The sequence below is a fragment of the Dryobates pubescens genome, chromosome 19 (genome assembly GCF_014839835.1).
Source record: "Dryobates pubescens isolate bDryPub1 chromosome 19, bDryPub1.pri, whole genome shotgun sequence".
Lineage (NCBI taxonomy): Eukaryota > Metazoa > Chordata > Aves > Piciformes > Picidae > Dryobates > Dryobates pubescens.
Window position 1 is genome coordinate 1,019,402 of NC_071630.1, and position 134,138 is coordinate 1,153,539.

Sequence of the window (134,138 nt, forward strand, 5' to 3'; positions counted from 1 at the left end):
ATTAATGGGATTGACTTCAACAGGGCCACAGGCAACATGGTGCGCGTTGGGCACAGCTTGAGCCACCTCCCAGGGACAGTGCAGGGGATGTGTGGTCATGGAAACGTCTCCAGAAAAAGAGAAAAAAAAGGGTGGGGGGAAGAGGGCTGAGAGGGCTGACTATGTCCCAGCAGCACCACTGCTGTGTGGGACAAGAACTGGCTCATTTCCCATGGAGGAAGGGGCACAGCTCACTGCATCTGCCTAGCGCAGCCCCAGCAGCTCCTTCTCCCACCTGTCCCACGCTGCCCTTCCTCCCATGGCACTCTGAGGAGCGGTGCTGGTGGCAGTGGTGAGGCTTACCTGCGGTGGGACTCAGCAGGCGCTCTTTGCAGCTGAGGAGCTGGGAGCACTGCAGTCCAACCAGCTACTGCTAATAGCCTGTGTGGGAGTGTGCCGAGAGCCCCTCTCCACCTGAGACGCACAGGAGTGCCGCCGCAGCCAGGCTGCAAAGCCAGCCCAGCAGCGTCCCAGGTGCCTTCCCCCGAGGAAGACGTGCCGCCAGCATCCCTCCCAGCTGGCATCCCTTGCCCCACTGCCTTCAGGTCATCTAGGGCTGAAATGTGGCTTGGAGACTGAGGAAGAAACTCCACCATCAGTCACCAAGCAAGCTCTGTGGGACTTGCGGCACTTAACAGCTGGGAGGGGGGAAAAAAGCCAACAAAGGCGACAGGAAACGTGCCTGGTTATTGTGTGGAGCGCAGGAGCTACCCCACAGGGACCAGGGCTCCCTGCCAAGGAAAGGGGCAGATGCTTCTGGGCAAATTCTCCTGCAAAGGGAATGTTCCTCCAGAGCCCTGTGGCCCAGCAGGGACCCCTCGAGGCTGCCTGGTAGGAACAGTCCCCAGGTGCTGCTCCGATCTCTTTGGGCCAGGCTCTGAAAATGAGGCAAGGAGCTGTCTGTCCATGGTCCCCATGCACAAGCAGGGTCGGATGGAGGAACCTGGAAACTCCAGGCCAGTCAGCCTGACCTCAGTGCCAGGGAAAGTGATGGAGCAGATTATCCTGGCGGCAATAACTGCACCTGAAGGATGGCCAAGGGCTCAGGCCCAGCCAACATGGATTTAGGAAGGGCAGGTCCTGCCTGAGCAACGATTAGGTGACCTGTCTGGTGGACGTGGGGAGGCCTGTGGATGTAGTCTACCTGGACTTCAGCAAGGCCTTTGACACCATCCCCCACAGTAAACTGCTGGCTAAGCTGTCAGCTCGTGGATTGGACTGCAACACTCTGTGCTGGGTTAGGAACTGGCTGGAGGCTGAGCCCAGAGAGTGGTGGTGAATGGTGCCACATCCGGCTGGCAGCCAGTCACCAGTGGTGTGCCCCAGGGATCAGTGCTGGGCCCCATCCTCTTTAACATCTTCATTGATGATATGGATGAGGGGATTGAGTCAGTCATCAGCAAGTTTGCAGATGACACCAAGTTGGGAACAGATGTTGGTCAGTTAGAGGGCTGAAGGGCTCTGCAGAGGGACCTTGACTGACTGGACAGATGGGCAGAGGCCAACAGGATGGCATTCAACAAGTCCAAGTGCTGGGTGCTGCACTTTGGCCACAGCAACCCCATGCAGAGCTACAGGCTGGGGTCAGAGAGCTGCCAAATGGAGAGGGACCTGGGGGTGCTGATTGACAGCCACCTAAACATGAGCCAGCAGTGTGCCTAGGGGGCCAAGAAGGCCAATGGCATCCTGGCCTGCATTAGGAATAGTGTGGCCAGCAGGAGCAGGGAGGTCATTGTGCACCTGGACTCTGCATTGGTTAGGCCACACCTTGAGTACTGTGTCCAGTTCTGGGCCCCTCAGTTTCAGAAGGACATCGAGACACTTGAACGTGTCCAGAGAAGGGCAACAAGGCTGGGGAGAGGCCTTGAGCACAGCCCTATGAGGAGAGGCTGAGGGAGCTGGGGTTGTTTAGCCTGGAGAAGAGAAGGCTCAGGGGAGACCTTATTGCTGTCTACAACTACCTGAAGGGAGGTTGTAGCCAGGTGGGGGTTGGTCTCTTCTCCCAGGCAACCAGCACCAGAACAAGAGGACACAGTCTCAAGCTGCACCAGGGGAAGTTTAGGCTGGAGGTGAGGAGAAGGTTCTTAACAGAGAAAGTTGTTACCCACTGGAATGTGCTGCCCAGAGAGGTGGTGGAGTCCCCATCCCTGGAGGTGTTCAAGAGGGGATTGGATGTGGCACTTGGTGCCATGGTCTAGTCATGAGGTCTGTGGTGACAGGTTGGACTCGATGATCCTTGGGGTCTCTTCCAACCTTAGTGATACTGTGAGACTGTGAGACTGTGCTGGTCAGTGGTCCCCACGGCCAGCCCTCAGAGCGTGAGGAGCAAGCACAGCGTGACTGCCACGGGGCCTTCTGCTCAGCCTGGGGCCTGCAAAGCTGCGGGAGGCCTGCGGTGCAGACCCCAGGGCCTGCCGGAGCTCATGGAGCCCACAGGGCTGAGGGAGGTTCTTGAGGGGCTGCAGGGATTCCGGAGCCCATGGAATCGAGAGGGGTCCTGGAGCCTGGGGAGTCTTCTGGGACCCACAGAGAGGAGAGGGGTGCCGGGTCCCGTGGAGCTGCGGTGGATCTCGGAGGATCTCCAGGTTCCTGGAGCCCGCAGGGCTGAAGGGGGCCCAAGGCCCGCAGAGCCGGGACGACCCCGCGAGCAGAACGAGCGCCCCCGGCCGTGCGCTCCTGGCGGCCCCGGCAGGGGGCGGCAGAGCAGGGGAAGGCGGAACCGCGCCCCTGCCGCCGCCTCCGCCAATCGCCGGCGCCTGGCCCCAGCCCCGCCGCCGCAGGCCCTGTCGCTGCGAGATGACGTCAGGAGGCGGTGCCGAGCCGCGGGCCGGAGCGGGCCGAGGTGAGTCCGGGATCGGCCGCTGCCCGGGACCGCCCGTCCCGCTCCGCCTGGGCTAGCCCGGCCCGGCTTGGGCGGGCAGCCCCTGCCGCCTCCTCCTCCTCCTCTCTCCCTCCCGAGACGGCTCGGCCGCGCGGCAGCGGTGCGGCCCCGGAGGCGTAGGCGAGAGGGCCCCAGCGCCTCAGCCCTAACGCTGCCCTGGGCCGCGGGTACGGGCGGGCTGGGAAGGGAGCCCTGACTACCTCCCGGAGCGTCCCCTCAGCCATGCAGGACGGGCGCAGTGGTTCCTAGGCCGGGAGCAGAGCCTGCCGCGGGGCGAACTCCTAGCCCTGTATCCCCGCTCCCCGCAAAGGAGCGGGGAAAACTGGCCTGGTTATGGAAAACGATCCGCATTTTGGAATCCCCGGGTTGTTTGACCGATTCTGGCCTAGAACCGGCTCTGACACAGCTGTCTGTGGTGCTGCGGCAGCCCCGGCCCCAGATTTCCCGTCTGAAGCGCACGGAGGCTCACCTGGCTGCGACCCCGTGGCTGAGCCGGGCAGCGGGGTGTGCTGGGGAAGCTGAGGGCACGGGGCCCCGGCCTACTGCGGGTGGAAGGTGGCGGAGTGCGAGCGGTTGGTAACGCAGCTCGGAGCTGGCGTCTGCAAATTCCCCGCCATGGCCTCTCATGGAAAAGCAAAGTTACATAGTTTCGAGGCATTGAGGTGTGGTGGTGGAAGGTCTGTTAGGCCTCGGGGAGTGGCTGACATGCCTTATCTGTGGAGGTACCCTTCAGATACTAAACAGCGCAGGCCCTGATACATTCTGAGAGGGGGAAGATGCTCCTAAATCAGCAGGAGCTGAGATGTTGCCCTGCAGTGCCCCAGGATGCGAGGGTCTGGTTGTCCAAGGAGAGGAGTGGGTAGACAATGAAGTCTGAACCCCACTCTCCTCCTCACCACTGACACAACTTGGACAAGGTCCTGGGCAGCTTGGCACCTGCTAAGTGTTTGATTTCCCTCCCCTGTGGGGCTTGTGGTACCCCATTTCTCTCCTGCTTTAGTTCCTTCTCCCAAGCCCTTGGTGGCTGTCACACAGGAGCATTTCCACCCGTTCTGACATGGGGCTGGCTGTTTGGTTGCTGGCCATGGCACACAGCCCTGAGGTCCTATGTGCTTCCCTGAGTCCCTGACATGGAGCCACCGGCGTGCTGGTGGCTGCTGCCTGCTCTTAGTGGTGTCTGGATTTGTGTGCAGTGTTCTCAAGCTTAGAATTTGAACCTGGGAACTTTTTCTTCTGGGTGGGACAGTTTGCACAAGTGCGTTTCCATGTGTGGGGTTGTGGATGCTCCTGTGCCACTTCTCTTGTAAATTCTTGTGTTGTAAGGTGCAGCCATGCCAGGGAAAGCTCTCTGGGGAGGCATTATCCAGCACTAGCTGCAGTTCTGGGGCACAGTGCTTCATTTGAGTGAGTGCCCAGCTACAGGATGGCTCTCAGGGAAAGGTTTCTAGGACACTAGGTTTGGTTTCCATTTCTTGCACTCTGCTGCAGTCACGTTTGTGCCTGGTCAGTGTGCTGCACTTTGTGGTCCTGCCAGGAGGTCTTCTCTGAAGATGCTTTGATGATGCCTGACTGGTTCTCAGCTAAAGCCTCATTTTCTTTTCAGGTTGGATGTCTAAACTGCCAGCAGTCCCTCTACAACATTTCTTGTTTCTCCATGGAATTCTGATGGAAAGCCAGCCAAGGTTCCCGGAGTGCTGCTCCTGCTGAGTAGTTGCTTTAGTGGTGGTGAATGAGTAAAGATCTGCTTGGTGATGGTATGGTGAAAAGTTAACACTTTAAAGTTTTTCTGTAGCCTTCTGTGATTCACCCTATTGATGGGCTCTAAGCCAAGGAGTAGGAATTTAAACTGCTGGGCTAACTGCCAGAGCACACACAGGCAGTTCCTCCATCTTCTACCAGTCAGACTGTTTCAGTCAGCACCTAAAGATGTGCTGAAGTCCAGCCAGTTTGGTTCTGCTGGAATACAGTCTGGGGAGCAAGACCTCCCTTGGCACTAGCCTGGAATAGCTGCTGCAGCTTACAGCTCCATATGGAAATCCAGAAGTGCTGCTTACTACCTGAGGCTGCAGAAGGAAGCAAAGCTGAGTCAGGGTGTTAAAAGGTGCCAAAGCCCACTGTGATTTCTTGCAATGAGGGAGTTGCTAAGCTGGAAGAGAGGAGAGGTTTGAAGTGCTGGCACAGCTTCAATGTAACAAGTTGCTGAGGGGCTTGGTGGAGTTTCTAGTGAGGCATTTCCAAGCTCTAAGATTGAGAGTCTGAGGAAGTTGAGCAGATTAAACAAAGTGAAGGAAAATGTTCAGCTCTTCCCTTAGTTTGCTTTTATTAAATCATTGGGGCAGGGCAAGATCTCCAGGGCTCTTTTCTGACCTCAGCTGTTCTGTGACACTGTTTCAGTGCTGAGCTAGGAGCATTGAACAAACTGATCAGTAAATGGAGATCCTGTGTGATTGCCACAGACACCTGCTCTGCCCCTGGCTGCTGTCTGTGGTTTGTATGGTACCAGGGCTGCACTGAGATGTGAGCCACCTGCACTGTTTGGAACTTCCCCACCTTGTCTCCTCTTGATCTATTTCTTCCCATTCTTTCCCTAAGGTGCAGATGTGGGTGTTGCCCCGGGTGTGGTTCCCACTGCTGCCGCTGCCCTGGGACAATGCCTTGACGGGCATTAACCCCCTTCAGTGATGGGCTGTGGGACAAGCAAAGTGCTGCCCGAGCCCCCCACAGACGTGCAGCTGGACCTGGTGAAGAAGGTGGAGCCTTACATGGGCCACAGTGACATCTACAAGCACTTCATCAGGGATGAACGTGGGTGTGCCCTCAGAGCTGGCTGCCCCTCCCCACCACAGCTCGCTCAGCCCTGCACTGGCAGCCCCCCACCCGCCCAAGCCGTGCAGCCTGAGCCCCGCCGCAGCAAGGTGGCCAAGTACCGTGCCAAGTTCGACCCCAGGGTGACGGCCAAATACGACATCAAGGCCCTGATCGGCAGAGGCAGCTTCAGCCGCGTGGTGCGGGTGGAGCACAAGGCCACCAAGCAGCCCTATGCCATCAAGATGATTGAGACCAGGTACCGGGAGGGGCGGGAGGTGTGCGAGTCGGAGCTGAGCGTGCTGCGGCGGGTGCGCCACACCAACATTATCCAGCTGATCGAGGTCTTCGAGACCCATGACCGCGTCTACATGGTGATGGAGCTGGCCACCGGCGGAGAGCTCTTTGACCGCATCATTGCCAAGGGCTCCTTCACCGAGCGGGACGCCACGCGCGTGCTGCAGATGGTGCTGGATGGAGTGCGGTACCTGCACACGCTGGGCATCACCCACCGTGACCTGAAGCCCGAGAACTTGCTCTACTACCACCCGGGCACCGACTCCAAGATCATGATCACAGACTTTGGGCTGGCCAGCGCACGCAAGAAGGGCGACGACTGCCTGATGAAGACCACCTGTGGCACCCCGGAGTACATTGCCCCCGAGATCCTGGTCAGGAAGCCCTACACGAACTCTGTGGACATGTGGGCGCTGGGCGTCATCTCCTACATCCTGCTGAGCGGCACCATGCCCTTCGAGGACGACAACCGCACCCGCCTGTACCGGCAGATCCTGAAGGGCAAGTACAGCTACTCTGGAGAGGTGAGTCCTGGGGGAAGCTGGACGAGAGGCTCTCCCCAGGGGGCTTTGTGCTGACCAGAAGCTGGCAGTTGTGTGGAGGGCGGTGGCATTACCAGGCTAAAACAAAACTGGTGGTTCTGGCTCTGTCCTGGTCTCCCACAGCGAGGTGACCCTGAGTGGGCGAGGGACAGGCTCTGGGTGCTTACCTGGATTTTACCAAGGCCTTGGACACTAGGCCCCAGAGCATCCTCCTGGAGAACCTGGCTGCCCATGGCTTGCAGGGGAGGAGGCTTTGGTGGATAAAGGCTGAGGCTGGGCACAGAGAGTGGTGGCAATGGAGTGAAATCCAGTTGGGAGCTGGTAACCAGTGGTGTCCCCAGGGCTCAGTGCGGGGCACAGTTCTCTTTAATCTCTTCATAAATGATCTGGGTGAGGGATCAAGGGGTCTGTAAGTTTGCAGATGACACCAAGTTGGGTGGCACTGTTAATCTGCTTGAGGATAGAAAGGCTCTGCTGAGGGACCTGGCCAGGCTGGATCCATGGGTTGAGATCGACAGTATGTGTCTGGGCATGGTGGGAGATCCTGAACTGCAGCCAGAGCAGGGAGAGGAGCAGCACAGGGAGAGGATTCTGCCCCTCTGCTCTGCTCAGACCCCACCTGCAGCACTGCCTCCAGTTCTGGGGCCCCCAGCACAAGAAGGACCTGGAGCTGCTGGAGAGGCTCCAGAGGAGGCCACAGAGATGATCAGAGGGCTGCAGAACCTCCCCTGTGGGGCCAGGCTGGGAGAGTTGGGGCTGTTGAGCCTGGAGAAGAGAAGGCTCCAGAGAGAGCTTAGAGCAACCTTCCAGTACCTGAAGGGGCTCCAGGAGAGCTGGGGAAGGACTTTGGCCAAGGGCTGGAAGTGCCAGGATGAGGGACAATGGCTTTGAACTGGAAGAGAGGAGATTGAGACTGGAGATGAGGAAGAAATTCTTGGCAGTGAGGACAGGGACAGACTGGCACAGGTTGCCCAGGGAGGCTGTGGCTGCCCGTTGCCTGGAGGTGTTCCAGGCCAGGCTGGGTGAGGCCTTGAGCAGCCTGGGGTGGTGGGAGGTGTCCCTGCCCATGGCAGGGCGTTGAAACTGGGTGACCTTTGAGGTCCCTTCCAACCCTAGCCATTGCATGTCAGCAACGAGGCTGTTGAGAAGTTGGTCCTGGTTTCTTTGGAGCGAGAATGCACAGAACATTTGGCTGTGCTGCAGACAGTGCCTGTCTGGGGTGCATGCAGCAGCAAAGATTTCATGGGAACAGCATCTTCTCTGTCCTGTGAATTTTGAGGCTGTGGGGTGGAGGAAAGAGTGTAAGATACGAAGTTCCCAGAGCTGGGACAGTTGTGGCTGGGCAGCAGGCAGCTGGCTGCTGGTCAGTGTCACACAGCACCTTGAGCTCTCTGAGCAGCGGTGTTGAGCCCCATGTGTTGAAAGGTCTGGTCAAAGCCTAGTCAGAGGACAAAGCTGTATGGAGAGAGGAATAAAAGCCAAGATGCAGGCTGACCTGAGAAGAAGTTCCATCTCCTTGGAAAAACCCAAGTAAGGCCATGTCCAGCTCATCTAATTGCTTTCTTAGCACCGCTCTCCTCTGCTGCAGTGTGAGGGCTGCCTGAAGAGGCTCTTAGCAGATCAGGAGGAGAGGTCTCCCATAATAGGTTATTCAGGTGGTGCTGACATCACGGCTCTGATTATCTGTTGTGTCTCCTTCTGTGCTTTCTGAGCTGCTGGGAGTAATGTGCAGGGTGAGGAGTGCAGAAAAGCTTTTGGCTTTGTAACTTGGTGTGCTGCTCCTCTGAGCCTCCCCGGGCAGGGCTCTGCGGGGCTGCAGAGGCTGCGCTGGATATAGCCTGCTGCAGTCACACTCTCTGCCTTGTTCTGCTAGAGCTCACTTGAAGGAGCAGTTGGCAACGTTTTAATTGAAATCTTGGGGATAAAGCTGAATTCTGGGGGTCTTTTTGGAGCTTCAAAGTATGAGGAACAAAGTTGGAACCTGATTCACAGTGTCCTTAGAATTTGCAAGTGCAGAAATGAACAAGGGGCCATTGTTCTGCTGCCAGGACAGGCTCTGGTCCTGGCTCAAATCTGCTCCTTCTGCCGAGTGCTGGTGCTTTGATGTTGCTTCACACATCTGGAAAGGTTGCAGGAAGAAGAGGAAGATAATGTTTGGTTAAATTGGGAAGCTGAGCGAGGCTCTCTGGGTTGTGTTGCTTTCATACCTGACCTGGGCTGATCAGGTGCCCCTGTGCTGTGCTCCTGTTGATGAGGTAGCTTTGTGAAGTGTGCTCAATGCAGGGGAGGTTGGAGTGGGAATGGCTTTTCATTAGCTTCAACCCAAAGAGCTTGTTCTAAACAATGGTGCTTGTGGGCACACTGCTAAACATAGACTCCCTGAGGTGACTGGCTTGAGCAGCCTGAGCTGGTGGGAGGTGTCCCTGCCCATGGCAGGGAGTTAGAACTGGATGATCTTTGAAGTCCCTTCCAATCCAAACCATTCTAGGATTTTATGAAGGCAGATTTTGAATCCATATTTGTGGCCCCTACTAGCCTGACCATAGCAGTCTCTGGGACCATGTTTTAGCCTTCTTGGGAGAAGAAAAACGTTTGTAGGGAGAGCAGCTGCTCTGCTTTTGCCTTGCGAGCCATGTCAGGTGGTTGAAATGTTTTACAGCAGCCCTGTTGGGAGAGATGTGCCTGCATTGATGAATAAAAAGTTGATGTTTTGTTTCCCCCTGTAAGCAGAACCTGTTTTTTTTATATAAATTGCTGAGGCCTTTGCCTGGACAAAAAAAAAGAAGGGGAAAAAAAAACCCAACTAAATTTTCCATGGAATGTGCTTTTGCCTGGGCTGGGGCTGGCAGGACGCAGTGGGTTTTGAAGTGCAGCACCCAAAGTGTTGGTGAGATGCAGTCAGATGGCCCTGCCTTGAAAAGGGCACAGTGCTCTGCTTTGAAGAGCTGCAGCACTTGAGCAGGATGAAAGTGATCCTCTGGCAGCCCCACACAAAGCACAAATGGACCTCTCCTGGCTTCTGCTGCTCTTCCCATTCAGCACAGCGGCTCCGGGGGTGTCAGCAGAGGGCATTTGTATTGCTCCATGCACGTCTGGGAGCTGAAGTGTTTGTCCAGATCTCTCCTGCTGCAGGAGTGGGCATCTTGGGCTCTCTGAAGCATAATAAGGTTAATTAAAACCTGGAAAATTCTCTGGCTGCGTGGCTCAGTGACCAGGCTGCTGCAGCACCTGCCCAGGCTGCTGCAGCACCTGCCCAGGCTGCTGCAGCACCTGCCCAGGCTGCTGCAGCACCTGCCCAGGCTGCTGCAGCACCTGCCCAGGCTGTGCAAGGAAACAATTCATCTGCTGGCAGAGAAAGGCCTGTGCCAGGGAGAGGCCCCGGGAACCTGGCTGTCCACTGGGAAATAGACTCCCCTTTGCTTTGCCTGCCTCCTGAGGCTTCTGGAGAGGTTTGTCCCTCTGATGGAGTTGCTGTGTCACAAGGCAGGGACAAGCAAGGTGGAGGTGGGGTCTGTTGCTGCATCTGTGGACCCTAATAGAAGCGTGGTGGGGGTGGCATGGTCTTTCTGCAGAGTTAGGGATGTAGGGACAAAGGGACAGGGTAGGAGAAGAATATGAAGCTGTCTCAGTGCAGAACATGACAGAAAGGGGTTGAAGCTTCAGCCACCACTGATGGCCTTGACTCCTTCACAGCCTCCTAAACACAGACAATTCCTCTTCTGCCTTTGCCTGATGTTGTTCCTCTGCTTTCTAACTACAGCTGTCTCCTCCTTGTTGTTGGAGATCAGTACCACAGGGCAAATCCCTGCTTCAAGGTCAGCTGCTCCTGGGGGAGCTCTTGGGCATGGTCTGGTTCTGTGGTGGGTTGAAAGGAAAGGCCCAGCTTTCCCTCCCCCACTAAGAAGAAGTAAGGGGAAAAAAAGCCCACAGCTAGCCCAGCTGGTGAAAGCAAAGGGGAGGCTGCAGTTACAAAAGCAGTTTTGGAGGGCAGGGAACTTCTGTACACAGCTGGACAGAATCTACAACATACACAGAAATGCACAGCAAAGAAACAGCAGGAATAGGACCCCTAGCAGAGGGGGCTTCCCCCTGTACCCCCTTCACCCCCTACCTCCCTTCCTCCCCAAAGAGGGTAGAGAAAAGGGGAAATAGTAAAGCAGAAGAGGCCTAGGTACAGGAGAGGTAGTTCTTATCTGTCGTTTGGCCAGGAGCAGCCAGCTGGAAGGGAGGCGAAAGGAAGCGAAACGAAACATTCCAGCCGCTCCGGGTCTTGAGATCTCACTGCCCCACAGGCCACCAAGGAGACTCCTCTAGAATGCAGAATACTCACAAACATTTAGCCAGAGTGCACAGCCTCAAACGGTCAGAGGTGGCTGCGACACGGGTGGGAGCTGTGCAAGGCAGGGCTGTGAGCAGGTCCCTTGTTGCAGACCCTTTTGGGTAGCTGGACCTGACAGAATTTGAACAATCTGTTGGATGTTGGCTCAGAATTCCTCTGCCCTCAGTGTGGGACCAGCTTAGCATTTGAGTGTGCTCCTGTCCTGTGATGAGACACAGGAGGTTAAGTGAGGATAAGTGTAGGGCTCTGCACCTGGGGAGGAGCAACCCCAGGCACCAGCACAGCCCAGGGGTTGTCCTGCTGGAAAGCAGCTCCATGGAGAAAGGCCTTGGAGTGCTGGTGGGCAGCAAGTTCTGCATGGGACAGCAAAGCGCTCTTGGGGCCAGGAGGGTCAAGGGCATCCTGGGGTGCAGCAAGAAAAGTGTGGCCAGCAGGGCTAGGGAAGTTCTGCTGCCCCTCTGCTCTGCTGAGACCACACCTGCAAAACTCTATCCAGTTTTGGTCTCCCCAGTCCCAGAGAAACAGAGACCTGCTAGGAAGAGTCCAGGGGAGGCTATGAGGATGATGAAGGGCCTGGAACATCTCTGCTGCGGAGAAAGGCTGAGAGCCCTGGGGGTGTTTGGCATGGAGAGGAGAAGGCTGAGAGGGAACATGATCAAAGTCTGTAAATATCTGAGGGGTGGGTGCCAGGATGAAGGTGCCAGGCTCTGTGGTGGTGCCCAGTGGCAGCACAAGGAACAAGAGGGATGAGCTGGAACCCGGGAGGTTCCACCTGAATGGGAGGAGAAACTTGTTTGGTGTGAGGGTGCTGGAGGCCTGGAGCAGGCTGCCCAGAGAGGTTGTGGAGTCTCCTTCTCTGGATATGTTCCTGTGTGACCTGCCCTAGGTGACCCTGTTCTGGAAGGGGTCCTCTCCAGAGGTCCCTTCCAATGTTCAGTGACCAGAATATGAGACAGACTCACAGGCTGGTGGGAAGGGACCTTTCAAGCTCATCTAGCCCACCCCCCTTGCAGCCAGAGCAGGTTGCTCACAGCCCCGACCAACCTGACCTGCAATGGTGCCAGCCATGGGGCAGCTCCCACCTCTCTGGGTAACCTGGGCATGCAGAGCCAAGGCTCTCCCCACCCTCAGTGTCAAATATTTCTCCCTTCTCTCCAGCCTGGATCTTCCCCTTGGAGCTCACAAGGCAGCAAGTCAGGGTTTTTGCTTCAGATAGCTTTTGCAGCTGAAAAGAGATTTCAGCTATTTTGGGGGAGCTTCTTTTGGTTCTGGCTAAAAAGATATTTCCTAAACCCAGAGTTTTTCTTGGTAGCCTCTTTACCTAATCCCTGAAATCCCTAAATCTGCCAAGATTGCAGATGAGCTCTCAGCCTGGCAGAGCCCAGGGATTTGGGCTGGCTGTTAGGAGCTGGCAGAGGTGGCTCTAACCAATAATGCTTTGAGCCCTGCAGCTCAGACTCCAAAAGAGGGAACCTGGAGATACCTCTAGAAGGATACCTCCAGGTTCCCTCTTTCGGAGCTTGAGCTTCAGGGCCGATTCTTCTGCTCCCCCCCCACCATTCCCAGCCCCCTGTGGAGTGCCAAGAGAAGAAATGCCAGGCATGTTTTCCAGCCTGTTTGTTCCTCCAGGGGTGCTTGTATGGATTTCCCTGCTGACTGAGCTTTCCCTAATGTAGCAGATTAGTGCTGGCTGCTGAGGCAGGAGCCATGCTGGCCAGCTGAGCAGAGGCAGAATGTTCTGGTGGTGGCTGTCAAGAGGGACCTGCTGTTAGCATGGTGTGTCCCTGCCTGCTGCTACAGCTGTGTGCCTGCAGCTCAGCAGCTTCCATCAGCACCGAGCACCCTGCCCAGCAGCTGTAGCCAGTGCTGTGTGCAGGCTGAGGGATTAACCAGAGGGTTTGATTTTTGTGCCTAATAAGGATGGAGCTCTCACAGGGAAGGGATTTGCATGTTTCCTGCCTTTGTCCATGCCTGAGGACTCATTTCTAAGAGGTTCTTTCAGTCTGGTCTTGTGTAGTTCAGACATAAGGGCTGACTCAAAGGGCTTCCTCTAGAGCTGCTGGTAGGAATGCCTGAGTTGAGCTTGTTCTGCTTTGTCCTTCACCATTCCTTTTTATTAGCTTTTAGCTTTAGAAGCTTCAGAAATTCTTGGTGGCATCCTTAAGCTCAAGCTTTTGCTCAAGAGGCTGATGCTGTAAAATGAAGAAAACTGGCTTGGCTTTTGATTGAGAATGAGACATGATGAGACATGAGTACATGGCACAGTCACCTGCCAGCAGCCATCATCTTAGAGGGGCCTGCACACTCTGCATGGATGGACCAAAGCCAATGGAATGAGGCTCAACAAGGCCAAGTGCTGAGTCTTGCACTTGGGTCACAGCAGCCCCAGGAACACTCCAGGCCTGGGGCAGAGTGGCTGGAAAGTGCTCAGCAGAAAAGGCCCTGGGGGTGCTGGGTGGCAGCAGTTGGAAATGAGCCAAGGTGTGCCCAGGTGGGCAAGAAGGCCACCAGCAGCCTGGCCTGGAGCAGCAATGGTGTGGGCAGCAGGAGCAGGGCAGGGATTGTCCCTCAGTATTGGGCACTGGGGAGGCCACAGCTCAAATCCTGCTTTCAGTTTTGGGCTCCTCACTCCCAGAAGGATACTGAGGGCTGGGGCAGGTCCAGAGAAGGGCAACAAAGCTGGGGAAGGGTCTGGAGAACTGGGATGGGGAGGAGCAGCTGAAGGAGCTGGGGGTGTTTGGTGTGGAGAAGAGGAGGCTGAGGGAGACCTCATTGCTCTCTATAGTTCCCTAAGAGGAGGCTGCAGTGAGATGGGGTTGGGTTCTTCTCCCTAGTAGCAAGTGACAGGATGAGAGGCAAAGGCCTTGAGTAATCCCAGGGGAGGTTTAGGTTGGACATGAGGAACAATTTCCTCACTGAAGGAGTGGTTAAGCCCTGGCCCAGGCTGCCCAGGTGTGGTGGGTTAATGCCCATTCTGAAAACAGAAACAAAGCAGGGGACAGGGCTTGCAGGTGCTTTGCCCTCCCTGCAGGGTGTTTTCCCCCTGGGAAGCTGAGTCTGTTCCACTCCCCACTCCCTGCCCAGCTAGGGTATCAAAAGCAGGGCATTGCAGCTATTAGCTCTCCTTTTGGCTCCTTCCTCTCCTGGATCAGAGCTACTGCAGCTGCCCTCCTGCTCCTCTGCCATGTGGTCAGACCTGATCCTTCTCCCTGCTGCCTCTGTGCCTCTTCAGAGAGAGACTGGGTTTGTATTCTTCTTTCCCACCCCACCTCCATCCTTGTCCCTTGCCCTTGTGAACCTTTCCTGTTATTGTTATATATCTATATTGTTTAAAGACAACTCTTTACCTCTCTACTCCCAGGCTGACTCCAAATCACTGCTTGGTGGATTTGCTCCTTCCCTTTTTCCCCTCTCTGTTGGGAGGGAGGAGGGGGGAACAGGGGAGAGATTCTCAGCCTTGCCCCCATCTGAGCTCTTAACTCCCAGTTAAGGCTCAAACCACCACACCAGGGCAGTGGTGGAGTCCTCATGCCTGGAGGGGTTTCAGAGCCATGGAGATGTGGTGTTAGCATTGCTGGGTTGATGGTGGGACTGGGTGACCTGGCAGGGCTTTTCCAGCCTAAAGCAATCTAAGGATTCCAAAGGTCAGAGGAGCTCCTGTGCCCCAGTGCTTGGCAGAGGGGCTTGGTGAGGCTGGGTCTGCTCTGCAGGTGGCTGTAGCTCTTTCACTCAAGCCCTGCATGGCCTGAGCAGGCCCTGCTTGGAAAGGTGGTGCAGCACCACAGCCTTGTGGTGGACGGCTGTGTGTTGTGCCAGGCTCCTGGAGCTCAGCACCGTCAGCCTGGGTAGATCCACTGAGGAGGGGTAGGAGCCATCCTCACAGAGATCACAGTATGGAGATTCACCTGTGGCCACAGGCAAAGGAATCACAGACTCACACAATGGTTTGGGTTGGAGAAGTCCTCTGAGATCACCCAGTTCAACCAGCACCTCAACACCACCATGGCCCCAGTGCTTGGCCACAGGGTTCTGGAACACCTCCAGGGATGGGGACTCCACCACCTCCCTGGGCAGCCTGTGCCAATCCCTGACCACTCCTGCAGCAAAGAACTTTTTCCTCCTCTCCAACCTAAGGCTGCCCTAGCACAATTTCAGACCATTTTCTCTCCTCTCACCTGAGACTAGGGAGAAGAGCCCAACCCCACCTCACTGCAGCCTCCTCTCAGGGAGCTGTAGAGAGCAATGAGGTCTCCCTCAGCCTCCTTTTCTCCAGACTGAACACCCCCAGGTCCCTCAGCTGCTCCTCCCCAGCCCTGTTCTCCAGACCCTTTCCCAGCTTTGTTGCACTTCTCTAGAGATGCTGCAGCCCTCAGGGTGTTTCCTGTAGTGAGGAGCCCAAAGAGGAGGGCGGGATTTGTGATGTTGCTCACCTGGAGGCTGGGAGCCTTCTCCTCTCACTGGCCTGGGGCAGCCATTGTGGCCTCCCATGCAGACATCAGTGGTGCCTGTGTCAGTGGGCAAGGAGTGCTGAGAGTGAGCTTTGGGCACTGGGAAAAACTCTGCTTCTCTGCTTCCTGCTTTGTCCTGCTCTACTCTTCATGCTGAGCAGAGGCTCTGTGCCTGGAGGCCAGCAGATCATGGTCTCCAGGCTTCCTACAGCTCATCCCAGCTCATCCCCATGGACACCAGCTCTTGTGTTTCCCAACCCTTCTGTGTTGGAAGTGGCCTTTTGTGGACGTGAGTGGCTCGGGGGCAGGGCTGCAGTGGCACTGCTCCTCTAGGGACTCCCAAAGCTCTGCTGCTGGCTGGGGGATTCCTGCCCAGCCCAGCTGAGAGGAGGCCTCCAGTGCATTGGGCTGCCAAGTGCATTGAATTCCTGGTGGCCACAACAAACTGGAGCAATTCCATAGCAGGTGCAATTATTTCTTGAGGATAACAGTAAGTCAGTGCCCAAAACTAGTGAAGAGCAGCAGGTGAGGAGGGGCTGGCTCCTCAGAGGAGGATCTGCTGTGAATCACAGTGCATGGAGAGACAAACAGCCTGAGCTGTGTGGACAAGGAGAGAGGCTGCCTGTGGGGTGCTGCTGCAGCCTGCCAGGCTGGCCTCTGGCAATTCTGGGCAGTGGGCTTCAGAGGCACCACAGGGCTTCAGAGGCCAACAAACCCACTGGTGAGTCCTGACCCCAGTGTGGGCAGAGCTGAGCCCTTCCTTTGGCTGCCTGGCCTGTAGAAGCTGTTGCCATAGCAGTTTCCAAAAAGGCAAAAGCTGCCCTGAGGGGGACAAAGCCCTTCCAGTCCTGTGTCATCTGCAAAGATAGTGAAGACCCCTCCCCTCAGCTGGGCTGGGTAAGAACCCCCCACTGGCAGCAGAGCCCTCACTCCCAGAAGGACACTGAGGGTGGAGTAGGTCCAGAGAAGAACAACAAAGCTGGGGAGGAGCAGCTGAGGGAGCTGGGGCACTTTGGCCAAGGGCTTGGAGTGCCAGGATGAGGGACAATGGCTTTGATCTGGCAGAGGGGAGATTGAGGCTGGAGATGAGGAAGAAATTCTTGGCAGGGAGGCTGGGGAGACTCTGGCACAGGTTGCCCAGGGAGGCTGTGGCTGCCCCCTGCCTGGAGGTGTTCCAGGCCAGGCTGGATGAGGCCTTCAGCAACCTGGGCTGGTGGGAGGTGTCCCTGCCTGTGGCAGGGAGTTGGAACTGGATGGTTTCTGGGTCCAGATCTCCTGAGGCTGAGCTTTCCTAGTCCCCAGTTTCTCAGCCAGGTAACTGTCCCTGGTGTCTAACTGGAGCTTGCTGACATGGTTTTATGAGGTGGAGGTGAAGCCATCCCAGCTAAAACATGGATTGTAGATGCCCCATTTCAACATGCCAGGTCTTTCCCTTGGTATTCCAGCTGAAGAGGTTTCCCTGGCTGTAGGGAGGAGCTCTGTGCTCCTGGGTTTGGTGGTGCTGGAGCTTTGCAGTGTGGCTCCGGCTGAGCACTCGCAGCTCCTGTGGGGCACATGGGCTGGCTGCTTCCACTCCTGATGCTGGGTTATGGAAGTTCACAGCACCAGATGGCTGCGCAGACTTACAGTGCTCTGGATTATCGAAGGGCTGTTGTGTTTTCCTCTTTCATCCTTCCTTTATTCCTCCTCCTCCTTGCACCAATGAATTAATCCTGAGTGCTTGGGAAGGTCCTGCACAGGCTTGAGCCCATCGCAGCTTTTCCTTGGCACCGTTTTGGTTCCAGCCCTGTTCTGCTGCTTTGTTTTGATCACCTGTTTGCATCTGCTGGTGGGTTGAGGGGTGGCCAGGACTGTGGGAGACTCTTTACTGGAGCTTCATCAGGGTTTTAGGCTGGCCACCATCTTACTTCTTCATCATCACCATCTCGTGGTTGCTGTCCCTGACCTGCCCTTCTGGAGCTGACACTTCCTGTTCTCTACAATCAAGTAGGAGCCTGTGCCAGTGTCTCCCCCTTCTCACTGCCAAGAATTTCTTCCTCATCTCCAGTCTCAGTCTCTCCTCTTCTAGATCAAAGCCATTGCCCCTCAACCTTGTGAAAAGTCCCTCCCCAGCTCTCCTGTAGCCCCTTTAGGTGCTGGAAGGCTGCTCTAAAGTCTCCCTGGAGCCTTCTTCTCTCCAGTCTGAACATCCCCAGCTCTCAGAGCAGGAGAAGGCATTGGTTGTTCCTGCACTAACAGCCCCTCAATAGCTGCTGTGAATACCAAGCAGGGGTGGCCATGGGGCTTCAGCCCAGGGGGTCCAACACTGCACAGTCACCCAGCTGGAGCCACACTCGGAGCAGGAGCTCTTGCTTTGCCTCCTCCCCCTTCAGACTCACAGCCCACCTGAGAGCTCTTCAGGCACTGCAGAGGAGGGAGTGTTGCCCAGGGTTTGTCTGGCACGGCTGCAGCTGTGGGCTGGCAGCATGCCCCATGTGTTGTGCAGCTCAGTTCAGGAGATGGGTTTGCAGCAGGCACTGCTGCTCCTGAGGCGCCAGGGCTGCACAGCTCCACCAGCAGAGTTTCTCCTGCTGTCATCAGGGCTGTAGGACACGCTGTGGTGGTGTATTTGTGCTTGACTGAAGTGCTGCTAATTCTGGACCGTGTGGCAGCCAGCTGCTGGGGCTGGTGGAGCTGCAGCCAGCCAGTGAATCACACCAAGGGACAGCAGCTGGAAAGCTCAGCAGGAGAACCACAGACTCACAGGAGGGGTTGGGTTAGAACAGCCCCCTAGGATCACCCACTCCTATCAGCAACCCAACCCCAACATGGCCACTAAACCCCAAACCATGGCCACACAGTTCTGGAACACCTCCAGGCATGGGGACTCCACCACCTCCCTGGGCAGCCTCTGCCAGGCCCTGACCACTTGCAGCAAAGAAATTCTTCCTCATCTCCAACCCAAGTCTCCCCTGGAAGAATTCCAGGCCGTTTCCTCTCCTTCTATCACCTGATTGTACAGAGAAGAGCCCAACTCTACCTCACTGCCACCTCCTCTCGGGGAGCTGTAGAGACCAATGAGGTCTCCCCTCAGCCTCCTTTTCTCCAGACTGAACACCCCCAGGTCTCTCAGCTGCTCCTCCCTAGCCCTGTTCCCCAGACCCTTCACCCCAAAGATGATCAGGGGACTGTAGCACTTCTGCTCTGAGGCTGGACTGAGAGAGCTGGGGTTGTTCAGCCTGGAGAAGAGAAGGCTTTGGGGAGACCTTGTTGTGACCTTCCATACACAAAGGGGTTTGTAAAAACTGGGGAGGGACTCTGCTAGGAGGAAAGTCGAAGGCATTGCACCAGTCCAGCTTAATGAAAGCTGCAGAAGACTCAGCTCCCAAGAGGAACCCATTGGATTGCTCATCACTCCAATTACTTTGCTGTCACCACCAACAGTTAACGTGGAGAACCTGCAATTACCTTCCCCTTCTGGTCAGCAAACACAAATCAGTTTATTGATCTGTTTGTGCAGCCCCAGGTGTCCTTTGCTGCACCACACACACAGAGTTCTTTGGGCTTATTTCACTGTAGCTTTTCCTTTAAAAATAGGTGAGGCCATCTCCTGCTGCAGCTGAGTGCAAGGAGTTCTGCAGTTTCCAAGTCCAGCCCCTGGAGAAGTGTCCTCTCTCCACAAACCTTGCAGCACTTGTCACATCAAGAGTTTTGACTTAGCAAAGCTGCAGGAGCCCTTCTGATCATAGACTCACAGAACCACAGAGCTGTTGGAAGAGACCTTGGGGATCACCAAGCCCAACCACTCCCCCAGAGCTCACACTGCCAGCACCGCTGCTGAGCCAGCACCGCTGCTGAGCCAGCACCGCCGAGCCACCTCCCTCAGCACCACATCCAGGCAGCTTTCAAACCCCTCCAGGGCTGGGGACTGCACCACCTCCCTGGGCAGCCTGGGACAGTGCCTGACAGCCCTTGCTGGGGAGAGATTTTTCCTGACGTCCAGCTGAACCTGGCACAGCTTGAGGCCATTTCTTCTTGTCCTGTTGCTTGTTCCTGGGGAGCAGAGACCAACCCCACCTGGCTCCACCCTCCTCTTAGGGAGCTGTAGAGAGCAATAAGGTCTCCCCTCAGCTGTCTTTGCTCCACACCAAACACCCCCAGCTCCTTCAGCTGCTCCTCCCCATCCCAGTTCTCCAGGCCCTTCCCCAGCTTCGTTGCACTTCTCTGGACCTGTTCCATCCCCTCAGCGTTCTGGGAGTGAGGGACCCAAAGCTGGCACTGGGGAGCGTCCTGCACGGCACTGGGAGATGCCCTGGGTTATGTCTTTTGCTTCTGAGTCTTTGAAAAGAGGAAATTGCTTTTGGTGGCAGTGGATTGCAGCCCTCCTGGGGATCAGGACATCTTTTTCTGAGCCCTGTTGTGCAGGAACAGGGCATTGTATCTGCCTCTGCTGTTTGATGTGCCCCAGATTTTAAACTGGCTCATCAGACAGAGGAGTGAAGGCCCAGAAGCTTTTCTTTCTGCTTTCCCTTTCTCCCCTGACAGGGCTGGCTGTGTGCATTGCACTGAGATCTTCCCTCCATTGCCTGGAGGCATGGACCACAAGTTCCCCATCAGCCAGTAGTGTGCCCTGGAAGCCAAGGCCAATGGTCTCTTGGGGGGCATTAAGAAGAGTGGAGCCAGCAGGTCAGGGGAGAAATACAGCAGTAATTAGCTGAGTTTGTTTCATTAACCCCAGAACTTTGTCAAAGATTTACTTTCTGTTTCCTTTGTAAGCCTTCAGGAAAATTCCTTACACCTGCCATAGAGATGGAATCATCAGTCCAACCATTCTCTAACCCTTTCAAGGCTGGAGCTAACCTATGGCCCTCACTTCCAGGGATGGGGATTCAACCACCTCCCTGGGCAGCCTGTGCCAGGTTTTGAGAACCCTTTCAGGGAAGAAGTTTCTTCTCATGTCCAACCTAAACCTGCCCTGGGGCAACTTGAGGCCATTTCCTCTTCTCCTATCACTTGCTCACTTCCTCCCCAGCCCTCTTTTCCAGATCCATTGCTATGTGAGTGCCTAGATGTGGATGTTTGGAACAGCTGGGCTGAGGTGGCTGTTCTAGGGTTGATCAGTAGCAACATCTTCCAGACTTCCATGTGGGAGTGAGACCGAGTCCCACGGCAGAAAGACCTTCCTGGGCTTGGTTTCAGGGTTGGTGCAGAGGTCAGAGCTTGCTTGCTAGCTGTGCATCTGAAAAGGAAGGCTCAGAAGAGAGCCATGGCTCTGGTGTCAGGGTCTGTCCTCTGTGAGAAGGTGGTGGAAGCAGTGATGACTTTATCAGATACTGAGCAGTGGGCCTGGGGGGAGTGCAGTGGGATGTGGTTGCATTTCTTGTAGCAGCTGTGTGGCTTGGGATGGTGATGTGAGAAGATAAGCTGGGAGGCCTCAGGGCCAGCAGCTGCAGTGAGTTGTAGGTCTGGGTTGTGTGTCTGTGGTACAGCAGCTGGAGCAAGCAGGGCATGGGTGTGTGATTGCTGGGGAAGACGAGGCCAGACAAGGGGGTGAAGGGACCTAGTAGCTCAGAATGTCCATCTGTGTGTATCTGCAGGGACAGGGATGAGACCACAGCAAGGTCTGGTGTCTGCAGGGACAAAAAAGGCCTAGCCAGTTGCTGGAGTCTGGTGATAGTAAGCCCACTAATACCTGTAGGTGTCTGTGGGCTGGAGGCACTGGGGAAACTGGGACCCAGGTCAGCTACTGGGCAGGCTGTGCCTGAGCCCAGCTGCACCTCTGTCCATGTAGGACATTCCTTCCAGTCCAATCTCTGCCCCTTTGGAAAGATTGGTGTCTGCTTCCCCCGGGGCAGGAGCGCTGCCTGCTTCCCCCGGGGCAGGAGCGCTGCCTGCTTCCCCCGGGGCAGGAGCGCTGCCTGCTTCCCCCGGGGCAGGAGCGCTGCCTGCTTCCCCCGGGGCGGGAGCGCTGCCTGCTTCCCCCGGGGCAGGAGCGCTGCCTGCTTCCCCCGGGACAGGAGCGCTGCCTGCTTCCCCCGGGGCAGGAGCGCTGCCTGCTTCCCCCGGGACAGGAGTGCTGCCTGCTTCCTCCCGGGGCAGGAGCGCTGCCTGCTTCCCCCGGGGCGGGAGCGCTGCCTGCTTCCCCCGGGGCAGGAGCGCTGCCTGCTTCCCCCGGGACAGGAGTGCTGCCTGCTTCCCCCGGGGCGGGAGCGCTGCCTGCTTCCCCCGGGACAGGAGCGCTGCCTGCTTCCCCCGGGGCGGGAGCGCTGCCTGCTTCCCCCGGGGCAGGAGCGCTGCCTGCTTCCCCCGGGGCAGGAGCGCTGCCTGCTTCCCCCGGGGCAGGAGCGCTGCCTGCTTCCCCCGGGACAGGAGCGCTGCCTGCTTCCCCCGGGGCAGGAGCGCTGTCTGCTTCCCCCGGGGCAGGAGCGCTGCCTGCTTCCCCCGGGGCAGGAGCGCTGCCTGCTTCCCCCGGGGCAGGAGCGCTGCCTGCTTCCCCCGGGACAGGAGCGCTGCCTGCTTCCCCCGGGGCAGGAGCGCTGCCTGCTTCCCCCGGGACAGGAGCGCTGCCTGCTTCCCCCGGGACAGGAGCGCTGCCTGCTTCCCCCGGGGCAGGAGTGCTGCCTGCTTCCCCCGGGGCAGGAGCGCTGCCTGCTTCTTGGGCAGGTGCTGTTGGCTGCAGCCTGGGAGATCTGCAGATGAAGGAGATGAAGGAGATGAAGGAAGGAGGAAGCAGGATGCCTTGAAGTACCTTTTGGGGGCGGGAGGAATGGATCCATCAGCAGAGCTCTGCTGGACCGTTTCCCTCTCATGGCCTCTTTTGTGTTTCAGCCCTGGCCCAGTGTCTCCAACCTGGCCAAGGACTTCATTGACCGGCTGCTGACGGTGGACCCCGGGGACCGGATGACAGCCCTGCAGGCACTGAAGCACCCCTGGGTTGTCAGCATGGCTGCCTCCTCCTCCATGAAGAACCTGCACCGCTCCATCTCGCAGAACCTGCTGAAGAGGGCCTCCTCCCGCTGCCAGAGCACCAAGTCGGCGCAGTCCACCCGCTCCAGCCGCTCCACCCGCTCCACCAAGTCCCGGCGGGTGCGGGAGCGGGAGCTGCGGGAGCTCAACCTGCGCTACCAGCAGCACTACACCGGCTGAGCCCTGCCGCCGCACCCTGCCGGCCGCCTCCCGGCGCTGCGCCCTGCCGGCAGCAGCCAGGCTCTTCCCTCCCTCCTTCCCTCTAGGTGTCCCCATCCGTCAGGAGCTGTCCCACAGTGCAGAGGATGGCGGCCCGGCCCGGCCGGAGATCTGGGCAGTGGGCAGCCTTGTGAGGTCCAACCAGGGCAAGGGTAGAGTCCTGCCCCTGGGGAGGAACAACCTCCTGCAGCAGAAGGTGACCTGCTGGAGAGCAGCTCCACAGAGAAGGACCTGGGAGTGCTGTATGACTTTGTGGCCAAGAAGGCCAATAGTCCCATGGGGTGCACTCAGAAGACTCAGCAGGTCAAGGGAGGTTCTCCCATCTATTCTGCCCTGGTGAGGCCACATTTGGAGCCCTGGGTCCAGTTCTGGGCTCCCCAGTTCAAGAGAGACAGGGAACTGCTGGAGAGAGTCCAGGGGAGGCTACAAAGCTGCTGAGAGGCCTGAAGCAGCTCTGTGATGAGCAAAGGCTGAGAGCCCTGGGGCTGAGAGTCTGCAGAAGAGCAGCCCCAGAGGGGAGCTGAGCAGTGCTCAGTAAGAGCTAAAGGACCTGGGGGGGGCAAGAGGCTGGGGCCAGGCTCTGTTCAAAGGAGCCCAGGGACAGAACAAGAGGCGGAGATCACAAACTGGAACCCAGGAGGTTCCATCTGAGCAGGAGGAGAAATTGTTTGGTGTGAGGGTGCTGGAGGCCTGGAGCAGGTTGCCCAGAGAGGTTGTGGAGTCTCCTTCTCTGCAGAGCTTCCAACCCCCCTGGCCATTGTGCTCCTGGGCAAGCTGCTGTGGGTGCCCTGCTGGAGCAGGGACTGGATGATCCCCAGGGGTCCCTTCCAAAGCCTGCCATTTGGTGATTCTGTGAATCTCATGGTGTCCTTTCCACCCTGCAAGCTGTGCCGTGGGGTCTCACACAGGAAACAGAATGAGAGCCTCCAGTAAAACACAGGTGATGGAGCCATGTGGGGAGAGGAGCTGGCTCTGTAGCCCAGGAGATTGGTTGTCCATGGTTATTCATTCCAGAGTGTGCAGTTTCCCTCCCTTGCACGTGAAGAGGAAGCTCCTGCCTGTGCCCAGGGGCATGGACAGGTGTGCACAGCCACGGGTGGGAGTGGGGCTGGGTGGCAGAGTCTGCTGAAGCTGGGATGAGTCAGCTGCAGGCAGGGGCAGGGTAGCTGTGACTCAGCAGAGTGTTGCCCACCAGCTCCTGGCCTAGGCGATGCCAGGCAGATTTGGGTGAGGGCTGGCAGGCTGCCAGGTGTCCCCCCAGGGCCTGCCACCCCACCCAGGGACGTCAGGGCCTTACCCAAGCAGGGAGAGCACTACCCTGCAGCCTGAGTGGCAAGAAGCCTGAAGTGCTGTGGGCTTGGGGCTGTAGTCTGGTGTTTTGACCAGGGGAGGGTAGGCTCCTGAAAGAGGGGTGGAAGAGGGTCGTGGTCCTGCAGGAACTTGGTGGTGTGCTGAGAGATGTCTCTGGCACAGCAGAGTTTGGGGGGGGTTCCTTCTTGTCCCCCTTGAATTATCTTCCCTGTCTGCAGCAAGACCAGTGCCTGTCCTGCAGGGTTTGTGCCTGCTGTGCCCTGGCCCTGTCATGCCTGCACCTGTCTTGCACCCTTCAGAGTGGCCTTCCTGGCCATGGCACTTCACCAAACCCTCTGTGGTTCCAGCTGCTGCTTCCTGGCTGCAAATTTTGTGGAGCTTCCTGCTTTGTGTCCCTATTGTGCCCCAGTGCAGCCTCCCCTGGTCTGGGACAGGGGAGTGGCGATGGGAGCTGTTGGGATGGCCACAAATGACTCCATGGCATTAGGGTGGGGGAGGCCCAGTCCTGGAGTGTCAGCAGAGACAATGCCCTGGAGATGTTGCATGGCAGCAATAACTGCACCTGAAGGATGGCCAAGGGCTCAGGTCCAGCCAACATGGATTTAGGAGGGGCAGGTCCTGCTTCTCCAACCTGACCTCCTTCTATGATCAGGTGACCCGTCTGGTGGATGTGGGGAGGCTGTGGATGTGGTCTGCCTGGACTTCAGCAAGGCCTTTGACACCGTCCCCCACAGCAGACTGCTGGCTAAGCTGTCAGCTCGTGGCTTGGACCACAACACTCTGTGCTGGGTTAGGAACTGGCTGGAGGCTGAGCCCAGAGAGTGGTGGTGAATGGTGCCACAGCGAACTGGCAGCCAGGCACCAGTGGCGTCCCCCAGGGATCAGTGCTGGGCCCCATCCTCTTTAACATCTTCATTGATGATCTGGATGAGGGGGTTGAGTCAGTCATCAGCAAGTTTGCAGATGACACCAAGTTGGGAACAGATGTTAGTCAGAGGGTAGAAAGGCTCTGCAGAGGGACCTTGACCGACTGGACAGATGGGCAGAGTCCAACAGGATGGCATTCAACAAGTCCAAGTGCCAGGGGCTGCACTTTGGCCACAGCAACCCCATGCAGAGCTACAGGCTGGGGGCAGAGTGGCTGAGAGCTGCCAAACAGAGAGGGACCTGGGGGTGCTGATTGACAGCCACCTAAACATGAGCCAGCAGTGTGCCCAGGTGGCCAAGAGGGCCAATGGCATCCTGGCCTGTATTAGGAATAGTGTGGCCAGCAGGAGCAGGGAGGTCATTGTGCCCCTGGACTCTGCATTGGTTAGGCCACACCTTGAGTACTGTGTCCAGTTCTGGGCCCCTCAGTTTCAGAAGGACATTGAGAGACTTGAAGGTGTCCAGAGAAGGGCAACAAGGCTGGGGAGAGGCCTCGAGCACAGCCCTGTGAGGAGAGGCTGAGGGAGCTGGGGTTGTTTAGCCTGGAAAAGAAGAGGCTCAGAGGTGACCTCATTGCTCTCTACAACTACCTGAAGGGAGGTTGTAGCCAGGTGGGGGTTGGTCTCTTCTCTCAGGCAACCAGCACCAGAACAAGAGGACACAGTCTCAAGCTGCACCAGGGGAAGTTTAGGCTGGATGTGAGGAGAAAGTTCTTCACCAAGAGAGTAATTCATCATTTGGATGTGCTGCCCAGGGAGGTGGTAGAGTCACCATCCCTGGAGGGATTCAAGAGGAGATTGGACATGGCACTTGGTGCCATGGTCTAGTCATGGGGTCTGTGGAGACAGGTTGGACTCGATGATCTTTGAGGTCTCTTCCAACCTTAGTGATACTGTGCAGGCTGTGCAAGCTCAGGATGTGGAGTGTGGTCTTCCCACCCAGCACTAACCTATATGTTGCTGGTTTGGAGTCTCAGCAAGCTTTGCAGTGGTGCCTGACATCTCCATGTAGCTCTGACTCAGCTGCCCATGGGTCTTGGACAGCAAAGAGCAAAGCAGCACAGTCTCGGTAGGGAGTGGCCTGGACGCAGGCTGTGCTAAGGGAGAAAGGAGATTCCTGGGGGTGTGCTTCCCAGCCCAGTCTGGGATGGGCCATGGGCACTGTGAGCACAGCCTAAGTGTGGGGGGGATGTGCTGGAGGAGACCTGGGGACACACAGTGCCAGTAGCAGAGGGGAGCTCCAGATCCTTCGGCTGTGCAGGTTGTGAGAACTACCCCCGTGCCACGTGCAGCTGGAAGGGATCCCATGGAGCTGCCACAAACTGGAGGTTTGGCTCTGTGGTCTGGGGGGGAAAAAAAGTGTCCCCAGGTGCTTCTGTCCTTTCAGGTAGCTTCTCCTGCCTCATTCCCGTGAGCTAAAGGTGAGTCCTCATTTGGGACAGGACAGCAGCTTGGCACATTTGGCTTTGTAGACCATGCAGTGTCCCTCATGTTGCTGCCAACAGCTCTGCAACAGCAGCAGCCAGAGCAAGCATCAACTGGACCTTGTCCCTACCCTGTAAGTTAGGAGCTGGCAGGATGCTCTCCAGAGGGCTTCTGGGTTAGAGCTGCCACTGGTAAGAGCCTTTGTACTGGGGCACTGATCCCACTTGTCCTTGCTGGGTGCTTTATGGTCCTCCTCAGGTGTTTTTCCTTAAAACAGTCATTCTAGAGACCACACTGATGAGCTGAGCCAAGGCCTCTAGAGCTGAGACCCTTCCTTACAGCCAGCAGCCCATCAGAGTGCACAGACACTGTGCAGATGTCTGCTCACACTGTTCCTTCATGCTCCCCCCAGGAGAGGACATCAGGACATGGGATTCTGCTCTGACCAGGCTGCTTTCTCCACAGAGCAGAACAAGACTCTTCTCAGCCATGACAGCTGTTGCTTTGCTGCTGCTCTCAGTCTTTGCTTTTCCAGAGGAAGGGCCCAGGCTGCTGTGTGTGGTGGAACATGTTCTAGGCATTGAGCTGCTGCAGCACAGCTTCCTGACACTGTTGTCTCTGACTGGGAGGGGAGCTGGCCACAGGGAGGATCCTTCACACACCAGCAGCACTGAGATGTTGCAGCCTCCTCTTTGGAGACTTCAGCAGGCACCTCCTTAGAAGGGAACTGCAACAGAGAGGGCCAAGTCCACCCCATAAGGGCATTTTTTGAGGGAAAGAACTCTGGCTCTGCAAACACAACATGGAACATCAGTGCAAGTGTGGGGGAAAGCTGTGTCAGCTTTCCTTCCATCTTTTCATTCCTGGCCCAATTCTCCTTCTCTTTCTAAATGGAATGGTTGCAGGAGCCCTCACACCCAGACATCAGCCTGTGTGGGCCAAGGGGATACAGGCAGAGCTCTATTCAAGTGTCCCTTGGACTCTTCAGTGAGCTTTCTGCTGGTACTGTCTGCACGGCTGTGATGGTCCAAGCACCGTGTAGCAAGGTCCAGCTTAAGATCGGTTTCCTGGTGCTTTCCTCCTGGCAGCTGTTGGACATCTGAAGATAATTCAAAATGATCTTTGTCGTGCTCAGATCCCTCCTCCCCCTGGCCCCATGCTCAGCGGTGCTCAGGTCCATGGGCTGTTTGATGATGCAATAATGGTGCAGTCCCAGAGCTTCCACAGCCACTTCTGTCCTTCACAAGCTCTGCACTGTGAATTGTCTCCATCATCTCTCCTCAGGAATATCCACAGGAGCATCTCATTGTCTCAGGAGTGCCTTGTAGGGGGGTTATGAGCTAAAATCCCACCAGAGTGGGGGGTTCTGCCCTTCCATTTAATTGTTTTAATCTTCTTTGGCTCTTCATGGTGCCTCTTAACTTGGCCCACAGGGTGCTTTGGAAGACTTCCTCTGGTCCTGCATTAGCCAGGAGGAGCCGGGGGGGCAGAGCCGCGATGTTCGTGCCGGCTGCGGTGTGAGCCGGGGAGGGCTTTTGTTCTGCAGGCTACCCTTCAGTGCTGGTGGAGCTGGAATGACACCTAGTGGCAGGCGTGTCCTCACCTCCAGCCCTCTTCTGGGCCTCTGCCCATTGTTCCTGGGTGACCTCTTCCAAAGGAATCTGGGTTCGGTGTGCTGAGTGTGCCTTGGGCCACACCTGCAGTCCTGGATCTTCAGCAGCCCTCTCAGCATCGCTGCATTGCCTCCTACACTGACCCTGGAGAACAGCATTTTAGCCCATGCAGGGATGAGAAGGAATCCACAGGCACCCTCTGGAAGGGATGCTGAATGCCGGGAAAAAGACCATCCCCAGTGGCTCAAGGAGAAGAGGAAGCTGAGGGGAGACCTGATTGCTCTCTACAGCTCCCTGAAAGGAGGTTGGAGCCAGGTGGGGTTGGTCTCTTCTCCCAAGTGACAGGAGGAGAGGAAAAGTCCTCAAGTTGTCCAGGGAAAAATTTCTTCACTGAAGGAGTGGTTAAGCCCTGAGCCAGGGCAGTGGTGGAGTCCCCAGTTCTTGAGGGGTTTCAGAGCCGTGGAGCTGTGGTGCTGAGAGCCATAGGTTAGCAGCACGCTTGGCATTGTTGGGCTAACGGTTGGATCTTAGAGGACTTTCCCAGCCTAAACAAATCTGTGAATCTGTGCTCACCAGCTCCCTGCCTTGGGAGACATCAGAGGGGACACCAGGAGAGAGCAAAGCCTGGAGATACTGAGGCTGGAATCAGTAAGTTTTGGGCTCTCTCCATGGCGAGATCCAATGGAGCAGCTCAGGCTGTTTCTTCCCAGCCTGTTTTGCTCCAAGGAAGTGCAGTTGTGAGGAGGAGAGGGAATGGTGGTTGGTTGCCTTTGGAAGTTGGCAGAGCTGTGTAAAGGCTTTGTCCTGGGTCTCTTGGGGCAGAGAGTGACAGCTTCAAATGACTGGCCTGGTGATTCCTGGAGGGTTTTTCTCTTGGAGGGTCATTAGAAATGAACGCGAGAAGGTGTTCCAGGAGTGGCAGGAGGCAGCCGATGCAGGCTGCGAAGCTGTGGGGACCCCGTCGAGTCGCGGGAGCAGCCACAGCTGCAACGGGGCCGCCTCGGCGCTGACAGCTTTCCTGCGGCGCTGCGGAAAGCCCACGCCCAGGAAGCCCTCTGGCCGCAGGGCTCCCAGCTCCCGGCGCTGGTGTTGGTCACCGCAGTTCCGGCGGTGGGCTGGAACAGTTTGGTGCTGGGTTGGATGTGGTGCTGGGCTGGACACAGTGGTGGGCTAGCTGTGATGCTGAGCTGGTTGAGTCCCCTCGGCCTCCCAAGGGGCTGTTTTGGGAAGCATGCAGTCTTTAGGGAGTGTGTGCAGGATCTGAGCCTCTGCTGAGTCTGCAGCGCTGTGCTCGGAGTGCACGGAGCTGCTGCTTTGGTGCCCTGGATCTGCTGAGGAGCTCCACGTGCCCTGTGCAGCCCAGCTCTGCTCCTGCCCCCTGGGCTGGCTGCTGTGGGGTGCCACTGCCTGGCTGCCGGTAGTGGTCACTGAACACAGTGGGGGAGTGGATGGGTGCCTTGGGATGCAGGGCGGCAGACAGGGCTGAGATATGCCCTCCTTTGCCCACAGCAACTCATCAGCTCCCTGGTGTTTCTGTGAGCAGCTTCCATGGGTGGACAGGTGCCCACCCATGAAAAATGCAACTCCCTCGAACCACCAGGTTGGGGGTATGGGCACTACATATCCAGTGGGTGCCAAGCTCCAGTTCTGGGAGGTGCTGGTGTTCAAGTGAGGAGCACTCAACCATGGGGTGCCCCCTGTGCACTTTGTCCCCCCAGGCTGTGTGGCGAGAGGAGAGAAGCCGGAGGCAGCACTTGCACTAAGAGAATATGTTTATTAGGAGGTGGGGATGGCTCCAGCCCGGCCCTTTGCCGGCTGTGCCGACCCACGGTGCCCACGGGCACCTCGCTAGCCCTGGGCCACGATGTAGTCGATCCAGGAGCGGAACTGGCTGACGCGTGTGTACATGGCCGGCGTGTTGGTCCTGCAGTCGCTGGTGCCCCAGGAGACGATGCCGATCAGCATCCAGGAGTTGCCATTGAGGGTTACCAGAGGTCCGCCAGAGTCACCCTGTGGAGAACACATCCCACTGAGTGGTCCCAGCTGTGCTCCAAACTGGTCCCTGCTACCCAGGCCACACGATCCCCCTGGCCAGAGCTCAGCTCTCCAGCTCCAGAGATGTAAGGCCCCCGTGTCCTCCTCCTCCTCCCATCCCTGTGGGACAGCCAGTGCTCAGCTCCTTACCTGGCAGGAGCTGGCTCCCACGCCACCGGCGCAGAGCATGGAGTTGGTGATGCTGTTGCCCCAGTACTGCATGCACTGGGTCTGGGAGATCAGGGGCAAGGTCACCTGCTGCAGGCGGGTCGCCAAGGCTTGGGCTGGGGAACACAAGCAGCATGAGACCCATCCTGCTGTCTGGGGGGCTCCTGGAGCCTTTGGCAGCCCCCCAAGCTGCCCCCAAACATACAGTGCTGCCATACAAAGCAGCATCCTGCTCCATGCCGGTGGACCCCTCCTCCTGGCAGGATTGTCTGGTGCGTGCAGCCCAGTGCCCGTGGCGTCCCCTGAGGTTCACACGCCTCTTCCCTGCCCCTCAGTGTGCCCAGGCAGGCTCACTTGACCACCCAGCACCCTGCACGCACACACAGCCTCATCCCCCGGGTGCCCCAGACCCTGCAGAGCCCCGAGGAAGGTCGCCAGCCATGTATGGTGCTCCCTGAAGCCACAGTGGACATACAGTTGGGGTTGAAGCGTCCCCAGCCGGTGGTGACACACTGCAGGTTGTTGGGCAGGTTGAGGTTGGCAGGGGGCAGGCAGATGGGGGACACACGGGAGTTCAGCTGGGCGGGCGAGGAGAGCCTCAGCAGGGTGATGTCGTTGTTGAAGGTGTTGGGGTTCCAGTTGGGGTGCGTGATGGCCTGGGGAGAAATACTGCAGCGCTTCAGCCCTGCCCTGTGGTGGGGCAGAGCTGCAGCCCCATCCCAGGACCGTGGCCCCATCCCAGGACCGTGGCCCCAGCAACCTGTGCCTCACCCTGGCCACGGTCTTCACTTGCACGTTCTGTGGTTGGGAGAGGTCATATGCCCCGAGCACGACGACATGGGAATAGGGGCTGCAAGAGACAAGGCAGTCAGGAGGATGTGCAGCGGCCAGCACCCAGCCTGACATCAGGTGCTGTGTGCCCAGATGAAGCCACCATGGGGACAGCAGGGAGGGAGCCTCAAGCTGATCAGTTCTGCGGGTGCTGGCCCTTGGGGCTGCCCCTAGCAAATCTCAGTATGCCCTAAGGCCCTGCCCCAGCTGGGTGGCACCAGCGTAGGCTGGCAGGCTGTGGCTCCTCACTTGAAGTTGCAGTGGGCAGCAGTGACCACCCAGTACTGGTTGATCAGGGAGCCGCCGCAGAAGTGGGATCCGGAGCGGCTCTGGGGAGGGAAGAGGGAGGAAGAGCTGGAGCTGGGCAGGCTGAGCTCCACCGAAGCTGTGGACCGGCAGAGGGGGCCTGGGTCCCCTTTGTGGTGGCACTCAGTGCTTCAGGGAGTGGGGCAGTGCCATACCTGCAGGGACACCTGCCAGGGCCATGAGCCGGGGGTTGCAGTCTGCCCGTTGATGATCCTCTCGCTGGACTCCACTGAGGGGCTGATGGCTGGCACCCCACAGCCTGCAGAACAGGCAGGGGCACAGGGGTCACCCTGGAAGCTCAGAGCTCCCTGCTGTGGGCTGGCTGTGTCACCACCCCAGGGTGTCTTGGCCCTGCTGCAGCCCGAGCCCCCCACTGCACTTACCTGAGACTGTGCTGGCAAGGGCCAGGCAGGTGAGTGCCCACAGGAATGCCATCCTGGCAGGACAGTGTTGTGTCTCCAGGGCCACGAGCTTTATAGCCACCAGGAGCCACGTGGCTGGTAGCCAAGGCAGGTGAAGGTCCCCCCTGCTGCCTTCTTGCAGCTGCAGGCAGTGCTGGCAGGGCAAACCTGGCACCTGCCTTGCCCTACGCAGTTCCCAGAGCCAGAAGGCAACCTGGGGTGCTGACTTGTGCCTGTTCTCTCCACAGCCTTTGGACTGCAGAAGGGGCAAAAAACACAGGGCTGTGCTGAGAGGTATGGGGGGCTGCTTGTGGGCACACAGTGGGGTGGCAGTAGGGCTGGACATACTGGAACAGATGCCAGTGCCTGGGGTGTGGCAGGTCACCCCTGTGCCCAAGTCCATCTGAGATCAGTTGGCCTCAGAGGTGTTTTTCCATGTGGCCATGAAGTGATGTCCTGGGACAGCACCAGGCCCAGCTGGATGTTCCCAGGGCTCAGGGTCACCCTTTGAACCACAGCCCTGGTGCAGGTGAGTGCATCCCACAGCCCTGGGGCAGCTGGGGAGAGCAGACACCTTCCCAGGGAGGCAGGAGTCATGGCCAGCTGGGCAGTCACACAGCCAGTCCTGGGAGGGGTGGTGGAACCTTCCCAAATTGAGGCAGAGCCCGCCTGAGCACCCCTCCACCACTGCAGCTGTCAGAGCCCTCAGCCCAGGGCCACCTGCTGCACCTCCCCATGGTCCTGCTGGGTGGCCTGTTCAGTGGGTGAGGAACTGGTTGATGGTCACACCCTGGTTGATGGCTTGATGTCCAGAGGTGGGAGGAAGTTACCAGAACCTCCTCCAAGAACCTCATGAGGTGAGTTTCATGAGGTTAAAAAAAGCCAAGTGCAGGGTCCTGCACCTGGGCTGGGCACTCCCTAGCATCAGTGCAGGCTGGGGATGGAGGGTTGAAGAGCAGGCCTGAGGACGATTTGGAGGTGCAAAGCTGGAGATGAGCTGGTCCTGAGTGCTGCCAGCCCAGCCCCAGCCTGTCCTGGGCTGATCCCCAGCAGTGTGGGCAGCAGGGGCAGGGAGGGGATTCTGCCCCTCTGCTGTGCTCTGCTGAGACCTCCCTGCTGTGCTGGGGCAGCTCTGGAGCCCTCAGCACAGACAGGGACCTGGCGGAGCAGGGCCAGAGGCCACAGCAATGCTGGGAAGGCTGAAAGAGCTCTGCTGTGAGGCCAGGCTGGGCTGGGGTTATTCAGCCCCTCTGCGACTTCACCCTAGGCACAGGGGTCTCTAGGGGCTCCATCATCCCCCATGTCTCTGGGTGATGCTCCCAGGGTGACAGCAGGAGGCAGAAACCATCCCTGGGGTGATACTGGGTATGAGGATTGATCTTCTCCTCTCTCTGCCCCCACAGGCCCTGATCCCTCTCCTGACCCAGTGGAGCAGAGCCTGGATGCTGGTGAGTGCAGAGCTCAGGGCTTTATTTCTGGTAGTGGTGCCACACGAGGACAGCAACCCACCACAAGGCAGGGAGCATGGCAGGGGCTGAGCATAAGGGTCCAGGCAGAGAGCCAGGCCTTGCACCTGTCTTCACATGACACCTGGGAAGGACAGGACCAAGGGCTGGAGAGCAGCAGAGGATGGAGGAAGAGCCCAGAGTGGTGCTGCAGATCACAGAGGAGCCTTGGGACACATCAGATACAGCCATGCTCTCCAAGAAGCTGGAGAGTCTTGGGCTCCAGTCTTGCCTTGGATGATGGCAAGAGCTGGGCCCAAGAACTGGGCAGGTCAGCAGGAACTCAGAGCTGTCCTTTCCCACTGGCAGGGACAGGACCGCTGGCACTACCCTTCTCTGTGGCCATGAGCTGGCTGAGCTGCTCTCCATCATCCTTGCAGGATCCAGGCCAGTGGAGCAGCAGCAGCAGACCTCTGGGCTGAGACTTCCCATGGCTGAAACCCTCCTGCAAGCCTGGGCTTAGCAAGGCTCCACTCTACCCTGGAGCTGGAGTGGCCTCAGGCTCCACGGCCAGCCTGCGCTGCCGCTGCGTGTGGCAGGAGACCAGGCAAAGCCACACACCGCTGCAGCCCCACAGAGCCCTGCCCTCAGCCCAGCTGCAGAGCCCTGCCCTTTGCTCTGCAGCTCCTCTTCTGCACAGGAACCCAGAGCCCAGCTACCCTCACCTCCTGCCTCAGCAGCCCAGCAGAGCAGCCAGGGGTTGGTCTCCCAGGACTAGTGCTTGCAGGGCACAGCTCAGCGAGGGTGGCATGACTCCAGACTGTGCCCAGCACAGGGCAAGGTGCTGCAGGTAGGGGGTGGCGTGGGTCCCTTCCCTTGCCCTGGCGCTGTCCTGGGTGCAGGTCCAGGTGAGGGCGGTGGGCAGCATCAGGCACACTTGGCCTTGCGGAGGCAGAGGGGCAGCTCCGGCATGGGCACCAGGATGGTGCTGAAGATGGGCCGGTAGCCGTCGGGCAGGACCTGGGGGTGCTGAGCCATCATCTCCAGCACCATGTGCCGCAGCTCCTTGGAGACGTCGCCACGGAGGTCCAGCAGGGTGGAGATGTGCTCATCACTGGGCACAGAGTGAGGGGTAAGGCTGGGCACTGCTGCCCCATGCTCCACCCAGGGTGTCCACAACCCTCCCCTGACCCAGCAGCTGAGCTGGAGCCAAGGCAGAGCTGGGGCTGTGCCCAGCTAAACACCAAACTCTGCCTGAAAACAACCCCTCTGAGCTCGAGAGCTTGGGTTGGGCATTGCATGGCTTCCATCTGGCCCTGCCACTGCTGGGATGGTGGTTGGGATTCCTCAGACCTTGGCCACTAAGTACAGATGGGAGACTCCCCAAGGGAGGTTGTGGAACTCGCCCAGGGTTTGTCCCACAGCAGACCTGGTTCTTCCTTTCCACCTTTAGTGGTCTCAAAGGAACAGGCTGCTTTAGGGGGGTGGTTGAATCCCTACCCCTGGAGGTGTTTCAAAGCTGCAGGGGTGTGGTGCTGAGGGCAATAGGTTAGCCCCAGCCTTGGCAGAGCTGGAGAATGGTTGGACTGGATGAGCTTGAAGGGCTTTGCCAACCAAAATGATTCTCTCATTCTCTGATCTTTGCCTTTAGGACTTTGAATAGAACTCCTCAAATATGGAGTATGGGGAAGGAAGCCTCAGGGAGGAGGGAGAAAATCCCAGGTTCCTTCCTGCTCTGCAGTGCAACCTCACAAGGTCCAGGGCAAGCTTAGCACTCCTGTGCAGACTGGTGCTGACCCCATCTCAGGCCAGAGCTGTACTGGGCTTCTTACCTGACATCAGGATACTTGGTGATGAAGCCCAGCACCTCCAGGCTGAGCAGGGCTGGGTCTTTGAGGCAGATCAGCTCCCGCAGGGCAAAGATGGCATCCAGGCTCTGCTGGCTCTGCTCCAGACCCTGGGATTGAGAGCAACCATGCAGGACACAGGGAGAGGAGAGCACCACAGTGGCTGAGGAGCTGCAGTCCAGCCCTCAGGACCCAGTCACTTGCAGCTGGTGTCCCCATGCAGCATGTTCCAACCACAGAACCCCAGAGGCAGGCGGGGCTGGAAGGGACCTCTGGAGCTCACCCAGTCCAACCCCCTGCTCAAGCAGGGCACCCACAGCAGCTTGCCCAGGAGCACAATGCCCAGGAGGGTTGGAAACTCTCTACACAAGGAGACTCCACAACCTCTGTGGGTAGCCTGCTCCAGGCCTCCAGCACCCTCACAACAAACAAGTTTCTCCTCCTGCTCAGGCAGAACCTCCTGCATTCCAGTTTGTGCCCTCTGTCCCTTATCCTGTCCCTGGGCACCACTGAGCAAAGTCTGTCCCCAGCCTCTTGCCCCTCATAGGTCCTTTAAGCTCTTGCTGAGCACTGGGAAGTTCTCCTGTGCCCCTGATCCTGGAGTCAGTGCTAGGATTGTGCAGTCTCCTCAGCCTGCACTGGACAGGGTGGGTGATGCCCCAGGTCCCTCACCCAGCCACTGCTTATATTTTGGCCTCCTGACTGCCCAGGTGCAGCAGCCCCATCCTGTCTATGGCCTGCTGCCCCCAGCCCAGCTGCCCTGCTGGAGGGGAGCAGGGGCTGAGGCAGATGAGCTGTGAGCTGCCCCCCAAGCTGTCCTCTCCCCAGCTCTCACCAAGCCACAGAAGAGGTCACGCAGCTGTGTGGCATCCTGCAGCAGGCGGTGGCACAGCTGTGCCCGCTCCTCCTGGCTCCTGCACACCATCTTCTGCTGCAGCAGAGCCCGCAGGTACTGGCTGGTCACCACCAGCTCGCTCTCTGCCAGGAGCAGCTAGGCAGGGGAGAACTGTCAGTGCTGGGCATCACCTGCTGGCCTGACCTCCACTGCCCAGGGAAAGGCAGAGGGGAAAAGGGGCAGCAGGCAACACTGAGTCATGGGGACAACCTACTGGGGAGCCACCTGGGTAGAGAGACAGAGAAGGTGGCTGAATTTTGGGGGAAACTGAGCATCTGGAAACGGCCTGAAGTTGGACCAGGAGAGGTTTAAGTTGGACATTAAAAGAAAACTTCATTTGAAGGGTTCTCAAAGCCTGGCACAGGCTGCCCAGGGAACCCTGGAAGGGGTTTCAAAGAGGCAGAGATGTGCTGAGGGCTGTGGGTTAGCTCTAGCCTTGGTAGGGTTAGAGAATGGTTGAATCTGATGATCTTAAAGGGCTTTTCCAACCAAAAAGGATTCCCTGGTCCCAGGGCTGCTCTGGAGGACATTTTCTCTCCAGCAAACACAACCATAGCTGTGACCCCCATGTCCTGCCCCCAGCATGGCACTCAGCTGCCCCAGCCCCTTGCCCTGCAGCAGATCAGCCACCTGAGGGATACCCCAGCAGCCTACCGTGGAGATGGGCCTCCTGACACGGCAGAAGTCCTTGCTGTACCTCTCCACCACCTCACACATGCTGCTGACCAGCGCAGACCCTGACAACCACCTGCGGGAGGGCACCTGCAGGCAGAGGGGCTGCAAGGGAAGGAGCAGCCTTGGGTGCCCTGCAGCACAGTGCTTCTGAAGAGCTGCAGCTGTGGCTGGTACAATGTCCCCCAGCCACTGCTGGCAGCACAGAATATCAGAGTGGGGTTGGAAGGGACATCTGGAGCTCACGCAGTCCAACCCCCTGCTCAAGCAGGACACCTACAGCAGCTTGCCCAGGAGCACAGTGGCCAGGGGGGGTTGGAAGCTCTCCACACCAGGAGACTCCACAACCTCTCTGGGCAGCCTGCTTCAGGCCTCCAGCACCCTCACACCAAACAATTTCTCTTCCTGCTCAGGTGGAACCTCCTGGGTTCCAGTTTGTGCCCTTTGCCCATTGGCCTGTTCCCTGGGCACCACTGAGCAGAGTCTGTCCCCAGCCTCTTGCTCCCACAGGTCCTTTAGCTCTTGCTGAGCATTGCTCAGCTCCCCTCTGGGGCTGCTCTTCTCCAGGCTCTCAGCCCCAGGGCTCTCAGCCTTTGCTCCTCACAGATCAGCTCCAAGCCCCTCAGCAGCTTTGCAGCCTCCCCTGGACTCTTTCCAGCAGTCCCCTGTCTCTCCTGACCAATATTCCAGATTGGGTCTGGACCATCAGGTTTTTCACCACATCTGTTCAGAGTAGAAGGGCAGAAGAGTCTCCCTTGCCCTGCTGGCCACACTTCTGAATGCCCCCCAGGACCCCACTGGCCTTCTTGCCCACAAGGGCACACTGCTGGCTCATGGGGAATTTTTCCCCCATCCCTCTCGGGTCCTTCTCTGTGGAGCTGCTCTCCAGCAGTCTCCCCCTCACCTGTCCTGCTGCAGGAGGTGCAGGACTCCACACTTCCCCTTGTTGAACTTCATGGCATTCCCTCTGCCCAGCTCTCAGCCTGCCCAGGTCTCTCAGAGTTTATCATCTACTGTGCTTTGTGAACCCCCCAAAGCCCACAGCAATCAGGAGTGATCTACCCCAGGGAGTTATGGAACCACACTGTGGGTGTCCCTCCCAGAAACCCAGAGATCCAGACTTTGGGGCTTTCCCTGGGTCATGCTGTGCCACCATGGGCAGAGCTGACCTGAGCAGAGCAGCTCCTCACACCCTTGTTTGTGGCCTTATCCCTGCTGTGCTGTTTGATTCCCATTGCTCTGCATTTCCTGTGTTGGGACAGTGCAGGTCTGGCCAAGGGCTCTGATCCCCCATCCTGCCCTGACATCAACATTCCCTCTGTGTCTGCTGGGCCCAGGGCAGCCTCTCCACTGCCTGCCAGGCCTTGCCCCTTGGCTGCTCCCTGCTTCCCGTGGCATTCCAGCCTGGAATAGCAGTGCCTTTGGCTATTCCTGGTTCCCGTGGCGGCCTCCAGGAAAGCTAAATTTGACTCAGGGCAGGAAGCCGCCAGGGCAGCACTCCTGGGCTGTGTCCTCCACACCGCCCTGGCTGCTCTCCTCTTGGCTTCCTGTCATGGCACAGCCCCAGAAAGGAGCCTGAGGCAGCCCAGGGTGGGGCAGAGGCTCCATGTCTCCATGGGCTGGGGTCTGGGGACCAACAGAGCCAGGGTGGTGCTGGCTGGGTTGAGCTGCTGGTCTGGGAGCCAGGCTGGACGAGGTAGCTGCAGGAGGGAACCCGTGCCTGGGGGTGGAGGGGCAGGAGTCTTCTACCTGTGGACAGGTTTGTGGCAGCCTTGAGGCCCCAGGGGGTTGGGCACAGGTACCTGCAGGTCTAGGAGCAGCTCTTCCAGCAGCAGCTGGCAGGCCTTCTTCTGTGTCCTGTCCAGAGCAGCCTGCAGGGACGCAGGTACCTCTCTGCAGGCAGCGTTGGGGTGCAGGGAGGAGGCAGAGGAGCTGGAAGAAGGGAGAGGACAGAGCCTGGGAGGCATGGTGGTCCTCGGGGGGATGTGGCTCCCTTGTGGGTGGTGGGGGTGCTGCAAGATCTACAAGGTGCTGGTTGACATTACCTGAGGGCCAGGTTGTTGTTGAGAGTGGCCAGCAGGTAGGAGACGTAGAACCTGGGCACGCTGCGGTCCCTCTGGTGCTCCTTCCCACACTGCACCAGGGCCTCCCGCAGCCTGCAACACAGTGAGGCAGTGTGGGCACAGCCACCAGCACCCAGAGCTGGCATGCTCCTGGGGGCACCTGGACATCCCAATACGCTCCTAGCTTGCTTGGGCAGGGTGGGACTGTGGGACTCATTCTGGACCCTGCTGGAGCACAGGGCTCAGTGGTACAGGGCAGATCCCTGAGGCAGCAAGCCCTGGGAACTGACGGCCCCGAAGGCTGAGACAGTAGCCCCATGGGCAGAGCAGGCTACTGAGCCCTGGGCAAGGGCTGGGTGCCCCACAGCACATCTCCACCATCAACCTGTGGTGCTTGGCTATGGGACCCAGGGTCTGTGAGGACAGGCAGGGGTGTGAGGGGCTCTACTGACCGGCCCAGAAATGCCTCCAGCTCCTCCAAGGCCATGTTGTAGACCTTCTGCTGCAGAGAGTCCGTGATCAAGGAGGCTACCTGGATATTCTCATTCAGCATCTGCAGAGGGAGAGGAGGTTAGAGGCAAGTCAGGCCACCATCCTCTCTCTGGGGGCTCTCAGCATGGCCATGCCCCATGGTGCTGGGGACCTACCTGCATGACAATGACAGGCAGGGCTGACTGGAAGAAGCCCTGATGATCTGTCTCAGGTTCCTCTTCCCTGAACCACTCCTTGAATTCCACTTCCAGCGTTCTCTGCATCCACTCAAACACACTAGCCTGTGGGATGGACACCCACCAGGATCACCCCAAGAATTCAGCTTGAAATCCAGTACCTAGAACAGCATCAAGCCCTGGGCCTCATCCCACAGGCTTACAGTGCCCTGTCACTGTCAGAGCAGATGCTGGCACAGTGGTGGTGGTTCCCATGCCCACTGCATGTGTGCTGTCCCACTCACCCACCTTGACTTTCACCACATATTTCCTCTCTGTCTGATCCACCAGCTCAGGAGACATCAAGGGGCCCAGAGCAGAAACATCCACTTCTGGGAGAAGGTCAGGGTGCGCCATCATCTCTGGGCTGCAGGGCAGAGGTGGCACAGGGCTGGTCACACCTGTGCTTGCCAGCAGTTCCTACCTCTCCCTCTGCCCTCCCAGTGGTCACTTCCAGGCAGCTGAAGCCACTCTTCCACCCCCCCCTCGTGCTGGTGGGTAACCCACAGCCTGCCTGGCTCGGTGGGCACTGGGGCTGGTGCTGACCTGTGATACACGTGCAATGCCCACTCAAGCAGCAGGAACAGTCCCTGCTTGTCCAGGTCCTCTCGGAGGAGGTCCTGGAGGTGGCTGGCAAGGGCTTGGTGGTAGGCAGCGGTGCAGAGGCCCAGGATGTTGTAGTGAGCCGGGACACACTGGACCATCAGGTCCTTCACCACCCGCAGCTCGGACACAATGTCCTCCCTCAGCGCCGCCAGGTGCCTGGCCAGCTGCGGCCCCGCGCTGCCCGCGTGGGCGGCACGGAGCCGAGCTCCTGCCAGGCTCTCCTGCAGCACGTGACGGAACTTCTGCCTCCAGCCCTTGGGGCGTCCGGGGGGCAGGAAGGAGGCCTCCAGGAGCAGAGTGTCATCGATCTTCTCCTCCCGCTCGATGATCCTCACAGCGGTGACGAAGAGGGCTGGGTCCTCACGCACCAGCCGCAGGCTGCTGCCCACGATGCCCCACAGCTGCTTGGCCAGGCTCTCGTTGAGCTCCTGCAGGCCACCAAAGTAGCACAGCACAGGTGCCTGGGCGCTGGAGAGCCCACGGAGGTGCAGCTGGGATAAGATGTCATCCCGGAGGTGCTCCATCATCATCAGCTCCGCGTGGGCCTCCAGGAGGTGCTGCCCACGGAGCAGCTGCAGGGTGTGGGAAAAGGCCTCATGGACTGTGGAAGAGGGCACAGAGATGCTGAGGTGAGCGCAGGGGGCACAGAGGGGGCTGGCACCAGGGTCAGGGCTGCAGGCTAGCAGGGAGATGGCAAGGGGACAGGTCTGAGACCTGGGTCTCTGGGAACACCATGCGGGGTCAGGCCCCGCAGAGGCCTCCATCCACAGAGCCCTCCCGAAGCCAATCAGCAGAGCTGCAGTGCCCTGCTGTAACTTTGCCAGCAGCCCTGTCTGGGGCCCAGGGTTGAAGCCCTCCCCAGACGCAGCAGGAGGTGGCCAGAGCCTTACCTGAGAAGAGCTGGGGCAGCACCTGCACCACGGATGCCAGCTGCACGTGCTCTGCCATCAGTGTGCGCATCTGCCGCAGGCCCTGGCATTGCTCTGCACTGTCCAGCAGGGCCCAGCGGGCAGCCCCCAGCTCCTGGCACACATCCTGCACCTCCTGGGCTGCCAACTGCAGCTGTTCCAGCCCTGTGTTCACCCCCTCCAGGTAGGACTGGACAGTCGACTGGGGGGCAGAAGAGGACACAGGGGCAGTGGAGAAGCCCTCACAGTGGAGGACTTGCTTGCTGCTCCTCCAGCCTTGCCAGGGCTCTCCTGCAGGAGTTCTCCCAGCCCCACAGGGTCACATCTGCCTCTGCCATTGTGACCTCATCTCCCAGACCATTCACGGTCCCATCAGACTTGAGCACTGCCAGCTTCCAGCAGCTGGAATATTGCACTCTGCTCTGGGTAAACTGAGTCACAGAGGCTGCTACAGGGTGGAGGCAATGGCTGCTGTGCTGGAGGGGGGAGAAGGGCATCACTTGGAGGTGACTGAGGCAGCAGGGTGAGGCAGCAACCAGAAGTCTCCTTTCAGTTTTAGAGGATTACTTTGCTTCTGCAGAATATTTGCAAGCCAGAGGGTCCCCATGTACTCCCTTACTAAGGCACCTCAGTGACCATGCTGACCCTCCTCCCAAATGGATCTCCATCTTTTCCATGCCCATCTCCATGACCTGTCCACCCATTTAACTCCTGGCTCCTGGTACCAAGGAATGCTTTTACCCAGCATCATGAAAAGCAGGTTGTTTTCTCTGGGGCCACCTCACTTAAAACCAGTTTGCTTCCTGGACAATTACCGTCCATGGAGGTGGGAGAAACCATCTCCAAAATAATCAGCAGAGGTTGAGGTGCTCAGGCTGAGGTTAATGGTTCCTTGGGTATGTGAGAAGATTTGCCCTGAGCAGGGGGGAGCACATGGGGACTGGGCCAGTCCTGCCAGATGGGTGTAGAGATGGAGTTTCTCCCATAGGGATCTGCTGGGATGAGATGGGGATCCAGTGGTGGGACTTCTACCATTGCTGGAGACCCAGGACAACCATTTTAACACTACAGACCCTGCCCAGGCACAAGGCAGGAGGTCCTGGTGGGGTTCACCAAATCCTTTGTTCCATGCAATTGTTTCTCCCACCAAGCACCAGCCAGAGCACAAGATTTTGCCAGAAATGGGGGAAAAAAAGATGACTCCCATGATGATGGGAGAGGAGAGCCCATCTGGGATCCCTGTCCTGGGTGGTGGTGAGGCTGCAGGTGCCCTTGGTGTGGGCTGTGGCAAGCACTCACCTTCAGCCGGGAATAGATGGAGCTGTTCCTCTGTGTTTCGCGGCTCCGGTACTGCCCCAGCCCCTGCAGTTTCTCGGGGCAATAGAACACCCCTGAAGCCCATTTCAGAGCAGCTCCTCTTGCCAGCTTCTCAGCCTTCTCTGCTTCTGGCCACTCCTCATCTGCAGATGAAGCAAGGGGTTAAGGAGGACAAGAGGCTAAAGACCACAAGGAAGCTTGTCCCGGCAGGGCAGGAAGGGCCCCTGAGGCCAGGGCCAGGAAGCTGTCACCAGTGGACTTCCAAGCACACCCAGATGTGGGAAACCAGGCAGCAGGTCCTGTTGTGGGAGCTCCTGAGGTGCCACCACCACAGACTGGAGTTGTCACAGTGGCTGTGGCAGGCGGAAGGCTGCCCCAAGGAGCTGTGCCCCAACCTGCCAGCTCGGGCTGTGCCCTAGGCAGAGCACACAGCCCCACTGCTCCCCTCAGACACAGACTGCATTGTCTGAGGCGGGTCTGATGGCACCTGATGGCTTCTCAAACCTGCTTCAGGCATTAGGGGCAGGACTGAGACTTCACCAGTCAGCAAGAGGGATGGGGAGATGGCAGCTCTCACATGGAAAACCATCCTGAGATGAGGCCAGAGGCTCCTGGTGTCCCAAAGGCAGCCACGTAGCTGGGGGGTGCCACGGTGTCTCCCTTGGCACAGGGTCCGAAGCCGTGCCAAAGGCCCTCTGGCCAGAGCGGAGGGCTGAGGACCGACGTGGTTATCATGTCAGCCCCCAGCCCCGGCACCCGGTTCCATTGTTTCCCCCACCCCATCTCCAGCACCACACCGCAGCCCCACGGGGATGCCACCCAGAGCCCAGCCAGCCTCCTGCCCTACCGGGGACCAGGGGCTTCGGCGGCGGCAGTGCTGCGAGAGGAGCTGTGGGGCGGGCACCCTCAGGAAGCGGCCCCGGCCCCCGCCCCGGGAGAAGGCGCAGGGGGGCAGGAGAGCCCCCGAGCCGTGCCGCAGGCATCGGCATCACTCCCGGGGCTGGCCGCGTCCCCGTTACCTGTGGGGCTGGCGGCGTGCGGGTCCCCTGCAGGCATGCCCATGGTCCGTGGGCCGAGCGAGCCGTGGACCTGGGCCGGCAGCCGCTTCCTCCGCGCCGGCAGCCGCTCTGCTCGGGGCCCTCTTTGTGCGCCCCTCAGCACGGCAGGCTGGGCGGGCGGGGGCAGGCGGCACGCACGGGAAGCCGCCGCGGATGTGCGGGGCTCGGCAGCACACGTCATGACCTGCGTGCCCTTGCCAAGGCGTCTGAGGCGCAGGCATCCCGCCGTGTGCCCTCCTGGCACAGCCCCGGGGCAGGCACCCCGCCCTGTTTGGTCGTGCTGTCACCTCTAGTTAGCTCCCCAAGGCATCACGGAGCCGCCCAGGCTGGAGAAGCCCTTCCAGAGCACCCAGTGCAGTCATCAGCCTAGCACTGAGGAGTCCTCGACTGCAGCACATCCCTCAGCACCGCACCCACACGACTCTGACACCCCTCCAGGGATGAGGGCTGCACCACCTCACTGGGCAGCCCGGGACAGTGCCTGAGAGCCCTTGCTGGGAAGAAATTTGTCCTCGTATCCAACCTGAACCTCCTCTGGCACAGCTTGAGGACATTTGCTCGTCCTGTCACTTGTTACTTGAACAGACCAACTCCCACATCACTGCAGCCTCCTTTCAGGGAGCAATGAGGTCTCCCCTCAGCCTCCTCTTCACACTAAATACCCGCAGGTCCCTCAGCTGCTCCTCCCCAGTCCTGCTCTCCAGACTCTTTCCCAGTCCCATGGCACACAGCCTCCCTCTCTGCCTCCCAGCACTGTCCCACTAGCAGCCAGCCTGGCTCTGGAGGACAGGGTGGGTGCCTTGGGTGCTCCAGATGGGCACCACCCCAGGCCGGCTCCTTCCCTGCACCCTCTGCACCCACGGCCAAGGATGCAGCAGCTGGGGAAAGGTCCACAAAGGCTGAACCAAAGGCAGGCAGTGGCGATAGCTCCTCCCTGGCTAACGCTCCTGGAGCCGTGCCCGGCACACGCCGCCCTGCCCGGGCACAGCCCAGCGCCTCGGCCCGGGGCGGCGCTGCGCCTTCTACATCAAGCGGCTGTGGGGGGGTGTGGCCAACACTCCGCCAGCCCTGCCCGGGGCAGGCGGGGCCGAGGCGGAGCGCGCTCCCGCGGCACCGCCCCGCTCGGCCGTTGCTCCGTCGCCGCCCCGCCCCGGAAGCTCCCGTGGTGCCCAGCGGTCGGAAGCGGAAGCGCGGCCGGGCCGGAGCCGGTGGCGGCGGCGCGCAGATGGCGGAGTGCGGGCCGCAGCCCCCCGGGGGTGGGAGCGGGGCTGCGGGGGCGCCGAGCCGGCACGAGAAGAGCCTGGGGTTGCTGACCACCAAGTTTGTGTCGCTGCTGCAGGAGGCCAAGGACGGCGTGCTCGACCTCAAGCTGGTGCGGGGGCTGCGGCGGACGGCCCCGCCGCACCGGGACGGGGGCTGCCGCTGGCGGGCGTGGGGCGTGCGGGACGGCGACGGGGCCGCTCTCCCGGCCGGGTTTGGAGGGAGGGAGGCTGGGCGCGGCGGCAGCGGCAGGTCGGGGATAAGCGGCGTCTCCCGGGAGGTCCCGGGGCTGCGCAAGAGGGCACGGCCGCGGGGGCTCTGCCCTGGTGCTTTCCGTTGCTTCCTGTCCCGGCCCTGCCTGCGCTCCCGGGGACAGAGGAGGCAGAGGGCTCTTCCTGCTGCTGGCAGGCTTCTGGGTCCTTCAGCCTCCTCATCATCTGCCTTCCTGCCCACGCCAAGATGCTGTTTGCTCACTGCACCGCCGCGATGTAGGCCTGGGCAGCCGCCGTGGTCTTACGGACACCTACAGAAGGTGTTCCTCCTCGCTGCCCTTTGCCCCGAGTCTGCAGCGCAGAAGGGAGCATGGTCAGGCTCATCTCTGCCAGGGGCTGTGGAGAAGTGCCCTGGGAATGAGTCCTGCCTCTGCAGTTTGAAGATTTCTGTAGAATCACAGAATTGCTTGGGGGGGGAAAGCCGTCTGAGATCGTCCAGTCCAACCATCAGCCCAACCCCACCCAGGAGAACAGGGCTGGGGAGGAGCAGCTGGGGGAGCTGGAGGTGTTTAGTGTGGAGAAGAGGAGGCTGAGTGGAGACCTCGTTGCCCTCTACAGCTCCCCAAGAGGAGGCTGCAGTGAGATGGGGTTGGGCTCTTCTCTCGTCTCAGTCATAGGAGGAGAGAAATGTCCTCAAATTGTGCCAAGGGAGGCTTAGGTTGGAGATTAGGAACAATTTTTTGCTGCAAGAGTGGTCAGGGACTGGAACAGGCTGCCCAGGGAGGTGGTGGAGTCCCCATCCCTGGAGGTGTTCCAGAACCCTGTGGCCATGGCACTTGGGGAGATGGCTTAGTGGCCATGTTGGGTTTGGGTTGCTGGCTGGACTGGATGATCTGAGAGTGCTGTTCCAACCCCAACCACTCTGTGAGTTCTATGGACCTGCCTCTGAAGCAGTGCTGATTCTCTACCAAGGTTTTAGCCCTTTTGAGTGCTGGTTTGGCTGAACTGTTCTCCCTCACAGAGCAAGCTCTTGTCATTCCTCTTCCCACCCTCATCTTGCCCCTGAAAGGGTTTTGAGGGTGGCTTGGAGCATGAGTGCTCCCAGGGAAGGTTGGTTTTTGGAATGGCTGCAACTTGGTTTGTGCTTGGAGGCAGTAAGGAAAGGCCCGGAGGGGTCACTGACTCCTCGTGGTAACAGTGACATTGAGCAGATGGCTTTGTGACCTGGGGTGCTGGGACAGGGCAGGTGTGAGGTGGCCAGCAGAGCACTCAGCCAGGCATGGTCTGAGAGGGGAAGGAGTAAAGCAGAACCCAGACTCGGGGCTCAGTGTCTCACCCCTCCTGCAGGCTGCAGACACCTTGGCCGTGCGCCAGAAGCGGCGAATCTATGACATCACCAACGTGCTGGAGGGCATCGGCCTGATTGAGAAGAAGTCCAAGAACAGCATCCAGTGGAAGTGAGTGAGGAAGGTGGCCTGGGTGCTGGTGCCCTTGGGGCCAGGGCTAGGAGACAGCAGGGTTAAACTGCTCTGCTTGGAGCACGAGGGCACTTCCCCCCACTGGGCTATGCTGTGCTGGTTCCTTTCCCATAGCCTGTTTGGAGCATGAGGATTTGGTTGGATGCTCACATCCAGAGGGTAGTGGTCAGCTGCTCCATGTCCACAAGGAGACTGATGGCAAGTGGTGTGCACCAAGGGAGTCCATATTGAGAACAGTGCTGTTGACATCTCCATCAGTGAGATAGAGTACACAGCAGGCTTGCAGGTGACACCAAGCTGAGTGGCACAGTTGACAGGCCTGAGGGACAGGATCCATCCAGAGGGACCTGGGCAAGCTGGAGAAGTGAGACCACGTGAATTTAATGAGGTTCAAAAAGGCCAAGGGCATGCTCCTGTCCCTGTGTGAGGACAACCTCCAGTATAAACCCAGGCTAGGGCTGGAGAGCAGCTCTGAGGAGAAGGAGTTGGGGGTGCTGGAATGCAGAGCTGGAGATGAGCTGGCACGAAGTGCTACCAGCCCAGCCCCAGCCTGTCCTGGGCTGATCCCCAGCAGTGTGGGCAGCAGGGGCAGGGAGGGGATTCTGCCCCTCTGCTGTGCTCTGCTGAGATCCCCCCTGCAGTGCTGGGGCAGCTCTGGAGCCCTCAGTACAGACAGGGACCTGCTGGAGCAGGGCCAGAGGAGGCCACAGCAGTGCTGGCAGGGATGGAAGGGCTCTGCTGTGAGGCCAGGCTGAGAGTTGGGCTTGGTGAGCCTGGAGAAGAGAAGGCTCCAGGGACACCTTCTAGTGGCCTTGCAGTACTGGAAGGAGCTCTAAGAAAGTTGGGGACAGAGTTTGGAGCAAGGCCTGTTGTGCCATGGTTTGAACTGGAAGAGGGAGATTGAGAGTGGAGAGAAGGAGAGATGTTTGACACTGAGGGTGGGGAGAGCCTGGCCCAGGCTGCCCAGAGAGGTGGGAGCTGCCCCATGGCTGGCACCACTGCAGGTCAGGTTGGTTGTGGCTGTGAGCAATGTGCTCTGGCTGCAGATGTCCCTGCTGGCTGCAGGGGTTGGGCTGGGTGGCCTTGTAAGGTCCCTTCCAACCCAAGGCAGTGCAGTGAGGGCAGCTGCAGGACCCCTGGTGTCTCTTGTACGTGAAGCCTGCCCTGGACCAGGAACAGTTCCTGCCCTGACACTGGAGATGGGGCAGAACCCTGCCAGGCTGCAGGATGTAGGACAGCACCAAACCTCGGTGTGCTGGAAGGTGGCTGCAGATGAGGCTTGCTGAGCCGTCGGGCCTCGGCACGCGCCAGGAGCGGCGGCGGGGGGCGGCAGCTTCCTGAGGGGTCAGGGCTGGCGCGGGTGTCGCGGGGGCTGATGCGTGTCCCTGCTGTGCCCTCTGCCCAGAGGGGTGGGCCCTGGCTGCAACACCCGCGAGATCGCTCACAAGCTGATCGAGCTGAAGGCAGACATCGAGGACCTGGAGCAGCGTGAGCAGGAGCTGGAGCAGCAGAAGATGTGGGTGCAGCAGAGCATCCGCAACGTCACCGAGGACGTGCACAACAGCAGATATCCTTTGGGACGGCTTTGTGCCGGGGCCGCTGCCCTGCTGCGGCGGCTCTGGGCACTCGGCCTGGCAGCCGGCGTCCTCTGCTCTGCCTGGCTTCCATCTGGCCCTGTGAGGTGAAGCCCCGCGGGGTGCTGACTCTGAGAGAGTGCTGCTCTGGGAAACACAGAGGCTGCTTTCGGTGCAGAGCTGCTCTTAGGGCTTGCCTGGCTGAGGCTCTCAGCTTTGATGAGGACATAGCTTGCAAAGTTCACCTCCTCAGAGCGTGGCAAGAAGCCTTCTGGGAGAGGCATGTCTTGGGGTCAGGCAGGAAACATCAAGTGGCCTTTGAGTTTGCACAGGGAGCTGCAGCTTTTCTCCTTAACTGTGGACACCTTAGCATATGTGACACATGAGGACATCTGCAAGTGCTTCACAGGTGAGGAAATGCTGCTCCCTCCTACAGGCAGCCAGCCTGGCCCTGCTGCGTTCCTTCCCCCTGTACTGGGCACTGGTGAGGACACACCTTGAGCACTGGGTGCAGTTTTGGGTCCCTCACTCCCAGAAGGACATTGAGAGGCTGGATAGGGTCCAGGGAAGGGCAGCAAAGCTGGGGAAGGGTCTGGAGAACAGGGCTGGGGAGGAGCAGCTAAGGGAGCTGGGGGTTGGTCTGGAGAAGAGGAGGCAGAGGGGAGACCTCATTGCTCTCTACAGCTCCCTAAGGGGAGGCTGCAGTCAGGTGGGGTTGGGCTCTTCCAAGGAATAAGTTACAGAATGAGAGGAAAAGGCCTCAGGTTGCATCAGGGGAGGGTTAGGTTGGCCATGAAGAACAATTTCTTCCCCAAAAGGGTTGCCAAGGCCTGGTCCAAGCTGCCCAGGGCAGTGGTGGAGTACCCATCCCTGAAGGGGTTTCAAAGCCATGGAAATGTGGTGCTGAGGGCCATCCTTAGTGCTGGGTTAAGGATTGGACTCCATGATCTGAAAGGCCTCTTCCAGCCAGGACCATTCTCTGATACAGCAGAGAGGAGGCAGCAGAGCAGGGGCTGCCCAGCAGCATGAGGCATGAGCTCTGACACCATCCTGGGTCTGGGTCCCAGCGAGCTGTAGTTGTCCTGTCACCATCAGAGGGGGAGGTGTCCCCCTGCCCTGGTGTCTGCAGGAGCAGAGCTGCTGTCTGAGGTCTGTTTGCTGGGGTGTGAGGTGTGGTAGAGGCCCTTGCTGTTAAGGGTTTGGGTGGATGTGTTGTAAGAAAAACTTTGATGCCTGATACAACTCTGGGTCTGATGAGTGGTCCCCGAGCTGCTTTGTGTCCTCCAGCATGAGTGCTAGGAGGAGGTGAAGAGAGGTCAGAAGGGAAAGCAGTAAGTATGACCTCCCTGCTGAGAGCTGCCTCCCCACACAGCCATGTGTGCTGCCTCGGGGGGGCAGAGGGAAGGAGTCCCTCAGCAGTCTCTGTTTCTGCTCTGTTGCAGTTTTAGTAATAGCTGCAGGGCCCAAAGGCCCCCAGAGGGCTGGTGGGCAGTGTGTGGTGTGGCAGGCAGCAGCACAGGACCTGTCCTCAGCTGTGCTGTTGTGGGGGGCTCCTTCCTGCTTTGGTGGGCTCCCTGCCTCTCCCCACCCTGGCACCCTGCTTCCTGCTTGCAGCAGAAACTGCAGCTGCTTGTCTTGACCTCCCTCAGACCATTGTGATCTTACCACTGCTGACTCCTGCTCACTCCCAAGCTCTCTCCTCATCTTGCTCCACCACCAGCTCTTCTGTTTTTCATGGAATCCTTTCAGTCAGATCAGATCTTTCAGATTCAACCCTCAAACCAGCACTGCCAGGACACCACTAACCCATAGCCCCCAGCACCATGTCTCTGTGGCTCTGAAACCCCTCCAGGGATGGAGACTCCACCCTGGGCAGCCTGGGCCAGGCCTGGACAATTCTGAGGGGAACATATTGTTCCTCATGTCCAATCTGAACCTCCCCTGGAGTGACAGGAGGCCTCTTTGTCTTGTCCTGTTGTTCTTTGGGAGCAGAGCCCAATCCCACCCCCCTGGCTCCAGCTTCCTCTCAGGGAGCTGTAGAGAGCAATGAGGTCTCCCCTCAGCCTCCTCCACACTAAATACCCTCAGCTCCCTCAGCTGCTCCTCTCCAGCTCTGCTCTCCAGGCCCTTGCCCAGCTTTGTTGCCCTTCCCTGAACCTGATCCAGCCTCTCAATGTCCTTCTTGCAGTGAGAAGCCCAAACCTGCCCCCAGTGCTCAAGATGTGGCCTCACCTCCCCACTGCCCAGCACTAGTTCAGATGGATCCTCCTGGGTTCCATTGCCCCTTGCCCTGTTTCTGGGCACCACTGACAAGTGTCTGGCCCCATCCTCTTGCCCCAAATCCTTGAAATGTTGATGAGCACACAGCAGCAGGCAGCTCCCTGGCCAGCAGGGACTGGGAGGTGCTGGTTTCAGGTGTGAGTACTGCAGCAGGAGGGTGCCCTGCTGTGCCTTGCCAGGGCTGTGCACTCTGCTGTTGCCATCTGAAGGCTGTGGTGGCAGGGTGCAGGACACTCCCTTTAGGATGCAGATGTTGCAGGGGTTTTAAGCCTGGAGGGATGCTGATCAAAGCCTTCAGGGCTGCTCTGGGGACAGCCTTGTGGATTTTCTATGCCCTGGGCAGCTGGCACACTGGGAGCTGTGCCATCTCAGGTGGCTGTCAATGGCAATCCTCCAGGAGATGGGGGGCCTCAGGGGTGTGGGGGGTCCTTTGTCAGTGCTTCATTATCATCAGAGCAGTTTGTGCTGACCCCAGGCTGTGTCCACAGGAGATACCCTCCTTGCCATCCGAGCCCCCTTGGGCACACGTTTGGAGGTGCCCATCCCTGAGGTGAGTGCTGAAGGTGTGGGGGCAGCAGGAGTGGGAGTGCTGGGGAGGGTGTGCTGCTGAAGTGACCAGACTGGGAACTGGCAGTTGGGGATCATAGAGTCCTAGAATGGGTCAGATTAGAAAGGACTTTAAAGATCATCCAGTGCCAACCCCCTGCTCTGGGCAGGGACACCATCCACCAGCCAGGCTGCTCAAGGCCTCATCCAGCCTGGCCTGGAACACCTCCAGACAGGAGGCAGCCACAGCCTCCCTGGGCAGCCTGTGCTCCCCATCCTCACTGCCAACAATTTCTTCCTCATCTCCAGTCTCAGTCCTCCCTTTCCCAGCTCAAAGCCATTGTCCCTCATCCTGGCACTCCCAGCCCTTGTCCAAAGTCCTTCCCCAGCTCTCTTGGAGCCCCTTCAGGTACTGGAAGGCTGCTCTGAGGTCTTCCTGGAGCCTTCTCTCCAGAGGGTTTCATGGAGTCAGGAACTGGTAACCCAAGGAAGGCTCTGAGTGTGAAATAAGTGCCAAGAATCCCTGTTTGGAAGGCTGTGAGCAATGACAGGAGCTCCAGGGAAGGGGACAGGTCTGGGAGGTGTGTGTGGATCCTTGCTGCCCTGCCTGGACATCCTGCCTCTGGCAACGTCCATTCTGACTGGGAGGAGCTTTCAGTGCATGGCTGTGGTTTCATGCATGGCTTAATCCTAGAATCCCAGGGTTATTTTGCTTGGTAAAGGCCTTTCAGATGACCAAGCACTGAGCATCTGTGTTGTGCTTTTTCCCTGCCTCAGGGCCTCAATGGGCAGAAGAAGTACCAGATCCACCTGAAGAGCACCAGTGGCCCCATTGATGTGCTCTTGGTCAACAAAGACGCTTGGAGCTCCCCTCCTGTGGTGCTCCCTGTCCCTCCCCCTGAGGACCTCATCCAGTGCCAAGCTGCCACACCCTCCAAGCCACAGATCCCAGCACCCACCCAACTGCAGGAGGCTTCAGTTCCCAGCAGCACCCAGCCCTCCACACCAACCCCCACCAGCACTCAGGACCACGGCTGCCCCGAGCAGAAAACCAGCAGCACAGGTGAGGGAGGCACCAAGGGGCTGTTGGCTCAGGGGCAGAGCTGCTCCTTGGCCTGGCTGTGGCTGCAGCTGTTGGGCATGGTCAGCTGCAGGCACAGGAAGCACCTCTGCCTTTGCTGCAGTGAGCTTCGCCTCTTGTCCTGACCAGTGGCAGCTGCTCCTGCAGGAGCACGAGCTCCAGCGTGCTGGGTTGATGCCATGGCTGGAGGGGGCAGTGCCAGCCTGTGGCAGTGGTGGCTGGGGAGGGCTTACCATGCAGACCCCTCTGTGTGCAAGGCTCTTTTTGAGTCTCAAGCTCAGCTTCCAGTTTGAGCAAACTCAACGATGGCAGCCTGAGGCTGCTTGTGGCTTTATGTAGCTGCCTTCTGAAGGCCTCCAGAGGGAGATTCCCAGCTTCCTGTGGGAGCCCCTCAGGGCTGCAGCACCCCCTCAGGGAATTCCTTCTTCCTGATGTCTGGATCTCCTGCCTGTTGCACACATTGTATTGGTTGGCACCACCAAGGGGTTCTGAACTCCTGCATCTTCCCTGCAGGTAGCTGCAAGCTGCTGTTAGGTTGCTCTTGGACTTTTGCCTGGCTGCACAAGCCCAGCTCTTTCCACCCCTCCTCACAGCACATGTGCCCTAGAGCCCTGGCCAACATGACAGCCCTCAGCTGAGTCTTCTCCACATCTTTCTCAGACTAGAGGATGGCCCAAACTGGACACTCCCAAGAGCATCCTCAGCTGTGAGCAGGCAGAGAGGAGCCCCTCTGTGCTGGCCACACTTCTCCTGGATGTGGCTGGCTGCTGGGCTTGTACTGCCTGATCTGAGGGCAGCCTGGCACTACCGAGCAAGAAGCCCCCTTCCAGGCAGCTGGCCCTGCTTGGCCCTGCTGTTTGCTGTGGGGCTGATGTTTGCTGAGGAGGTGGCAGATGTCACTAGGAGGAAGCAGAGGACACTGAGCTCAGGGAGAGTGTTGACCTGCTGGAGGGTAGGGAGGCTCCGTAGAAGGACCTGGCCAGGCTGTATCCATGGTTGAGGTTCAACAAGGCCAAGTGCTGGGTCCTGCCTTTGGGTCACAACAACCCCATGAAGGCTCCAGTCTGGGGGCACAGTGGCTGGAAACTGCCCAGTGGAGAAGAAACCTTCAGCAGCTGAAGATGATCCAGGTTGTGCCCAGGTGGGCAAGAAGGCCACCAGCAGCCTGGCCTGCATCAGCAATGGTGTGGGCAGCAGGAGAAGGGCAGGGATCATGCCCCTGGACTGGGCACTGGTGGGGCTACACCTTGAATCCTGGGTTAAATTCTGGGCCTCTCACTCCAAGAAGGACATTGAGAGGCTGGAGAGGGTCCAGAGAAGGGCAACAAAGCTGGGGAAGGGTCTGGAAAAAAAGGGCTGGGGAGGAGCAGCTGAGGGAGCTGGGGGTGTTTGGTGTGGAGAAGAGGAGGCTGAGGGAGACCTCAGTGCTCTCTACAGCTCCCTGTGAGGAGGCCAGAGCCAAGGTGGAGTTGGGCTCTTCTCCTGAGGAACAAGTGATAAGAAGAGAGGAAATGGCCTCAGGTTGCCCGAGGGTAGCTTTAGGTTGGATATCAGAAGAAAATTCTTCACTGGAAGGATTCTCAAGACTGGCCCAGGCTGCTCAGGGAGGTGGCTGAATGCCCACCCAGGGAGGTGGCTGAATGCCCACCCAGGGAGGTGGCTGAATGCCCACCCAGGGAGGTGGCTGAATGCCCACCCAGGGAGGTGGCTGAATGCCCACCCCTGGAGGTGTTTCCAAGAGGCAGAGCTGTGGTGCAGAGGACCTTGGGCTAGCCTCAGGCTGAGCAGAGCAGTTGGAGTGGATGGTGTGGGTGCCCTTCTCCATCCTGCCTGGCTGTGTGACGTGGCTGTGCCCCTGGCTCTTGCAGGAGGCAGTGTGCCAGCAGCAGAGCCCAGGAGCAGTGAGCTGGAGCCCCTGGGCAGCGCAGCAGCCAGCTTGGACACTCAGGCACTGCAGTCCTCTGCCTCCCTGGACAGCAGCTCCATCCTGCCCAGCCCCTCCACCTCCTTCGAGCCCATCAAGCCTGACCATGCTGGTGGTGAGTATCCCACCTGCAGCCCAGCCCTGCTGCTGGGCCTGGGGAAAGCTGAGCCCTGCTCTGCCTGTCCTGCCAGCATGAGCAGCCACGGCGCTGTGGGGCTGCTGGGGAGCCTGGCCAGAGGTGACTGTGGCAATTCTGGAGTCCTGCCACTTGCTGTGACATCAGAGGAGCTGCCAAGGATGACCACCTGACACATCTCTGCTGTTAGGTGCAGGATTAGTCCCTTTCAGTCCCTAGTGCAGGGTCCCATTTTGGGACTGTGTGTAGCTGCAGAATTTTCATCCATCTGTGAGAGCACCTTGGGGACTCCTGGGGACTCCTTCTGTAGAAGAGCTCTTGGCTCCCTGTTCCTCCCTTACTCAGCAGCACTTCATCTCTCTAGGGGATCTTAACACTCCCAGTGCACACCTGGGGAGTTCATCCATGTGCCTGCTGAGCTGAAATAGGCTTTTAAAAAGCAGCACTGGAGCTTTCTGCCAGGCAGTGGCAAGGAGGCCCAAGGATGGAAGCATCCTCCAGCAGCCATTCTGCTGGCTTGCAACATCCCTGCACTGCAGGGCTGCAGGGTTGTGGTAGGGAGAGGAAAGCTTATTGCAATGTGTGCTTGAGAGAAGTGGGAACTGGTCACATCTTGGACTGGCTGTAGCCCAGGGGAGCCATGAGGACACTCTAAAAACATGTCCTCACTCTAGAGCTGCAGGGACCTGTTGGAGCAGGGCCAGAGGAGGCCACAGCAATGCTGGCAGGGCTGGAAGCCCTCTGCCCTAAGGCCAGGCTGAGAGAGTTGGGCTTGGTCAGCCTGGAGACCTTCTGGTGGCCTTGCAGTGCTGGAAGGAGCTCAAAGAAAGCTGGGGACAGAGTTTTGAGCAGGGACTGTTGTGCTAGGCCAAGGGGGGATGGTTTGAACTGGAAGAGGGAGATTGAGAGTGGAGAGGAGGAGAAATGCTTGAGACTGAGGGTGGGCAAAGCCTGGCCCAGGCTGCCCAGAGAGGTGGGGGCTGCCCCATGGCTGGCACCACTGCAGGTCAGGTTGGTTGTGGCTGTGAGCAATGTGCTCTGGCTGCAGATGTCCCTGCTGGCTGCAGGGGGTGGGCTGGGTGGTCTTGCAAGGTCTCTTCCCACCCAAACCATTGTACAGAGATAAGTGGAAGTGGTGGATGGAAGCTAGCACCAGGTGGGGCCTGCACACAGCTGCTGGCTCTGCTCCCTTTCCTGGCCCACAGTTCCAACAGGCTGATTTTAAAGCAGTTGGGCTGAAGTGTTTTGTCAGTTCAGCAGAGCCCTGGGCTGTGAGAACAGTGTCTGGGTGGCACTGGGTGATTTGGGTGCCTAGGACTGTGGGTGATGAGGCTGTGAAGCGCTTCAGACTCTCCATGTGACAATGTCAACCATTTACTGTGTTATGTTTGCAGTACTGGAGCTTCCCAAAGAGTTGTCAGAGATGTTTGATCCAACCAGAGGTAGGTTTGCTCCCTCACCACAGCCTGGCCCTGTGCCCAGCTACCCACAGATGTGGGACACTTTGCTTTAGTCACTCCCCATGGGGTTCTGTTGGGGATGGAAGGTGCTGTGGTCACTGGTGGCGGCTGGCTCCACCTGCAGCTAGGCCCTCCTGCAGTTCCTGGTTTCTCTGTGGTTTTGTGTCTTTGGTAGAGTTTGCCAGTGTGCAGATCATGCAATCACAGAACCACAGGATGGGAGGGGTTGGAAGGGACCTGTGGAGATCATCCAGTCCAAACCCCTGCCAGAGCAGGGTCACACAGGAACACATCTAGGTGCGTTTGGAAGCTCTACAAAGAAGGAGACTCCACAAGCTCTCTGGGCAGCCTGCTCCAGGCCTCCAGCACCCTCACACCAAACAAGTTTCTCATCTCGTTAGGTCCTGAGGCACTGCCTGAGGGCTGTGAACAAGTCAGGCTTTGCTAGCTGAGTTTCAGGAGCTTGTTGAGTTTCCTGTGGAGTGGTTTGGGGCTTCAGCTAGTGCAGGGGTAGAGCACAGCTCCTCCAGTTCTGACACCAATTTCCCTTTCCATGAGCCTCTTTTTTCCACTGCCTGCTGCCCATGCTGGAGCTTGGCCAGGGAGGGGTTAACAAGGGTAAGGAGCACCCTGGGCAGGGTGGGGAACTTCAAGTGAACAGGGCAGGAAATCAATGTTGCTTAACCCTACTTCTCTCTTCCTCAGAATGTATGAACTCTGAGCTGCTGGAGGAGCTGATGTCCTCTGAAGGTGAGTTTTGAGTCTCCCCTCATGGTGTGGCCTTTCCAGGGGAGCACAACCACACTGTGTGACTTAGAGCCATAGAACTACTTAGGTTGGAAGAATACATAGAGTAGAATAGAATACATAGAATAAACCAGGTTGGAAGAGACCTTCAAGATCATCGTGGTGTCCAACCCATCACCCAATCCAACACCACCTAAACAACTAACCCATGGCACCAAGCACCCCATCAAGTCTCCTCCTGAACACCTCCAATGATGGTGACCCCACCACCTCCCCAGGCAGCCCATTCCAATGGGCAATCACTCTCTCTGTATAGAACTTCTTCCTGACATCCAGCCTGAACCTCCCCTGGTGCAGCCTGAGACTGTGTCACAGAATGGGAGGAGCTGGAAGGGACCTCTGGACTTCATCCAATCCAACCCCTGTGCCAGAGCAGGGTCACTCAGGGCAGGTCACACAGGAACACATCCAGTGGGGTTTGGAATTTCTCCAGAGGAGACTCCACAATCTCTCTGGGCAGCCTGCTCCAGGCCTTCAGCACACTCACACCAAAGAAATTTCTCCTCCTGCTCAGGTGGAACCTCCTGGGTTCCAGTTTGTGTCCACTGCCCCTTGTCCTGTCCCTGGGTACTACTGACAAGCGTCTGGCCTCAGCCTCCTGACCCCCACCCCTCAGGTTGATCAGATGTTGATCAGGTCCCCTCTCATCCTTCTCTCCACACTAAACACCCACCAGGGCTCTCAGCCTTTCTCCACAGCAGAGATGCTCCAGGCCTTTCATCATCATAGCCTCTGCCAGACTCCCTCTGGGAACTGGGAAGTGATGCTGGCTTTCCTCCAGTCCTCGGGCACCTCCTGTGCTATCCATGACCTTTCATGATGGAGAGATCACTGAGTGCAGCTGTTAACCCAGCATCCCTCCAGGGGATGCTTTACCACTGCCCTGGGCAGCCTATTCCAGGCCTTGACAACCCTCATAAGGGGAAGAACTTGTTCCTCATGTCCAACCTGAACCTCCCCTGGGGCCCCTTGAAACCATTTTCCCTCATCCTATTGCTTGCTCCTTGGGACAAGAGACCAACTCACACCTGGCTCCAGCTTCCCCTCAGGAAGCTGAGAGCCAGAAAGCCTCCTCTGAGCCTCCCCTTCTCCAGGCTGAAGAACCCTGGTTGAGCTGCTCCTCACCAGGCTTGTGCTCTGGAACCTTTGCCAGTCTTGTTCTTTGGACCCTCTCCAGCAAGGCCCTTCTTGCAGTGAGGGCCCCAAAGCTGAACCCATACCCAGCTCGCCAGCTTCCCTGGCTCTGGGCACAGGCTGTTCCCCTGTGCTGGCTGTGAGGACCAGCAGAGCCTGTCCCTTCCATACTGTAGAGCTGACCTGAAGCGCCTCAGAGCCTGCTGCTGTCAGGTGTCCTCAGGCTGCGGTGCCTGCCGCTGGCTGACAGCTCCCCATTCAGCCCTGCCTTCTGTCCCCACAGTGTTTGCTCCCTTGCTGCGCTTGTCCCCTCCGCCTGGAGACCACGACTACATCTACAACCTGGACGAGAGTGAGGGTGTCTGTGACCTCTTCGATGTGCCTGTCCTCAACCTCTGAGCCGCCCCTGTGGGCACAGCCGCTGCTGGGACTCTGCCAAGTGTCTGGGTTTGGATTCCTTCTGTGCTGGAGCTTGATGGGGGAGCTGCTCAGAGATGCTCTCCTGTGGACTTAGAACCAAGAGCTGTGGACTTGCAGGTTGGGAGCCTCCCTGTAGCTTCTTCCTCTTCCTCTGCTGCCCGTGCAGGGTGCGTGTGCCCCCTGGCCCGCATCTTCCTCTCTACTGCACCCTGGGCCTCACTTCACAGGTGCTGTGTTTGAGTCTTCTCAGTTCACCCACAGAATTTGCCCACCTGCTTCTGAGCTTCCTCATTGCTGCCTGCCTTGGTTTTGTCCTGCACTGCCAGAGGCACTTTGCACCTCGTAGGTGCCATCTGCTGCCAGGAGCCCTGCAGCTGTGGTCAGTCCCACATCCAGAGGTAGTTCACTGGATTGCTGAGCAGGTCAGGCTGGGGTGGTTGTGCTGCTGAGTGACAGCCAGGAGGCAACACATTGGCACCCAGTGGCCATTTCTTCAGTGGCTGCAGGCCAAGCTGGGATGTTTGCCAAGGAAAAGCACTTTTTTGTTTTTAGCCAGTTGTGGCTCCTGGTGGGATTCAGGAGCTGTGTTGCTATCAGGACCCAGGTATGCTGGTTCTGCCCAGCCAGGAGCCTGGGAGCTCTGGCTCCATGGGCAGCAGCTGTGCTGGGTTTCACAGGGCTCAAGAAGAGGTGCCAGTGGGGGGTTTGAGCTGTGACTTGTTCTAACCCGAGTGATGTGTGAAAGGGTGAGACTGCTCCAGCCAGTGCCTCCAAGGTACTCCAAGTACACCAGAGCCTGCTCATATCTGCAGTCTCCAACCACTGCAGCTGAGCCTTCAGCGGTCTGGAGGCATCCCAGCAGTAACCATCTGGCAGTGCTCTGTGTCTGGGTGTTGCCAGAAGAGTGCTTTGTACCCTCCCCTGTTTGTCTCTGGACATCTGCTCAGGATCAGGCTTTCTGTATATTTGAACTGCTCCTCCAGTGCCCATCCCCACGCTCCCAATTCCTGATCCTGCAGCAGGTCGCTTCCTAGTGTGGAGCTTTCTCTGCGTCCTTTTCCTGCCAGATGCTCTCCATCTCTTTCTTCTTGCCCTCTGTGGTGGATGTTCCGCTCTTGACTTCCCTGGAGTGATGAGATGGCAGCAGCCTTGGACCCTGGAGTGCAACACCACCATGTAGTGCTGTGCTTCCTGCTCAGATGCTGTGTTTGGTTGTCTCCAGCTCTGGTGCTAGCAGCTGTCCTGCCTTTCCTGCTCCACCAGCTGCCAAGGAGACAGCTGGGCCAGGAGCATGCTCAGCACTGAAAGCAGGTGGTTTTCAGCCATCCTTGTGGTTTGCTGATGCTTCACTTCTCCTTAGCTCACTGCCTGTGCACCACAGGAGCAGCTGGAGCACCAGCAACCAGGGATGTGAAGCCACAGAGGTGAGCAGAGTTCTGTACTGGGGACCTGCATCCCCAAGGTGGCTCCTTGGGCCATCCTGGTCAGTGTGGGACTCCTCCAGAAGAGCTGCTCCTCTCTGCAGCTCCAAGCACAGGCATCTTCTTAGGAAAAGTGTGAAGAACTTCAGAGGAATGTTGGGATACTCTCTAGTGCCAGCTGCTGCCCATGGAGGGGTGCACGTCTAGCTTGCATGCAGCATGACCCCAAACTGTCGTCCCCTGGCATGGGAGCTGGCCAGAACCCCTTCATCCCCTGCCTGTTAGCTGCCTCCATGACCGTGGTGTAGCCTGAGCTCTCCATGTCCTGCCTGGCCCTTGCCCTCCTCCCACCTGCCACCAGTTAGACCACCTGCAGAAAAGGGTTAGAGAAGAATTTCTGTTGCAGATGAACTTTGGGTTCCTACATAAAGATTATTTTTATACTTTTTTTTTTTGCAAGGAAAGAAAATTTGCCTGTAAAATTTGTACAGTTCTCTGATGTGAATAAACAGCAAAACCTTTCCAGAGCTTCCCCTCACGGAGCTGGTGGGTGGCTGTGCACTGGAGAAGGAACTGGGTGGATGGTTGCATCCAAAGGGTAGTAGTCAGCAGCTCGACGGCCAGCAGGAGGTGGGTGACAAGTGGTGCCACTCAGGGGTCTGTACTGGGTCTGTGCTACTCAATGTCTTCATCAGTGTCACAGGCAGTGAGACTGAGGCACCCTCAGCAGGGCTGCTGCTGATACCAAACTGAGCAGTGAGGTTGGTAAGGTTGAAGGATGGGATCCATCCAAAGGGACCTGGACAGGCTGCAGAGGTGGCTGAGGAGACCCTCATGAGGCCAAGTGCAAGGCCCTGCACCTGGGTCAGGGTAACTCTTGATACCAATCCAGGCTGGGGGATGATGAGACTGAGAGCAGCCCTGCAGAGAAGGACTTGGGGGTGCTGGGGGGGGAGAGGCTGGACAGGAGCCAGCAATGGGCACTGGTGGCACAGAAGGCCAAGGGCAGCCTGGGCTGCATCCAAAGCAGCACGGCCAGAGCTGGAGAGCCCTTCTGCTCTGGGGAGGCCTCACCTGCAGCGCTGTGTCCAGCTGTGGGGACACCAGCACAGGAGGGACATAGACCTGCTGGGGAGAATCCAGGGGAGGCCACCAGGATGATCAGAGTGCTACAGAACCTCTGCTATGGGGCCAGGCTGGGAGAGTTGGGGCTGTTTAGCCTGGAGAAGGCTCCAGGGAGATCTTAGAGCAGTCTTCCAGTACCTGAAGGGGCTCCAGGAGAGCAGGGGAAGGACTTTGGACAAGGGCTGGGAGTGCCAGGATGAGGAACAATGGCTTTGAGCTGGGAGGGGAGGTTAAGACTGGAGATGAGGAAGAAATTGTTGGCAATGAGGGTGGGGAAACACTGGCACAGGTTGCCCAGACTCGATGTGATCCTGTGCAGCCTGCTCTAGCTGGAGGTGCCCCTGCTGACAGTCGCAGAGGGTTCCTGGGAAGGTCCCCTCCAGCCCGATACCCTCTGTGCCTCCCGCAACGCGGGATGCCAGCCGTGCCCTCGGGGCTGGGCCGGTTTCCCTGGCGGGGGGTGGGTCCTGCCAAACCAGCGTCAGCTCAGGTGAGGGGGCCGGGCCTCCTCGGGGCTGTGGCCGCCGGAGTCACCGGTGCTGCTAGTGGCCGCAAGGCCCCGGGACCGGCAGCGGAGCTTCCCGGGAGGCGGCGGCGGCAGCAAGCCGGAGCTGCGGGCGGGGAGCGGCGGCCGGCGACGCGGGGGCTGAGGACGGGAACCATGCCGCCGCCCAAGGACGTGGTGAAGATCGCGGTCCAGATGGTGGGAGCCATCCCGCAGCTCATCGATCTGCAGCAGGTACCGCCTGAGGCACCTGGGGCCCTTCTGCTTGAGGGGAGAAGGCTGAGAGGGGGTGGCTGTGAATGTCCGAGGGGCGGTGGGCAAGAAGAGGCCAGGCTCTGCTCAGTGGCGCCCAGTGACAGGACAAGGGCCAGAGGGCACAAACTGGAACCCAGGAGGTTCCACCTGAACGGGAGGAGAAACTTCTTTGGTGTGAGGGTGCTGGAGGCCTGGCGCAGGCTGCCCAGGGAGGTTGTGGAGTCTCCTTCTCCAGAGGCTTTCAAACCCCGCTGTGTTCTTGTGCAGCCTGCCCCGGGTTGTCCCTGGCAGGGGGTTGGGCTGGGTGACTTCCAGAGGTCCCTTCCATCCCCTGCCGTTCTTTGGCTTTATCGCTCTGCGGTATGACATCCGCACCAGCCCCCGCGGACTCCTGGCTCATGGCCGCCCTCCCGCTTGCAGACCAAGCCCCTGGCCTCGGTGCTCAAGGACGTCTGCGATGCGTGAGTACCGCGCCCGGCTCCGCGCCTCTGCTGCCCCACAGCCCACGGCGGCTGCCGCTGCCCTGCCGGTGGCCGGTACCGGCCCTGCGGGCCTGTGACCGGCCGCCCGTCGCCGCAGGTGGAGCCTGCCCCACGCCGAGCGCTACGCCTTGCAGTACGCCGACGGGCGGCAGACCTACATCACCGAGTCGGTGAGGCAGCCCCTTCCCCCGCCCGGCCCCGCCGGCCTGGCGCTCGGCTCACGGATTGCCTTCCTCATGCAGAACCGCAGGGACATTAAGAACGGGAGCATCCTGCGGCTGACCGCCTCCCCGGTACATCCCGCTGTCCCCCCCGGCTCCTCTGCCGCCGCGGGCTCTGCCGGGCAGTGCACCGGCACTGGGTGGTGCCGTGCCGCTCCAGGCCCTCTGCGGCTGCCTCGCTTGGGGAGCCCTGGCTGGCCGTGGCTCCTCTCAGTGCCTCAGCCCCGCAGGAGCAGTGCAGGGAGACCTGTCGCAGTCTCCATCCTCCCTCGGCAGCACTTGGGGGAGTTTGAGAAGAAGCTAAAGCATCTGGCAGTGCTCCGGAGAGCTCTGCAAGAATCGCGCCAGCATCATCTCTTTTCTCAGCTCTTTCTGCTCCCTGTTCTGGTGTCTCTGTCTCATGGTCCAGCTCCCTGCCAGGGCTTTTCTAGCCTGAAGCCTCCTTCCAAAACTTGTGCTTAAGCTCTTCCAGCCTTCTCCAAGCTTCTCACTGTCCTTTGATGAGCCCCTTTGGCTTGATTCTTTCCTCCCTGGTAGGACCAAGAAGCAGAGCAGCTGTACAGTGGGATCCAGAGCAACAACTTGGGTGTGAAGGCAGAGTCGCTGAAGAAGCTTGCAAGCCTCTCCCAGGACATTACCTTTGCTCAGGAGTTCATCAACAGGAATGGCTTGAAACAAATCTTCTCTATTGTGGAAGAAGGGAAAGAGTGAGTGTCAGCAGAGGACTTCCTGTGTAGCTCTTGATTTTCCTTCTCCCTTGCTAATGCTGCGTGAGCTCTGAGCTGGATGCTGAAGTGGCTCCTGTGGTCCTGTCTTGCTCCTGTGTGTGGCATGAAGGGAAGTGGTGGTGGCAGGGCACTTGGCTCTGCAGGCTCCTTACCTGCAGGTATGTGACTGTTGTGTCCCCACACGCTGGCAGATGGGAAAGGTGCCCACACTTTTATGGTCCTGACTCCTCATGAACCTCCTATCCCTTCACTCTCTGGGTCATCTGCAGCCCCACAGGTTTTGTTGCTGGGATGTGTGATGCCACACTGCTCAGTCCTGCCACCCTAAACAGCCCCTCAGCCCTGAGGGCTGAGCTGCCAGAGACCTGTGGGCAGCTCAAGAAAACCCTGGCTGCCCACCTCAGGCCTGTTGGACTCTTCCAGGATGCGCTGGTGCCACTCCTTGGAGCCTCACAGAGGATGTGAAGCCCAAAGCCTGGCAGCACAGGATGTTTCTTGGCAGGCGGGGGAGGGTGGTTTGGCTTTCCCAAGGGCTGGTCTGCAGTGATCTTTGTACCGTGACAGAGGAGCTTTCCAGAAGCCACTGAACTTCCCCTGCCTAGACTTCCTGCCTAAGCCAGCCTGATCTCTGACCCAAGGAGCTCTCTCCTTTCTCCTGCTTGGTGCTCTCTGCTTCTGTCCTTACCATAACCACCCACATGCACCCTGTCCCATGGTGGTGTCTGTGAAGCCATCCTCACTGGGTTTGCTCCTCTGCTCCTCCAGTACAGGGGAGATTCTAGCTCACACCCTCAAGGCCTTCATGGAGCTGATGGAGCATGACTTTCTTTCCTGGGAGACTCTTAGTTCAGCCTTCATCAAGAAGGTGAGCACCTTCTGCAGGCTCTACAGCTTCTGCCCTTGAAACTCCTCCTGGCTGCCAGCAGGCAGGCTCAGCCAGCTGCCAACAGCTGGGGCTGTGTCCTGTAGGTGGTGAGTTATGTCAACACCAGTGCAGTGGATGCATCCATCCAGCAGCTCTCCTTGTCCATCTTGGAGAATATGGTGCCCACCAGTCGCCACCTCTTTGAGCTGGTCAAAGCAGAAGTGACTCTGGATTGTCTGCTCACCCACCTGCAGGCGTGAGTGCTAGGGGGTCACAGCACCCTTCACCCTGGCACAGAGCTGGTGGGGATAGAGGGGCTTTCTCCAGGTCTTCCTGGTTATCCTTGGCATGACCTTGTGTTGTCCCTTCCTGAACACCCTGTGAGTGTCCCTGCTGCTGGGGGAGGGATGGTCTGTCCTGGAAACCATCCCCTTTCCAGGCCAGGGTCTTTCATCCATGGCCTGTGGAGGTTATCTTGGTTCTTTAGGTGAGGCATCTTCCTGGCTTTGGCTCTCCTCTCACATAGCTGTGCTTAGGAGCAGCTGTTTGTTCCCTGCAGCTTGGGGTGCTGGTGCTGCGCTCAACCCCTCAGCAGGTTCTTAATTTCCCTGTCTTCCTCCCACCTCAGCATCTGCTCAGTTTGGAGGGCTTGCTTTCTTAGAACACAGAGAGGTTCATTCCCAGGGCTCCTGGAGCTCACCGTGGGCTTTCCTGCAGCTGCAAATGCTGCATCTATGGGTGCAGAGCAGAATTTGATCCACCCATAGGTGTTCTGCAGTCACAGCCACAGGGTCCATCTGCCCCCTGACCCTGCTGTCAGCAGCTGCTCACTCAGGGCTCTGACCACTCTGGGTCCCCCAGCTCTATGGGGGCTGGGGTCTCTGCTTTGAAGAGGGCAAGACTGTCCTCAGAGCTGGTGGCTTTCCCCATCCTCCCCATCCTCCTCCTGCAGGACAGACACCCAGCTGCAGCTGAAGGCCATGGCCCTGCTCACTGCGCTGCTGCTGGCTGCCACTGACGCTGAGCGGCAGGTAAGGGGCTGCTGTCTGGGCAGGGAGGTGGCAGCAATGCCCCTGTCACAGGGTGCTCTGCTGGAAGGTCTCTGCTACCTTACACCCCTGGGAATAGTTTTGAGGGGATGCAAGATCTCAAGTGACAAGTATCACAGCCAGTGGTGACACAATGTGATGGTCCAGACTCAGTGCCTGGCACATCTGGGAGGGGGTCTTGGGCAGCTGAGTCTTGCCCTGTGGTGTTTGAATTTTTGGGGATGGTGGAGCTGTGAGACGTGCTCTGAGATGTTTAAGGTCAGTGTTCTTGCTCTGCCTCTTCTTGCCTGATGCTGGCAGCCTAATGGGGCAGGGTCTGAGCCCCTGGGCTGGGCTAGGGCAGTGAAAGCTGGGGGCAGATCTCCTCACTAGTGCCAACCCTGAGGCTGCTGGTTCTTTCTTTCCCCACCCTACCCAGCTTAGCAGGGGTGGGGGGACTGCAAAGGCAACACAAGGAGTTTTGGGACAGAGTGGTGTGTGGGGCTGGAGAACCTCTCAAAGTCTCTTTGCTTCCCAGGACATGATGGAATACCTGAGGGAGAAGAACATCAGGCAGTTTATCCACAAGGTGAGGAGCTGCTGTGTGCTTCATCCTCTGTCCTTCCTCACCAGCCTGTCCCCTCAGTCCCAGCTCTTGAGAACCATGGCTGGCTGGGTGGCTTGTGTGCCCTACAGAGCCTCCTCGATGCCTCCCGTGGGTGCTGCCACGTTGGCACCCACACGTCCAGGGTTGCATCCCCAGCTGCTTGCAGTTCAGGCCGCGCAGCTCTCTCCCTGTCCACCTCTGACCGCACTGGGAGCGGTCGGATCCACTGGGCAGGAAGGAAGCTTCTCGCCCGTGGTGTCGTGCAGAGCATCATCCACGGCTCGGCGGCGCCGGGGGCCGAGATGTCTCACCACCTGTACGTGCTGCAGGCCGCCGGGCTCGGCCTGTGTGAGCGCCGCATGCGGACGCCCATGGATCCCTACTCTCAGGTCAGCCGCAGCCTACCCCCGGCCGCCCGCCGCGGGTGGACGCGGCCCGCCCGGCGGCGCTGTCACTGCTCGGCAGCGGGCACTGCCCTGTCCTGTCCCTGCAGGAGCAGAGGGAGCTGCTGCAGGCGCTGCGCCTGGCGGCCTTCGAGGCAGATGGCGAGGTCCTGGCCGGCGGCCCTGGCCCCGAGCGGCGCCGCTCGCTCTGCGCGCAGCAGTTCCGCAAGTTGGGCTTCACGGTGCGTTCGCAGCGCTCCCGAGTCTGCCTGCGGCTTCCTGGCCCTGCTCTGCTGCTGCCGCCCTGCCTCCCTGTCTCCCTGCTGCTGCCCTGCCTCCCTCCCTCTGCTGCCCTGCCTCCCTCCCTGCTGCTGCCCTGCCTCCCTCCCTGCTGCTGCCCTGCCTCCCTCCCTCTGCTGCCCTGCCTCCCTCCCTGCTGCTGCCCTGCCTCCCTCCCTGCTGCTGCCCTGCCTCCCTCCCTGCTGCTGCCCTGCCTCCCTCCCTCTGCTGCCCTGCCTCCCTCCCTCTGCTGCCCTGCCTCCCTCCCTGCTGCTGCCCTTCCTCCCTCCCTGCTGCTGCCCTGCCTCCCTCCCTGCTGCTGCCCTGCCTCCCTCCCTGCTGCTGCCCTGCCTCCCTCCCTCTGCTGCCCTGCCTCCCTCCCTGCTGCTGCCCTGCCTCCCTCCCTGCTGCTGCCCTGCCTCCCTCCCTGCTGCTGCCCTGCCTCCCTCCCTGCTGCTGCCCTGCCTCCCTCCCTCTGCTGCCCTGCCTCCCTCCCTGCTGCTGCCCTGCCTCCCTCCCTCTGCTGCCCTTCCTCCCTCCCTGCTGCTGCCCTGCCTCCCTCCCTGCTGCTGCCCTGCCTCCCTCCCTCTGCTGCCCTGCCTCCCTCCCTGCTGCTGCCCTGCCTTCCTCCCTGCTGCTGCCCTGCCTCCCTCCCTCTGCTGCCCTGCCTCCCTCCCTGCTGCTGCCCTGCCTTCCTCCCTGCTGCTGCCCTGCCTCCCTCCCTCTGCTGCCCTGCCTCCCTCCCTGCTGCTGCCCTGCCTCCCTCCCTGCTGCTGCCCTGCCTCCCTCCCTCTGCTGCTGCCCTGCCTCCCTCCCTGCTGCTGCCCTGCCTTCCTCCCTGCTGCTGCCCTGCCTCCCTCCCTCTGCTGCCCTGCCTCCCTCCCTCTGCTGCCCTTCCTCCCTCCCTGCTGCTGCCCTGCCTTCCTCCCTGCTGCTGCCCTGCCTCCCTCCCTCTGCTGCCCTGCCTCCCTCCCTGCTGCTGCCCTGCCTCCCTCCCTCTGCTGCCCTGCCTCCCTCCCTCTGCTGCCCTGCCTCCCTCCCTCTGCTGCCCTGCCTCCCTCCCTCTGCTGCCCTGCCTCCCTCCCTGCTGCTGCCCTGCCTCCCTCCCTCTGCTGCCCTTCCTCCCTCCCTGCTGCTGCCCTGCCTCCCTCCCTGCTGCTGCCCTGCCTCCCTCCCTGCTGCTGCCCTGCCTCCCTCCCTCTGCTGCCCTGCCTCCCTCCCTGCTGCTGCCCTGCCTCCCTCCCTGTGCTGCCCTGCCTCCCTCCCTGTGCTGCCCTGCCTCCCTCCCTCTGCTGCCCTGCCTCCCTCCCTCTGCTGCCCTGCCTCCCTCCCTGCTGCTGCCCTGCCTCCCTCCCTCTGCTGCCCTGCCTCCCTCCCTCTGCTGCCCTGCCTCCCTCCCTCTGCTGCCCTGCCTCCCTCCCTGCTGCTGCCCTGCCTCCCTCCCTCTGCTGCCCTGCCTCCCTCCCTCTGCTGCCCTGCCTCCCTCCCTCTGCTGCCCTGCCTCCCTCCCTGCTGCTGCCCTGCCTCCCTCCCTGCTGCTGCCCTGCCTCCCTCCCTGCTGCTGCCCTGCCTCCCTCCCTCTGCTGCCCTGCCTCCCTCCCTCTGCTGCCCTGCCTCCCTCCCTGCTGCTGCCCTGCCTCCCTCCCTCTGCTGCCCTGCCTCCCTCCCTCTGCTGCCCTGCCTCCCTCCCTGCTGCTGCCCTGCCTCCCTCCCTCTGCTGCCCTGCCTCCCTCCCTGCTGCTGCCCTGCCTCCCTCCCTCTGCTGCCCTGCCTCCCTCCCTCTGCTGCCCTGCCTCCCTCCCTGCTGCTGCCCTGCCTCCCTCCCTGCTGCTGCCCTGCCTCCCTCCCTCTGCTGCCCTGCCTCCCTCCCTCTGCTGCCCTGCCTCCCTCCCTCTGCTGCCCTGCCTCCCTCCCTGCTGCTGCCCTGCCTCCCTCCCTGCTGCTGCCCTGCCTCCCTCCCTCTGCTGCCCTGCCTCCCTCCCTCTGCTGCCCTGCCTCCCTCCCTGCTGCTGCCCTGCCTCCCTCCCTGCTGCTGCCCTGCCTCCCTCCCTGCTGCTGCCCTGCCTCCCTCCCTCTGCTGCCCTGCCTCCCTCCCTCTGCTGCCCTGCCTCCCTCCCTGCTGCTGCCCTGCCTCCCTCCCTCTGCTGCCCTGCCTCCCTCCCTCTGCTGCCCTGCCTCCCTCCCTGCTGCTGCCCTGCCTCCCTCCCTCTGCTGCCCTGCCTCCCTCCCTGCTGCTGCCCTGCCTCCCTCCCTCTGCTGCCCTGCCTCCCTCCCTCTGCTGCCCTGCCTCCCTCCCTGCTGCTGCCCTGCCTCCCTCCCTCTGCTGCCCTGCCTCCCTCCCTGCTGCTGCCCTGCCTCCCTCCCTCTGCTGCCCTGCCTCCCTCCCTCTGCTGCCCTGCCTCTCTGCTACTGCTGCGCTGACCCCTGCTGCTGCCTTCCCCCCCTGCTGCTGCCCTGCCTCCCTGCTGCTGCCTCGGCACAGGGCTGCTGCTGAGCTGCAGTTCTCTGTGTGCTCCTAGAACAACAGCAACCCAGCAGAGGACTTGTGCCGGGTGCCCCCCGGGCTTCTGGCCCTGGACACCATGGTGTACTTCTGCAGGCACACCCCTGATGCCTACCGCAGGGTGAGTGCTCCCTGTGGGGAACCCCCAGCACAGAGCTGCTGGGGGATTGCCACCTCCTGCTGTGCCTCTGACCTACCCTTGCATTCGACTTTGGAGCCTTCACTCTACTTGAGCACACTCAAGACACTGAGGTGCTAAAGCACATCCAGAGAAGGGCAACCAAACTGGGGAAGGGTCTGGAGAACAGGGCTGGTGAGGAGCAGCAGAGGGACCTGGGGGTGTTCAGCCAGAAGATAAGGAGGCTGAGGGGAGACCTCAGTGCTCTCTACAGCTCCCCAAAAGGAGGCTGCAGTGAGGTAGGATTGGGTTCTTCTCCTAAGGGACAAGTGGTAGAATAATAGGAGATGGCCAGAAGTTGCATCAAGGGAGGTTTAGTTTGGGCATGAAGAACAATTTATTTCCCAAAAGGGTAGTCAAGACCTGGGGCAGTGGTGGAGTTCCCATGCCTGGAGGGACTGAAAAGTAGATGTGGTGCTGAGGGATGTGGCTTAGCACCAGGCTTGGTAGAGTTAGGTAGTGGTTGGACTGGATGATGATCAAGGTCTCTTCCAACCAAAAACATTCTGTGATTCTATGAAACCCAGGTGAGGATGTCCCTTTTGGGCAGATGCTGCCCTATTTAGGTGGAGCCAGGTCCTCCCAGTAGGCAGGAGCAGCCCTCTTAGTCCCCAGAGCAGGGCTGGGCCTGGGGAAAGAGAACTTCTCTTAGGGATGGTTTCTCGTGGGAGCAGCTCAGCTAGGATGTTCAGGAGGAGGGCAGGGTGTCAAAGTCCCACTGCTGGGGCAGCCCTCCATGTCCATGGCCCAGGTGAGGTGAGGCAATGTCCTTCTTGTGCAGTTTGTCCTGGAGAACAGCAGCCGGGAAGACAAACATGAGTGTCCCTTTGCCCGGAGCAGCATCCAGCTCACCCTGATCCTCTGCGAGCTCCTGCATGTGGGAGAGCCCTGTACGTGCCTGCTCCAGTCCTCCAGGGCTGCTGGCAGGGGAGGGGACAAGCTGCTGGGGCAGGGGCTGTGTACATGAGGCAACAAAGCTGGGGAAGGGTCTGGAGAACAGGGCTGGAGTAGCTGAGGGAGCTGGGGGGGTTTGGTGTGGAGAAGAGGAGGCTGAGGGAGACCTCCTTGCTCTCTGCAGCTCCTTGAGAGAAGGCTGGAGCCAGGTGGGGGGTTGGGCTCTGCTCCCCAGTCTCAGGTGATAGGAGGAGAGGAACTGGCCTGAAATTGTGCCAGGGCAGCCTTAGGTTGGAGATGAGTTAAAATTTCTTTGCTGCAGGAGTGGTCAGGGCCTGGCAGAGGCTGCCCAGGGAGGTGGTGGAGTCCCCATGCCTGGAGGTGTTCCAGAACCCTGTGGCCATGGCGCTTGGGGCCATGGTTTGGTGGCCATGGTGGGGTTGGGCTGTTGGTTGGGCTAGATGATCTCAGAGGGTTTCTCCAACCCAAACCACTCTGTGATTCTGTGTTCTGGTTCTCCTGGACACTGTGGGCAGTCTGGCATCACCTGTCCCTCTCACTGCAGGCTCGGAGACGGCTCAGGACTTTTACCCTATGTTCTTCGGGCAGGACCATTTCTTTGAAGAGCTCTTCTGCATCTGCATCCAGCTGGTGAATAAGACCTGGAAGGAGATGAGGGCCACCCAGGAGGACTTTGACAAGGTGTGAGGGAATGCTGGAGCCCCAGACAGGAGCTAGGCAGTGTCACCAGGCTGGGGGTGACACCCTGGGCCCTGCAGGTTCTGCAGGTGGTGCGGGAGCAGATCAGCAGGACCCTGTCCCTCAAGCCCACCTCACTGGAGCTGTTCAAGAGCAGAGTGAATGCCCTGAACTACAGCGAGATCTTGCGGCTGCGGCAGACGGAGCGGCTGCACCAGGAGGAGACGCTGGCGCTGCCTGTGCTGTCAGTGGGCTGGGGGCAGGCACTGCAGCTGCCCTGGGCAGCACTGGGGGGGACACCCTGGGGCTGAGGAGGGCAGCAGGCACCTGCTGGGCAAGTTCCTCTTCTGCTGGTTTTCACCAGTGACAAGTGGCATCCCTCAGGGATCTGTACTGGGACCAGTGCTGTTTAACATCTTTGTCAGTGACATGGACAGTAGGACACCCTCAGCAGGGATGCAGGTGACACCAAGCTGTATGGTGGTGTGGACACACTGGAGGGAAGGGATCCATTCAGAGGGACCTGGACAGGCTGCAGAGTTGGGGCCAAGCCAACCTCATGAAGCTCAACAAGGCCAAGTGCAGGAGAAGAGAAGGCTTCAGGGAAACTGCAGAGCTGCCTTCCAGGACCTGAAGGGGCTCCAGGAGAGCTGGGGAGGGACTTTGGACAAAGGCTGGAAGTGACAGAATGAGGGCCAATGGCTTTGAGCTGGGAGAGGAGAGTTTGAGACTGGAGAAGAAATTGTTGGCAGTGAGGGTGGGGAGACACTGAAACAGGTTGCCCAGGGAGGCTGTGGCTGCCCCTCCCTAGAGGTATTCATGGCCAGGCTGGATGAGGCCTTGAGCAACCTGGGGTGATGGGAGGTGTCCCTGCCCATGGCAGGGGCTTGGTGCTGGATGACCTTTGAGGTCCCTTCTAACCCATTCTGTGGTTCTCCCCAGGGAGCTGCGTGAGAGGCTGAAACCAGAGCTCCTGGAGCTGGTCCGCCAGCAGCGCCTCCTGCACCTGTGCCAGGGCAGCCTATTCAGGAAGATCAGCACCCGCCGCAGGCAGGGTCAGTGCCAGCCTGGGAGGACCCAGGAGGGGGAGCAGAACCTTGTCCCCGTGTCCTTTGCCACCAGGGAAGTCACAACTGATCCCTGGGGAGCAGTGTGCCCTGCTCCTTGGCTGACTGGTGGGGGCTACCTACGGGGTGGCCCCGGTAGGGGGTGCCGCCGGGGGGCAGCTTGGTTTGGAGGGGAAGGGGCATCGGGGTGTGCTGAGCGCTTCCCCCTGGCCCTTCTGCTGCAGACAAGCTCTGGTACTGCCGCCTGTCACCCAACCACAAGGTGCTGCACTATGGGGATGTAGAGGAGGGGGTGTCTGCCCCCCCCATCGAGAGCCTGCCTGAGAAAAGTGAGTGGTGGAGAGGAGGATGGAGGGAGGGAGGGAGGGAGACAGGGAGAGAGAGAGCCCTCTGCCCACTCTCCCTGTGCTGGGAGTGGCTCAGGCTGGAATTGCCGCTCTGCCTAGCATGCTGCTTGCTGGTGCTGTGAGTCTGGGAACTGTGGGTGTTCAGGCTGGGGAAGGCTGGTTCTCTAAACCCCCACTCTGAGCCATGGATGGCTGAGACCCCCCCCATGCTTGGGCTTTAGTGGGCTCCACATGCTGGGGTCCTGGGGGAGAGGGACAGGCAGTGGCAGCAGCTCCTCTTGCCCCAGTTCCTGTGGCAGACATGAAGATGCTGCTGGTGGGGAAGGAGTGTCTGCACACCAGGGAGAAGAGCTCCGGGAAGCAGAACAAGGTCAGCACCTCCTGCCCTGCTGTGTGCAGGGGGCCCAGCACGTGGGCCTCCCCAGATGCTGGAGTTTGGTGGCAGGTTGGGTGGTTTCATGGACAATGGCTTGAGACTGGAGACCTCTTGGGTATTCTGGGGTGCAGAGGAGGAGGCTGGGAGGCAGCTTCTGCTCTGACCCCCACCAGGGCTGGAAAGCAGCTGCGTTGTCCCCACAGGATGTCCTGGAGCTGGCATTCTCCATCGTGTATGACGTGGAGGAATACTGCCTCCACTTCATTGCCCCCACCCGCTACGAGGTGAGCTCCAGGTGCCTGCTGGGCAGCCCTGCTGTGCCCAGGTGTCCTTGCCAGGGGACAGCAGGCAGGGGAGGGCGTTGTGTGTGCCTCCTGGCCTACCCTCCTGGGCCTCCCTGGGGTGAGAGCCGCAGGGAGGGAGGGGTGGGCTGTGCAGCTGCCCAGAGCTGGTGCTGCAGGTGCTGTGCTCTGCTTTCCCAGTTCTGCCTGTGGACGGATGGGCTGAACGTGCTGCTGGGCAGGGAGATGAGTAGCGAGCGGGCGCAGACCGACCTCGAGGTCCTGCTGTCCATGGAGCTCAAGCTGCGGCTCCTGGACCTGGAGAACATCAGCATCCCTGACGCTCCCCCTCCTGTTCCAAAGCCCCCCAGCAACTTAAACTTTTGCTACAACTTCAGCCAGGCAGAGGAGTGAGGTCCTCCTGTCCCCTGCCCCTGCCTACACTCCCCAAAATGAACCCTCTTCCTCCAGACTCTGTCCCCCATCTTCTGCCTGAAGGGATGAGCCCAGACATTGCCTGCACCTTGCCCATCCCTGGGCAGGGGGGGCATTGCCCACATCCTGCCCTCCTGCCAGAGTGTGGGGCCTGAGCCACTGAGTGTCAAAGCAAAGTACTTTCCAGACAGCTGAACCCTGCTGTAGTGGCACTGACTGCTGTCCATGGTTGGAAACTGGAGCAGGGCAGTGTTAAGTTGGACACCAGGAGGCAGTTCTGCACAGTGAGGGTGGGGAGGCTCAGGAACAGGTTGCTCAGGGAGGTGGTTGAGGCCTCATCCCTGCAGACATTCAAGATCAGCCTAGCTGTGTCCCCAGCTGGAAGTGTCCCTCCTGCCTGCAGGATGTTGGACAAGGTAACCTCGGAGGGTCCCTTCCAGCCCAGGGCATTCTGTGATCCTTGTAGCCAAGTTTTGGGCAGAGAGGGCAAGAGTGGGGGCAGGAATGAAGGCAGAGGCAGGGGTGAAGGTACAGGTGGGAACTATGGTATAGGCAGGGATGAAGGTATGGGCAGCCCTGGAACAGCTGGGGGCAGCACTGCCAAGATTATGCCTGGCTCTCCCAGCACAGGGGATCCTCTCTGGTCAAGAAAGAGTTAAAAAGGGCTAAAAAACTCCTTTCTGCTGGGTTTGGCAAGCGTGCTCTGGAGCTGCTGTGCTAGCCTGCCCAGACCCCTGTCCCTCTGCTGTGCTTCCAGGGTGTGGTCCCCTCTCAGTGGCTTCCCTGGCACAGCTCTGCCATGCTGCTGCACTGCTGCACGTCTACCAGCTACCTCCCCGTGTCCCACACCTCTCATGCTTCCAGCTTCTCCCAGGGGTGCTGTGGGTCACAGGAGTGCCAGCTGTGCTTCTGTCTCCCACAGCGGGGCAATAAACACTGGTGGAGAACTGGGGGTTGTGTCCTTGCAAAGGAAGGGGTCAGGATGACCACATGGCCAAAAGGGGCCAGAGTGGACAAGGCTGGGGTGGTGCTGCAGCATGGGGAGAATCATGGAGCTGTTTTGGTTGCAAGAGGCCTTTAAGATGGTATCTTGTGAATCAGTGTGGAGTCCTCATCATTGCAGTTGGAGGAAACAAACTTTAAGATCTTCAGGATCGGTGGTGTTTAACATCTTTGCCAGAGACATCGGCAGTGGGATTGAGGCACTCTCAGCACCGTTGTGAGTGATACTGAGCTGTGTGCACAGTCTGGAGGGAAGGGATTCATCCAGAGGGACTTGCACGGGCTGCAAAGGTGGGGCCATGCCAAACTCATGAGGTTCCTACCTAAACCCCTCATTGTTTTGGAGCTCAGGCTTCCCACTAAGAAAGGTTGGCTAGAGGGTCATGGCAGTGTTGTGACCCTTTCCTTCTGGTTGCCAGGGCCACCAAATGGGCTTTTCATGGTTGCTTGACTTTGGAATTCTGCTCTTGGTAACTTTTCCTTCATCTCAAGCAGAGTTACTGAGAGATGCCCAAGGAGGCTGTAGAGTCTCCTGTGAACTTTCCAAACCCACCTGGGGAGGTTCCAGTGCAGCCTGCTCTAAGGGAACCTGATGATCTCCGGAGGCCCCTTCCACCCCTCACATACTGTGATTTGAGGATTCCACCAAGGCAGCAGCACCGTGGCCCATGTGGTCCTGCCTCTGCAGGACCCTGTCAGGGGCAGGGTGCTGTGAGTCTGTGCCTCCTAAGAGCCAAGGGGAGGTGATGAGGGGATATGAGCTGGGAAGGGCTGGCACTGGCACCCCAAGCCCCTGCACTGCACTGCGGGGTAAAGGGGAAGGCCTCTGTGTCCTCTGGGGCTGCGAGGGACGAGCGAGAGTCCTGCGGGCACCGGAGAGAACCCAGAGGGCTTCCAGAGTGAGGACCGGGGGAGTGCCAGGGAAGAAGAAGGACCCTGGGGACCCTCAGGCCAGGGTGGGGACCGCTAGGACGCTGAGAGCGCTCAGGCCTGGGGCAGGGAGCACGGGGGACTCTCCACACCCGGAACCTCCGTTCCCCGGCCTGGGCTGGGCCCGGGCCGGCACGCAGCGGGCGCCGCTTCCGCCGGCTGGCGCCAGGGGATCGCTTCCGCGGGGGCGCTTCCGCGGCCTGCAGCGCGGCCGGGCGGAGCGCGGAGCCGGCGCGGCCATGGCGGTGAGTGGCGGCCACGGGGCCGCCGGGGCTGGGGGCCGCCGGGGCTGGGGGCCGCCGGGGCTGGGGGCCGCCGGGGCTGGGGGCCGCGTGGCGGGCCAGGCGGCTGACCTCCTCTCTTGGCTCCGCAGCCCAAGGGGAAGGCAGGCACCAAGGGCAAGAAGCAGATCTTCGAGGAGAACCGCGAGACGCTGCGCTTCTACCTCCGCATCATCCTGGGGGCCTCCGTGAGTGCGGGCGGGGAGGGCCCCGGCAGGGCCCCAGCGGGCTGCGGGGCCGTACCGGGCCGACAGCCGTGCCGTGCCGTGCCAGCCGTGCCGTGCCGTGCCAGCCGTGCCGTGCCGTGCCAGCCGTGCCGTGCTGTGCCGTGCTGTGCCAGCCGTGCCAGCCGTGCCGTGCTGTGCCAGCCGTGCCGTGCCGTGCTGTGCCAGCCGTGCCGTGCCAGCCGTGCCGTGCTGTGCTGTGCTAGCCGTGCCGTGCTGTGCTGTGCCAGCCGTGCCGTGCTGTGCCAGCCGTGCCGTGCCAGCCGTGCCGTGCTGTGCTGTGCTAGCCGTGCCATTCGTGCCGTGCTGTGCCATCCGTGCCGTGCTGTGCCTGCCGTGCTGTGCTAGCCGTGCCATCCGTGCCGTGCCAGCCGTGCCGTGCTGTGCCAGCCGTGCCAGCCGTGCCGTGCTGTGCCATCCGTGCCAGCCGTGCCGTGCCAGCCGTGCCGTGCTGTGCCAGCCGTGCCAGCCGTGCCGTGCTGTGCCATCCGTGCCAGCCGTGCCGTGCCAGCCGTGCCGTGCCAGCCGTGCCGTGCCAGCCGTGCCGTGCCGTGCTGTGCCAGCCGTGCTGTGCCGTGCCAGCCGTGCCAGCCGTGCCGTGCCGTGCCAGCCGTGCCGTGCCGTGCTGTGCCAGCCGTGCTGTGCCGTGCCAGCCGTGCCGTGCTGTGCCGTGCTGTGCCAGCCGTGCCGTGCCGTGCCAGCCGTGCCGTGCTGTGCCGTGCCGTGCTGTGCCGTGCTGTGCCAGCCGTGCTGTGCCGTGCTGTGCCAGCCGTGCCGTGCCGTGCCAGCCGTGCCGTGCTGTGCCGTGCCGTGCTGTGCCGTGCCAGCCGTGCCGTGCTAGCCGTGCCATGCTGTGCCATGCCAGCCGTGCCGTGCCAGCCATGCCATGCCAGCCGTGCCGTGCTCTCTTCACAGGCCGTGTATGCCCTGGTGAACCTGGTGATCTTCTACCCCGCTGCCTCCGCCTGGACATGGGTGAGCGCCAGGCCCGCTGTGGGCAGGGCTCTGTCTCTCGGCCAGGTCTTGTGCCGGCTGCCGTGACCGGCAGGTCCGTGCCCGCGGCGGTGCTGCCAGCTGACGGCCATGTCCCTCCCTGCAGCTGGCGTTCGCCTTCAGCTCGGTGGTGTATGGCACCAGCTACCGGTCGATGAACTCGATGGCCAAGCCATCCTTCACGGACGACGGCGGTCTTGCCGACGGGGGAATCGACCTGAACATGGAGCAGGGGATGGCAGAGTGAGTGTCCTCACCCACACGAGCCCAGGTGAGCAGGACCTGCTGCCTGAGCCTGCCCACAGAGCCAGGGCAGCCTTCCAGGCCTTGGAGCTGGAGGCCTGTCGCTGCTTTTCCCAGGAAAATACCTAAGCTGTCCTCAGCTGAACACTTGGCCTGGCCTGTGCTGGGCACAAGCCACCGTGTGGGTAGTCAGCGTGGAACTGGGGCTGATGAGATTGAGAGCAGCCTGCAGAGAAGGCCTTGGGGGTGCTGGGGGGTGAGAAGCTGGACAGGAGCCAGCAATGGCCACTGGCAGTACAGAAGGCTAAGGGCAGCCTGGGCTGCATCCAAAGTAGTGTGGCCAGAGATGGAGAGAGGGGATCCTGCCCCTCTGCTCTGGGGAGACCTCATCTGCAGTGCTGGGTTCAGCTTTGGGGCTCCAAGCACAAGAGAGACCTGGACCTGCTTAAGTGTGACCAGAGGAGGCCACCAGGGCTGGTGCACCTCTGCTATGGGGACAGGCTGTTTGGGCTGTTCAGCCGGGAGAAGAGAAGGCTCTGGGGACACCTTACAGCTGTATTTCAGTATCTGTAGGAGGTCTCTGGGAACGCTGGGGAGGGACTGTTCAGGAGGGGCTGTGGGGATAGGCCGAGGGACAATGGTTTGAAACTGAAGCAGAGCAGAATTAGGTTGGACATCAGGAGGAAGTTCTGCACAATGAGGGTGGGGAGACACTGACCAGGTTCCCCAGGGAGGCTGTGGCTGCCCCCTCCCTGGAGGTATTCAAAGCCAGGCTGGATGAGGGCTTGAGCAACCTGGGCTGGTGGGAGGTGTCCCTGCCTGTGGGAGGGGGTTAGCACTGGATGGTCTTCAAGGACCCTTCTAACCCAACCCATTCTGTGACCCTATGAATCCTGCTGATTGTAGGAGCTTTGTGAGGCACCAAGGGAGCCCTGAGAGTTGCCTCTGCGTGAGTGTGAGGGAGCTGTCAGGGCAGGAGCTAGCACAGGCTCCCCCTCACCTCTTGTGAAAGGCTCTGGTCACAGCTGTGGTGTGGCTCTTGGTGCTCTGAGGCTTTGCTGCCTGAGCAGCGTGGCTTGGTCTGAGCTTTATGACACACATTAATTGCTGCCTGTCCAAGGTGCAAACTGCAGCAGAGGCAGAGGTGTGCAATCGAAAGCTGTCCAGCTGAGGTTTCAGCCTGTGCAGAGCCCTCCTGAATCGCACCCTGTGGGCAGGGGAACACGAAGCTTTAAGTGAATCTCAGAGCTCCTCTGCTGGGTGAAGCTCTGAATCACCACTCTGAGGATCAGGGAACCTCTCCAGGCTTGAGGTTGTTTCAGACCTCAGCAGATGTTTTCGTGCCTCAGGGCTGAGCAGCTGCAGCTGACTGACAGCAGCTTTTTGGGAGCTGCTTCCAGAACGCTGTGGATCTGCCAGCATCCCCCTGTGCTGTCTGTCACAGCTTCTGTGTGCTGTGGGTTTGGGGAGGGCTGGGTGCCAGTCTCTGGGACAGGTGGGTTCAGTGGGAGCTCTGCCATCACCTCTCTGTGTCCTTGGGTGATGTTGAGACCTCATTGCTCTTTGCAGCTCCCTGAAAGGAGGTCGGAGTGAGGTGGGAGTCAGTGTGTTCTCCATAGGTGAGCAAATGGCCTGGAATTGTGCCAGGGGAGGCTTAGGTTGGAGATGAGGAAAAATTTCTTTGCTGCAGGGATTGGCACAGACTGCCCAGGGAGGTGGTGGAGTCCCCGTCCCTGGAGATGTTCCAGAACTGTGTGGTCAAGGCACCTGGGGACATGGTTTGGTGCCCATGGTGGGATTGGGTTGCTGTTGGACTGGATCTTAGAGGGCTTCTCCAGCCCAAACAATTCTGTGAGATTTCTGGACCTCAGAATCTATCATGGAGCTGCTGCTGGACTCCGCAGACTCTTGAGTTGATGGTGGTGTCCCAGCTCAAACCAGTTGTCGCTGGTGGCTGCCAGACAGTACCATTACCTCTTGGGTGAGTGAAAAGCAGATGGAGAGCAGAGGTTCTGCCCCTCTGCTCTGGTGAGACCTCAGCTCTAGGGTCCTGAACAGCAGAAGGATGTGGGCTTGCTGGAGAGGGTTCAGAGGAGGGCCTCTGAGATGGCCAGAAGGCAGCTGCTCCCTCCAGCAGATGCTGATGACCTAATAGAAATGAAGGGTCTGGTGTTTTTCTAGCCCATCACAACACTCCCCTGTTGAAGACTCAGCAACCCCTTTACCTCTTGGGGTGCCAGTTGCCCCTCAGGTTGGTGGCCAAGGTGTGGGCAGCTTGTCCCTTGTCTCAGCTCTGCCTCACGAGTGGGACAAGCAGGAGGGGAGCGGCAGCTGTCTGTGGCCTGGACTTGGCCTGCAGGTGGCAGTGTGGTTGTCCTGGTGGCATCCCAGCCCTGTGGTGACCCCGAGTGTGCCTGCCAGCCTGTGAAGTGGCAGAGGGCAGGCTGGTGCCCCCCTCTAGCACAGCAGCCTCCTTCATGTCATGCCATGTGCCAAGGCTGTGTGCCAGGCTGTGAGGGGTGGCTCTGCTGCTGGTGTCCGCAGCTGTCCCAGAGCCCCTCTGTAGAGGGAGCTCAGCTCTGCAGCTCCTCAGAGGGCTTTGTTGGTTCTGTTCATTGCTCTGATCCTTGGTGGCACTGTGGCTGCAGGCACAGCCTGTGGGCTCGCTCCCTGAGGTGGCACAGATGAGCAGCATGGGCAGAGGAGCTGGTGAGGGTGGCAGGGGCCACAGGAGGTGAATATTTTGCTTTGCTTCCTCAGGCACCTCAAGGATGTGATCCTGCTGACAGCCATAGTCCAGGTGCTGAGCTGCTTCTCACTCTACGTCTGGTACTTCTGGCTTTTGGTAAGGCCCTGAGCTGCTCCTTCTTTCTCTCCTTCCCTGCCTCCAGGGACATCCCTGAGCCATCTCATGGCTGTGACCTGCTTCAGGCCAAATCTACTTGGGAGCTTTTTGGTCTCCCTGTCAAACCTTGCTCCAAAGGAGGGAAGTGCTGATCCCTTTGGGTCAACCATGCAAAGACTGGGCTGGCCTTGGCCTTTCTCTCTGGTTCTGTGAAAGGGCAGTGAGGAAGAGGAGGCAGCTCAGGGTCACCCTTGTGCCCAGGGCCCATTTGTGGCCATGCTGCTGCTTGCTTGTTTGCTGTCACTCACCAGCACAGGCTGAGGCTGGCAGCTGCTGGACACTGGGAGACCAAATGCTGCAGGCTTTGTTTTCCCTGTGACACAGCAGACTCCTGAGACTTTTGTTGTGTGTCCTTGCAGAAGGACAAAACCTGCCAGCTAGCTGAAAATTGCCCCAGCTGCCTTCAGGGCATCCCACGGAGGTGCACAAGGCCCACATGGGAGCGGAGGGACTGGTCTGGTGCCAGCCTTCACCCATGGGCCCCTCTCTTACTGGCCTGGCAGGGCCAGCCCAGGCACTGCCTGTCCTCCAGAAACCATCTGGAGCTCTTCTCAAAGCAGAGCCATCTGGGCGTGCTTTCTGCAGGAGCGGGAGGCAGAAGATCTGGAAGTAGGAGCCCTCTGGGTGATTCAGCCCTGCTGCCAGGAGCTCTAGCTCTGAAGCTGAGCATCTGTGTAGGGGTGCAGGGTCCCACCCCACAGACCAGGGCATTTGTTCTGCACTCCTGCCACTGCCTTTGCTTTCCCTGTGTCCTGTGATGGCCCTGAGGCTGTGTGTGCCGGGGGTGCCCTGATGCTGTGCCACTTGTGTGCCCAGGTACCCTGATGCTGTGCAATTGGTGTGTGTGCCCAGGTGCCCTGAGGCTGTGCAACTGGTGTGTGTGCCCAGGTGCCCTGAGGCTGTGCAACTGGTGTGTGTGCCCAGCTGCCCTTTGGCTGTGCAACTGGTGTGTGTGCAGGTCCCCTGAGGCTGTGCCACTTGTGCGCCCAGGTGCCCTTTGGCTGTGCAACTGGTGTGTGTGCCCAGGTGCCCTGAGGCTGTGCCTGGTGCCTTGCAGGCTCCAGGCCGTGCGCTGTACCTGCTGTGGGTGAACATCTTGGGGCCCTGGCTGGCAGCTGAGGCTCCCTCCCCGGCTGCACCGGATGCCAGCGAGAAGAGGCAGCGGCGCCAGGAGCGGCGGCAGATGAAGCGCTTCTAGGCAGCACAGGGAGCCTGCTGCACCACCTCCGTGCTGCTCTGCCCTTGAGGTGCCAGGCCCAGTGCCTGGCAGGAGCTGTGCTGCCCTCTCTCACTGCTGCCATTCCCCTAGAAAGGCCGCAAGAGACTTGCTTGGGTCTTGGTGCCAGCTGAGGCCCTGCTCGGTGGCACGAGGGGGTGCTGCTGGTGTGCAGAAACCTTCTGCCAGCAGCTGTGGCACAGCTGGGGGTGGCAGGGGGGAAGGAACCAGAGCATTAAAGAGCAGAGTGCAACTGAGTGTGCCAGCAGCATGCTTGTGGGGAGGGCAGCTGCTAAAAATCAGTTGTGGAATCCCAGACTGGTTGGGAAGGGACCTGGCAAGGCCACCTAGTCCAGCCCCTGCAGCCAACAGGGACAGCTGCACCTACAGCGGCCCCACACAACCTGACCTGCAATGGTGCCAGCCATGGGGCATCTCCCCCCTCTTTGGGCAGCCTGGGACAGGCTGGATGAGGCCTTGAGCAGGGTGGTGGAAAGTGATGAACTTTAAAGCCCCTTCCAGCCCAACCTGTTGTGGGATTTGGGCCTGAGCCTGGACCCTCTGGAACCACAGACTGCCTCAAAGGCTGCAGCTGCAAGCAGCCAGAGCTAAACCTGTGTTGGCTTTGTGTTGGTTTTCTTCTTTCAAGAAGCTGTCCCAGGGGTGGCCCAGAATGTCTGCAGACACTTGTGTCTGTGACCAGGACCAGTTCAGGCCCCCTTCTGCTTCTGCCTGCTGTGACTGATTAATGTTGTCACTGCCCAGGGTTGTTGTTACACCCCATAGTGATCTCTGTCCTGCTCCTGCCACTCCAGCTTGGGCCCCTGCAGCTTTGCCTGCACAAGTCAGACAGTGCCAAGGCTGGCTTTTGATGTCCCCTCCAAGCTCTGGGCCAGGCCAGCTTGCCATGACATCAGCTTTTATTACACTTTTTTCCAGGGTGCACTCAGGCTCCATCCCCACCCTGAGTGCTCAGAGCCAGGCTGAGGTGCAGAACGATCATGGGGAGGGGGAGAGCAGAGATTGGGGGTTCAGATCCTTCCTGCTGCTAGGGGGGACATGAGGGAAAGGTTAGGGAGTGGGAAACAGCGTGGGGGTGAGGGGTGGGCCAGCTCTTATTCTCGACCAGGCAAAGCCCAGAGCCCCCAGCCCTGGCTGCTGGCCCAGAGCAGGTGCTCCCCACACTGCTGGGAGTGTCCTGGTACCCCAAGGACATTCCCCTCCAAGCACAGCCACCAAGCACAGCCTTGTGCCCATCAGGGGACCAGGAGGTCAGCCCAGCTCTGCCCTTGTTCCCCCTGGACCCTTTTCTGCTGCTCCTCAGAGCCACGTGGAGCGGCTCGGCTGTCCCCAAAGCTGGGGGGGTCACATCAAGACAAGCACCCTGCCCCCCCCCAGCACCACATGCACAGCAGCTGCCTGGGAGCCCAGGTTCTGCCCACTCCTCCAGGCTCCACCCTGGTAAGCATCCAGCACCAGGTGGAGCCTCAGGGCAGTGGGAGGCTGTGGCTCAGTCGGGCAGCAGCTGCTCCAGCTCCTCCTCGTCGAGGCCGTTGGTGGCCAGGATGTGGTCCAGCTGCTTCATGTAGCGCTGCAGGTCCTGCATGAAGTGGGGGATCCTGGCCTTCTCCAGCACACCAAACTCCTTCAGCCGGTTCACATCTTCGTAGGAGACCTGGTGGGGAGCAAGGAGGTGGCTCAGAGCCTGTTGGGCTCCCCCTGTGGCCCATGGCTGCCCTTCCTCTGAGGAGACAATGGCAAAGCCATGTGGAGTGGGCTCAGAGGCACAGCTGGAGGCCTGTAGGTCTGTGTTCCCCAGAGTCCAGGACATCTTCATCAGTGACCTGGATGAAGGGGCAGAGTGGACCCTCAGCCAGTTTGCTGATGGTACCAAACTGGGAGAAGTGGCTGAAAACCCCTCAGGCTGTGCTGCCACCCAGACCTGGGCAGGCTGAGAGCTGGGCACAGGGAACCTCACAAAGTTCAACAAGAGGAAGCGTAGGGTCCTGCCCCTGGGGTGGAACAGCAGGACAGGTGAGGGGGAGACTGCTGGAGAGCAGCTCCACAGGGAAGGACCTGGGAGGGATGGGGAAAAAGTTTCCCATGAGCCAGCAGTGTGCCCTTGTGGGCAAGAAGGCCAGTGGGGTCCTGGGGGGCATTCAGAAGAATGTGGCCAGCAGGGCAAGGGAGACTCTTCTGCCCTTCTACTCTGAACAGATGTGGTGAAAAACCTGATGGTCCAGACCCAATCTGGAATACTGGTCAGGAGAGACAGGGGACTGCTGGAAAGAGTCCAGGGGAGGCTGCAAAGCTGCTGAGGGGCTTGGAGCTGATCTGTGAGGAGCAAAGGCTGAGAGCCCTGAGGCTGAAAGCCTGGAGAAGAGCAGCCCCAGAGGGGAGCTGAGCAATGCTCAGCAAGAGCTAAAGGAACTGTGGGAGCAAGAGGCTGGGGACAGACTCTGCTCAGTGGTGCCCAGGGACAGGACAAGGGGCAGAGGTCACAAACTGAAACCCAAGAGGTTCCACGTGAGCAGGAGGAGAAATTGTTTGTTGTGAGGGTGCTGGAGGCCTGGAGCAGGCTGCCCAGAGTGGCTGTGGAGTCTCCTTGTGTGGAGAGCTTCCAACCCCCTCTGGCCATTGTGCTCCTGAGCAGGTTGCTGTGGGTGCCCTGCTTGAGCAGGGGGTTGGACTGCGTGAGCTGCAGAGGTCCCTTCCAATCCCTCCACACTGGGGTTTGGGGATTTGTAAAGATTTGTGGGTTTGGTCATTTTCTCTCCCTGTGAAGACAGGTGGTGATGGGGCCAGCATGCATCCATGGCAGGTGGGCTGGCAGAACCTAACCACCTGCCTTGGAAACCTTCCCTGGACGTGTCCCATGGAGGAGCCCAGATTATCCCTCCATGAATCCTGCCCAGCACAGCCTTCCTCTGCTCCACCAAAACCCACACAGGAAAATGCAAAGTGCCCTCATCCAAGGGCTGACTCTGGGGAGGTGTGGGGCTGAGGAGCCTGTGGGAGCCCTGGAAGGGGACTCTGGCTGCAGCTGCCCCTTGCTAGTACCTTTCCAAGCGCAGCCAGCAGCGGGAAGTCGATGGTCTGCCGATGACGCAGGATGTGCAGGATACCATCCAGGTACACCTGGTCCTTGCTGAAACAGCCTGGAAGAGCAGGAGAGGCTGGGAAGCAGGAGCCTGGTGCTCCATCACTCTGCTCACCCAAACATTTGACCACAGCTAGCTGGAGTGATGGCACTGAGCTCCACACAGCCCCCTGACAGCAGGCTGGAGCCAGGTGGGGTTGGTGTCTCCTCAAATGCAGCAAGTGACAGGAGGACAGGAAATGGCCTCAAGCTGTGCCAGGGAAGGTTCAGTTGGACATCGGGAAAAATTCTTCCCAGCAAGGGCTGTCAGGCACTGTCCCAGGCTGCCCAGGGAGGTGGTGGAGTCCCCATCCCTGGAGGGATTTAAAAGCTGCCTGGATGGGGTGCTGAGGGAGGTGGCTCAGTGGTGCTGGCTCAGCAGCACTTGTGGCAGTGTGAGCTCTGGCCAGGACTGCTGGATCCCAAAGGATGAGCTCTGGGGAGCAGCACTGGGGATCATGGAGGCAGCTGGGGGCACTGAGCACCCCAAACCTCTCACTGGGATGCTTTCAGCTTTCCTCCCACTGGACTTCTTTAATGGTCACCCACTGCAGGGACCTAAATGCAGCCCTAGGTTTGGTCTTCCGATGGTTCCTTCCTCCCTGTGAGTTTGTGTGAGTCACTCCCATCAGAACACAACCCCTTATCACAGATTCACAGAACACATCCAGTTGGAAGAGCTCCAAGCTCATCCAGTCCAACCTTTGACCCACTTTAGGGTCAACACCAAACCCTGTCCCTAAGCCCCAGCTCCACAGCTGCTGGAACACCCCCAGGGATGGTGACTGCAGCACTGCCCTGGGCAGCATGTTCCAATGTCTTGAGATCCCTTCCTGTGAAAAAAAGATTTCCTGAGATGCAGCCTGAGCCTCCCCTGGGGCAGCTTGGCACCACCTCTGCTCCTGTCCCTTGCCACCAAGGAGCAGAGGCTGCCCCCTGCTCCCTCCAACCTCCCTGCAGGGAGCTGTGGAGAGCCATGAGGGGCTCCTCAGGACCCATTCCCACCACCCCGAGCAGTCCCAGAGCAGCTGTGCTGGGGGAGGGTGCAAAGCATCACAGCCGTAGAGCCTAACCCCCTCGGACCGCGGCGCCGGCGGCAGCTCCAGGCGGAGGCAAAGGCCACCAGGGCCGGTGGCGCCCGAGCCGCCCAGCAGCCACCCCTGGGCTTCCTTCCCAAGGGCCCTGCGGCCGCCGCGGCCCTACCTGGGCGGGAGGTGTCCGTCTGTCCGCGCTTGGCCCGCACGCAGTACTCCCAGCGCACGGCGGCGTCCTGCACGAACTGCTCGAGGTCGCGGAAGAGGGCGGAGAAGGAGAGGCGCCCGGCGCGCTCCGCCGTGATGTACAGCAGCGCTGCGCGCCACAGGAACGGCTGCCTGCGGAACAGGACGCTGTGCAGGCTCGCCAGGCCCTCCTCCGTGGGGTTCGCCGGCTTCAGCCGGTACTGCTTGCGGCCTTCCGAGCTGCGCCAGGGCTGCCGGGTGTTGTTGACCCCCCGGATGTAGTGAGTGCCTGCGCAGGAGGCAGGGCGGTGAGCGCCGTCGGACGCCGCCGCCGAAAACCTCGACCCGCAGCACACCCCCGCCCCGAGTCCTGGGGTTGACGCTCGGCACCCCCCAGTGCCAGCTCCAACCCACTATGAGGATGGCAAGGCTCTGGAATGGATTGGCCAGAGATGTGTGCCAGGCCGGGCTGGATGGAGCCTCGAGCAACCTGGGCTGGTGAGAGGTGTCAATGCCCGTGGCAGGGGGCTTAGATTACATGATCTCTAAGGTCTCTTTGAGCCTAAGCTGCTCTGTGATTCCATGAGATGCTGCCAGAAGCCAGCTGCTTGCTCTGGTGTCTAGGGCAGGCTCAGCCACATAGGTGCCCAGCACCCTGCACAGAGAAAGCCGAGTGGCCTCAGCCCCTTCTGAAACCCACCCAGCAGCACTCCTGGATGCCTCCTTAGCAGACCACCAAGGTGGGCATCATATCACCACCACCCTGGTGTCAGCCAGAGGCTGCTCAGAGCTGCTGCTCTCTCCACCCCTCCTTGCTGACCTATCTCATGGCGCAGCATCCCCTCCAGCCAGTGCTGCCGGGCTCCAGCCAGGTTGATGGCCAGCGTTGGGCGACTGTCCTCAACCATCATCACTGCCTGGGACAGGAGGTCATCTGTGAGCTGCACCACCACCTGCAAAGCAAGAAGAAGAAAGAAGCAACCACCATCAGCACTGCCATGAGAGGAGCTGCTCAGCGAGGTCTTGGCTCTAAGCAGAGGCTGAGATGGTGGTGGATGGTCAGAAAAAACCACCAGTGCTGTGGGTGGCACCCTTGTTGCTGCTGCCCCATCACAGCCTTGTGCTGCAGCTCCCAAAAGAAACCACAAACAGCAGGAGCTGGTGAGGAGGACACTGAGGGGGGCTGAGAGGAAGAGAATGTCACATGGTGGAGAAAATAACTCCTTCAGTTACTTCACAGCCAGTGAACCGAGTGGGCAGCTCCTGGGCAACCTCCTTCAGCATCCCTCTGGCTCCAGCACCCTTTAGCCCCCACCCTGCAGCTTGCTCCCATGAGCTCCCCGTCACTTCATAGCCACAGATGATGTGCATCCTCTGGAGACCTGCCTGGTCCCACTCCTGCATGCCACTAGCATGGGGTGGTGCAGTAAACCTGGTCACCAGAACATCCCTGATTCAAACAACCACCACTGCCCAGTTTGTTGTGAGCACAACCCCTAGAATGCCCTGCAGTGAACAGCCCCTCAGGGAAGCAAGGCTCTGGCTCCATTTTCCTGGGTTCTGCTGCAGTTTCTCCCTTTGGAGGCTCCAGGACACGAGCAGTGGGGATGGATTCACAGCAGCCCACCCTGGCAGCAGGGACAGGCAATGCTTGTGCAGGTCTGGAGCTCTTTTGGGACACCTGCTAAGACAAGAGCCAGAGGCATGGCAGCTGCTCTGTGTTAACAGGAGTTAACATGTTGGCCAAGCAGCACCTTCTGACTATCCAGCTTCAGAGCTGCATTGTCATTGAAGGGGACAGTCCTGGGAGCTCTCAGGTTCTGTTCACTCTCTTTATCAGTGCTCTGGATGAGAGGATCAAGACACCCCCAGGAAGTTCACACCAAACTGGGTGGCAGCATTGATCTGCTTGAGGGCAGGGAGGCTCTGCAGAGGGACCTGGCCAAGCCGGATCCATGGTGGAAGCCAATGGGATGAGATTCAGTGAGGCCAAGTGCTGGGTCCTGCACTTGGGTCATACCACCACCATGAAGGCTCCAGGCTGGGGGCAGAATGGGAAGTGTCCAGCAGAAAAGGACCTGGTGGTGCTGGTTGGCAGCAGCTGAAGATAAGCCAGGGTGTGCCCAGGTGGGCAAAAAGGCCACCAGCATCCTGACCTGGATCAGCAATGGTGTGGGCAGCAGGCACAGGGCAGGGATTGCACCCTTGTACTGGTGAGGCCACAGCTCAAATATTAGGTTCAGTTTTGGGCTCCTCACTCCAAGGACATTGAGGAGCTGGAGCAGTTCCAGAGAAGGGCAAGGAGCTGGTGAAGGGCCTTGAACAGAAGTTGTGGGGAGCAGCTGAGGGACCTGGGGTTGTTCATCCTGGAGGAGGCTGAGGGGAGACCTCATTGCTCTCTACAGCTCCTTGAGAGGAGGTTGGATTCTCCTCACATGCATCAAATTACAGGATGAGAGGAAACAACCTCAAGCTGTGCCAGGGGAGGTTCAGGCTGGACACTGGGAAAAATTTCTTCCCAGCAAGGGTTGTCAGGCACTGTCCCAGGCTGCCCAGGGAGGTGGTGCAGTCTTCATTCCTGGAGACGTTTAAAAGCTGCCTGGATGTGGTGCTGAGGGAGGTGGCTCAGCGGTGGTGGTTCAGCAGCAGTGGTGGCAATGTGATGTCTGGGGGAGTGGCTGGACTTGGTGATCTCAAAGGTGTGTTCCAAAGTCAACAGCTCTGTGATTCTATGATCCATGGTTCAGCTGTGGCAGCACTCAGAACCTTTGGGCACACCTCAGTTGGATCTCAGGATCCCCTGCCTGCTCCCTGTCCACCCTACAGAGAGCTCTTACTGCAGGGCTTCCGTTTCCCACACCGAGATGGTGCAGAGGTCTCACTGCCCTCCCCTTCTTCTCTTGGGTAAAAGAAAGCAGAGGACACTGCTGGGGTTTGCTTCAGCCCAGGTTTATTGTTGTGCAAAGCTGCTCATAAAAGCCCCAAGTGAAACACCACAGCTCATGGACAGGGTGAAAGCCTTACCTGGGTTAAAATCTAGCAGCCTGAGAGGGTCCCGCTGCTGAGAGGAGCCTGACCAACTCACCTCTGACTTGTGTACATCTCCAGCTTTACTGCTCCAGCAAGCAGGTCAAAACACATAAAGGTGGTTGTGGTCTTGCTGCCCTCTCCCATGGCCTGCCAAGGACCTTGGTGACCTGGGACAAAGCAAAGCAAGGACCTGATCCAGACTACCCCTGGGTTTATGCTCTGGGAAACTCCAGCGAGATCACCTCTGGTCATCTGAGCCCTCACCACGGAGCTCTTGGCCAGGAGAAGACTCTTGGCAGCAGCAGCAGCAGCTTCTGCTCAGTTCCCTCTGGAGTAATGACAGGCAGGGAAGGTTACAGCTTCACTGCAAGCAGAAAGGAGGAGGCCCCAGGGGGCCAGGCTTTAGTATGATTTCACCACTTCCCATCTCTTTGGCCAGCAAATTGTGATGGGGACACAGCCCTGACACCCAGCACGGTGACCCCAAGTGGCACTGGTGGACAGGCTGGAATCCTGGGATGCAGGAGAGGCAGGGGATGGAGCCTCAAGCAGAAGAAAGAAGATGAGGAACACATCCCATGGTGGCAGCACTTTTCCTGCTCCCTTGAAGATGCTGCAACCCAGAGCCTGTGGGTCCTGTGACAGCTTCTGGCCCCCAGGTCTTTGCAGATCTTCCAGGGAATGCTGGAGATGATGCATTCTGACAGCTGGAGCTCCACAACCAGGACACAGGAGGCTTGGTTGGCTGAGGGTGCTTTGCAAGGCTAGGTCCACATCTTGCCACCTTGCTTCATTATCCCTACATGGAAAAAAGAAACCGAGAGAGGTTGGAATTTGGGAACTGCTGCAGAAGGCTGAGCTCCTTCCCTAGGACAGATGCTCACCTATGTGTCTCCAGGCTCCTGAAGAAAGGTACCACCCCCTGAGCTCCTCCTCTCTGCTCTTCTTCATTTGTCAGCTGCTCATCCTTGGCCAATCACACTGCTCCCAGCCACCATCCCCAGGTGACAGGGATTCAGCAGCCCCAGGACCTGCTGTGCTTGGCTCAGCCCAGCTGGTGCTCACTTGGCACCCCACCAACAGCTCAGGTTTCCCCACACAGCTCATCTACCATGCTGGTGCCCTCCAGAGCTCCCTTCCCATCTGCACTGGCACCTTAATTCCCCTCCCTGAAGAAAATACCTTTTGGAGTTGGCAAGCTGAGGCTGAGCGGGGAGGGAAGGGTGCAGCTGCCACAGCTTCTTTGTGTTCTGGGGAATCAAGGTGAACTCTAAGGAGAACCACCCCAGAGCCTTTGGAGGAAGAATTCTAATCAGAGGGAGCACTGTGGAAGCTTCTTCCCTCTCTGATGGTGCAGAAAGGATAAAGGCAGCCCAGAAGCAGTGACAATAACTCAGTCAGAGGAAGTGGGAATCATCTTTCCCTATCCAAGAGCTTGATGACATTAAGTGAACTCAGGAAGCAGACTGAGGATGAAGAAGCAGCAGCAGCAGACAATGCAACCTGCAGCATGAGCTCTAGGATGGTTCATGGCTCAGGGACATGAGCAGCAGGGGCTTCACCAGCAGGGACACCTCTTGACTTGGGGTGACACCTGGCTGGCAAGAAACCCCCATCCCTGCCCTGCAGATGGAGAGCCACCAAAGCTGGGCAGAGGAAGGAGGGATGGAAAACAATTGCTCCAAGGGTTGGGAAATGGAAATAGATACTGCTCAGGGGGGCTGAGGGCTTCTGCAGCCACAGGTACAGCTGGACAGTGTCCCTCTGAGAGCCAGCGGTATGGATGTGCCCAGGGACTTCCATGGCGAGAAGATGATGAACTGCCATGGCGAGAACCCTGTGATGCCACTGCAGGTGTCACTCTGATGACCTTTGAGAGGCACAGGCCTCTCAAAGGGGGTTACTCTCCCCCGTTTGCTGAAGTGGTGACACAGTGTTGTGCTGTCCTGTTGAACAGAGGTGCCACCTGCTGCTGAGCCAAGCCAGCACCACAGCTTCACATCACAGAACTGGGAACCGAGGGAAGGCTGCTGATGGCCCCAGGGAAAAGGCTGCTGCCTCTTCCCAGCTCCCAGGTGCCACTTAGGACCTCATCAGCACTGAGCAGCTCAGATGCAGAGGGACACCACCAGTGGGATCCCACAAGATGCCAGCCAGACTGGTTAGGCTAAGGACATGTCCTGGGCCTGCCACGGAGCACTCACCAGCAGGGCCAGGGACTCCTCTGCCTCAGGCTTGGAGCTCGCTGACGTCCATAAGGAGACCTCTGAGCTCCAGCAACATCACCTTGGCCCTGAGCCAGAAGAAAAGCAGAATGACTTCAAGAGCTGCAGCTTGGATGCCAACAAAGAAGCTTCTGAAGAGGCAAAGTTACTCAGGCTCAGACACTCACCCAGGGGCAGGCTGCTGGCACTGCTGCAGAGCAGGGTCCTGCCTTCTGATCCGTGCTGTGGGCAGGTGGCCCCTCCAAGCTCACCCGGCCCAGCCAGTGTCTGAGCCGACCAAGGCTGGTGCTAAGCCATGGCCCTCAGCACTACATCTCTGTGCTTTTTAAACCCCTTCAGGGCTGGGCACTCAACCAGCAGCCTGGGCTGCCTGCTGCAGTATTTCACATTAGTTTTATTTTTTTCCATATAGCAATACCGGTTTTTAAAGTCACTGTTTGATGTCAGAATCACAGAGCTGCACAAGTGCTGAATTTGGAAGAGACCTTGGAGATCATCAAGTTCAGCACTGCCCTAGAGCTCACACTGCCACCACTGCTGCTGAGCCACTGCCACTGCACCACAGCCCACAGCACCATGTCCAGGCATGGATTGATACAGGGCCAGAGGGAAGCCAATGTCTGAGGACAGAGCTGGTCTGCTGCCCAGCCAGAGCTCAGCTTGGGGGTGACATGAAAGGGTTGAATGAGCTGAATTTCATCAGTTAATAAAAATGAAGAGGCAGAGCCCAGCTGGCCAGTCACAAGGGGCAGGTGAGCCTGGCCAGCTGCTGCTCGGACTGCTCCTGGGTGTTAAAGGCAAATGAATTACAGGAGATTTGCAGAGATCCTAAAGAAGACCAAGGTGCCAACTCCACATCTCAGAGACATCCCTGGGGAGATCACAGCAAACCAAAGAGGAGGAACCTCTCCTGGTCAGGTGGGACCTTGAGGAGCTGCTCTCTCCTGCTTTTGCAGGCAGGAAATGTGCTGGGTGCCACCAAACAAGGTGATGCTTCAGGGTAAGGCTTGGGAGTAACCCTGCTTGGAGGTGAGAAATCAGAGCTAAGAAAAACAGCCTGGCCAAGAGGCAGTAGTGAGGAAGCCCCCACCATGGCCTCCTGCTTTGCAGCCAACAACCAAAGGCAGCCCCATGAGCCTCAAAAGACATAGCCAGGTCCAGAAATCCAAACCCCCCAGGACTATGGAAGCATTTTGTCCACCCCTTGCTAGCAGGAGAGGAAGAAAGTCCCTTAAGTGGAGCTGTGGGACATCCCATGTGGGATGTGGAGAAAGCAAAGAAGAGATGCTGAGCTTCTCCACCACATCCACACCACATGGCCATCATTGTATCTCAACCATCAGTTCCCAGCCCTAAACCCTGAGCTTGGGGGTTCAAAGCACCACAAGCCAGCAGGTTGCAGAGCACAGCAGGAAATCACTGCCCCCAGCTCTGCTTTTGGGCAGCTGGGTGAAGGCAGCTGTTGGAGATGCCTCTTACCCAGGGTAACTGCTGCCTTGTGCAGGCACCAAACTGCTCCCCACATGGCCAGGGGGACAAGCAGCAGCTGCTCCCTCTGCCTCTTAGGGACTGAAGGCACAGTGGGAACTTGGTGAGGAACCAGCAGCCACATCCTGCCCCAGGGCACAGTGAGGCAGAAGGGAAAGACACCACAGCTCAGAGCAGAGAGGTTCCTGCTGTGTGCCAAACCCTCAGCCCCAGGCTCAGCTGGCATTGCCTGGGCACAGGGTTACCTCTCCCAAGCAGCCTTCCTTCTGCAGGTACTTGCGGATGATGGACCAGATCTGGCACTTGCTCAGCAGCCTCCCACCCGTGGCCACTTCGAAGCTCTCGTAGGTGCCATACTTCTTCAGGACAGCCTGAATGATCCTGAGGGCCTGCAGCGTGCAGAAGGGAAGTGTCAGTGCTAAGGGCTGACCGCTGCCAGCTGCAGCCCCACCAACACTGTGGATCCCATGGAGACAACCCCAGAGAACGAGCAGGAAGGACCTCTGGGGAGCATCCAGTCCAACCCCCTGCTCCAGCAGGGCACCCACAGCAGCCAGCCCACCTGCCATGGATGCATGCTGGCCCCATCACCACCTGTCTTCACAGGGAGAGAAAATGACCAAACCCACAAATCTTTACAAATCCCCAAACCCCAGTGTGGAGGGATTGGAAGGGACCTCTGCAGCTCACGCAGTCCAACCCCCTGCTCAAGCAGGGCACCCACAGCAACCTGCTCAGGAGCACAATGGCCAGAGGGGGTTGGAAGCTCTCCACACAAGGAAACTCCACAGCCTCTCTGGGCAGCCTGCTCCAGGCCTCCAACACCCTCACACCAAAGAAGTTTCTCCTCCTCCTTCCCTTTGCCCTCACACAGGCTCTGGGCAGCAGCCCTGCAGAGGGCTCATCCCCTCCCTCATTCTTAAGCCACCCAGGAGCAGGGGGTGGCTGCTCACCACCGGTGCCAGCACTCAGAGCATCCAACATTCCATCAGAGGGGCTGTATGGTCGGTGCCTGGTGAGCAGCCTGCTCTGTCCCAGAAGGTACTGCTTGGCCTTGCCTGGGCAGTGTTCCCACCACAGCTGGATCTCATTCTCTAGGCACTTTGTGTCTTTCCAAGAAAGGCTGGGAGGAGCGGGGGTGGGGTGGGGTGTGTGAGCTTTTTGGTTTTCTTTTTCACCTTGTTTGCTGTTCCAAACCATTCTGCAGCACCCTGAGGCACCTCCTGCTGACAGCAGCAGCAGAAGAATTTCCTCCTCCCATCTCTGCTCAGACAACTGCAATCTCCTCCCAGGAGACCTAAAGCTCCCAGCCAAGAGAAACACAGCACAGCTGGTGCCCAGAATAAAGCCAGTGAAAGCCCAGGCTCTTCCCTAACCTCCAGCACATGTTCCAGACAGCAAAATTCCTCAGATACCACTTCCAGTGTCCCAAGAGCCTACTGAGCATCCCCAGGCAGCCCCAGCTATGATCCCACCATCTGCAGGGGCATAAATTGTTGGACTTGATGACCTCGATACACAGGACTTCAACCAAAGACCACCATGGCCATTAAGCCATGTCCTGATGATTTGACTCAGTCTTAGGAGTGTCTGCCAACCAAAACCATTCTGTAATTCTATGACCTGAAAGTTCTTTTCCAACCAAAAAGTTCTGTGGCTCTCCAGCAAATCCTCCAGCCCCATTTCTGTGCTGGTGCTGCCCAAGTTGCCATCACAAAGCAGGTGATGAGTCTTGGTGGGGCTGGCAGAGTTTATTTCCATTTTCTAATAAAACATTAAAGTCCCCCCCAAGGATGTGCTCTCCTCCAAGAGGGCTGGCTTAGCAAAATGCCTCCTTAGTTGAGCTCCCTGATTAATGCAGGGCTGAGACCAAAAGCAGCTTGGAGCAAGAGGGGAAAAAAAAAAAGCCTCCCAAAGCAGAGGAGCCTGGGCAGGAGGTACTGCAGGGCACCAGCACAGCAACAACCCCAGCACGAATGCTGTGCCACCACACCACCGCCAGAGAACCAGGAGAGACACAGGGAGAAGAACTCAGCCCCTCCTGCAAAGGGCCTTGGGGTCTGGCTGACACCACACACACTGCTGACACTCACTGCCCCACAGCAATACCTCAGACACTTTGCAGGTGACACCAAACTGGGTGGCAGTGATGATCTGCTTGAGAGCAGGGAGACTCTGCAGAGGGACCTGGCCAGGCTGGATCCATGGCTGAGGCCAACGGGATGGGGTTCAACAAGGCCAAGGGCTGAGTGCTGCACTTGGGTCACAACAGGTAGGCTCCAGGCCTGGGGCAGAGTGGCTGGAAAGTGCCCAGCAGAAAAGGCCCTGGGGGTGCTGGGTGGCAGCAGCTGAAGATGATCCAGGGGGTGCCCAGGTGGGCAAGAAGGCCACCAGCAGCCTGGCCTGGAGCAGCAATGGTGTGGGCAGGAGGAACAGGGCAGGGATTGTCCCTCAGTATTGGGCACTGGGGAGGACACACCTTGAGCACTGGGTTCAGTTTTGGGCTCCTCATTCCCAGAAAGACATTGAGTGCTGGGACAGGTCCAGAGAGAGGCAGCCAAGCTGGGGAAGGGTCTGGAGAACAGGGCTGGGGAGGAGCAGCTGAGGGACCTGGGGCAGAAGAGTCAGGACTCAGAGAGAGCTAGAGGGAGGGAGACACACACCTGGCACCAGTCAGGTACCTGGCACAGGATTAAGTTACCAGCAGCACAGAAGTCTCAGACCCTTTTCTGTCCTGTATGGGCAGCAGACACAGTGCTGTGTCCAGAGCCATGAAACCTTTCAGATTCACAGAATGGTTTGGGTTGGAAGTGACCTCAAAGACCATCGAGTTCCAACTCCCTGCCATGGGCAGGGACACCTCCCACCAGCCCAGGCTGCTCAAGGCCTCATCCAGCCTCTCCTTGAACACTTCCAGGGAGGAGGCAGCCACAGCATCCCTGGGCAACCTCTGCCAGTGCCTCCTCACCCTCACTGCCAACAATTTCTTCCTCATCTCCAGTCTCAATCTCCACTCTGCCAGATCAAAGCCATTGTCCCTCATCCTGGCACTCCCAGCCCTTGGCCAAAGTCCCTCCCCCCCAGCTCTCCTGGAGCCCCTTCAGGTCCTGAAAGGCTGCTCTCAGGCCTCTCTGGAGCCTTCTCTTCTCCAGGCTCAACAGCCACAAGTCTCTCAGCCTGTCCCCACAGGGGAGGTTCTCCAGCCTCTGATCATCTGCTTCTTCTGCTGGGAGCCCCAGAGCTGGAGGCAGTGCTGTAGGTGGGGTCTGAGCAGAGCAGAGGGCAGAATCCCCTCCCTGTGCTGCTGCTCTCCCTGCTCTGGCTGCAGCTCAGCACACAGCTGCCTGCTGGCTGCCAGTGACCATTGCTGGCTCCTGGGGAGTTTCTCACCAACTTACACCCTCAAGGCCTTCTCCTGCAGGCTGCTCTCCAGCCACTCCTCGCCCAGCCTGGATCTGTGCTTGGGATGGCCCCAACCCAAGTGCAGGACCTTGCACTTGGCCTTGTTGAACTTTGTGAGGTTGTTGTGGGCCCAACCTCTGCAGCCTGTCCAGGTCCCTCTGGAGGGATCCCTTCCCCAAGTCACCATCCAAACCCCAATAATAATCAAACCAGACTTAATCCACAGGCTAAGAACTATGTCCCATATAGTTACCCACACGCTCCTGCTCCTCACATCCTAATTCTACAGCAAGAGGTGCCAAGCAATAGCAGCGAGGGGTGTCTGCTGGAGCACCAGCTCACAGCCACCATTCACAAGCAAGAACCAGTCTGATGACTTGGATGCTGGTGGCATCACCACCCAGCAGTGTTGACCATCACTCACATCTACCATGGATCAGGCAGAGTCCCTGCAGACAGGCTCAGCAGCGTTTAAGCAGCAACAGGGTGAGCGTGCTGAGGACAGGGCACCAGTGATGTCTGGGGCAGTGGCCTGGTGTCTCAAGCAGGGATGGAAAGCAGCCATGGGGTTTTCCATGGATCATGGACAAGCCTGACCACAGAGAGGTCCTGCCACAGAATCATTTTGGTTGGAAAAGACCTTTCAGATCATGGAGTCCAGCCCTTAACCCAGCACTGCCAGGGCACCACTAACCCATGGCCCTCAGCACCACATCTCCATGGCTTTGAAACCCCTCCAGGTATGGAGACTCCACCACTAATATGGGCAGCCTGGGCTAGGCCTGGACAACCCTTCTGGGGGAGGAAATTGTTCCTCATGTCCAACCTAAACCTCCCCTGGGGCAACTTGAGGTCATTTTCTCTTGTCCTGCCTCTTGTTCCCTGGTAGAATAGACCAACCCCACTTGGCTCCAGCCTTCTCTCAGGGAGCTGTAGAGAGCAATGAGGGCTCCCTCAGCCTCCTCTTCTCCACACTAAATACCCCCAGGTCCCTCAGTTGCTCCTCCCCAGCCCTGTTCTCCAGACCCTTCCCCAGCTTCATTGCCCTTCTCTGGACCTGCCCCAGCCCTCAATGTCCTTCTGGGAATGAGGAGCCCAAAACCGAACCCAGTGCTCAAAGTGTGTCCTCCCAATACTGGGGGACAATCCCTGCCCTGTTCCTGCTGCCCACACCATGCTGCTGGTGGCCTTCTTGCCCATCTGGGCACATCCTGGATCATCTTCAGCTGCTGCCACCCAGCACCCCCAGGGCCTTTTCTGCTGGGCACTTCCCAGCCACTGTGCGCCCGCCTGGAGCGTTCCTGGGGTTGCTGTGACCCAAGGGCAGGACACGGCAGGATGCGAACATCCCAGCACACCAAGCTGGTGACACCGCCCTACGCCAGGACCGACACCTTCGCGCCTAGATGAGGAAGGAGTGAGCCGAGCAGCCCTCCCCGGCCCGCCCCCCGCCTCACCTGAGTCACGAAGCGATCGGAGGCGGACCCGTACTTGTCCAGAACAGCGGCAGGCAGCGGCTCCGCGTATTCGAACTGCGGGTCGTAGGCGAAGCTGGCGCGGAAGAACCGCTCCCGTTCCGCCTCCACATTGCGGGGCCGCAGCGCCACAAGCAGGCAGGGGCTGCTCCGCCGCCCCGCGCCGCCGCCCTCCTCCGCACCCCGCCCCCGGGCGATGTGAGGCAAGGAAGCGGCGGCCCGCAGCCTTCCCCGGCCCCCCGCGCTTGCGCTTTCGCTCCGCCGCAGCCCGGAACCGGTTTCGGACAAGCGACGAGATCCCCGCGGGCAGCGAGCCGGCGGTGCCGGTGGGGACGGGCAGGAACAGAGCGGCGGAGCGGCGCTGGACTCCGGCCTTCCTTCGCCCGCCGCCCGCCCCGGCTCCTGCACCATGGCCTCCAGAGCGGCCGCGACCCCGGCGCCGGTACCGGGCCCGTGCCGGCGCCACCACCCCCAGCACGCGCCGCCGCCCTACCAATCCGCGCCGCCGCTCGGCTGCGGAACCAACGGAAGAGGAGAGTGCAGGGAGAGCCCCGCCCCACCGCGCCCTCCCGGCACCGGCCTCCGCAGGGCTGAGCTCTGGCGCTGGGGGCCGTGGGGAGGTTCCGGGCGGGCCACCAGCGCCGGTGGCACCTCCAGCCCCCGCTGCGTCTCCAGCCCCAATGGCACCTTCATCCCGGCTGCATCACCTGCCTCGATTGTGTCCCCAGCCTCAGTGGCATTGTCACCCTGGTCACCTTATCACCCTGGTTATGTCACCAACCCCAATCACATTTTCACCTCAGCATGTTGCCAGCCCACAGCCATCTCCATCTGCTTCCCCACCCCTGGCTGTGTCACCAGTCCCAGTAGCATTGCCAACCCCCTTGGATTCACCAGTCCCAGCTGCATGATGAGCCCCAGCTGAGTTGCTGCTCTGGTTGTCATCAACCCCAGCTGCATTGCCATCCCTGGCTGTGCCATTGACCCTGGCTGCATCACCAGCATCCTTAGTGCCACCAGCCCCAGCGGCAGTGTAGTCCCAGTTGCAGCATCACCAGCTCTGGTCACAGCACCAGCCATGGTCACATTGCCAGTCACCACCCCCAGTCTCATGGTCACCCAGATTGCTTTGCCAACCCCACTCATACCATCAGCCCCAGCTGTCTCACTGAGACTGTGACTTTCCCCAGATGCCCAGCTCCTGCTGTGGCAGGATGGGGCAGGCCAGCTGCTTGGAAGCAAAGTGTGTTTATTATCTGGTAACTGCTGTTCAGTGGCTCTCACTGAGGAGCCTTCCTCACCACCCGCACTCCAGTGGCTACCAGTGAAGCTCTTGCATGGCCCCACCTGCCATGCCACCCTGGTACCAACTGGTGACATCCCGGTAAGTGGGAGCCTGCACTGGCTCTGCGAGTTGTGCCATGCACCACAGGCTCCACAGCCTCTCAGGTTAACTGAAGGTGGCTTTGCTAATAAGGAGGGCTCATGGGGATGCCGTGATTGGTAATGGTGCTGTTAATGAGCTGGTAGCGGGGTTGAGGACCCACCTGCTGGTGGGAAGGGACAAGCCTCTGAAGGACAATGGATTGTTGCTCCTGAAAGAGAAACCAGGCAGTGTGGAGGTGGGTGCCAGCCCATCCACCCAAGCTCTTGGTCTTGCTCCTTCTCCTTCCAAATTCAGCTCTGAGTCCTTTGCTCCCCTGCATGGCAGTTTGTGGTGGCTGTGGGCACAGGGGAAAGCTGGGAGGTCTTTCAGTTCTTCTTGGGCTCCTTAGGAACCTTCAGCCCGGGTGGCATCTTCCCCCCTTTCCCTGCCTCCAGGCTGGGTTTCACCTGCACTGGCTGCCCCAGCTCCTGAGAGCTCCCCAGCAGGATGTCATTGATGGAACTGAGCGTCAGGTTGCTGAAGACCATGTTAAGGTGATCGACGCCTCGCAGCTCCTGGACGTGCACCTTCTGCTCCTGCTGCCCACGCCAGCGCTTGCACAGCTCCAGGCTGCGCCTGCTGACAGTGTTGTCCCCGTCGCCATAGATCATGTCCACAGGGTCCTCGTATGGGAAGCGGTCATCATAGATGTAAGTCTCCACAGTGGGGTGGCCTGTGCCATAGAGGCAATATGTGTCCACCCCAGGAGGGGGCAAGCCCTTCAGCAAGTCCTTCATGTCCTCCCACATGAACCAACCGTCCTCCAGGTTGACGTCGGTGAAGAAGCGCCGGTAGTCCTGGTAAGTGTAGTTGTAGGAGGGTGTGGAGATGAAGACATGGGTCTCAGGCCAGGCCAGGCTTGTTGGGAACATCCAGGGGCTGGTAGTGGTCATGCGTTGCTCTTCACGCAGCTTGATGTTGGACATGAGTGGGATGCCCTGGTTGTCCCCTGCGGGACACACAAGGGTTCATCAGGCACAGCACCGCCAGCAATGTGCCGTCAGGAGTGGTGCTGCTTAGGTAGCTGTTCTGGGGTCAGCCCATCCAGCAGTGATGCTCACTGCATCCCCAGGCTGGGCTGTGGTTCCACCTCAGATCTTACCTGTTTGCCCATGACCATATGTCCCCTTCTCACCATGCCAGGGAAATCTCCCATACTCTTCTCAATATCACATCTCTAGCTGCTGCGGGGTGCTGAGCACAGCTCTATGATGTGTGATGACCTTCACAGATCCCTCAACTGTCCATCCCTCACCTCTTCCACCACCATGTCCAGGATGTGTGATGTTCCTAACAAACTCTCCCTGCAACCCTGGCACCTCCACGCCTGTCTACAGGGACAGGAGTGAGCTGGGCCTTGGGAAGATGCTGATAATGGGTTGCCAACTGCATGTCTTCTGCAAGCCCTGGCAGGTTTGGTGTGTCTGCAGTTCTAAGGCCGTGCAATGATCTCAGATAACCTCTCTGGCTGTTGTGGCAACAAAGACTTCAGGGTGATGCAATGGCCCAGATGTCAAAATCTCCAAGCACATGATTCTTAATTCCACCACTGTGGGGGCTCAGCTTGTGACCTGTAGTTGTTCTGGGCTCTCAGCATTGGGTAAGTGATTGTGGCTTTCTGGGCTGCCAGGAGACTAGAGAAGGACTGGGCCAAGGGAGATGAAACCCTGAAGATCTCAAAGCTTATGGGGGATGGGCTCTGAGATGTGGGGAGATCCAAGCAAGGGGTGGAGGAGAACCTGAGTGTCCCTTGGGTGAGCTCCATGTCCTCTGCTGCAGAAGAGATCCACGGTTTGCAGCAAGGATTCAACAAGCTCACTGTCCTGCATGGATGGAAGAGGTGGAGGTGCCTGGAAGCTGGTGGGAAGAGAGTGAGCATGGCCTGGTCAGCTTGTGGATGGATGTTCTGGTTTCCAGGAGCACCCCTAGGCCAGGAGCTGACCCTGCACTTGGTGCAGGCTATCTGGTGAGAGCTGGTGTGGTGTGCAGGAGCCAGCCAGGCTGCAGGAGGAGCTTTGTGCAGTTTCCTGGACACACACACACACTCACAGTTACACTCACACGCACTCTCACGCACTCTCTCACCTGCTCTCATACACACTCACACTCTCACAGCCACTCTCACTCCCCCTTACATCACTCCCCACACTCTAACCCCCCCCCACACACCCTCATGCTCACTCTCGTACGTTTGCTCACCTGCTCTCATACACATTCATGCTCTCTCACACCCAATCTCACCCCCCCCCACACTCTCACACCCCCACTCTCGCACTCTCTCACACGCCCCCACTCTCTCGCCCACCCTCACACCCTCTCACCCCCTCCCTCACCTTCCCCCCTCTCGCCCACCCCCAGGCATGGGAACCAAAGTGAGCTCCAGAGCATGCCCTGGGGCACTCTCCTACTGAGGCAGCAACCTCCGCAGTACTTTCTGCACCATGGGATGCAGCAGCAGCACCGAAACACAGGAGATGCCTCCACAAACACCTCAGCCAGCTACCCCTCACCTTTTCCATCATCCTGCCCTCTTCCTGCCCAACACCACCCTGCAGGAGGGAAAGCAAGCAAAGAGGGGGCATCACATGAGGAGTCACCCACCTGATGCCAGAACACGCAGGGGCTTGACGGCTCCTCCCCAGGGAGCACCCAGGGAGATGAAGCCTCCAATGTGGTGATCTTTCCAAGCCTGGGGCTGCTGCAGCAGGAAGTAGAGGACGTTCAAGTTGCCCATGCTGTGTGCGATGAGGAAGACGCGGCGCTGGTACTCGTTGTGCATCTCCTCAATCAGGGCCTTCAGCTTCTGGAAGTACTCAGGCTGCTCCTCTGTGGACAAGAGGGACATCAGCTCTTGGAGACCTCACACAGAATGACAGACGAGGAGGAGTTGAAAGGGACCTCTGGCAATCATCCAGTCCAACCCCCCTGCTAAAGCAGGGCACCCACAGCAGGTCACACAGGAACACATCCAGGTGGGGCTTGAAGCTCTCCAGAAAAGGAGACTCCATAACCTCTCTGGGCAGCCTGCTTCAGGCCTCCAGCACTCTCACAACAAAGAATTTTCTCCTCCTGTTCAGATGGAACCTCCTGGGTTCCAGCTCATCCCTGTTGGTCCTTGTCCTGTCTCTGGGCACCACCCCAAAGAACCTGGCATCTTCATCCTGGCAGCTACCCCTCAGATATTTACAGACATTGATCAGATCCCCTCTCAGCCTTGTCTTCTCCACACTGAACAGCCCTGGGGCTCTCAGCCTTTCTCCACAGCAGAGATGTTCCAGGCCCTTCATCATCCTCATGGTCACGGGGGTTCCAGGGCTGACCCTCTGGGTGTGGGTGCAGCGGCCATGAGTGCCACCATGCATTCACATGTGAGCACTGTGAGTGGCTAAGTGCCACCATCATGGGCACCATCCCTGTTCAGGGGTTCCCCTACAACAGGTGGCTCACTCAGCCCACAGCATCCATCCTACTTCCTCCCTGCAGGCGTGGCCTGGCCACCAAGCCCAGACTTACGGGGCCCAACCCTCCAGTCGTAGGGGGCTGCCCGCACCGTCTGGTCCCTCACGTAGCCGTTGTTCACCAGGTTCTGCACCAGGGTGTGCAGGTAACCTGCGGGCAGAGAGAACAGGGGAAGTTAGGTCTGTGATCTTCTCCTGTCAGCCTTTGTCCATCCTGGGCCTGGTCACAGCCACAATGTTCTTTCTAAGCCCTGTAGCTTGGTGGCTGCAGCCAGAGGTAGCATCTCCATGCACCACAAGTGCAGCAAGGGCAAGGCTGAGGTGGTCCCTGCTGGCACTTGAAGGGCCAATATCCTTCAGTTCCAACTGTGTGCAGAGCTGGTTCCTGCTGCAGACACCTCTCCCCTGGCAAGGAGCAGGTGGCTCCCCTCATGTCTCTCCTCCTCTCACCTGCCAGCTTGCTCTGATCCAGGTATTCCACAGAGTAGGTCTTCCCGAAGCCAGGCACGCGGATGTGCACCCCTGGGGCATTGGTCATCTTCCTAGAGGTTCTGTTGTACACCACCCTGTGGGGACAGACTGTGGCAGCAGAGCCATGTCCCCAGGGGGCACAGCTTGGACCTGCCTGTTCCCAGGTCCTGTGTGGATGGGCAGGTGGATTGGTGCCAAGCCAGCTGGTCACCTGGCATCTTAGGGCAGGAGGCTCTGAAGGGGCAGGTGGTGGCAGACCTCTCAACCTGTGGCATTGGGAAGGGTGGAAGCATCTCCAGTGGGAGCCGAGGTTGGGTTGGTTGGGCATGAGAACGTGGCAGGGCCATGGGAATGGAATGGGCACTGGGAGTGGGAGGCAGCCAGCTGTGTTCCCAGAGCCATGGGTTCCCTTGGCATGCTGGGTCGAGGCCAGGGGGGAGGAGCAGGGAGGGAGATCCCCGGGAGGTCCTTGCCCCCAGGGATCTCCCAGGTGGGGGGAGTGGTACCTGGTGTTATCGATCCAGCAGTCCACTCCCACTGGCAGGAAGGTGTTGAGGTTGAGCCAGATGGTGAAATAGTCCTCTGTTTTGCGGTAGCACATCCAGTTCACCACATCTGGCTTGTCCAGCTTGGCTTCCAGCTGGTTCCCGAGGCACCCAGGCACTGGAGGCACCCCAGATGGAGAGCAGAAACAGCTACGGACCCCATCCCACGGGCCCACTGCTTCCCCTGGCCCCCCAAGCAGGGGCTTCCTGGCCAGGGACGTGATGGAGCAGCATCCCTGGAGAACAGCCTGCTCCATGGAGGAGTGAGGGTGCTCAGGGCCAGGACACAGGATGAGCATGGAAGCAGTACTAAAAACACATCCTGAGGGATCCCCCAAGCTACCTTTGCCATGGGGTGTCCCCTAGAACTGCCACCCTCATCCCAAAGCTGCCAATCCCGACCATCCCAGACTTTTCCACCTTCCCTGGTTGGGTTTCCACTCTGCTCTCCTCATTGCAGCCTGCTGCTCCCTGGGGCTTCCCGGCACCTTGCGCTGGGCTGGTGGGATAGCTCAGGGATGCAGCTGAAAACTGCCCCATTCTGGCTGTTTTCCTGAACTTTAAACCCCTGGCACGGGCTGGCCAAGGTCTCAGAGGTGATTTGGAGCCAAGCAGAAGCATACCCTGCAGGGACCCAGGCCAAGCAGGGCACACAGTGAACACAGAGTGGCTTTAAGCAAGTCCAGCCTGGGCTGTGACCAGGGCTGCTCTGATGGATGGTGACCATCACCGAGGCATTGGTCTGCCTTTGGAGCTTTGGTATGGTGCCCAGCAGGGATGGGACACCCACCCCAGTGCCATCTCCAGAGGTGTGCCTGTGTTGGGGGCAGACACCAGGGAGAGCATTCCCAGCTGCTATGCAGGAGTCAAGAGCTGGGTCCTGATACCAGTGCTGAACCCCCTGACGGTGAGGACAAGAGGTGAAGGGACTGTAGGGGACAGTGGCTGAGAGCCTGGTGGGATGAGAGTGAGCCCCATGAGCCCAGCAGGTCCAAGGACTGGCACAACTCGGGATGGCTTTGCTGCTGCTGCTGGCCCTGTCTGCTGTGTGTCACTTATCAGATGCTTCCCCAAGGACACCATGAGCTCCTTTATGGCCTGAAATCCCTGTAGATGCCTACCCTGTGCTCTGGGACCCAAACCCAGGCCCTGCTGTGGTTGTGGGCCTCACAAGCATGATAAGGTGGGAGCAGCTCTGCCTGGAACAGCAGCTGAAGGCTGCAGGTGAGGAGCACCTGAGGGGGATGTGCCCCATGTCCCTTGGTCCCCACCAGTCTCAGGTGCTCCTGAACCCCAGGACTTGTGGGCACATGTGTTTTGGGGAGCTGCAGTGCTGTCCCTGACATGGGGTGTGAGGACAACCTGGCCTGGAGGTGCTCTATTCCCATCCCACCCAGCCTGGCAGAGGTATGGACAAGAGGTGTAGTGGCATGGCTGCAGCCTTTGAAAGCCTCACCCCAAGTGAGAGGCAATGGAGGTGCAGCAGCTGGCATCCTTCAACCTGCTTCACAGCTCCCTCACGTCTATGGAATCTCCTCAGGGAGAGAAGGGTCTAATCCTGCCTTCAAAGCACCTGTTTGGGGATCAGGCCATCCAGTGGGTGCTGATGTAGGAAAGCCCAGCCATGGAGTGGGCAGAGAGGACCTTCTCAGCCAGTGAGAACAGCAGGACATGAGGGAGGAGAGCCAGCCCCTGCCCAGACACCCAGCCCTGAGTCCTGAGCCCTGACTGCCCTTCCAGAGAACATTGGGTAATGATTAAGGGAGCTGCCGTGGGGGCAGAGGGTTATCAGCACTCCCAAGGGCACCAGGGGTGCTGGGACGCCCAGCCCAGGGGGAAGGGCTACACAGGGATGCCGAGTGGCACTCAGGGGGCAACTGGACCCGTCTGGGAGTGGGGCAGGGGATGAGGATGGCCCTGGGGCACTGGGAGACACTTTGACTCTCACAAGCCAGCTGAGAAAAGGAATCTGGTGATGGCCACTCAGGCCACCAGCATGGCCAAGCAGAACCTGGCCCAGGACGCCAAGACTCAGGACACCATCCCCTGTGGTCTGATGGCTGAAAGGGCAGTGGGCAGCCCTTGTCAGGGGAAGTTCTGCTCTTCTCTTTTTCAAGGGGAAACTTCCCTTGAGTCAAAGGAAAGGAGAAAAAACCCCAATTCTCCTCAGCAAAATGACAGCTCAAGTCCCTAGCGATGGCATGGGGGCAAAGCAAGGCAGAGCAGTGCAGGATGGAGGTACCAGCTGGAGGAGGCTGCTGCTCCCACCTTTGCTTCCCTGTAGTGATGCCCCAGCCTCTCCTTTCACCCCTTAGTACCCCTGCCCGGGGATCGTTCCCCTCTACACCACCCCCCAGGCAGGGTGGGCACAGGCTGGGTGTGAAGGACACCCTTCTGCAGCAGCAGAGGATGACTTACCCAGGGCCAGGCAGTGGCAGAAGACATTGGTCAAGGTGGCTTTGGGGGAGCAGTGGGTGCTAGATGAAGGCTCTGCATCTGTGGTAGATGAGGCTGCAGCCCCTGTCCCTCTGCCAGCAGAACCTCCCCAGCAAGCCCTAAATCACCCTCTGGTCCAACTGTGAGATATTAAAACCCCGTTTGCTTTTTTGGGTGCCCAGCCTGTTCCTCCAGCTCCGGTCAGCTGCAGCTGGGCATTGCCAACCCTTCATCCCCAGCCTGGTAGATGGACCCTAGAGCCACACTTTGCTCACCCCCTTGGTGGCTCCAGCTTCAGACTACAAATGACCATCGCAGCCAAGAACCACAGAGCTGCCAGGAGCATGGCCCCCCAGCCTCATCACCAGCTCCTGGGGGGCTGCATGGCACCTGGGTGTGCCCACCCATGCCCACCCCGCCGAGGTGACCTTACCGAGTACCACGGGTGGCGTGCTGTTGGTGGGGGGAGCTTCTGGGGTGGTGGTGGGCGGAAAGAGGACGTTGAAAAGCCAGAACTGGGCCGTGGGCTGCAGGAGCAGCGACAGCGTCAGCAGCACAAGCCTGGCACCGCTGCTGCCCATGGCAAGCTCGGGCAGTGCCCCCGGACCTCTCCAGGCAAAACAGCCTTCAGTAGTGGCTTCTTGACGCAGGTCCAGCCGAGAGGCACAGGGGAGGGAAGAGCCGAAGGGGCTGGCCGTGGTGGGGAGGAGGGACTGGGAGGGACGAAGGACTGGCCTTGCAGACATGCCGTGCCCTGCCAAGGCAGTCAGCAGTGCCCAGGGCCTTTCTGTGCCAGCAGAGCGGGCACCAAATTTTAGCAGCATCCCAGTGCCTTCGGAGTCCCTCTGCTGTGTGCTGGGGTTGTGGTCACCATGTACTTCCCCCTGCACCCTGCTCCTGGGGTAAACCCCCAGGGCTGCCCACAGCTGCCTGTTCCCTGCCTGGTGAATACAGCCCCTCTCTGCTCCTCCTTGGCAAGGGGAGGCTGGCACTGCTGACACGGCCAGGGGGACCCCAAACCTCTGGGAGAAGACACTGGGTCTGGGACAAGCAAGGACACATTTAAGTAGCTCCTCGTGTTACATTGCCCAGTGCCACCCTGGATGCAGCCCCTGCCCTGCCCCCTGCCCAGGTACCATCCCCCCAACAGGCACTCAGCGCCCAGGACCCTGCAGCTCTCAGCCACTGTGGACTCCAGGTCCCCGTGGGTGCCCCCATGGCACCATCCTCAGCTGAAGGGAGCTCCTAAAGCCCCCCTCCTGCAGGAGCAGGGTTCCATGTGACTGCCAGCACTGGGGACCCTCAGGGACAGAGTGGCACCCAGGGGAAGGCAGGGTGACCCAGGCTGGCAATGCCCAGAGGGACATGAGGTGGAAAAGGACAGGGTTCAGTGAAGAGGAGGTGAATGGTGGCAAGTCATGGTGATGGAGAAGAGCCCAGCTGCTCAAGGGCTCTCCCCAGGGTGCTCCAGGGGGTCAATGGTGCACAGCAGTGCTGAGCAGCACTCAGCTTCACCTGGAGTGTGGCATTGGGAGGTGCAAATCCTTCCCACCCAGCATCTTCTGCAGAGCTGAGCAGAAATCTGCTGCTTCTCACCTGCTCTCACTCTGTGTCCAGGGGGGCTTCAGCTCCAGCTTGGCTAGGACAGGGGTGAAGAGCTCCAGTAGGGTGGGTTGACTTCAGAAGTCAGACTTGGCTGCGGGAAAGGAGGTGTCTGCTGCCTCCTGGAGAAGAGCAAGTGGGGGTTGGAGCTTGTGGTGCTGGAGGTCACTGGTGGAGGGTCTGTGCTGCAGGGTGGGCTCCCTGAGGAGCAGGGGGTGGCTTTGGTCTTCTCCAGACCCTTCTGAACTGAACTGGGCTGGGCTGGGCTGGGCTGGCAGGGTGGGCTCCCTGAGGAGCAGGGGGTGGCTTTGATTTTCTTCAGACCCTTCTGAACTGAACTGGGCTGGGCTGCAGGGTGGGCTCCCTGAGGAGCAGAGTTATCCAGGTGAAACTGGTCAACTAAATGCCTAGGTTGTGGTGACTGTGAGAGGTGGGGTTGATGCACCACATTAGTCTTCTAAAGAGGACAGCTGATCAGGGGCTTTATGGTCTCAAGCTGATTACTTTGAGTAAACAGTGCTGGTGGCCAGAGCTCTGAAGAGGAGCCACCAGATGGCTGGTGCCTGGCTTGTGCTGGAAATTCACACCAGAGGAAAGCAAAAGGCTGCTAGGGGACACCAAGGAGATCAAGAGCTAAAGAAAGAAGAACCTGTTGGCAGAAGAAACCTTTATCAGCCAAGCCTGCAGATGTAAAACTCTTGCAATGTTGTTCCCCAGGAGAATGTGAGTAGAGACTTACCCTCCCGATTTGCTGAGGGCTCCCATGACCATTCAGGGGAGGCTTTAACCTTCTACAGACCCTTCCTAGCTGGGCTGGGCCACACTGGCCTGACAAGGGAGCTTCCTCATGGAGCAGAGAGGTCCCACAACCATTTAGAGGTGGCCACTGCACAGTCACAGCCATGAGAGGGGGGCTGTGCACTGCCACCTCCTGCTTTGTCCAGACCCCCAGATGGCCCCTGCTCACCCTCCCCATGGGTACATCCCTGTGGTACTGGCACTTTCTCAGGGAACATCCCTCTGCCAGGGCAAGGCCCTGATGGGAGGCCAGGAGCTGAGTACTGAGCCCAGTATGTGTGGCTGACCCAGCTGAGGAGCTGGAGAGGGAACTTTCAGATGTCCCCAGGAAGAGAAACCTGCATCACCTTCCCTCCCCCAGTGCCCCCATCCTTGCCTGAGGAAGAAGTACGAGGGTAGGATAGAGATCCTGGTGGTGCTCCTTCTCCTCCTGGGAGGATGCCCTGTGTGGTTGTGGCCTTGCTGTGGGGGTGGAAGAAGTCAAAGCAAGCCCCCATGGTGTCTCATGGCAGTGAAGTGGGGTTCTCATGGCCTGTTCAGAGCATCCCCCAAGCCCCCAGGCATGAGCCTGGATAGCTCAGTTGGGAGAGCATCAGACTTTTAATCTGAGGGTCCAGGGTTCAAGCCCCTGTTCAGGCAAAGGCTTCATCCTTTAGGAGGCTGCAGGCAGGAGCTTGGGGGGGGTGTGTGGGTTGAAGCAGGAGTCTGCTTCTTGTTCCCTGGTTCTCCCTGGATGGTGGTCCTTGTCCCTGTGGTGACCATCTCCAAGCAGCTTCCTCAGGGGCTGGGTTCTTGCTGGCAACAGTTTTTTTTTTTCCTGCAGAGTGACCTCCACAAAGGTGCTGAGTGAAACTGGAGCAGAAGGAAGAGAACTTTAAGCTCTCCTGTGAGGATGTGGGGCTGTCCAGCGTGGAAAGGAGAGGGCTGCAAGGAGACCATAGAGCTGCATTTCAGTATCTGCAGGAGACCTCCAGGCAGGCTGGGGAGGGACTGTTTGGAAGGGGCTGTGGGGGTAGGCCCAGGGGCAATGGTTTGAATCTGGAGCAGGGCAGAGTTAGGTTGGACACCCGGAGGAAGTTCTGCACAGTGAGGGTGAGGAGACACTGGCACAGGTTGCCCAGGGAGGTGGTTGAGACTTCATCCCTGGAGACATTAAAGGTCAAACCTGATGTGTGGGTGCAGCCTGCTCCAGCTGGAGATGTATCTGCTGCCTGCAGGGGGGTTGGACAAAATGTCCTTGGAGGCTCCCTTCCACTGTAATGCAATCTGTGCAGCTGGGATTCATCCAGTCCAACCATTCTTAAACTCTCCCAAGGCTGGTACTAACCCATGGCCCTCAGCACCACATCTCTCCCTCTTTGAAACACCTCCAGGCATGGGCATTCAGCCACCTCCCTGGGTACCCTGTGCATGTGCCTGAGAACTCTTCCAGTGAAGTGGTTTCTTCTAACGTCTAACCTAAACCTCCCCTGGTGCAACTCGAGGCCATTTCCTCTCATCCTGTAACTTGTTACTAGGGAGAAGAGACACAAATCAAAGCACAGGAGGCTCTGTCTGAACACCAGGGACACTTCACTGGAGCAGAGGGGCAGAATCCCCTCAGTGTCTTGCCACAGATAAGACTTGAATGAAAAATCATTTCTTTGGAGCAATTAGAAAATGGGGACCCTTGGCTCGGGTCGAACCCTCTTCACCGGCTGAGCTCCCGGTGCCCTCTGCAGCCGATTGGCATTTTCCTGATGAACGCTGCCTTTCAGAGCAGGTTTGCACTGCCGTCAGGAGAGGGCACCAAGACCAAGCAAAAGGAGATCTTCACGGGCTGCAGGCTGCCGAGGGGTGAAGGCAACAGCTGAAGATGCTTCCTCAAGCACCTTCTGGTGCACCTGCCTCTTGGTGCCCAGGAGGTCTCCCAGACCAGGGTTGTCCCTCAGCTCTGGATGGGTTTTGTGTCTGCTGTGAAAGCACCTGGAGCTGCAGCCCCCAAATTCCTGTTCCCCAGGAGCGGGGAGTGGCAGCAGCAGGGCTTTCAGCAGGGTGGATCCTTCCTACCCTGGAGGGCAGGAGGGTGGGGACCTGAGCCCGGGGGCAACAAGCTGCTGCCACCCCAGCTCTTCTCACTCTGCAGGGTGGCCACAGAACAGAGAGGAAGGGTGGAGGCACGGGGGGAAGCAGAGGGATCTTTACATTTGCCAGCCTTGTCTGGAGAAAGGAGAAGCTGAAGTTGCTTTCCCACGGAGGCCCCACCAGAGAGACTCTGCACAGGTTGGGAAATCATAGGCAGGAGTCTGGTCTCTATTAGGAGCAGAGAGGACATCAGATGCCAGCTTTGCATCTCCAGCCCATCCTTTGCACGCAGCCAGGCAGCTGACAAAAGTGTTGCTGTGACTCGGATTCGAACCGAGGTTGCTGCGGCCACAACGCAGAGTACTGACCCCTATACGATCACAGCCGCCGCGCTGCCACCGCCGGCGCCGCGTCCGTCGTTGCTGCAGCGCCGGCTCCTGCCCCGCTGCCGGCTGCCCGCCCTGCCCGGGCACGCCGAACCTCGCTGCTCCATCGAGGTGGCTGCAAACAGACTTGGAAGCTGCTCCTCGGAGCCTCAGCAGCCTGCAATGGGGCCACTGATTGCACAGTTCCGGGATGGCACCTGGGGACTGAGGTGGCTGCCCAGGACAGCGTGCTCAGGGGGGTGTTGTGCTGTGGGGGCATCATGCAGTGGGGGCATTGCTCTGTAACAGAGCAAATTTACAGTCACCGTAGTTTCAGCTAAGTCTGAGTTACACAGCAGGTATGGAATTTATCTGAGCAGCCTAGTTTGGCTGAAGGTTAGGGCTCCTCACTCCCAGAAGGACATTGAGGGCTGAGGCAGGTCCAGAGAAAGGTAACCAAGCTGGGGAAGGATATGGAGAACAGGGCTGGGGAGGAGCAGCTGAGGGAGCTGGGGGTGTTTAGTCTGGAGAAGAAGAGGCTGAAGGGAGACCTCATTGTTTTCTACAGCTCCCCAAGAGGAGGGTTGGAACTGGATCTGAGGTCCCTTCCAAGCCAGCCCATCCTGTGAACCTATGAATAAGGTGTCAGAAGCTTCAGGCAGGGCATTGCTCCAGAGAAATGTTGAATCCTGTTCAAACAGCTCCTAAGAGTACCTGGGGGACGAACATCATGTGGGAGGGCAGGGCAGATGGCTGCAGATCCCACCACAAAGTCTGTGGTGCCCATCCCCAGGCATGCCTATACCCTGGGCACTCCAGCTGATTCTGTGCCAGGTTCTTGGGGAGGCACCTGAGGAGAAAAGTGGAAGGACTGCACAGCAGTGTTCTGTCTCCCTGCCCCTCATGCCAAGCACGAGTTTCCAATCAGAGGGAAGATGGGGGTCATGTGAAAAAGAACCCCTCAAAACACAGACCAAGGCTCTCCCTGCCCCACAGCATCATTCATGTCCAACTGCAGCTGCATTGACCATGAGTCCTTCCACAGACTTTTGTCTTTGCCCTTGTTCTGGTGTGCCTCCAAATGACTTGTACCCACTTTGCTCTGAAGGGAGCAGCAGAGACTTTGACCTTTGCCCTTACAAGTAGATGTGCAGCACCTTAAATGTGGAGCCTGAACTTTATCTCCATTTGAGGAGAAACAACAGCTCCAGTGAGTGACAATCTGCAGGCAGTGGTCCTCCCATTGCATGACTGTGGCTGGTATGGAGCCAGGAGTGAAAGCAGGCAAAGAAAGGATCCTGTAGCTGAAGGTGTGACACCCAGTGGGTCCTGCTGAGAACTTGCTCTTGGGTGGCCTGTGGAACGATCTGCGGTTGTTCTCATGACATTTTGAGGAATTCAGTCATGCCTTGACAGCAGCTGGCACATGCCTCAAAGGTGGTGCAAGGGCAGGCAAAGATCTGAACACATCTTCTTCGTAGGACCATCATCTGTAGCGTGGATGAGGTTGCATTCATCTGCAGCTGCCTTGGGCAGACAGAACAGGGGTCTCCAAGGCATGGAAACCTTGCTGTTGTCTCTCAGAACATTGAGTGTCCCAGTTCCTATCATTGGGACACCCTGAGAACAGGGGAGGTAAAAAGAAGGAGCAGTTCTAAGTATCCAGTGACCTGCCAGAGCATGGAGATGCTGTCTTCTGCATGGCCCACCCTCAGGTTGCAAAGGCTGAGCTGGGACACTGAGGAAGCTCCGAGAGCAGACATGCTCCAGGGCTTGCTTTGCTCTTTTTCCTCTGCTCAATAAAGCTTTGGGAGAAGCAGAGCCCACATCCCTCTCCTGGATGTGATGGGAGGGGTTTCCAACAGGGACCAACCCTTAAAGAGGGACCAGGTTATGGTCTTCCCATAGCAGTGAGAGAAGGGTGAGAGGGTGAGAGAAGACCCAGAAAGTACTTAACACTTTCTTCTACTCCATCTGGACTTTGATTCTTACCAGAGGTGCCAGGGAGAAGCCCTGTGCCATGCTTGCTGCCTGTTGTTCCTTTTGGAGTGGGGAGGTGTTAGCACTCCATGATGCCATGGAGGGAGGAGGAGGATTCAAGACTCACTCTGCCCTGTACCAGGTGCCATCTAATGCATGTAGCCAGGCGGTCCCAAACCATGGGGAGCTCTGAAAAGCAAGTGAAAGTTGTGTCATGTTGCAGGCCAACAAGCTCAGCACCCTCTTACCCCAGCAGCTGCTAAGCTACATCTTCTGCCACCCAGTAAAGAATGCCAGGTGCTCCTTTTAACAGGAGATGTGGAATAGATGTCCACACCATCAAGAGGACAGTGTGGTGACCACAGAGGGCACAAAGGCTCAGAAGAACTCCTTGTATCTTCCCCTGACAGCCCTCTCTGTGCTTGTGGACTCTGCATGACCACCATGACTCAGAGCTCTGGGTAGACAACCCCCTTTGGATGACAAGGAGCAACCCTGGGTGCCAGGGGCTCTGCCCTGGGGAGTAAGCAGCAAGGCAGGGGCAGAGGAAGGGCCTCAGGAAGGGGACACAGGAGTCCCTGGTCCCTGAGGCAGGAGGGGATGATCAGGCAGGGTCTCTTGTAGCCATCAGCCCTGTCCAATCCTCCCCACGAAGCCTCTGAGGTTTCCATGGCTACTCTCACAGCAAATATTGTCCACAACATTCAGAGAACAACTCCTGCAAGCCTCACCACTAGAAGGATGGTTCTGGAATGTTGGCAATACATCTGGCCCCAGGCTTTCCATCTTTGTCCCCACTGCCTCCAGGTTAGATCCTATAGCAGGGGGGTGAGAAGGAAACTTCTCCTCCATACTCTCCACCTGCTGCTTTGACTTCATCCAAGGGCCTCAGCTCCATCCTAACATGAAATGTCCCTGTGTGACCCCAGATTAAGTCACAGAAGGGCTGCAAGGCCTCCCTTCCCCTTCTTTAATCCCCCCAAATCACATAATCACAGAATTTCAGGGGCTGGAAGGACATCAAAAGATCATCCAGTCCAACTCCCCTGCCAGAGCAGGATCACCTACACCAGATTACACAGGAACACATCCAGGCAAGTTTTGAATCTCTCCAGAGAGAGACTCCACAACCCCCTGGGCAGCCTGTTCCAGAGCTCTGTCACCCTCACAGGGAAATAATTTTTCCTCATATTTGCATGAAACTTCCTATGCCTCAACTTCCACCATTGCCTGTTGTGCTGTCATTGGGCATCACCCAGCAGAGCCTGGCTCCAGCCTCTGGGCACTCACCCTTCCCATATTTATAAACATTGATGAGGTCACCTCTCAGCCTCCTCTGCTCTAAGCTAAAGAGCCCTCAGCTCCCTCTGTCTCTCCTCGTACAGAAGATATTCCACTCCCTTAATCGTCCTCATGGCTCTGTGCTGTACTCTTCCAAGCATCTCACTGTCTTTCTTGAACTGAGGGGCCCAGAACTGGACACAATATTCCAGATGTGGCCTCACCAGTGCAGAATAGAGAGGGAGGAGAACCTCTCTTGACCTATTAGTCACACCCCTTCTAATCCACCCCAGAATGGCACTGGCCTCCTTGGCCACAAGAGCACATTGCTGGTCCACCAGCCTTTTGCCTTCACTGCTCTCCAGCAGGTCCATCCCCAACCTATACTGGTGCATGGAGTTTTTCCTTTCCAGGTGCAAGACTCTCCCCTCACCCTTGTTGAACTTCATTCAGTTTCTCCCTGCCCAGTTCTCAGCCTGTCCAGGTCTGGCTGAATGGCAGCACAACCCTCCTGTGTCAGCCACTCCACCCAGCTTGGTGTCATCAGCAAACTTGCTGACAGTGCCCTCTGTGCCCTCAGCCAGGTCATTGATGAATATATTGAATGGTCCTGGTCCCACTACTGACCCCTGAGTTACTCAGCAACAGAACAAGAGAGGACAGTCTCAAGCTGTGCTAGGGGAAGTTTGGACTTGAGGTGAGGAGAAAGTTCTTCCCAGAAAGAGTAATTTACCATTGGGATGTGCTGCCCAGGGAGGTGGTGGAGTCACAGTCCCTGGAGGTGTTCAAAAAAGGATTGGAAGTGGCACTTGGAGCCATGGTTTAGTTGTTAGGAGGTGTTAGGTAGATAATAGGTTGGACTTGATGATCTCTGAGATCTTTTCCAACCTGGCTGATTCTGTGATTCTATGACTCCACTAGACACAGACCTCCAACTAGACTCTGTCCCATTGACCACAACTCTCTGACTTCTTTCCTTCAACCAGTTCTCAATCCACCTCACTCCCTGATCATTCAGACCACACTGCCTCAGCTTAGCTGCGAGGATGCTGTGGCAGACAGTGTCAAATGCCTTACTGAAATGAAGGTAAACCACATCCACTGCTCTGCCATCATCTATCCACCTGGTTATGTCCTTATCAAAAGCTGTCAGGTTGGTCAGACATGACTTCCCCCTGCTAAAACCATGCTGACTGCCCCTAATGACCTTCTTGTCCTTGACATGCCTAAAGACAGCACCAAGGACAAGTTGCTCCATCACCTTTCCAGGGATGGAGGTAAGGCTGACCAGTCTATAGTCACTTGGGTCCTCCTTCTTACCCTGTTTGAAGCCTGGAGTGACATTTGCCTTCCTCTAGTCCCCAGGCACCTCTCCTGTCTGCCATGACCTACCAAAGATGATGGAGAGTGGTCTGGCAATGACCTCTGCCAGCTCCCTCAGGACTCATGAATTTAAAGCTGTCCAGATGACTTCACTGTTTTCTAAGCTAGTCCTCATCAACTAAGGAAAGTTTCTCCTTTATCTTGTCCCCCTCTGGGGCCTCAGACTCCTGAGGACAGCAACATACTTGCAACATACTTGAAGCAGCTTTTTCTGTTGTCCTTGACCTCCCTTGCAAGATTGAATTCCAAGGAGGCCTTAGCCTTCCTTAGAGCCTACCTACATCCTCTAAATACCTTCTGGTTATGCCCCTGATTTGATTTGGGTTAAATTAATGAGGCAGGAATTACAAAAATATAGTTATCTTTCTTTTTCCCAACAGCCCTGCCCCAAAATGATGTATAAAACTTATTTGATTATTTTCAGGTTCTATTTGTCACAAGTTTGACCAGGATGCTTATCGGCAACTTAAGTACAATTTAGGGAATTCAGACAATGGAAAAGGCTAAGCCACAAAGTAGCTTCACCCCACTTATAAAGTCAGAGGCAAGCCAGGAACCTTAGGGAAAGCCGATGAGAATGCCAGGTTGTACTCACAAGGCTGGATAAGGAATTTGGTGTCTGTCCCTAGGTCTCTTGTTGGTGGCTCCAGGACTGCAGGTTTTGTAATTCAATTTGTGGATAACGTGGCACAAACCCAAAGGAAAGGGACCCGCCAGAATCAATGTGTCTGCAGATATGCCTGCCACAAGGGAAGCTCTCAGGCAGCAGCATTGTCTGAGCAGTGCAAGAAGGCCACAGCTTCATGGCAGGCAGGGTCACTCTGCAGAAAGCAGGGAGCAGGACCCCAGGGCAGGCAGGTCCGGGGAGAAGCCATGTCCGAGTGGAGCAAGCAAGATGAAAGCCAGAGCGAAAGCCCTGACCGCTTTCTGGTCACCCTATTCAAGGTGTTTCTAGACAAAGTGTCAAAGGCCAATGTATCCTGGATGTGAAGCACTCTGCTTAATCATAGTTTCCAAACCCAGTGGACTTCCCCCTGTTGTAAATATGCCCTCAGGAATGAGCGGCAAAGATATTAATGAATATCAATTAGTAGTTTATTTATGTACAAACTATGCAATGGGTTATTTACAGTCGCTATTTACAGGTACCAGCATTCAGTTGATGGAACTACCTCTACAGAATGTCTGTGCCTGGGCACTTCAAATAAATCAAATGATTTATAGAATTTAGAATCAAAACTGATTCAAAAAGTGGTGGGGGAGGGGTTTGTCGGTGACTGTCGGGAAGAGAAATCCATCGGCGAGGAGGGTGAGGGAAAGACTCGCAGCAATCAATATGATTGATAAGCAAGCTTCACTTTATTGTTAGAAAGCACAGCTTATATAGTATTTCAGCTAAATATGCACAAGTGTAATTATTCCATTGGCTATTAGTCCAGGGTTGCATCATAATATCTAGCCTACCTACAGTTAGAATGCCGCAAGAAGGGGTCGCCACCGATCAATATGATCCACAAAATCCAACTTTATTGAGCATCAGACACTTCTTATATACAGTAGCCTAGCTGCCAACCCCACCTTCTGCGGTTAAACATCCTGCTTTCCCATCCTGATGAGATAATCACAAGAATTCTGTTTTACATTCTTCTTTACTTGTTATCGCCTGTAAGGGCGTAGTGACCTTGCTTTGGTATCCTGTTATCCTTTGCAGGCAGCTGCAAGCACAGCCACAAGGCCACGGTGGCCTGGCTGCATCAACACACTAGCTTACTGGGAGCAGTAAATAACAAGATGGAGTCTGGCCTACATGCTCTTGTTCAAACCATTGTTCCATAGAACCATGTCTTTGCAAGCCATTCCTCAACAATTCCCCCATTTTTCTTTAATACAATTGAGGTCATAAAGGTTATTTGTTGAACACTCTACATAATACATTCAGGCTTATCAACAATCAAACTTAACACCGTAATACCTAAAAATACTAAACTCCTTTATCAATTATATAATCTATTGTCTATCATGTTGCATTTTTACTGTCTTTAGGATGATCAAAAACCCATAAGGTGTTCAATGACAGCAAGATTTCTTTTAACTGTGAAGGTAGATCTGGCCAGGCTCTAGCTTCACAGGCAGAAATCTGCAAGAAAACAGCAAAAGCAAAAAAGCTTCATTGCTTTGCCCAACAAAATTACACAAAACAATGTATTTTTGTTCATCCTAGTAATTCTGATCTCTTCACATTCACACAACAGTTAAGCAGTCACGACACTCGGTTAGCAGTTAGATGCTTTCTGTTGACATCTTGGATCATCGTGACAGTCGTTGAGGTCAGTGCTAAGCAGGTTTGCTGATTGTCATTTCATGACAGTTGTGCTGTGTGTCTTGTGGTGAGAGGGTTACAGCACTTCTAGGGTTGATGTTTCTAGGGTTACAGCATCTCTAGGGTTACCATGAGCTAATTTTTTTTTTTTTTTTTGCTATGGGGGTATTCTCTCTATTCCCCTCCTTTTTTTTTGTTTGGCAAAATGTAAAGATGAAACTTTACCTCCTAGGATGTCTGCATTCAGAGGCACACTTAGTTAACAAGAAAGAAGACAAAGTTATCAAACAACCATAATATTCAGTCCTAATTCACATGGTGCCATGGTACATTCTTCTGAATGGCGTTTGTGATCCCAGCTGATCGATGTTCAGCTTCACGGGCAATGCTGTGTCCTCATGGTCTTGATTCCTCTGCCGTTGTTTATTGCGATGATCACAGGTAGCAGGAAAGAAGGCTTGAGGCGACCTACTTGTCATTTGGTTGTTTTTTTTTTTTAAATTTATATCTTGTCTACTTTCCTAATTATTATTTGTATTTTGTCATTGTAATTTTTAATCTCTATTTTAATTTGTTATACTAATCACCTTTTTATTTTTAACTTTAATGTATTTTTTTAAAATTTTTTTTATCTAGTATTGAATCTTTTAGTTTGATCTTATATTCTTCAATTTTTTTTTGCATGTTTAGTTCATTTAATCTATTTTCTATTTTTATTTTGTATTTTTGCCTTTTTATTATATTTGTAACCTGCTTTTCTATTAATTCCTTTTATTATTATTGTGCATTTTAACTTTCTTGATGTCTTCTTTTTATAGAGTTTTTGTTTTAATCTAGTAGTCTTGATAATCCTTATTTTTTATTTATTACTAGCAATTCTTACGTTTTTGTTAAAAGCTATTTTATCAGCAATCCTTATGATTTTTTAGCTTGTCATATTTTGTTTTTAATATTCTTTTTTATTGTTGCTCTTCTTGTTTATTATTCTGGTATTCAGTACTTTATTCTGTTATTTAGTACTCTATTTTTGTATCCAGAGTTTTTGTACCTGTTATTTTTTGTGTGTTTAAACTTTTTCTTTGCACTTGTCACCTTTTTGTTTACCATTTTAAAATTTTTTGTTCTTTGCACTTGTTACCTTTTTTGTTCACACCCCTTTTTTTTTTTTTTTTGTACTCTATGTCTAAGAAGGAAATCTAAAGACGTTACATTAGCTAAAGAATACCGTTGAAAATTAATACCTATTCAACTACAAACCTTAACATTATTACAATATTACATGGAGCTCCTTTGAAATGCCTAGGCAGACACAAAAACAAAGACAAGAAGGTTCGAACCAAAAGAAAATCTCACAAGGTGAACTCATCACAAAGTACTCACACCTCAGTACAACCACTATGCATTAATTACCCACAAATACTAAATGTATACCATTCATCATTCTTATTACAAAAACTTAGCAAAACTCTAAATAGCAAATCTCTGAAAGACATTACAACCAGAAGTGAGAAAATTAGCACTGTTGCTTTAAATCAGAGCAGAGTTGCGGCTAAAGCGACTGGGAAGGGGGGTCGCTGGTGCGAGCCTCTGCGGGGGAAAGGGGTGGGGGCCGGGCAAGCGGCCACCGCTGGGCTGCTGCTGCTGTCAGTGCTGCCGGTATCAGTGGTACGTCAGTCGGTACTGCCTTGGTCGGAGCCGTCGGTATCCGCGGGGGCTGGCAGGGCTGGCGGGCGGGGTGCGGTGGTAAGAACACCGTCACTGTGAGCCCCCAAGCGCTCTGCTGTTTCTCAGAGGGGCCGTAAAACAAAGTCGGCACTGTTTGGATTCCTCGCTGCCGGTATTGTGGCCCTCCGAGAGCTGCCTTTCCTCAGCTTTTTCCCCGCTGCGTGCAGACGGCCGTGGTGGTGGCTGGCAAAATGCGATGTGGCCGCCGCAAGATGTATCGGGGACGGCCCCGGTCAATCGGTCGATACTTTGAAACACATCGTCCGGCTGCTATTCGTCCTGACAACTTTGCTGTAACTGCAGCAGCCATTCGCTGTTCTAGTTTATATTTCTTAATACAGTTTATGCATTCTCGCCACGGCTTTTGCAGCTTGGTAGTGACCCAGTCCCACAGTCTGTTTCCATAATCTCTCCAAACAAGTTTCATCAAAATAACTATCTCCGCTAGCAAATTTTGTCTGTCCTCTCCCGTTGTAATATTACTATCCTGCTTTTTTGTTCCATAATGTAGTCCCAAGTTTCCTCCACTCTTCTCTTTCAAAACCTCATTAGGATCTTTAAAATATCCCAAACTTTCTGCATGCTCTAACAACGGCATCAGTTCCTTTTTAACATCTAACTTAGAGCCCCGCTTTTCTAAAAAGCACTTAAGTAAATCATACGTTGCCTGCCTATCCATTATGCATTAGTACCTGTGCGCACAGTTCCCCAGAAGTTCCAGGTTACAACGTCTTCGGCTCTCAGGCTGTCGTCTCGCTGCCTCTCTGTGGGTCAACGAGCTCTCTGCCTCTCCGTGGGTCAATGAACAGCCTCCGGTACTGCTATCCTGGGCCGGTACTTCTTGCCTCCGCGCTCACGACCGTACACTTAACCCTCGAGGAACCTTCAGACTTCTCTGTGAGTCTATGACCCTCTCTGTGGGGTCGAACCCTCAAGGAACCTTCAGACTTCTCTGTGAGTGTATGACCCTCTCTGTGGGGTCGGACCCTCTCTGTGGGGTCCCTGTTCGGGCGCCACTTGCCGCAAGAAGGGGTCGGCACCGATCAATATGATCCACGAAATCCAACTTTATTGAGCATCAGACACTTCTTATATACAGTAGCCTAGCTGCCAACCCCACCTTCTGCGGTTAAACATCCTGCTTTCCCATCCTGATGAGATAATCACAAGAATTCTGTTTTACATTCTTCTTTACTTGTTATTGCCTGTAAGGGCGTAGTGACCTTGCTTTGGTATCCTGTTATCCTTTGCAGGCAGCTGCAAGCACAGCCACAAGGCCACGGTGGCCTGGCTGCATCAACACACTAGCTTACTGTGAGCAGTAAATAACAAGATGGAGTCTGGCCTACATGCTCTTGTTCAAATCATTGTTCCATAGAACCATGTCTTTGCAAGCCATTCCTCAACATTAGAATCTACGTGCAAATTCCTCTCTAATTAGCTCCTTGTTTTACTTATCCTTTATCTATACTCGCAGCTGCAAGCACAGCTCCAAGGTCACGATGACCCTCCATGCCCCATCCACACTTGCAGCTGCCAGCACATCCTCCAGGCTTCAAGGCTGTGGTAATCCCCTAATATCAGCGTACCTGCTCACTGCGAGCAGCAAACATTAAGATGGAGTACGGCCTACACACTTTGTTCAAGCAGCTGTTCCATAGAATTATGCCCCTGCGATTCAAGCCATTCCTCAACAATTCCCCCCTTTTTCTTCTGAACAAGGAAAGCTCGAGATGTTACCTCATTTACACTTCTCATAACACATCCATATGCAATGCGCAAAAGAATCAAAACCAACAAGACAATACCAATCCAGCGTAAACCTTCTTTAAGTAGGCCCAACAACCAAGGAGACAAATTACCAAACCAAGATTGAAGCCATTGATCAAAAGGATTAACATCTTTAACAACCAAATGAGTATGATTTTCTAACCAAGCAATCTTTTTATGAATTGACTATGATCAGACAAATTAAAACAACACATGCCTTCAAAATCTTCACAGCCATGACCGTGAGCTAAAAGCAAAAAATCAACAGCATCTCTATTCTGTAAATATGCGTGTCGTAAACTGTTTTGATCTACAAGCAATTTATCTAAAATTTCAGTGGTTACATTAGCTTGTTTAACTGACCAGCAAGCCAGTTTTTCAATTTGCCTTAAAGCTTGCTTAGCAGCAAGACTAGGAAGAAGCAAAGAAGCAAAAGTGTTTGCTGTAACTGACCACAAAGCTACATCATCATTACAACTATCATCCAGATACTGCAGAGACCGTTTTTGTCGATGTTGCAGTATTGCAGTGATGTTTAACCAATCTCGATATTGAGGGGCAAATAGGGTAAGCTTGCCCAGATAACACGGACCTCCATAGGCATTTTTTGGTATTCCCTGCCATGCTCTGTCACCACAAATCAAAAAGATTCCAGGAGGCAGAGCCTTGGCTGTTGCATTGTTCCATAAAAGAGACAGATCTCCCCTTTTCTGTTTTTGAGGAGTCTGACCAGACCCTGGCGCTCCATAAGCACCAAACACTGACCCCTTGTTCATGTCCCTATCATTCCATCCACAATAAGTACCAAAAACCTGATAGTCCTCTTCAAGGAAAGGATTAACTATAGTCCAACCAGAAGTAAGGCCCAAGTTGTGAGGCAAATGATAAGAACCTCGTTGCTCTTGATACCCATCTCCAAAGACAAAATACGTACGAGTCCAGTTATGAGATGCATTGCCAATTCGCGCTGAGCCCAACAGTTGCAGTTCTTGTGGGTCCCATGGTAAGGTAACATTCAGTCCCCTAATAAGTCCTGCAGCACAATCCGAGGTGGTAGTATCTTTTGAACATTCACCATACACACTATAGTTCTGAAACATTTGGTAGCCAAAATCAGGAATACCCACCAAACATGTCTTAAAGGGTTCTGTAGCAGACTGCAGGCTTAAACAGAAATCCAGATTACCCGTCTGGTGAGCCCACGAGACCCACATATTAGTCCTTGGGTTTATCGATGTGATTGTCAGAGTCATGAGGGGCATCATCAAAAGCAAGAGAATTCTCATTATCCTGTGTAACTTGAGTAGTGGGAGGTGCCGGTCGAGTCCTCTTGCTGGGAACCCACAAAGGACCTGTTGGAGTAGACACACACATACGACCTCTACCTAAATACTGAACAGGAGCAGGGCCCATCCAAAGTCCAGTTGTAGGATGCCTATACATAACTGACATTTGTGGACAGGGTTGTTGCTGAACTAAAGAGCCATGAACATGGGCAGGAGGGTTCTTCTGTTCTCCGAAAATACACAAATGGTTAAGAACAAAAAGAACTCTCCCTAGCTTTTCTTGTGGATCTTGTACATAGTCAAACTTCTCCAGATAACTTTTTAATGTCTGATTTGCTCTTTCTACAATAGCTTGCCCTGTAGGCGAATGTGGAATGCCAGTGAGGTGCCGTACACTCCATTGCTGCAGAAACCTATTAACTCTGTGTCCAGCATATGCCGGACCATTGTCTGTCTTAATCTGTTTAGGGACTCCCATTACAGCAAAACATAGTGTCAGATGCCTTATCACATGAATTGCCTTTTCACCAGGTTGTGCTGAGGCCCATATGAAATGACTAAAGGTATCAATGGTGACATGGACGTACTTGAGCCTCCCAAACCGTGCTACATGAGTGACATCCATTTGCCATACTTCATTCGGGCCGAGACCCCGGGGATTTACCCCAAGGCCGAGACCTGGACCTGCATGGTGACTGCATTGTGGGCAGGCTCTCACAAGTCCCCACGCTTCATCCATTGTGATACCAAAGGAGCGATGCAAACCTCTAGCATTCTGATGAAAGGTAGCATGTGCATTATGAGCTTTAGTAAAGGCATCCATTGGTACTGACAAAGATACCAATTTATCAGCTCTAGCATTACCTTCTCCCAGACCCACAGCACCTTGATGACTTCTAATATGTAATACTGCATAGGGAGCTTCTTGCTGCCGTATAGCCAACTGTAATTGTAAAAATAACTCGCTTAGTCTGCGATTGTTGGTATCTTCTAACAGGGCTTCCTCTATTCTCTGTGCTACCCCTACTGCATACAAGGAATCAGAAACCACATTAAGGGGAATCTGTAACCATTGTTTAAAGGCATAAACTATGGCAGCAAGTTCCAGTGTTTGTAGCGAGTCTCCTGGAACAGCTTCCAGGAGAACATGCTGCCACTGCCCATCTTCTTGCCAGGTGACTGCTGCTCTCCTAGATTTTTTCCCTGCATCTGTAAAAACAGTAAGCGCATCTATCAACGGATCCTCACTTCGCTTTGGTACAGATATCCATTCCTGATTAGCAACCCATTTTAACAAAGAGGGTACTGATGGCAAAGTAACTTGTACACTTAATCCTAGAAGGCTTTTTTGTAACTCTACAGAATGTTGTAAAAACCAATTCAAATCTTCCTGTTTAATAGGTACAAAGATTGTATTCGGCTCCTGTCCTGTCACTTGCAACACTCGTTTGCGACCCTTCTGAATTAACAGGGATAATGATTCCATTTTTGTCTGAATTGAATTTTGAGGTTGCAAAGGCCCAAATATCCATTCCAAAACCCATACTTTGTCCCCTTTGTTGTTTTCAGATTGTGTAAGTGCACCAAACAGAAACAGACCATCACCCAAAATTGTCAAATCTGTAGGTAAATCAAAAATTCGCCGTGATACTGATTGTTTTAAAATAGACTGTGCAATGTCACTGATTGCTTTCTGTTGTTGTTGTGTCAGTATGACTGGTGTAGCAGGGTCAGTGCCTTTCAAAAGGGGTCTTAAAATTTCCAGTTGTGAATTCCTAGTGCCAATCACAGGATGAAGCCACTGAATATCACCCATAAACTTTTGAACATCATGCAGGATACGGAGTTCTTTCTGAATAGCAATTTTCTGTGGCTGTATAACAGAATCCGATATTGTCCATCCTAAATATTTCCAAGGTGCAGAGTGCTGTATTTTTTCTGTTGCTATTACAAGGGAATTTTTTACCAGTTGCTCTGTTAAAAACAATTCTTGTTGTTGTGTAAATGGTTGTTCTTGTGCAATGAGGATGTCGTCCATATAGTGACAGATTAATGTGTCTGGCCAGGCTTGTCGTACTGGTTGCAGGGCTGCATCAACAAACAACTGACACAGGGTGGGACTGTTCTTCATCCCCTGGGGAAGCACGACCCACTCATAGCGTGCAGCAGGTGCTTCCCTATTTAGAGCTGGCAATGTAAAGGCAAATCGCTTGGTATCAGTAGGATGAATAGGGATGGTAAAAAAGCAGTCCTTTAAGTCTATGATAAGCAGGTTCCATCCGGCTGGCAACATTGCAGGATTTGGCATACCAGGTTGCAAAGCTCCCATGGCTTCCATTTGATCATTCACTTTTCTAAGATCATGGAACAAACGATATTTTCCAGATTTTTTCTTAATAGCAAATATGGGAGTATTCCATGGGCTAACAGATGGTTTAATGTGTCCTTGTTGCAGTTGTTCAAAAACTAATTGGTGAGCCGCTTCCAGGCTTTCTCTCTTTAGCGGCCACTGCTCGATCCATATTAGGTCATCAGTCAGCCAGGTTAACTGGATCGGGAAAGCCCAAGTAGTGACCGCTGTTAAAAACAAGCATCAGTTACAAGTCGTGCTCCAATTTGGGTAAGAATGTCTTGGCCAACCAAAGCTTCCACCTTAGGAGGTAATTGCATTATGGTCAAAAAAGATACACAGACGCGGCCATCAATAATTACTCGAGTTTTGTTTCGACTTTTGCTGACTGATGCTATGCTGCCCACACCTTCTACACTTGACAACATAGGAGTAAGTGGCCAGTTGTCGGGCCAGACTGAGCGGTCAATGATGGTAATATCAGCTCCTGTGTCTAATAATGCATTTAACTGATGTCGTTCATGTCCATTGTCCAAAATAATGGTAGTTTTTGGTCATTGATCCATGGGCATACACAAGAGTGCCATTCCTCCTGTTGATCCAAAACCTGCATCGCCTCTGATGTTTTGAGAAATTGCCGTGGCTGCCTCTGTAAGCTGTAATGATGGCACCAATTGTGCAATGCGACTGCCTTCAGGAATAACCAGTGGTGGAAAAAATGTCATAGCAACTACACAAATCTCTCCAGTAAAATCTGCATCAATAACTCCAGGTAAAACAAATAGTCCTTTTAAACCAGCTGAAGAGCGTCCCAATAACAAAGCTCCACACGGCTGTCCTTTGTATTTTACAGGTCCCATTATTCCCGTAGCGATTTTGACTAGCTTTGAGTCTATTAACACCGTTTCTATTGCTGCTGCCAGGTCCAGCCCGAGGCTCCCTGGGGTGGCTGGCTTGAGGTTGGAGGCTGGTTGCAGTTGCCGGGTGATTGCCACACAGGGGCTGCAGTTGGGGTCCTCGCGCCGCAGCCCTTTGCGCTCCGCTTGATGTTTCCCGAGTATCTGCATACTTCACTTGTATGATTACTTGTGTGACAGTTCTTGCACCACACGGCTTTAACTTGGCAATCGCGGCGATAATGTCCCATTCTGCCACATCTGAAGCATTTAGGTGTTTTCGGTTGGTGATTCTCCTGGTTTGCCGGTAGCAACGGTGTAAGGGCTGCAAAGGCTTGGGTCTGAGCCTGCACTATATCTTTCCCTACCTCTTTTAAAGCCTCTACTATCATAGCCTGTGGTCCTACGGGAATACGGATCATACACTTTAACATTTCTTCTATAGAAGCATCAGCAGGCATAGTAGAAATTATATTCTTAGTTGGACCGTTACTGTCTTCTATCACACACTGACGAAGCAGGGCCCCTTTCATCCAGTCCTGAACATTTGCCTGATTTATGGCCTCGGTTACCCTGTCTACAAATTTTGCAAAAGGCTCGTATTTCCCTTGTTTAACAGACATAAACGAAGGTACTGGAGGAGTTACTTTCACCCTGTTAAGGGCTTCTCTAGCGAGCCGCATTCCTACTCTTAACCCTTCCGGACCCAGGTGAGCTTGCATTTCTACTGTTGAAAAATTTCCTGAGCCCATCAGCTGTTCTACAGTAACACCATAATTTGGATTATTTACAACAAATCTATCACACAATTGATGCCAATACGCCTGCCACAGCATGAGGCTGGATTGAGTTGTTATCATACGCATAACAGATTTAATATCTTCAGGTAACAGTATTCCTGAACTCCATATGTAATTTAACATTTGTTTAGTGGGTTCACCATGCAATCCACACTCATTTACTGTAGCTCTGAGTTGAGACAAAATTTTCCAGTCTACAGGGATGTATGTAGCTACGACCTCACCCCCCTCTTGAGTAAAAGAAACTGGAAATGCCTGAAGCCCTTCCAAAGAATCGCAAAGCTCAAAGTCCTTGTTAAGCAGGGCTTCCTTTCGGATAGATAGCCAATCAATCCTTACTATAGAGGGAGTGTTCTGGTTTGATTTAGAAGGGGCAGTTTGCGTTGGTTTAATGTTATTCTCCATATTCTCTTGTGACTGTTCATGTAAAAAATTGTTAAGTTTCAAATCCTTTACAGAGGAATTACATGCCACAAATGCCTCCTCCCTGTGATACCGTACAGCCTCATTCGTCAATTCCTCCTCATCTGCATTAGAAAAGAGTTCTTTCCCGGCACCTTTAAGAGGCTGAGAAAGAGAAGCAGGCTGCGGGGGGGGGGGGAGAGGGGAGCGGGCTGAGGGGGAGAAACGGACTGAGGGGAAGAGACAGGCTGAGGGGAAGAAGTAACAAGAGAGTGGGGAGAATAAGCAGGCTGACACTGTAGATCAATATCTAAGGGAGGAGCAGTCGATGTTGTACTTATTTTAATAGAGTCTGAGAGGGGCTCCTTGTTGATTTTGACAGGATTAGAAACCAAAATAGTGCTCCCAGACGGTGGGCTAGGTATATAGTCATGGCCAAATTGATGCAATCCTAGCTTTCCCTGTTCTCCATCTAGGGCAGCCGTTGCGACTGCCGCTACCTGCTTTTCTGTTTGATATTGCTCTATGCAATTTTTAATAGCCCTCCATGGTTTCATGAGTTTACGGGCAACTTTATCATCATCAATAACTTTGTCCCACAAGATAGTACCTAGATCTTTCCACACATCATTATTAAAAACATCTCCTGATGATTTAAAAAGATTATGCTCTTTACCAAACTGTACTAAACGTTCAGGATGCTTCTTTAAATCCACATCCTCTACTTTTCGTTTTTCAAGGAAACTTTTAAATAAATTTAGGGCTACTTCGCTCTCCATACCCCGGCCGGGGATTTCCTTAAGTGCAACCTTAAACCTGAGCCGGCAGCCCTTACCCGGATGGCGAGCAGAATTCTTCCTGGTGAATCCTTGCCCAGGCACGGTACGAACCCCTTACGCCAGCGTCAGGTTCGCACTTTTGCCCGTCGATCGCTGCACACACCTGGGAATACCCTATCGACGCACTCCGGCCCCACCCGTGCCTCCTTCCTTCAGCAGCTGTAGATCGCAAACTTGCTGAAGCAGCTGTTGGATACTCTTCTATTCTTATAAATCCATCATGTTCCTGTTTGGGCGCCAGATGTCGGGAAGAGAAATCCATCGGCGAGGAGGGTGAGGGAAAGACTCGCAGCAATCAATATGATTGATAAGCAAGCTTCACTTTATTGTTAGAAAGCACAGCTTATATAGTATTTCAGCTAAATATGCACAAGTGTAATTATTCCATTGGCTATTAGTCCAGGGTTACATCATAATATCTAGCCTACCTACAGTTAGAATCTACGTGCAAATTCCTCTCTAATTAGCTCCTTGTTTTACTTATCCTTTATCTATACTCGCAGCTGCAAGCACAGCTCCAAGGTCACGATGACCCTCCATGCCCCATCCACACTTGCAGCTGCCAGCACATCCTCCAGGCTTCAAGGCCGTGGTAATCCCCTAATATCAGCGTACCTGCTCACTGCGAGCAGCAGACATTAAGATGGAGTACGGCCTACACACTTTGTTCAAGCAGCTGTTCCATAGAATTATGCCCCTGCGATTCAAGCCATTCCTCAACAGGTGACCTGCAAACCTGCAATGCAGAGCGGTTTGGGACTCCCTTAACCAATGTATCAAAGTATCACAGTATCACCAAGGCTGGAAGAGACCTCAGAGATCAAGTCCAACCTGTCACCACAGACCTCATGACTAGACCATGGCACCAAGTGCCACGTCCAATCCCTTGAACACCTCCAGGGACGGTGACTCCACCACCTCCCTGGGCAGCACATTCCAATGGCGAGCAACTCTCTCAGGGAAGAACTTTCTCCTCACCTCGAGCCTAAACTTCCCCTGGTGCGGCTTGAGACTGTGTCCTCTTGTTCTGGTGCTGGTTGCCTGAGAAAAGAGACCAAGTCCCTCCTGGCTACAACCAGCCTTCAGGTAGTTGTAGAGAGCAATAAGGTCTCCCCTGAGCCTCCTCTTCTCCAGGCTAAACAACCCCAGCTCCCTCAGACTCTCCTCACAGGGCTGTGCTCAAGGCCTCTCCCCAGCCTTGTTGCCCTTCTCTGGACATGTTCAAGTGTCTCGATGTCCTTCTTAAACTGAGGGGCCCAGAACTGGACACAGGACTCAAGGTGTGGCCTAACCAATGCAGAGTACAGGGGCACAATGACTTCCCTGCTCCTGCTGGCCACACTATTCCTAATGCAGGCCAGGATGCCCTTGGCATTCTTGGCCACCTGGGCACACTGCTGGCTCATGTTTAGGCAGCTGTCAACCAGTACCCCCAGGTCCCTTTCTGTTTGGCAGCTCTCAGCCACTCCAATCCCAGCCTATAGCTCTGCATGGGATTGTTGTGACCAAAGTGCAGCACCTGGCACTTGGACTTGTTGAATGCCATTATGTTGGCCTCTGCCCATCTGTCCAGTCGGTCGAGGTCCCTCTGCAGAGCCCTTCTGCCCTCTAACTGACTAACATCTGCTCTCAGCTTGGTGTCATCTGCAACTTTGCTGATGACTGACTCAACCCCCTCATCCAGATCATCAGTGAAGATATTAAAGAGGATGGGGCCCAGCACTGATCCCTGGGGCACACCACTGGTGCCTGGTTGCCAGCCGGATGTGGCACCATTCACCACCACTCCCTGGGCTCAGCCTCCAGCCAGTTCCTAACCCAGCACAGAGTGCTGCTGTCCAGGCCACGAGCTGACAGCTTAGCCAGCAGTTTGCTGTGGGGGACGGTGTCAAAGGCCTTGCTGAAGTCCAGGTAGACTACATCCACAGGCCTCCCCACATCCACCAGGCAGTCACCTGATCATAGAAGGAGATCAGGTTGTTCAGGCAGGACCTGCCCCTCCTAAATCCATGTTGGCTGGACCTGAGCCCTTGGCCATCCTTCAGGTGCGCAGTTATTGTTGCCAAGATGATCTGCTCCATCATTTTACCTGGCACTGAGGTCAGGCTGACTGGCCTGGAGTTTCCAGGTTTCTCCATCCGACCCTGCTTGTGGATGGGGACCACATTGGCCAGTTTCCAGTCATCTGGGACCTCTCCAGTGAGCCAGGACTGGAGGAAAATGATGGAAAGCGGCTTGGCCAGCTCATCTGCCAGCTCTCTTAGCACCCTAGGATGGATCCCATCTGGTTCTATGGACTTGTGGGTGTCCAAGTGGCTCAGCAGGTCCCCAGATAATTCCTCATGGATTTCTGGGACATTACACTGCTCTCTGACCCCATCGCCCAGCTCAGGAGGCCACTTGTCCTGAACTCCTCCTGCCTTACTGTTAAACATTGAGGCAAAGAAGGTGTTCAGGACCTCAGCCTTTTCCTCGTCTTCAATCACAGTGTTCCCCTCCAGGTCCAATAAGGAGTGGAGGTTCTTCCTGCCCTTCTTTTTAGTGTTAATGTATTTGTAAAAATGCTTTGTGTTATCTTTCACAGAGGTGTTCAGTTTCAGTTCCAACTGGGCCTTTGCCTCTCTAATTTTTCTCCTACATAATCTAACAACATCCTTAAACATACCAGGAGAAGCCTTCCCCTCCTCCCAAAGGTGATACAGCCTCTTTTTTTCCCTTAAATCCTCCAGGAGCTGCCTGTCCATCCAGGCCGGTCGCCTTCCCCGCCGGCTCATCTTTCGGCACATGGGAACCGCCAGTTCCTGTGCCTTCAAGAGCTCCTGTTTGAAGTAGGTCCAACCCTCCTGGACCCCTCGGTTCATGAGGGTTGGTACCCAGGGAACTTTACAAATGAGTTTCTTAAAGAGGCTGAAGTTTGCCCTCCCGCAGTCCAAGGTGAAGGTTCTGTTGGTGCTCCTCCCTATCTCCCTGCATATTGAAAACTTCACTATCTCGTGGTCACTGCACCCTAGGCAGCCTCCCACAGTCACATCTCCCACTAGCCCTTCCCTATTGGAGAGCAGCAGGTCAAGCACAGCCTGATCTCTGGTAGGCTCACTTAACAGCTGCATCAGGAAGCTGTCCTCCATCTGCTCCAGGAATCTTCTGGACTGCCTTCTCTCTGCTGAATTAAGTTCCCAGCAGATATCTGGCAGGTTGAAGTCCACCACGAGGACAAGATCTGATGATCTTGAGACAGCCTCCAGTTGTTTGTAGAATAATTCATCAGCCTCCTCATCCTGGTTGGGTGGTCTATAACAGACTCCAACCAGGATGTCAGATTTGTTATGCTGCCCTCTGATTTTAACCCATAGCCTCTCAATCCCTTCATCCTCCACCTCAAGTTCTGTGGCAAAGAGTGACTCCCACCCCTGCTCCTCTTCTCCCTCGCCTATCCCTCCTAAAGATCCTGTAACCCCCCAGTGCAGCACTCCAATCGTGCCTGTTGTCCCACCAAGTTTCTGAGATGGCAATTATATCATAGTTACCCTGGGGGACCAGGACCTCCAGCTCCTCTTGCTTATTGCCCAGGCTGCGTGCATTGGTGTACATGCACTGCAGCTGGGCTCCCGACTTCTCAATTGCCCCTACCTTGTGCCCTACTCTTTCCTCTGCAGAGGGACCGATTTGCTCACCCACCCCCTTCAGACCTAGTTTAAAGCCCTCCTAATGAGCCCTGCCAACTCTAGTGCTAGGACTCTCTTGCCCTTTCTAGATAATTGCATCAGGACCCAGCAGGTCAGGTGCAGTAAAAGTTACCCCATGATCAAAGAAACCAAAGTTCCACTGCTGGCACCATCCCCTGAGCCAATTGTTGATGGCATGGGCTCTCCTGTTCCTCTCAGTGTACTCCCCTGCCACCGAGGGAACTGAGCAGAGCACCACTTGAGCTCCTGCCCCATCAATCAATTGTCCAAGGGCCTTGAATTCTTTTTTAATCAACCTGGTGCCCTTCTTATAGATTTCATCACTTCCAGCTTGCATTACCAGCAAAGGGTAATAGTCAGAGGGCTGGATTAGTTTTGGGAGTCTCCTTGTGATGTCCCTTACCCGGGCCCTGGGTAGGGAGCATACCTCTCTGTGGGATGGGTTGGGACGACGTATGGGTCCCTCAGTCCCCCTCAGGAGAGAGTCCCCAACAATTATAACCCTTCTCTTTTTCTTTGTGGAGCTGGTCGTTACAGTTGGTGGGGACTGCTTGGCCTTAGGCACCTCCCCAGATGGCTGCTCCTCAGACCTCTCATCCCCACTGCCCTCAGCCTGCAGGGCCTCATACTTTTTATGCAAGGGCAGTGGAAGAGTAGGAGAGGGCTGGGATCGATTTCCCTTGCTACCCCTGACAGGGACCTGTATCCATGCCTGCCTGCTTCCAGGGACACTTCCCTCAGCAGGGGAAATCTGCAGAGCCTTCTCCCACATATCTAACTCCCTTTCATTTTCCCTTATTGACCTGAGCCTAGATACCTCCTCCTTCAGCTCTGCCACTTCATCCTTCAGCTCCACCACCAGACTGAGGAGAAAGTTCACCTGGTCACACCTGACACCTCCATTCCAAGTGCCAGGCTGAAGCACTCTCTGCAGCTGGCAGCCTGGACTCCTGTGTGCTGTTGCACCAACTCTGTCTGGGTACACTGTTTTTCTAGCCTTTGTCCGAGTGACAACCATGGTTCAGCATTTTATTGATAATTATTTAAAAATAAAAAATATCTGAGCTGCAGGAAGGCTCTGCAGCCACAGTGGTGTCATGTGCACAGCCCCGGCTGGTTTTAAACTTCCCGTGGCTGGCGTCACGATCCTGATCCCGAGCAGGCTCATGAGAGGACGATCCTGCCAGACCTCACTGCCACCCAGGGGTCCTCCTGACCCACAAAGCACTGAAAAGAAAGCAGAAAGCAAGGGACAAAGCTCTCAGTTCAAGCGGAGTGGTCCTGGGTGCTGGTCCCGATCGGCTCTGCAGCCGAAATGGCTCTATAAAGCAAAGGCCTGGCTTACTCACAAACTGAACCCTTTGTGGAATCTTTCCTTGATAATGCATTTATAGTCCAGAAAATGTGGCATGGATATGCTGTAATAAGGAAATAGAAAATGACGCCGACCACGTGGCGCTGTGCTGCATGGTTGCTGCTTCTCCCAGAGTACAAGAATACATACATACATAGAATACATAGAATAAACCAGGTTGGAAGAGACCTTCAAGATCATCGCGTCCAACCCATCAACCAATCCAACACCGCCCAAGCAACTAACCCATGGCACCAAGCACCCCATCAAGTCTTCTCCTAAAAACCTCCAGTGATGGCGACTCCACCACCTCCCCAGGCAGCCCATTCCAATGTGCAATCACTCTTTCTGTATAGAACTTTTTTCTAACATCCAGCCTGAACCTCCCCTGGCGCAGCCTGAGACTGTGTCCTCTTGTTCTGGTACTGCTTGCCTGGGAGAAGAGACCAACATCCGTCTGTCTACAACCTCCCTTCAGGTAGTTGTAGAGAGTAATAAGGTCACCCCTGAGTCTCCTCTTCTCCAGGCTAAGCAAGGGTCCAGGAACGCCTTCCAGGGGAAACTTCAGAAGCTTTTGCAACTTGGTCCATGAAGCGCATTGCCTGGCAAGGGTTCCCCGCTCCGGGGGCTGTAGCAGTTCAGGACGGGTGGTGCACATGGGTTACCACAGTTTCCTTCTGTGGTGATGGGTCATGCAGCGGCTGACCCTGTCTGTGGGGCATGGGGTATGGTCCATGGGATTGGCATGCAGTGCCGCGCTGCCTGTAGCTGGGTAATGGTGGTAATGTGCAGTGAGGCCTCCTGGAAGGCCTTTGAGGCCTTCGGGCGAGGCAGACACTGTAGCAGCATAGGCATGTGCACAGACACAGGCATGAGCATGAGCACGGGACACTTATTTACTGAACAACCCCAATTTAAAATTTGCCCCAAAGAATACTGGTCCAATGAGCATCCTTTGTAAACAAAATAATTAACCAATGAAATGATGTTTTGCCAAATATAGCATAAGCATATGCTGTGAATGGGGCAAACATGAGCACATCTCATGGCCCTTGGTTACCACAGGGGTGGAAACACACCCAGGCAGATGGTTTACCTGGACTCAGTGGTGCCAAGATCCGCCCCCAGCTCTAGAAGGGAGGGGAAAAAGGGGGTTGTGGTGAAGGCACATTATGCCCAGATATTGGATCTTGTCCCAGCATGTGGACAAGTTTCCCCTCCTTCAGGAGGAAGACAAAAGCCAAGGTATTAGCCAGGCCAGCAAGCACCCAGTGCATGTAGTGCTCGTGCGAATACCAAGTATGGGCATGATTATAGCTTCACGCTTTCTATAGGCTGAAGCCAGTTGTCTATGAGAGTGCCCATTGGTCAAACCCAGCCTTGAGGAATCTGTAAGTATCACCCCAGTTGGTAAACATTGTCCCCTCTTTCACTTTGTCTCTGTGCTTGCTTGAGAGAACAACTCTCGAGCTATAGCCTCTGCCATTGAGCTTATTGTTGTTAGCTTCTGTCATACCTGCACGCATACTGAAAGCCTCTGCACGGTGAGAAGCAATCGTGAGGATCTTCTCCAGAGGGAGGACCTTTGCTGAGCCCGAGGAGCCCAGCGTCGTCACAGCCAGTCGTATTGACCAGGAGAGCCCACTGTGCCACCGGAGGACTGAACCAGCCCCCGAGGATAAGACCTGCCCAGTTGCCGGGGAGAAAGGACTTGATCGAGACCGAGCCCACATATGCCTGGCCTTGCTATAGCGGGAGAGGAGCCGCCACGTGTATCGCGATTGAGATTGAGAGATGGAGATGAAGCTTGATGCAAGCAAAGTGTCTATTTTACTGTACAAAGTCATTTCTTTATATAGGCTAACATGTTCAGAAGGCTACTTGTGATTGGTAAATAGATATGTCCGTGCGACAGTTACAGAATCGTGGTTGGCTGCTGAGGAAATGCCAGGGAACACACATCCCTGAGCAAGGCTCAGACAGGTGTTAGACAAATGGCAAACTACCGGGCATCTCTTATCTAAGTTCAGAGAGGAGACAAAAGACTCTCTTGCAATGTTTACCTGCACTTGTTAACAGGTAGTTGTGTGCCTTCCTGAGTCACAATGGCCGTTGGTTATTAGCTAAATACTTTTTTATCTTCTACATAATTGCAGTTTGCTCACAGGGTTTGTGGCCCACAAGAGCAAAAACTTTTCCTTCTATCAGCTGATCATTGCTTGAGATTATTCCCTAAATTCAGTGCATCACACGTGTGCCACTCTGAGCCCTGTAAACCTCAGGGAAGACCAAAGCATTGTTCATGCCTCTACTGCACCAAACCAGGGACCACTCTGAACGTCCCGCTATTCCTTTAAGCTCAGTAAACGAGAATCTGCTGCTTGACGCAGCCGCATTCTCTCTCTGAGGCTGTTTACATCAGCCCTGAGAATCGTCGTAGTCGGGCCGACCCTGCAGCTTTGTCTGCTGTCATGTCCAATCCGAAACACCCGAGCCCACGAATCGGCAACCGTCGCCCTGCCCTGTTGTGCGAGCCGACTCCCGAGGGCCGACCCCACGGGCTGACCCTGACCAGGACCAATCCCTATTGTCTGGAGGGAATCTACCGAATCCTGAAGGGAACCTGCTTCCGAGCTAAGCCCAGGTTCCATTATTCCCTCTCCACTGCTGCGGAGAGAGGACACAGTAACCCAACGCCGCCATCCAACTCAACTAGGAGCCAGTCCAGTGACAGTAGTCTGCCGGACCTCCACCTTGGTACAAACAACAGCTACAGAGTATCTTCCACGTGCTTTCCATCCACTAGCACTCAGTTCAAAGTATCTGCGTCTAGCAGAGTAAGCGCTGACGCATAGAAAGATTATAATATTGCTGTATATAGCCAGAAGCCACCCGCGTCCTGCCGAGTCGCCATCTAGTGGCCAAACGGTGGAGCTGCACCCTTCGTTATATAAATATAGAAATAGTCTGTAGATAGTGCAATTAAGTTCTAATCATAACACTAAGACACTTATGGAATGTATTTCATGAACGTGCACTAGAACATGTATATAAGTTAGTGATTAATTGGTTATTAATAATCTTATAAT

General features: G+C 57.0%; 8 protein-coding genes and 1 non-coding gene across 10 annotated transcripts; 5 read left to right on the top strand and 4 right to left on the bottom strand.

Annotated features, from left to right (window-relative positions):
• Nucleotides 1-2,848: 2,848 nt before the first annotated feature.
• On the top strand, nucleotides 2,849-22,483 carry PSKH1 (protein serine kinase H1). Its single transcript, XM_054169919.1, has 4 exons — nucleotides 2,849-2,881; nucleotides 4,524-4,674; nucleotides 5,513-6,546; nucleotides 22,159-22,483. Exons 3-4 carry the CDS (start codon nucleotides 5,602-5,604, stop codon nucleotides 22,474-22,476), a joined length of 1,263 nt encoding a protein of 420 aa, XP_054025894.1. The 5' UTR covers nucleotides 2,849-2,881; nucleotides 4,524-4,674; nucleotides 5,513-5,601; the 3' UTR covers nucleotides 22,477-22,483.
• Nucleotides 22,484-29,567: 7,084 nt separating this feature from the next.
• CTRL (chymotrypsin like) lies at nucleotides 29,568-32,501 on the bottom strand. The gene is made up of 7 exons (XM_009900043.2): nucleotides 31,513-32,501; nucleotides 31,285-31,388; nucleotides 31,073-31,152; nucleotides 30,764-30,842; nucleotides 30,468-30,648; nucleotides 29,975-30,108; nucleotides 29,568-29,800 (listed from the first exon to the last, which is right to left on the bottom strand). Exons 1-7 carry the CDS (start codon nucleotides 31,931-31,933, stop codon nucleotides 29,639-29,641), a joined length of 1,161 nt encoding a protein of 386 aa, XP_009898345.2. The 5' UTR covers nucleotides 31,934-32,501; the 3' UTR covers nucleotides 29,568-29,638.
• A 1,380-nt stretch (nucleotides 32,502-33,881) lies between these two features.
• On the bottom strand, nucleotides 33,882-43,229 carry EXOC3L1 (exocyst complex component 3 like 1). Its single transcript, XM_054170273.1, has 13 exons — nucleotides 43,010-43,229; nucleotides 41,973-42,133; nucleotides 40,656-40,875; nucleotides 39,706-40,366; nucleotides 39,409-39,526; nucleotides 39,100-39,225; nucleotides 38,905-39,005; nucleotides 38,435-38,545; nucleotides 38,192-38,321; nucleotides 36,372-36,494; nucleotides 35,658-35,813; nucleotides 34,808-34,932; nucleotides 33,882-34,089 (listed from the first exon to the last, which is right to left on the bottom strand). The coding sequence occupies exons 1-13, from the start codon at nucleotides 43,227-43,229 to the stop codon at nucleotides 33,903-33,905; spliced, it is 2,439 nt and encodes an 812-aa protein (XP_054026248.1). The 3' UTR covers nucleotides 33,882-33,902.
• Nucleotides 43,230-44,232: 1,003 nt separating this feature from the next.
• Nucleotides 44,233-59,293, top strand: E2F4 (E2F transcription factor 4). The gene is made up of 10 exons (XM_054169909.1): nucleotides 44,233-44,420; nucleotides 45,868-45,977; nucleotides 47,404-47,565; nucleotides 47,938-47,981; nucleotides 50,341-50,402; nucleotides 51,176-51,461; nucleotides 53,348-53,518; nucleotides 54,934-54,981; nucleotides 55,705-55,749; nucleotides 57,224-59,293. The coding sequence occupies exons 1-10, from the start codon at nucleotides 44,274-44,276 to the stop codon at nucleotides 57,337-57,339; spliced, it is 1,191 nt and encodes a 396-aa protein (XP_054025884.1). The 5' UTR covers nucleotides 44,233-44,273; the 3' UTR covers nucleotides 57,340-59,293.
• A 1,274-nt stretch (nucleotides 59,294-60,567) lies between these two features.
• ELMO3 (engulfment and cell motility 3) lies at nucleotides 60,568-72,432 on the top strand. The gene is made up of 20 exons (XM_054169910.1): nucleotides 60,568-60,645; nucleotides 61,087-61,127; nucleotides 61,246-61,318; nucleotides 61,391-61,441; nucleotides 61,907-62,076; nucleotides 62,863-62,962; nucleotides 63,067-63,218; nucleotides 63,915-63,993; nucleotides 64,529-64,579; nucleotides 64,864-64,986; nucleotides 65,091-65,222; nucleotides 67,779-67,883; nucleotides 68,722-68,830; nucleotides 69,400-69,536; nucleotides 69,614-69,777; nucleotides 70,476-70,588; nucleotides 70,825-70,929; nucleotides 71,235-71,317; nucleotides 71,527-71,607; nucleotides 71,806-72,432. Exons 1-20 carry the CDS (start codon nucleotides 60,568-60,570, stop codon nucleotides 72,016-72,018), a joined length of 2,160 nt encoding a protein of 719 aa, XP_054025885.1. The 3' UTR covers nucleotides 72,019-72,432.
• Nucleotides 72,433-74,140: 1,708 nt separating this feature from the next.
• TMEM208 (transmembrane protein 208) lies at nucleotides 74,141-80,079 on the top strand. Its single transcript, XM_054170234.1, has 6 exons — nucleotides 74,141-74,216; nucleotides 74,345-74,440; nucleotides 75,392-75,451; nucleotides 75,576-75,712; nucleotides 78,473-78,557; nucleotides 79,675-80,079. Exons 1-6 carry the CDS (start codon nucleotides 74,211-74,213, stop codon nucleotides 79,813-79,815), a joined length of 525 nt encoding a protein of 174 aa, XP_054026209.1. The 5' UTR covers nucleotides 74,141-74,210; the 3' UTR covers nucleotides 79,816-80,079.
• A 741-nt stretch (nucleotides 80,080-80,820) lies between these two features.
• Nucleotides 80,821-96,238, bottom strand: MATCAP1 (microtubule associated tyrosine carboxypeptidase 1). Of its 2 annotated transcripts, XM_054170088.1 has the most exons (6): nucleotides 95,795-96,238; nucleotides 91,181-91,324; nucleotides 85,013-85,145; nucleotides 84,176-84,481; nucleotides 82,894-82,991; nucleotides 80,821-81,508 (listed from the first exon to the last, which is right to left on the bottom strand). In XM_054170088.1, the coding sequence occupies exons 1-6, from the start codon at nucleotides 96,221-96,223 to the stop codon at nucleotides 81,344-81,346; spliced, it is 1,275 nt and encodes a 424-aa protein (XP_054026063.1). In that variant the 5' UTR covers nucleotides 96,224-96,238; the 3' UTR covers nucleotides 80,821-81,343. The 2 variants fall into 2 exon arrangements, with proteins under 2 accessions (XP_054026063.1, XP_054026064.1); XM_054170089.1 differs by lacking the exons at nucleotides 80,821-81,508; nucleotides 82,894-82,991; nucleotides 84,176-84,481; nucleotides 85,013-85,145 and adding exons at nucleotides 87,312-88,021; nucleotides 89,427-89,515.
• A 951-nt stretch (nucleotides 96,239-97,189) lies between these two features.
• Nucleotides 97,190-104,811, bottom strand: LCAT (lecithin-cholesterol acyltransferase). Its single transcript, XM_009900044.2, has 6 exons — nucleotides 104,582-104,811; nucleotides 101,674-101,830; nucleotides 101,147-101,262; nucleotides 100,752-100,847; nucleotides 99,840-100,064; nucleotides 97,190-98,187 (listed from the first exon to the last, which is right to left on the bottom strand). Exons 1-6 carry the CDS (start codon nucleotides 104,727-104,729, stop codon nucleotides 97,565-97,567), a joined length of 1,365 nt encoding a protein of 454 aa, XP_009898346.2. The 5' UTR covers nucleotides 104,730-104,811; the 3' UTR covers nucleotides 97,190-97,564.
• A 2,303-nt stretch (nucleotides 104,812-107,114) lies between these two features.
• TRNAK-UUU (transfer RNA lysine (anticodon UUU)) lies at nucleotides 107,115-107,187 on the top strand. The gene has a single exon. It is a non-coding gene; the product is annotated as a tRNA-Lys (tRNA).
• The last annotated feature ends 26,951 nt before the right edge of the window (nucleotides 107,188-134,138 follow it).

Excerpts from the sequence above, each read along its gene's own strand:
- PSKH1 (XM_054169919.1), top strand. The coding sequence starts at position 5,602 with ATGGGCTGTGGGACAAGCAAAGTGCTGCCCGAGCCCCCCACAGACGTG. Across the intron at positions 6,547-22,158 it reads AGTACAGCTACTCTGGAGAG|CCCTGGCCCAGTGTCTCCAA; the intron begins GTGAGTCCTGGG and ends TTTGTGTTTCAG.
- CTRL (XM_009900043.2), bottom strand. The coding sequence starts at position 31,933 with ATGGACTTGGGCACAGGGGTGACCTGCCACACCCCAGGCACTGGCATC. Across the intron at positions 31,389-31,512 it reads CCTTGCCAGCACAGTCTCAG|GCTGTGGGGTGCCAGCCATC; the intron begins GTAAGTGCAGTG and ends CCTGTTCTGCAG. Across the intron at positions 29,801-29,974 it reads TGGGAGCCAGCTCCTGCCAG|GGTGACTCTGGCGGACCTCT; the intron begins GTAAGGAGCTGA and ends TGTTCTCCACAG.
- EXOC3L1 (XM_054170273.1), bottom strand. The coding sequence starts at position 43,229 with ATGACGTGTGCTGCCGAGCCCCGCACATCCGCGGCGGCTTCCCGTGCG. Across the intron at positions 40,876-41,972 it reads CCATCTATTCCCGGCTGAAG|TCGACTGTCCAGTCCTACCT; the intron begins GTGAGTGCTTGC and ends TCTGCCCCCCAG. Across the intron at positions 40,367-40,655 it reads GCTGCCCCAGCTCTTCTCAG|TCCATGAGGCCTTTTCCCAC; the intron begins GTAAGGCTCTGG and ends CCTCTTCCACAG.
- E2F4 (XM_054169909.1), top strand. The coding sequence starts at position 44,274 with ATGGCGGAGTGCGGGCCGCAGCCCCCCGGGGGTGGGAGCGGGGCTGCG. Across the intron at positions 44,421-45,867 it reads GCGTGCTCGACCTCAAGCTG|GCTGCAGACACCTTGGCCGT; the intron begins GTGCGGGGGCTG and ends CCCCTCCTGCAG. Across the intron at positions 47,982-50,340 it reads CATCTGCAAGTGCTTCACAG|GAGATACCCTCCTTGCCATC; the intron begins GTGAGGAAATGC and ends CTGTGTCCACAG.
- ELMO3 (XM_054169910.1), top strand. The coding sequence starts at position 60,568 with ATGCCGCCGCCCAAGGACGTGGTGAAGATCGCGGTCCAGATGGTGGGA. Across the intron at positions 65,223-67,778 it reads TCCGCAAGTTGGGCTTCACG|AACAACAGCAACCCAGCAGA; the intron begins GTGCGTTCGCAG and ends GTGTGCTCCTAG. Across the intron at positions 71,318-71,526 it reads GCTCCGGGAAGCAGAACAAG|GATGTCCTGGAGCTGGCATT; the intron begins GTCAGCACCTCC and ends TTGTCCCCACAG.
- TMEM208 (XM_054170234.1), top strand. Across the intron at positions 74,441-75,391 it reads GCATCATCCTGGGGGCCTCC|GCCGTGTATGCCCTGGTGAA; the intron begins GTGAGTGCGGGC and ends CTCTCTTCACAG. Across the intron at positions 75,713-78,472 it reads ATGGAGCAGGGGATGGCAGA|GCACCTCAAGGATGTGATCC; the intron begins GTGAGTGTCCTC and ends TTGCTTCCTCAG.
- MATCAP1 (XM_054170088.1), bottom strand. The coding sequence starts at position 96,223 with ATGGTGCAGGAGCCGGGGCGGGCGGCGGGCGAAGGAAGGCCGGAGTCC. Across the intron at positions 91,325-95,794 it reads CCGATCGCTTCGTGACTCAG|GCCCTCAGGATCATTCAGGC; the intron begins GTGAGGCGGGGG and ends TGCACGCTGCAG. Across the intron at positions 85,146-91,180 it reads AGGAAGGCTGCTTGGGAGAG|GTGGTGGTGCAGCTCACAGA; the intron begins GTAACCCTGTGC and ends CTTGCTTTGCAG.
- LCAT (XM_009900044.2), bottom strand. The coding sequence starts at position 104,729 with ATGGGCAGCAGCGGTGCCAGGCTTGTGCTGCTGACGCTGTCGCTGCTC. Across the intron at positions 101,263-101,673 it reads TGCTGGATCGATAACACCAG|GGTGGTGTACAACAGAACCT; the intron begins GTACCACTCCCC and ends CTGTCCCCACAG. Across the intron at positions 98,188-99,839 it reads CCTGCGTGTTCTGGCATCAG|GGGACAACCAGGGCATCCCA; the intron begins GTGGGTGACTCC and ends TGTGTCCCGCAG.